The sequence below is a fragment of the Diadema antillarum genome, unplaced genomic scaffold (genome assembly GCF_040938485.1).
Source record: "Diadema antillarum isolate AM-2024a unplaced genomic scaffold, OU_Dant_1.0 seq00000503_RagTag, whole genome shotgun sequence".
Taxonomy (NCBI): Eukaryota; Metazoa; Echinodermata; class Echinoidea; order Diadematoida; family Diadematidae; genus Diadema; species Diadema antillarum.
The window spans coordinates 473,485-617,663 of NW_027271460.1; the positions used below are offsets into that span (position 1 = coordinate 473,485).

The following is a 144,179-nucleotide window of genomic DNA, read 5'->3' on the forward strand; positions in this document are numbered from 1 at the left end:
CTTTAACTACCACTTGACTACCTTTACATTACGTTACTCTCCATGTACCTGTATTTCTATGGAAATAACAGTGTCTTTGCCCCAAGCGGTAATTGTATAATACTCCTTGATTTCTCCGCATAGGACTCTACCCATATAATATATGCGTTGAATTCGATAGCCTGCTTTGAAAACTTGTTGAATACTTTGACTGCACACACAGAAAGGTCAGTAACAATGGATGTCGCGGGGTTTTCCCGAACAGCAATCTGAAAAGGAGAAGGAGAAGAAGAAGAAGAAAAAAAATCTTCAGACCGACATAACATCTGCCACAGTACAGGGCCTATTATTTGTTATTTTACTTTGTTTATAAGAGTCCGTATTATTATATGGCTCAAAGTAGGCTTCCTAAGTACGCTTACTGTAGGAAGAAGTGCAATGCACTGCATGAAGGGCAAGGCAGGAGACAGCTTGTTGTACCATGGTAATAAAGATACAAATCGCGCATACTCATGCATGATGACTTACTAATAATGTAAAATGACTCATTTTGATATACAGTCCATAAGAAGTGTTTCTTACCAAACCAGGCGTGTCTTGCATTTTTCAGTATTATAAGGGTGACAAACGACACGCTCTATAGATATCGTGTACATTGTGTCTTACAAAGATGATCTGCCGTAGTTTTGATACGCTTGATGTGTGATGCGTTCAAGTCGCAAGGCATCATTATGCAGATGCATTGACTTCCGCTCCACAATGTTCACTGAGTGTTTATGTTTTGATGGCGGATTCCCGAATCCAACGAAACATGTCTATGTCTAATTACAGTGAGTCAGAAACGACACTCAGGTCATCAGAAACATGTGGTTGCTACTCAAAAGTACGTACTGGTCAAGCATCGATTGGCTAGGAATGCGTCATCATGACTTGTAAGACAGCCATAAAGAAGCATTTGTGGTTGTGTTTGTCTCACTGTAGGGTGATGGAATACTTTGTCAGAAATGTCTTAATGAGAGAATGCTCCGTTTGGTCGACCGGCAGTCAAGCCATGACAACACACAGCAAGATATCAATTGGTGAGCATTATAGATCACGTAATGATTCACATGGTAACGTCGTCTGCTAAGTGCAGGTGGATGGCGTGTCCAGGTACTTTAAACAAACCAAACCGCGCGCAAACCAAATCAATTAAAACAAACAGGCAAACCTAGGTACAATGTGGATGGCCCACTTCGCACTTTCAAACCCAGAGAAATGTAAGACAAGAAACATTTTGATATATATATTTTTAGTAGGCCCTACTTACACTTAATTGTTCCTATGAGTGACAGTATTTGAATTAAATGGAAAAATTCCCACGAACGAGGTATAGGAGATACAATATCTTAAAAAGGCGATTCTCAGTTAACGCTTTATAATTTTCTTCCTATTATCAGCTGCATAAATTCCGAGTGAAACTGTGAAGAAAGGTGCAAAGTGCTAATGAAGGCACCAGGGTGTCCGAAATAATCATGTGCAATCTCACAAAACGTTCTCAGGAAAACAAACTTTCTGTCACCGTTACACAAGCGCGATTAGAGGGATAAGATTTGACTCAGTTACGTTCCATATAATTATACCAAATGCAAAATTGAAGGGAAATTGTGGCTGAGTTCAACAAAGAGGATTTTGGTCCCATTCAAGTCGAAACAATCTCACATGTTCCAACGACATAGCGTTCCAAGGTTATTAACTCGTTATTTAAAAAAAAAATAACAGGAAGTTTTTGATCAAACACAGATCATATCTTAAAACTGTCAGCGGGAACAGGAGCCGCGAAACATTTTTCAGGTGGGGGGGGGGGGGGGGGGGGAGGTGGGTTGCAGGCCTCCAGCCCACCGGTTCCGCGGCCCCTACTTAATGCCTGTCTAACTTAATTCAGGAAGATTACAGAAAGTTAAACTTTTACTCACTTGTTTTGAATGATGAACATCAAAGTCATCTTAAGTAAAGTAGTGTCACATGATTGATATCGGAGTACTTTGCATTATGTCTCGATGAATTACTAAAACCCAGTCATAGAATATCTAGTTTTATGTACATGCAATCTATACACTCCCAGTTCTGTCCTTATGGCCCCTAGCCTATGATTGGTTAGTTTTGTTAATTGTAATTGGACAAAGCAGGGCGTAGCAATCTCAATTGCTTCAATTGCTTCACTATTTTTTTTATTTTATTTTTTTAATTACATTGAAGAGATTTCAGGGTTGAAAACGCACAATGCCAGATCGAACGTACTGTTTATGTGGCAGTTTACTGACGTAGGCCCATTATGCAAAAGCACGTGTGCTATAATAATATTACTTTTTTTTCGCATGCGCATGTACGGCGTGAAGAGCCACCCTGTAACATGTGTTGTTGATAATACAAATACCGTAACATTCGTTTCATTAATGTATGTTAACATCGAGGGGGCGTGTGCCCCTCAAAAAACATACATCGTGTATTCACATGTGCGCGTGAATAATGCCTGCAACACCGGTTTTGGTTCTCGTAATACATGTCCTACTGCACTTTATGGAAACGGATGGTAAAAAGAAGGGGAAATCCCTCGTAAGCATTCAGCGATGACGTAATAGAATCGTGCTCTAGTAATGCAGCGTGCGCACGGAGCCTGTCTGCAATGCATACGTTGTGGTGCGGTGTTGATGGGTACGGTCAGTACGCCCCACCGGCATGAAGCTAGTTACGGTGCAAAATGCTACAGCGGCTCTTTCGTTACGAACACAGCAGTGGGTATCGGCCTGCCTTACCTGATCGCGAGCATACGGAGAGTGCCTTGTGATTCTGCCCGAACCAAGCCGATTACAGGTTGCTCTGCACCCGCTGAAAGCCTCACAGAAAAAAAAAGTCGATGTTTCTATGCTAATACGGTGCTGGTATTAATGGCTCTCTTCATTTTGTCTGTTCTTATAATCACGTTCAGTGACTGCCGGCTGAAGGTATGCGACCAATGTGACAAAATTGAAAGTTTTCCTTCTAATTTCGGTCGCGGTCGCAATCTACCACAGCCAAAATCAAATGCTGAAGTAGCCTAAATCATATCAATGAGGACTCCGAGCCAAGCAGAAGGAAAGTCAGCGATTCTTTTCATATCACTTCATATTTGACTCTACATCTCACCATTTTACCGGACTGATCATCTACTGGTGGGTTTGTGGGTAAGTTAATCTATGTCCTCTTTGTTCTAGTTTTGTGCCCCAATTGTCTTTGTTAAAGGTACTGTGTCTGTAGGTCTATTCATCCTCAGTGTTTTACTCACCCGAGACTCTTCTATAGCTCGATCCACATAAATTTTACACAATATTGAAGCAAGAGGTTTTTGTCATCCCATCCACCATTCACTGCTTCCGTACCCTTGAGAAGCAGTAGTGCCCGTGTTGAGATGGACAGTTTTGTAGATCTTACATGTGTCTTTGCGGATCCCCTTATTTGTAGATTCCACCGTGTCCATTTGGATACGTGGGCTTGCTTTCCCCTCTATTTTTTTTTTTTGAGCTATTAATCAATCTGTCAGTCAGATGTCACAATAGGTCTAGACCTGCCATGTGGATTTCCCTCTTTCGATTTTGTATCAAATCTCTTTTCTTTAAGGCATGAAGTTAAAAAGGAAACTAGTCTCAATTTATTCATCCCTTCCCCTTTCTCTGTGGTGTTTGCCTATTTTTTTTCTCTCTCTCTTAGGGATACAATTTAATCACAATGTGTTTGGACATGGCAGTGGAAAGCTTTTTCAGTTATAAAGGTTTCAAGCCTCACTGCAGCATAAGAATAAAGGAAGTACTGGCCTGCTCTGAAATAGCCTTCATTGTGCTTGAAAATTTGATAGGTACAAGTGATATCGACTTAATAAGCAACTAAAAGAGGACCGGCAATGGAAATTCCTCTTGTTGTCTTTTAATGCTTTGTCAGAGACGGGATCTCATGAATATCTTTGGTTTAGATCCTTAAAAAAAAAAGCTTTAAAAAAAGCTAAAAATCAGTAAGACTTTAACAGTAACTCGTAGTGGTGAACATAAAAAAACAAATTGTCTTATTTTGGTTTTCTTTTGTTGATTAATTGCTGGAAATGCTTAGCCAAAATTAAGAGCAAAGCCAATTTAAGCAAGTTATGAGAAATTTTGATGAATTGCAGTTGTGTACCTTGAAAGAGTGACATCTGACATGTAGTACACTGAAGGACAGATGATTTGTGACTTTATCGACTAATAAAAATTTGATGGTTTGCAAACAAAAAGGACTAGTAAGTTGTGTTTGCAAAGACATATTTTTTATCAGTATAAATGCAAATATTGAATACTGCTCAGAGAAAGCTACCCCACTTCAGGACTAGTACATATTTTTAGTTATCAGTGACATGTTAGGCATTATGCGAGTGAGAATGAGGTGCTCGTAACCAAAAGTTTAATGGAAGGAAGCTATTCCCAACACCACATTCAAACACAGAAGTTAATATTTTTACAGCATTAAGCAAAATGTGATTTTATTTGCTACTGTTCACACATGCCCAACCCATATCATTAGATTAGAAGAGAAGCATGTCAAAAAACAAAAACAAAAACAAAAACAAAAACTGCACATGCTTGAATTAAACTGTAAAAGTGGATATTTTTGCATGAGTGATTTTTCCTGTTTGACTAGGTGAGATTAATTTTGCATGTTTTCAATTCAGTGGAATCAAGACATTAATTACTGAAAGATACAGCATGCAAAAAAAATTCATGTTTTCTTTTTTTTTTTTTTTTCCACTAGCTTCTGGTTGCACGAAATGCAGTGCAATAATTTCCACACTGCGAAAATGTCCACTTTTACAGTACCAGGGAGGTGACCCTGCCTGGGCACCCTATAATGTGTGGACCTAGGGTGCGTTCGAGCGCTCTAAAGCGAACCAAAGCGAACTGAACTAAAGCGTACCGTACCGTACTGTGTCAGTTTGGGAGCGTTCGAATGCTCTGTTGAGAAAGCGTACCTCTCGAGTTATTTTTAGAAAAGTTCACGCTTGTTTGTAGCAAGAAGGTCATTCACCTTGCTCTTGACCTACTTACAGCTGTCCCGAACAAAGAGAATGATGTTTTTGCATTGTGACGTATGCGCTTGATACGCGCATGCTTTACAACGAACTTTTGGTACGCTTTGGTACGCTTTCGGAGCACATCGGGAAGTGGTCCACTTTTGGCTCGGTACTGTACGGTACGGTACACTTTAGGAGCGTTCGAACGCTCCTCTGGCGCGGGTACGGTACGGTACAGTTCGCTTTAGGAGAGCGCTCGAACGCACCCCTAGTGTGTCCAGTTGAAGTATGAAACTTGAAACTTGAGTTTTGTTTGCATGTCTTCACACACACTGAGTGCAGCAAATTATTGTAAACTTGTGTCCCCCCCCAAAAAAAAAAAAAAAATCAAGATGAGCAAATTCATGCATAGTCAGGTTTTTTTTTTTTTTTGGTGTGTGTTAGTGTGTGTGTGTGTGTGTGTGTGTGTTTGTATATCCACACACTAGAATTAATGTTTTTCCCATTGGGCTGCAAAAATAGATTTCCAAAAAACTATTCAGGTATGTAACTAGGACTAATTAGTGCTTTCATTATGCATGCTAGTCTATCTGTCGTTTACTGGCAAGCCCCTGCTTCCTTATCCGTAAGAAACATACCCGGTGGGATATCCTGATATTTGATTGAGGATATAATGAGGGTTTGAAAATAGATCAAGGTTGTCTTTTTATCAGTGTTAGCTACCCCTGAAGGCAAGGATGTTGCTGCATGGTTTGTGCTGCTGGGACAGATTTTATTCAATGATTGGAGGAAAAGAGGCGGAGAGATGTGTGGATCTGCAGACCCATTCACATATTATTATCAGTTTGAGGATCATGCACCCTCATGGCAGGCTTCATACAGCAATGTTAAATCACTGGAATAATAAAAAAAAAGATCTACAATAGTTCACACTTATGCCCCATCTTCAAAGCAGACTTTACTCAGATGTTTTCCAGGTGTTCTCTGGAGATGAAACAGGGTATCTTTCTACTATCAAAGCATGCGGTGAACAACAATTGCATCGTCTTTTTAACCTGTTGAGGACAAGTCCCGAGTATACTCGGGCAGGCATCTATGGGAGATATGTGTTGTAGCAAAATCAGTCCGTCTTCAACAGGTTAAGAGGCATTGCTTGAAGACCTTCTCTTGGTATGTTATATAGATTTAGCCATCCTGATAGGGTTCCTGGCCAATTCAAAGTGTACATATGCAGGAAATGTGATTGGTGCATATCACATCATTGACATTGCCGATATGTTGCATACTGTGCACGTACATGTGTACTAATACACACATTTAGGCCTATTATCTACGAAGATGTTTGAATTACTGTTTTCTTTTTCAAAATATGTTTACCATGAATGCACGCCATGGTGGCAACAAGATTTCTGGGGTAAGATATTGTATCAACGTTCTCTAGGGGCTACGCGAAGACTGTCTATACTGCATTGTGTCTTGAACAGACACAAGGTAACAATGTTCTCTGGCTGTCCTCTGGAGGTTACCTGGAGTTGTGGGGTTGAGTTATTTGCATGCCATTGATGCACACTGCTCGAGGAAAATAATTTTTATCAATTGCCAGCATTTCCAACCAAATACATTGTATAGGAGAAAAAATCTTGATGCATCATGTTAGACATTTCAATTTGTAATAGACTGATATCCACACAAAAGAAATATCAATCATTGCATGGTGTTTCAAAAATTTTTGCATTTTGTTTTGTTATTTAAAGCTTTAAATGATCAAAGTAAAAACAATATAGGGCAATTTTGTAATTTTCTAAATATTCCCTTTCATGGGAATCAACCAAATGTCACTGCCAGCAACGTGATGCGAGATGAGCGGTGTTAACAATGCGGGAGGACGGTGTGGGGAAACCCCCAGACCACAATCAAAATGCAAACATCTGTTAGCAGAATTTACAGAGCAAGCCAAGTCATGATGATAGGGGCTCATGTGATACTTTGAGCAGTGTGTGATAGTTCATGTTTGGTCTATGTTTGATGTTGTTGATCTTGCAGTTTTCAGTATCCCCCGTACTCGGAATGTCCAAACATTACATTTTGTACGGTACGTCTAGTACTAGTAGTCAGACAGAGATACCAGTATACTTTAAAGCCTGTAAAGAGGGCTATGGGTCTGCAATCCAGTGTAGTTAAATAGGAATTTAAACTGAAGGCGTTTCATTGAAAATTTATTTTATCAATATTTCACTGCAACTTAAGCAATCAACATTAATATTCAAGAGACAATATCTGTGCGTACACAGTGTTCTTATAATTGTGATTGCTACCGTCCTAGGGGAAGTGGCGCCCTTGAATACAAGTTCATTCTCGTAGTGCTGGTCAAGTCATACATGATGAGATTAGTAGTTTTCATGGACTGGAATCGCTTAAAAACGCAATCTGGAAGTATCATGTACAGTGCCACCAATATTTTGTAGGTCCCCACACTGGATGCTCATTAGGTTATGTTCCCACCACTGTTGTTAATACTTTTTCAAACTCTCCTGATTAATTGTCATGTGCAGTGTGTGTGAATAGGAGCAAATAAAATCAGTTATTGTAATAATTGCGATACAAAATAACGATAACTCCTGTGTGGGAATGCAGCTTTAGAGGCAAATGGTATGCGCTGTACATTGAGTGATTACATAATAGCACAACCAACCTGTGTGAGTGGGTGGAGGTGATGGCATTGAGGGAGTGACCACATATGATGGTTGTCCAGGAAAAGCTGATAGGTGAGTAACTGAGGTCGAGAACATGACTTGACCATATGAAAGCGAAAGATGATGACCACACGTCACAGATGTTGCGGAATTGTTAGGCAGTATGTTTTTTCCATTCCTGAAATAGGTAGTAACTTTGAAAAGCAGACTGCTGAATGTCAAGTGCCTGGTGAATTTACAGGTAACGTGTTTCTAGTACAGGTGAATTTTATACAGGTAGTGTGTTTCTAGTACAGGTGAATTACTCAAATGCAGTATCCTCCAAAGTAACATGAATGTACGAGATGTTCTTCACAAATGTTATGCAAAACAAACTTTGCGTGTAGGTGAGCCTGAAGGATTGATGTTGTTGTAAGAGTTTGGAAAATGAGCATGGTACACCATAACTGCATTAACACTGTTATATGTTCAAAGTTATAATTAAAAAAGATCCCTTCTCAGATAACTTAGATATCAAATGTCCTTTTCTTTGCCTAAAGTTGAGTTTCAGAACAGTGGAATACGAGGAATAGATGCAGGAATGTCACTTGATGGTATTTTTCATTCATTTCATAAAAATGTTGCACGTTTCAACAAAGTCTACAAAGATGTAACCTCCTTTTAGATTGCAGACCTGGTGCAACAAATGAAGAGTGTGTTTGCAAAAACCAATAAGTCCATTTTTGAAGATTTTGAATTACAGTCTCTGCAATAAAGTACAAAATTATACCTTTTAAATGATATATTGGTCATTATACATATAAAGGTACATTTTTGAAGTTATGGTCAAAAGAAGCAAAAATTTTCTTATTATTCTCTTTATTTTTCTTGACCTTTAATCGCAAATATCTCCATTTGGCAAATATGGACTTATCGGTTTTTGCGAACAAACTCTTCAAATCTTATCTTAACTTTCCACAGTAATTGAATTTATAAATGTGTTCTTCTGTAGTAGCATACTACGCTGGGAATGGCAAAGAATTGCCCAAAGGGTATTAGGAAAACCTTGTATACATACATCCATATTAGAATTACAATGATTTAAATACCATGGTGATTCGTTGTCACCGTTCTCATTGACAAGATACTATGGTAATAGATACCATGGTATTTCAGCTGGTACCCTTTTTATTCATGAAATACCGTGATATTTCTGGCCTGAAAGTACACCTCTTCGAGTTACTATAAAAGTGGAACGATATTTTCGTGCGACTAATTTTTCGCGCTCGGCTGGGTACGAAGAGTGTCGCGTGTTTTTAATTCCATGGAATCAAGACATCAACTGCTGGAACATATGGCAAGTAAAAATATTCACATGCTTTTATTTTCGCGCTAGTTTCTGGTTGTGCGAAATGCGCGAAAATTTCCACACTGCGAAAATTTCCACTTTTACAGTACAGTATGTAAGTGCTGCGCATCATGCGTATCTCCTACAGGGGCAAGACAGGAAGTGTGACAGGTCAGATGAGAGAGAGAGTACAGAGTATTGCGTGATATTTTGTGACAGGATTTACACTCAAATGTCGCATGTGTAATTCGCAGGAAGTTGGAGTTCCCACCCTAAATACCACACTGTTTCGCTGTAAGTAGAGTGTAAATGGTCCTTATGTTGAAATCCTGCCGGTGGACAGGTTCGTGAAGTCTCCCGACTTGATCACTGATCTCAACATTTTGTGTCATCTGTCACCATTTTGCCCGAATGATGTTGCAGACAATGAAAAAGAAAAAAACTGCAAAATAAGTGATTTGTCTCAATAAACAACGATATTATAAGAAAGTTTTGTGTTTGACATGTAAACAAGCTCCTGTGAGAACTCTAGTGTCTTGAAATGAAACTTTGTGGTTTTGATTCAAGGCATCAATTTGGTGTTATGAATGGACCCATTGTGCCTGTGTGCCTGACGAAAACTAGACTTTAAACCCAATTTTCCCCCCCCCAAATTGTGGTTGGGCTACTCACATTGCCTGTGACAAAAAAAAAAAAGAAGGAAAAAAAAATTACCAAAGTTTGTGGCATAAGAGTGAAAGTTGCTCGACAATTGTTGTAAATGCCCTCTAAACATCACCAGGAAATTGCGTACCAGAGTGCAATAGACAATATTTGCTGTGACAGTTTGTCATGAGAATGCTAACTGCAGAAAAATTTTAATGTTGTTGGTCATGTGATCACCTGACATTTTCTTGAAGACCATTCTGATGGGCTCAGTGATATTTAGACACACATATTTTTTCTATTTAGTTCAAATTTTCATTGAATTTCTATCCTTTTTCATTGCAAAAGCGCATTGTTCCATAAAATGGTTTCACTTTACATTTCAGTTACTGTAAATTTTTACAAATTGCCAATAGCATTCAATGCATATAAAGTGTAGACAAGAACTTTTGCGTGCATTTTAATTTTGTGAATCATATTTCCCCACAAAAATCAGGAAAATGTCTGGTTTTAGGGTATCTTTCTCTCATTGTCTTGGTCCCTCTGCATATCTCTTCCTCTCCCTCTCTCTCTCTCTTTCTCTCTCTCTGTAATCTCTCAATAAGTTGTTCTACATTGGCTGCTTTCAAATGTGCAGGGAAACATAATTGTATTAATTGCTGAATTACAGTTAGGATTTAAATACAATTGTACTCCGTACACATGGCTGAGGAAGGCTGTACAAATTCTGTGGTTTTGTGTATCAGAGCAAGGAGAGAAGGTTTGACACCTTTGGACCATCATCTGAATTACCCTCCATGATTCTAGTTTGCATTCACACGGCCAAAATGAGTCACTTGAATGATGATTCTAGTGATGAATCACTAGAATGTGTGCCGTGTGAAAACAAGCTCAGATTAAAGTCCCATTACCCTGGATGGAATAGAGATGTCATGGTAGTGACAGCTTAGTGCTGTCATTCTATTATCTCTTCCTTCCCCTGCCTGCAACAGGAATGACACATGATCAAAGCTGCTTTTTCTAGATTAGGCTGAAGCCAGAATTCTCATTCACACTCTCAGCGAACTCATGAATAAGCCTCTAAAAACAACCTGTTTTGTCAGAGCCAATATCAAATTGTCCTTGTTTTTAGCTGTGGAAAAATGACTCTGTTTTTAGATTCTTTGTGTGTAACGTTCACACCTGACTCAATCAAAGGCTCGCCAACTTCACATAGTGTATAAGCTGTTATTTCCTTGTACAGATATTTTCACGAATGAGGAGATCATTTAGACATTTTTGCGAGATGTTGTTCTCGCGAATTGACACAAAGCTGTCGTAAAGGCACTATTACACCAGCGCGTGGGCGACATTTTCACGTGTTGTTCAATTTGCGGTCCAACAGTGATTTGTGAAATTCGCAAAATAACAGCTTATACAGTATTTTGCATACAAATCACAATATATCATAATATTATTACAATAAGCTTATAAATGAATCACAGTGTACAACAGTACATTGAAAGTGTTATAGCAAATTGGCATCTCCGCAAAACTTGCAATTATCTCCTCAACTTTGCTGTTCTGCATTTATAGAATATATGTTTCAGTAAAAAGTGAAATGGCTTTGAAAAATAGAATGTTTTCCAAAAGCACTCATGAGCTGTGCTCTAAGAGTAGTGTGGCACACAGGGGCTTGAATAGACGAACAAAGAGTCAAGTATCATTTTTTTTTTTGAGGCGGAGTGGGTGGGGTGCTTTGCATTCTCTGTTGGGACAAATTAGGTTTTTTATTAGGGTCTGATTTCTTTCTTCTTCTTTTTTTTTTAACACAACACTATCTGTTTAAAGGAAACCAAAACCCAAAGAACAATGTGGATTGAGTGAAAGCAGTAATATTAGTACATGTAGAATTTGAGGATAATCAGACAATCGATGCAAAAGTTATGAATTTTTAAACTTTTGGTGTTGGAACCACTGGATCAGGAGACTACTAGAGTTCATGATGTCATGTGTGGTCAACAATATAAAGAAAATATAAAGAAAATTCAGCATGCTTTCACTTTTCTAGCTTAAAGGGTGTGTACAGTTCTGGTCGAGGTGAGGATTCATCTTTCAACGTTTTGCGAGATATTCAGAAACCACTCTATGACATGTCAAAGAACATGCAGTTCTAAGGGGTATCAAAAGTTTATTCGATGAAAATCGGTTTTGAAATGGCTGAGATATCCTAAAACAAGGTGAAACAAAGAGATCCTAATAAAGTTGTGGCATGTCGCCTTTTATTATTAGCACTTTTTTGGATATCTCAGCCATTTGAAAACCAATTTTCATCAAATAAATGTTGTATCCTTCTTGAAATTACGTGCTCTTTCATATTTCATAAGAGGCTTTTCATTATCTCACTTAGGAATGTTCAAAACATGAATCCCCACCTCAACCAGTACTGTACAGTCCCTTTAATGAAAGAGCACTTGACTAACCGCACTCAGAAAGCATGGGGAATTATTACTACCCTTAACCCTTACCCTTAATTTGCATGAGAAATGGATTTTTGCGGAATTCCCTTTATGTTTTCTTTTATTGTTTTCCACACATGATGTCATAAACTCTAGTAGTCTCCTGATCCAGCAGTTCCAACACCAAAACTTTAAAAATTCATAACTTTTGCGATTTTCCTCAAACTTTCACTGATGTGTTCTACTAATGTTGCTGCTTTCACTCAATCCACATTGTTCTTTGGGCTTTGGTTTCATTTAATGCTAATGGACAGTTTTGCCTTATAGGCGTCCCTTAGCAGCCAAAGGTAATTTGTTGCATTGTGGTAAGTGAAGGAAGTTTTGCTTATTTATTTTGGTAGTCATGATAGACTGAGAGGTTTCGTCATCTAACAGTTATGAACCATCTCCCCATGCTCAATCATTCCTACTTTCGAGATCAGGAAGCTGCATGGCAGACATTTTCAGCATCATAGAAACTGAAGTGTGGTTTAGGAAAAATCCCCCAAGACGTCCATTGCTCAAATAGCAGATGTGGCCTTGCTGTGATGACCCATTTGCACAACCCTTTGCAGAGTTTTCACACCTTTGAAAGAGCTTGTTTGTAATTCCACTTCAGTTGCTACAATGTAAGTGTTGGGTCACTGAAGTGAGTTTCCTCACTGATCTGACTCTGAGGTCTGGCTTTGAGGTAAAGCTAGGTTCTACCACCTCATTGTGTTTGAGAGGTCAAATTATGTATAGATTAGAAATATTCCGGCAGATTCAGTCAAATCAGGATTAGAACCCCTTTTCCATTATGATTTGAGAAACATGTTTGGTAGAAATGTTATTCAAGATTGTATGTAGACATACCGGAAATTACAGTATAGTCCATTGGGATGCATTTCTGTTTTTTGTTTTGTTTTGTTTTGTTTTTTGAAGGAAGGGGGGCATGATCAGGCTTTTGAAACATGTTTAGTTCAAAACATGGTTGTGATCCAACTCCCAACTCATTTTTATAAAATTACCAGTTTAAAATGCTGATTTTAACCACACAAGAAGGTGCATTTACAATCATATTGTGATTCTCCCAAAACATTTGCGAGGAAAGCATAAAGGCAAAATCATGTATAAAGAAGGTTATACTGATATCGTCTAAATATCTTTCTGGTTCACCTGACAATTCACGCCTGGCCAATGCACAATGTTCAATTCATACATCTTCTGGATTCTATAGCTATAGGCAGCTGAGCCAGAAGTTACATGTATATGAAGAGCTAAAAAATATGGCAAGAAATAAACTCATATTCAAATGGTTCACAGAGCAGCATGTAATTTGCTGGTTACTCGAGGAGTGGGCAAGGGTGTAGGGACAAAATTAAATGAAAAAAAAAGGAGGATAAACATTACCCTTGAATGCCGTTTAAGGTGAGCAATTAGGATGAACATTTTGGATGAAGGTTTCAAAACAGTGATTCTACCTAACATTGTGAATTAGGCATAGATGCACCCGTTATATAGTATGAAATGTAATTGAGGACACGTTCACATCTTAGTTCTGGGTGTATGTAAAAGCTTTGATAAAGAGTGTGGAAACCTAGAAAGATCCTCATTTACTGGTTCCTCATGGTTCCACCTGCCAAGAATTTATCCTTCATGTGGGCTTGAGATCCAAAGTTCAGATGCAAATACACAATGTGGACCGAGGTCAAGATGCCGATATCTTGCCAATACAAATATTGCAAACAATATGAATTTCCTGTGGTGTCGTGTCTATTTTCTTAATACGATCAAAGTTTTTTAGGTTTTACAAATAGTTGTTCAAACTTTTCCTACTGTGTGTAAACATTTACACATACCAAAATGCTCAAATTTATCAACAGACCTGTTTTCTGATCTTTCTTTTTTTACAGAGTTTTTTCAGATATCCTTTTATGTCTCTCTGTCATGCAACTTTAATAAATAGGACAAAGCTATCTGTATATTTCCCTGAGCTTTCTTGACTTATCAATAACTCATAGAGTTTAAAAATAATTGAAGAGTTTGTTCGCAAAAACCGATAAGTCCATATTTGCCAAATAGAGATATTTGCAATTAAAGGTTAAGAAAAATAAAGAGAATAATAAGAAAATTTTTGCTTCTTTTGACCATAACTTCAAAAATGTACCTTTATATGTAGTGACCAATATATCATTTAAAAGTTATTATTTTGTACTTTATGACAGAGACCATACTTCAAAATCTTCAAAAATGGACTTATCGGTTTTTGCGAACAAACTCTTCAATTGTAACACACCAATACTAAATCTGCCAATGAGATGGGGGAAAGAAGATGAGCACTTCAAACTAAAATCTGGTTTCCAGTAGGAGTGTATTTACCACATAAAGTGAAATTTAAGCTACGCCAGGGAGAGGTCTCCAAGTCATGAAAAGAAAAAACAAAACAAAAACAAGCAGTTAACATGTTCCCTCCTGAAGTCTTAAATCCCTATAGACATAATACACAGGTCACCAGGTTCCCATAAGGAATGGGTTAATAATCTCATCTCATTCTCAAATCCCACTGTAAAACCACAAACATTGGTGGTACGAAAATTTCACAAACTGGAGCCGACGATCTTTTTCACGGCATGAAACTTTCGCAAATTGAAAATGGCATTCAATGCATGTGTAGACAAACACTTTTGCTTGACTCTTGGCTCTTTGTGAAATTTGTGAAAAATTTCATATGCAGGTAAAAGGTTGGAGATATGAAGGATGTATATTTGCCATTTCTTTGACATTTATGGAAACATGAAGTCATTTTTATGTCCTTATGTCACAAAAGTGCTTTTCTGAAAAGGTGCATTTATGCACATTTTTGTGCACTTTGTAGATGAAAGAAGGGGAGCCAGAAATAACTGTCAACAATTATTCAATGATTGCTTGGCGACAAACAGAGAGAAAACAAATGAAGAGTTTCATTGCAAAACAAGCAAACTCCATTCTTGTCAATTTGAGATATTTATGATTAAACCTGCTAAAAAAAGATAGAAAATAATAAGAAAATATGGGATACTTTTAAGCATGACTTCCAGAATGTTCCATGAATATAAAATGAGGTGTCATTGGGAAGGTTCTGTTTTGCTATGTCTGATGGTGGACTTATTTTAAAATGTTTAAAATGGCGCTTAATTTTGACAGATTTTGACAATGACTGTAAATATGTGTGCAGGTATTCAACAATTTAATGCTGTAGTCATACTACCACATGTTTAATTATTGGCAAACCCAGAGAAGCTCATGAGGAAAATAGGACCGTTGGTTTGAAAGTTGTGAATTTGTAAAGTTTTGATGCAGCCACCACTGGATGAAAAGATTGTAACAGTCTGCGATGCCATGTTGGGAAAACAATATCATGAAAATATAAAAGAATTCCTCAAAAGGTTTATTTTCAATGAAAAATGCACATTCCCTCAAGGTGTTACTAACACAAAGGTAGTAATTTTCCCCTACTTTCTGAAAGTGGTACAAGTCAAGTGCTCTTTCATTATGCAGTAGGAAAGTAAAATATGTTGAATTTTCATTGTATTTTCTTCATATTGTTTTAAACTGATATTGCTGCATTCCCTCAATTAACATATTTTTGGGTTTCATTCTTCTTTCAGTAGCAGGTACATGGCATATGAATCAGTTACATGTAGTTACATAGACTTTGAGCTTTGATATGATATCATGTGTGTTTTAAAGCTTCAGATACTGAATAAGGTATGAGATATGACACCCAGTCAATGAACATACATTGTATTTTGTCATAAACATGGATACATGTAAAAGAGTGCAATGATTACACACTATTTTTAACCTCTGTATCATATCACTGTGAGAAATGAGCTCTTGAATTCTGTAAGGAGATTTCCTCTCCAGGGACACAGAATAAAAAAAAAATAGCATGTTCCAGTTCAAGTGCAAATTAGCAGTGGAGACACACTGAGCGTAACAATGCTCAAATCTGTCTATGCCACAGGCACTTAGAGGCCTCAAAGGTGGTGGGGTTTATTTGTTGTGGCAACATGTTCTATCAACCAATGACAGGTGCTATGTCAACCTACAGGTAATGCAACCATTCAAAGCTTTTCATTTGAAAGATATCAAATAATGTAATGAGTGATCACTCAAATAGACTGAAAAACCTCCATTTATCCCACCTCCCTTCTGGTAAACAAATACAAGATGTCACTGCAGGAACCTGTCACCAAGATATGATAATATTTAGGTCATGAGGTATGACACTGGTTTATGTCTGAAATGAAACAAGCAGTCACTCTTCATACATGTCATAATGTGCTTGCAGGGAGATAGACCCCCTGGTGTAGGCCCCCATTATGCAACCCCCTCCACTCCCCCCCCCCCCCCCAAAAAAAAAGTACAAGTAATAATAGAATCAGAATTAGTAGATGGAAAGTCACTTTCTTTCACTTTAAAGTGTAATCCTATTCCTCATTTTAATTGACTTGTAGACTAAAATTAAACAAAAGGATGAGTACAGATTTCTTTAGTTATGAAATAAGAAAATGACATGATTTTAAAATCTTGTTTGTTTTGATGGAAGATTGATATTGATCATGAGTATACCACATACTAGAAAAGACGATGATGTCTTATAGGGTTCTTGGTCCAGTGATAAGAGTTTAATAATAAGAGTTAAATGATAAGAGCAGGCGCATCTTACTGTGGTAAGAACATTTTGTGTTATAAATATCCACTGTTATTTACTTTAATAAAGATTATTGAAGTGGGGTGTGAATGAACCTATTGTGTGCAGTGGGTACACAGTATCAATCTCAAAGAATTGGTTGATGGCCTGCTGAGGGGGATATCCCCTATCTACAACCATCTTCATTTTCCATTCAAAGTCCTTCTCTTCACATCTGGGCACAGTATATGTGCCACAAAGCATGGTAAGTTTTGGAGTGGAAAAGTAAAAATACCAGCACATAGACAAGAAACAAGATGTGTAAGCACACTCGTTGTGAAGAAACAAGTAATGTGGGGAGTCTATAGTATTCAAGTATTCAGATAGACTTCAAGTATGTGATAATCATATTAAAAAAAACAAGCAAACAAACAAACAAACAAACAAACTTTCCGGGGTGTGTATTGTTGGTAGAGAGTTTTATGGTTCGAATGAGTGTTGGTATTTTATGTTGAAAGTACTGTTTCGTGGAAATTTAAAGGAAAGAAGTTTTCTTTTGCTAGAAATTTAAAATACAAGCGGAACTAACATGATGGTCATGGCTTAATTGGGCCCCTGAAGGGGAGTCAGCTTGGTTTGAAAAGGGCTTTTTTTTTTTAAGGACAAGTTCACCTTCATTAACATAAGGATTGAGAGAATGTAGCAATATTAGTAGAACACATCATTGAAAGTTTGAGGAAAATCTGCTCAAAAGTTATGAATTTTTGAAGTTTTTGTGCAGTCACTGCTGGATGAGAAGACTACTGCAGTGTGTGATGTCACATGCGTACAACAATATAAGGAAAATATAAAGAATAATTTCACAAAATTTCATCTTTTGAAAAAAGTGCACATTCCCTTGACTCGTTACTGACATATATTATTCCCATTGCCTTTAGAAAGAGACAAGTCGAGTGCTCTTTTATTATGTGAAAAAATGAAAATATGTTGAATTTTCTTTACATTTTCTTTATACTGTTGTACTCATATGACATCACGAGCCTTAGTAGTCTCCTCATCCAGCAGTTCCAACTAAAAAATTTAAAAAATTCATAACTTTTGCATCGATTGTCCAATTTTCCTCAAACTTTCACTGATGTGTTCTACTAATATTGCTGCATTCTCTCGATCCTCATGTTAATGAAGGTGAACTTGTCCTTTAAGTGACAATTTCATCTTCAGGAGAGAAACTTGCATGCAAGTAATCACCTTTGCTTATCAGGATATACAAACTTATTTAAATGTATCTCATATCTTGGCCTACAGACAGAGTCCCAAAGCAATGCCCCAAACAGATTCAAATTACTGATGGCACTGATGCTACTGATGGTAAAACATGTTATCTAAATCAAGTATGTTGGGACAATGGAGTAAAGTGTGTAGATACTTAAAAGAGAAAGACTGGATTTCAGTGCAGCTGCAGGATAGGTCAGGGCCCTGTTTTATCAAGATAAAGTTAGCGTTGATTGTGAAATCAACGCTAACTTTATCCAACTTGAAGTCTGCTATAACTTTAAATCAACTGCAAGTTTCCGTTTTACGAAGAGACTTAATAATCGATTATAGTTATAGCTCATCACCATGACTTAATTATTGATTTAGTCAAAACTAAAAACATGGGACGAGGCTGGTTTCCGGTACTGTCTGCTTAAAAACAAAACAATACATTAAGCAAAACAAACAACAAAAACATGATTGTTTGCCATGGCCACGGATTCGTAGTCTGCTAGTGCGACGCAGTATTATTAGCGCTATACAGCCGCTGAATTAAAAGTATTAAGTTTGCAACAAAATCGCAAAATACGCCGTTTTGCGTTGTATTGAAAAAAGTAGGTCAATAGATCTAGCACATCCCGAGCTCAACGAAAATCTGCGTACGCATGTACCGTAAAGATTCCGCACATACGTAGGATTACTTCAAGTCTTAATTCAATAGGCTGAAGTCCTGTGTGTTTACGTGTAGGATTATGGAAACTTGTGAGAGTGTGGTGATTACAGTAGCTTGTTTTTACCTCTACGGCGCAGATCGGCTTTGTAAAGAATAGATCGCAAGTCTACATCATCAACATGTCGAAATTCTAGAATGACTTAGACGCTCTAATCAGCAGTATGCAACTACGTGTTACGGTAAGTAACTCGCTGAACTCGCTGAACGTTATCTATAACCAGTTGGGCCTAACGTTAAGCTGGATCTCAAGTTACTGTCGTACTCGGTGCTATATAGAATTAAACTCTTTATTTTCTGTATATGCCTACTAAACTCTTAATTAGTATCTATTGCTGAACTAGCTCTACATAGGCTTACGCACGTCAGAAATCACTGGTTTCCTCGCATATGGGTTCTTTACTTTGGCAAGATATGCATTACACACAGACGCGGTTCCAGTTCCAGTACTGTACTCGGTTACTTGCTTGCTGGCGATAGCTTGATTGGCGGGCGGACGGCGTGCCGAGGCGCCGGGCGTGCAGGCTGGGATTGCGACTGCTTTTGAGGGTGTTTGCGTGCAGCAGTCGCGTAAGCAATGCGTGCCGATCGTGAATTTCATGCAAGAAAAAGACCATAATTACATGAAAGAAACGCAACAAAATGTTAGAGAAAGGTTAGCATTTAACAGACAAACATTTGTGACAAGACCCCAGCTAGACTAGGAAAGTGTGACAGTCATCTTTCTTCTGTAAATTGCCTTACAATTGAGTCTACCTAGACTGTTTCTACTTAAAGTTGATATTTATCACCTGTTAAGTTAATCATAGATTTGGAGCGGTTGAGAAAACTTATGTGTTGATTTTTTAGGAAGTTGGAGTTGATGTCAACTCTGGGTGTCTTGATAAGACGGACTTCAAGTGGACTTGGAAGTTAATCATAGATTAAGTGGACTTAGAGTTGATTTGAGAGGTTAATCATAGATTATTTTGACTTAACGTTAAAATTTATCTTTTGATAAAACAGGGCCCTGGTGTAGAAAAAAAAAATGTTTATTACTTTCACCAAAATGCATTCCTAACAAGTTTGGCAGAAATCGTCCTTAGGTATAGGGCATGCAAAGCTATTGTAAATGATACATGTGGCTCCCATATGGGCCCTAGAGTCAGGCTTCTGTGGGTAAGGGCAGTGTAACATATTAATAATAAGCCACATTCACTCACACACGTCCAAAATTAACAGTTACTGAGAAGTAATTTCACTTTGGCGATATGCATGTCGATGCAAAATTCAGTGCAGCTTGATTTTTTTTTTCTTTGAACTTGTGCAATGGAGGAAATGAAGAGATTTTTTCCAATCCAATAATGCAGCAATGCAATAGTCTGGAGATTTTAGTTTTGCTGTGAGTGAACCATAGCAAATAAATTTGCTTCTAAATTCATAGCGCACCTTGCATTATGGGATGTAAAAAAAATGCAATTTTGCACAGTGCTTGTACATGCTTCACACCGCAAATAATTGTGACTATTTTAGTTGAAAGCATGACTATTTCAGAAACATAGGAATTTGTTGGTGTATATATCACAATTTGAATCTTGCCGATAGTTGCAATTATCAAATCCATAGACATAAAAAAAGGTTTTTTGCATCACTATTCAAATCGTGACCCCAGTAATCGTGACTACTGGTGACTGTTTGAATGGGTGTAATGTACATCAGTCCGGCAAGAAGGGCATAATAGCATAATATTGATTAGGGGATTAGGTAATCTCTATTTAGTGACAATTACTTTCCAATCAAATCAATTAATCAATTAGCAAACCAAGATCACTGAGCATGACACATCCAATTCATCACCATTCCTAATGCTTTTCATGGACAAACAGCCACAAAGCAGTTTAACCTGGCTGAAAGGCTATAGCAAACATCCATCTTCCATTGGTCAGCGTTCATACACGGCTGATTCACATGCAATTACCAGAACTGACAGTGAATGGATTCTGCTCCGAACACTGTTAGGGTTGTGGTAGGGAAAATCCCTCCATTGTTTGTTCTGGCTCTATGAAGGATCCCTGGGTAACCAGTAGGCAAGGTAACTACATCTGAAGAGAATGTATTAAAGGGGGAAGTGGGGGGGGGGGGGGGGGGGAGGGGGATAATGTCAAGGAGGAACCTCTTTTTTTTTTGCAGGATGATGATATAGACATCATTTGGTGCAGTACATCATCCAAGTGCATATATACATCAGCTGTGCAGTGCTTTCAAACTAAGAGCCCTATAGCTAGCAAAATTATTTGTAAGAGCACTAGCACAGATATCACATCCATTTGGTTTGGAAGAACAGTTGAACATGCTTTATAAAGCTAATATTTCATATTTCACATATATATGATTATGTCAACATTAGAAATTATGGTCACATGTCAAAAATCATTATTTTTGTTTAAATCAGTCAGCATTGTCATGGCAAATCATCACTGCAAACTTCACTGACTGTCTTTCATTTTTATGGTTATGTTGCAACAATGATTTTTGTAATGTTTGCAATTATATCCTTTGACTGAGATAATGGTATCTTGGCTTACTTATTGTTTTTTTTTACAGCATGTGTAAAATATCTGATGGAACTTACCATGTGTTGTAGACTTTCAGATCCATGTTCTACCTATGAGTTCTGCTGCTTCTTTTCTAATGCTAAACTAATTGACATTTGACCAAATGTAGATCTTTGTTTTGATTTAAGTGAAATACAAAAATTCATTAGTCTTCATTATTGTTTGCTGAATTAGTAAAAATCCTTCTTAAGTAAAGTGGGCATCTTGTAAAGTCCATATGACATGAATGTAAACTGTTTAATTCATTGCCAACTAAGAAAAAATATGTAAAGTTGATATGGTGATAATTATATGCTTAGATAGGCATACAATGTGCACATGGATATAAAGTTCAAAGTATGGAAAGGTCAACAAGGTTTGAAATAGGTGTGTTGATTTATGAGGACAAGTTGTGTCAATGGTTGAAACCAAATCTGTCACTGTTATTATTTTTCTGTCACTTCTGCATTGCTGTTAGAAAGTAAAACCAAAAAAGCATTCATACATTCTTAAGACAGCTATTAAAAGTAAACACAAGTGAGAGCTGAATTCCATCCAGTTCTGAGAGGTTTCGATTACAGAGCCTTGGTTCTAATTCTCCCATATGAGAGAGTACAATTCTAGGTCATATCCCCCCCAGAAAACAAACAAACAAACAAACAAACAAACAAACAAACAAACAAACAAACAAACAAGCAAGCCAACACACAAACAAAAACAAAAATAAAATAAAATGAAACAGCAGAAGAGCCACCAGGCAGTGGAACTGTGGCCTTGATGTAAAGTTATATTAAACTTTCAAGTAACACTTAAAGCTATATTAAACCTTCAAGTAACACATAAAGTTATCTTCTTTATTACAAAATCAACAACAACCATTTAGATAAACCAATTAATTTAAATAACCATTAAAATAAATTTGCCTTCTACCCAGAGAGGAGAAATGTAAGTTGTCATGGTAAAAAGTGATGCTCTTCATCACCTGGTATATAATGGCGAAGGGAGAGGTGTAAAGAATAGAGATAAAAATATAAATTAAAATGGCTACCAGAATTTTGGGAAGCAAAAAGAATACAGGAAAGGGGAAGCAACGGAAGTAAATGGTAAAAGGGTAGAAAATTGGGTTTAATGTGTTGAATGACGAAAACCAGATATATTTGTGGCATTAAATTTTTGTTGAATTTGAGCCAATGGCCTCTTTCGCGGCAGGAAATTTCACAAATTGTCACTGGCATTCAATACATGTAGTGTAGACATGAACTTCCACATGCATTATGATTTTGTGAATCTCAGCTCTTGCAAAATTAAAATGCACGCAAAAAATGTTGGTTTTACAGTACTTCAGGTATTGTTGATAGGTGGTGGGTATTTAAATGGGAAGAGCATTTATTGATTGAGGAATTTGGAATATTTGTTATGAAATTGAATTTGTAATACTGTTTATATTACATGTGCATGTGTATATACTGTATATATAGTGTTATCATATTATGGATAACTTCTCTTTAAACTAGGGTCATTAATTATCTCTTTAAACTAGGGTCATTAATTATCCTACAATTTTACTTCCTACTCCTTCTTTTTTTTTTAGCCATTCTTATCAGCCACCTTATCCATACAACTCAGTCTCTGTAATCTATGCCTTTTTAAACCACTTCTTTCTTATTTTTCCTTCTTCTTCTTCTTCTTCTTCATCTTCTTCTTCTTCTTTTCTGTTTTTTTTTCTTGCTTTTATCATTCTGTAAAAATAATTTCTCCAAGGTTTTACAAACACCCTCTAATACTTTTCTTTCACATCTATGGGATCTACAATTTGTAAGAAGCAGCTTCACTCATTTGTGTCTGAGATGTGGGAAGTGCCATTGATTTATTCAGGGCTTAATCTCACCCCCATGGGCACTGGGTCAGTGTGTTTAAAAGAATACACCACTTCTATACAACTACAAGTCTTCTGTTTGCTGTCTCCACCCAAACACTGTAAACAGAGTCAGTTTACTTCTCCCTCATTGGCCATTACTACTTCAGTCTCCATGGAAACCATTCTGCCTTGTCCCCTGTGTCTCTTTTCTCCCTTTCTTTCCTCTTCACTTTGCCTGCCCTATGGGATTGACTTCCCTCCCCCCAGCCCACTCTTTTATGTGAGATCCCATTACCCAGGCAGTCAGTGTATTCTTGGGTGTTTCCTCTTTGAAAACAGACAGGAAATACCAGGCCTATATCAGGTCCTAGCCTACAATATGCCAGGTCTACATCAGGTCCTAGCCTACAATATTTCCCACCTCCAGTGGCATCCAATCATCAAAGCCTGTATTCCATCTTGACATAGATCTTGGCAGACGTTTAGAGGCGAGCGTCCAGACCAGCCCCGAGCATGCAATGTAATATCTACTGCAGATTAATAATCACCTCACCGTATGTCTGCACGCAGACATGCGCACACTGTGTATGCAGGATGCATCAGTTCCCCCCCCCCCCCCTCCCACATTATTAAGATAGCTGTTTGGGCTTGTGTATCTTTGCATGGAGATCAATGAAAGCATGTTGTTACAAGTGTGTGTATGTGTGCGTCTGTGTCTGTGTGTATCTGTGTGTATCTGTCTATCTGTCTAGAATACAATGTATGAGTGTGACTGTTACTTAGTCCATAAAATACACACACTTTTCTCCTAGGGGCCTGTTTGCCTGATACTTTGTCTATTAAAGTTGACCAAGCTTTATTATTCTTTTGACTGACCCTATTCAGTCGTCCAGGTCCACCTATTGTGTGTGTGTGTGTGTGTGTGTGTGTGTGAGTGTGTGTGTGTGTTGGGGGGGGGGGATATGGTGAGGAAGGTTGGTTGCCTAGCTATGGTGCTGCTATTTGAGCTGCTTGTTATTCACCAGCTTTGGCCAGGAGTGCCAGCTGCTAGTTTGGTAGGGAATTCCCCCATCGTCTACCCTGTCTGTCCCCAGGATCCTTACTGAAATGAGACCCTGGCAACAAGCTACCCTGGGACCACTCTTCTCTCTTCATCTCTCTTTCTCTCTCTTTCTTTTTCTCTCCCTCTCTTTCCCTTTATTTTTCTTTTTCTTGCTGAGTATATAAATATATATTTCTTTCTCTTTATTGCTGTAGCAGATTCTAATAAGATATTCACAAAGGACACATGAATATTTTGAATGAGTGCCCACTAAACGTTTTTTTTTGCCAGCACGTACCACTAAGTTGATATAGTATTATTTATGTATAACCTTGTGTGTTTTGTCATTTGTTTGCCAGAATTGAAATAAGATACCTATTTCATCTCTATGGTGATAACAGTCGTCACAAACGTCATGAAATGTATACTATTTTTCTTGCCATGAAAGCATATTAATGTGTGTGTATTGTATATTTACACACTCACATGCTTATACTGTTAAATTTCTTTACAAAGAAGGCTTAAGGAAAACATCAAATGTGTTTATAGACAGGTGGCCTTATCAGGTAGGTTCACTGCTGCAGTAATTTGACATATTTTCAAGAGTGCAAGTAGATAGTATATATACGTACATGAATATACTGTGCATAATTGTGCATGAACTTGCGCAAAATATTCATCCATTTCATCTTCATATCTATCTTCATGTACATAAATTATGATAATATACATTTACACTGAAAATATTTTCTAACCATGTAACTTTCATATAATAAAAAATTATTATTTCTATCATTCACAGACCTAGTTTGTGCTTGTGAGTATAGATATCTTTGTGTATATATATATATATATATATATATATATATATATAGGCCTATACAGTTCTGCCATTTGTTAGAAGTATATCAATTGTTGCTGGTCATGTTAGGCATGCATTACAATGGAAAGCAAACCATTAAAAAAAAATCAATGAGTGATGGTAATAAGGTTTATAAAATAGACAATAGTTTGTATATGTATTTGTATTGCATTTCAAAGTAAAATTGTATGTGGGAGCAAGAAGCAACGCGCATGCTCACAATATAAGGTTTGTTTTTACCCCCCATACAGCTAATATGGACCTTCTCTGACCAATGACGGAGGGAGCCAGTCCAGATGGTTACCATGGCAACCCTGATAGAGGCAGCCAAGAATGGGCACTACGATACAGTGGAGCAGGTGCTGCGTACGGGTCGTACCGACATCAACTGTCGAGAGAGGGAGTCTGGGGGTACGGCCCTCTTTTGGGCTGCTAACTGGTGAGCTGGTAGTCCCTTTCACTATTCCTTGATATTTCAAGCATCAACAGATGTTGCATTTAGAGTTACCTTGGGACAATAGACAGTAGCAGACATGGGAGGGAAGATACAGAATGTCCAGCAGAAGGGGTTTGAATGCTTTTAATGACTTTTTGAAGAGAGAACAGTTTAGCAGTGTGGACATTTTTGTGCAACATGAACTATATTGAAAATGAAGACACACATTTATTTTTTTTGGCTAATTCTACGTCATAATGTTTGTTTTTATTTCAAGGAATTAAAAACAAGCCAAATTCATCTATACCTGCCCGAGTGCAAAAGATAACTGATTTAACAATTTCTTAATTTATTGTAAGTTTAGATATAAAGATGAGAGACTCAAACTTCCCTGAAATAGCATCCTAAATTCTGAGCAAAGAATAGTCTATTATGTTTCAAACATCAAGACTCATCATTTGTTATATCATATTAAAGGGGTTAGTCAATGTACTTTGGGAACCTTACAAATACCTCCACTTTCAGTTTTAATATAACTATTTCACAGCATCACAAGCAGTAAAATGCTGCTTTTCATTGCCTCATGAATATAGTACCCAATTCTTTTGTGGTGCTTTTGTGAGTCATATTTCTCTGTGTGTGTCAAACTGTTGGTTGCTCAGTGTTTAGCATTGTTTGTAATACAAAAATCTATTCTATCACTTGTACAGATGATATTATTCCATTATTTTGTATCAGTGGCCAGTTGTTTGCTCGGTAATGTTCTCCTGTGGGAAACATTACAAAAATACCTGTCCATGGGAAATATGACAGAATATTCTGCCCGTGGGAGGACAAGAAATATGGTATGATGTCATGTGGTCAATATTAATCAGATTGCTGTTTGTTGAAAATCTCCATTTTCGTCATGCTCATCTTACAAATCATTCTTAACATCTGGACCTTTTCAGGATGTGGGAAATGTTGGGTAGGTGTCAAGGATATTGTATTCGAACATTTAGTTTGATACCCAAATATTGCTTGGATGACTTGAGAATGTCAGTAAAACCTGGTTTATTGGTTTATTGTCACCTCGTCTACAGCCACTTTGTCTATTTTCCAATTGGTCTACTGGCATATCGTCTATTACCGATTAGTCTAATACCCATTTGGTCTACATCTCGTTTTGTCCAGTACCCATATTGTCTAATAGCCACTTTGCCCACTACCCGTATTGTCTAATACCCAACTCGTCTAAGGAGCATTTCGTCTACAAATCAATTGATCTAATAGCCAAATCGTCTACACTCACAATGTCTATTTGCCATGTCGTCTAATATTTATTTTGTCTACTACTAGTTAGTCTACTCCCACCTCGTCTACAAGTCATTCAGTCTACATTCACTTTGTCTAGTTATCATATCGTCCAACCCTAGTTTGTCCATACCCAATATGGTCTATACCCATCTGGTCTACTCCTAACTCGTCTACTCCCAATTGGTCTACTCCCAACTGGTCTACTCCCAACTGGTCTACTTCCAACTGGTCTACTCCCAATTGGTCTACTCCCAACTCGTCTTCTCCCAATTGGTCTACTCCCAATTGGTCTACTCCCAATTGGTCTACTCCCAATTGGTCTACTCCCAATTGGTCTACTCTCTACTTGTCTACTCCCAACTGGTCTACTCCCAATTGATCTACTCCCAACTCGTCTCCTCCCAATTGGTCTACTCCCAGCAACTCGTCTACTCCCAATTGGTGTACTCCCAACTGATATAGTTTTACTCTCAACAATTTACCCAAACTGATCATTTCCATCTGGTCATGCTTATAATGAATATACCACTTTGTCTAGTGTCCAGTCCTTCTCACTGTCATGAACTATTCATATTAAACCTGCCCTTGATTAGCACAAAAATCAATATTACTATTAGACTATTCTAGTTGTTAATTATTCCGCACATGCTGAATATAAAGACATACTAATCAATGGTGAGACATGACTATCCAGTCTACATTCTGGCCGTAAAATAACTAAATAACGATAAACTAGCTCAGTTACAATCCTCCATCACAAACGAATTGTCAGTCATACGTAACAGAATTACATTTCGACCGACCACCCCAGTCCACCCGTACCTCCATGTAGTTTGCAGGCACAAACCCTTGTTGGTCGTAGAGGAGTCTGCGCCAAGACTACTATATGCACCACTTCGGCACTGTCCCATAGGCCCTGTGTTGTAGCTTCTCCCAACAGCCTTTGAGTCCAGAAACACCTTTTCATGTTTATTAGGCAGAGCTTCATTCTGAGAGGATTGTCATGGTAACTGTGATTGACATGTCCTATGGGGGCCTGTCTGGCTAACCCCCACTGAGATAAAGGTCAACCTGAGTAGAAAGCCAGATGGTGGTTTGAACTGTTATGTAACACCTCGGAATGTACTTTCTAGAGCAAGAAATGCTCCATTCTGTCTGCAATGAGAGACCTCCTTGCATGAGGAACCAAGGAACTATCCCAGCCATTCCCTTTCTGTTTATTCGTTTTCTTCTTTTCTCTCTTTTCAAGCTCTCACTAGATCTTTTTTCTTTCTGTCCGTCTGTCTACTCTTCATAATTACTGAATCATGTCAAGACCAACATGATTTTTCCCTCTATTTTCACCTTTCTCTCAATAAATCTCTTTATGAAAGAAATACTACAAAAGGCCTAAATCATTCTCTGTTTTTGTACATTGAAAATTCACTCCCCATTTGCATTAATAGCTGAACAAGTTTGTAGGTTTTTGTTGTGTTTTTTTTTATATCAGTCTACCTTACATGTATACTTTTCTTGGCCTCTGGCCGACATACTTATCCAATGTGTCATATAACTCCTTCTTTCATATTTCTATAATATTTCATGAAGGGCTATACAAGATTGTACAAAACTACTGATATGTCTATAGGAGCCTAACCTTTATCTGTTTAAGAAAAAAAAGATAATAGCTATAATAAGCTTTTACATTGTATGTGACATTCTGATTTAATTGTGAATGCGAGTTTACATATATATAAAAACCCAAGTTAATTCACCTATTTATGCATGGTGCCTGCTTATCATGCATTTTATCAAATTCGCCTTCTTGGAAGTTTGAGATAAATCTACTAAGGCTTATTCATCTACAGTAATAGATTACTATACTTAATGATTTGGTGACTTTTCCCTTCAGGCCTACGTAATGTCTTGTCGTGCTATTGCTAATGCGTTGTACATGTACCAAAGCAAAATCTCAACGAAATAGTTTGCCAATAGGCCCATAGGAGCTGAGATATAAGATTAGCTATAACCTGGATCAATCCATTCAAGTAAAAATCTGACACCAATGTCAAATTTATAATTGTCATGCATTCAAACTGTTTTAGCTGAATTAGTCAATAAATATAGGCGTTCATGTATCTTACGAATAATGTGGATAATATTATAGAGCCTAATAACAAAGTTATGAATTTTTGAAGTTATAACTTGCTCTTTATCTAACTTTCCTCAAACGGTCACTGATGTGTTTATTGTTCTAATAATGTTGCTGAATTCTCTCAATCCACATGTATTTCAATGTGAACTTGACTTTTACGATATCATCAAAATATTTTTTGCGATTGTTTGATATTTCAATTAAACAGTTTTATGTTGTCATATGACCATGACCCTGATAACTGTAGTATTATATATGTTGTAATGCTTTTGGCTAATTTGGGGAGTAACAGAAAAGAGATTAGATATGTTTTGATGATATCGTAAAAGTAAGTACTGCGCAAGTTCACGTTGAAATCATGTGGATTGAGAGAATTCAGCAACATTATTAGAACATATCAGTGACAGTTTGAGCAAAATTAGAAAAAGAAAAAGTTATGAATTTTTGAAGTTTCTATAGCCAGGTCAAAATATCAAGGTCCCACACATAATGTGGGCTACATTGCCAAGGAATATACGCCCATTTTTTTTTTTTTTTTTAACAGAGAATATTACAGTTTAAAGAACAATAGCCTACCTACATTTCTTTCAAAAACAACAACAGAAGTTCATTGAAATGTAAACAAACAAGCAAAAATGTGTTGCTCAGAAAATAATAAGAATGTACCACAGAGGACTGGCAGCAACAATACATGCAATACAGACTAGAACTATCACTAAATGTGATTAATACCCCATGGACCTCAAACTGAGGGAGTTAGGTCAATACACAATGCTTCTGTATGCTTTTTATCAGAAATAAAAAATTTGCTACCATGGCAATGCGTTATTTAACATTGACAAAGATGTGTTTTTCAATATGCATATCTAAAATCTATAATGGTTTACAAAAATGTGCTAAATCTAAAGCTATAACAACATTCTCAAAACTGAGGAAAATAGCGTAAGCAATGTTTTTGTTTGATTGATTTTTATTCAAAAAGTTAATTATTTCTGTGGCAAATACTGTCTGTCCCTGACGAAAGAAGTGAATAATTTTTAATGAAAAATGCCGTTACAATGGCAACACGGATTTTCCATACTCATAGTGGTCACATGTACCGAATATCAAATCAAATGTTCAAAGACTGAGGGAGTAAGCTCTATATATATATATATATATATATATATATATATATATATATATATATATATATATGTGTGTGTGTGTGTGTGTGTGTGTGTGTGTTGATAAGGTAGTCCACGTGTTGGCAAGATAAAAAGAAAAGTAACAAAGCTGCAACAAAGTTCATGCTGTATTCACCAACGGTTTATTTCTTCAACAGTATCAACACTTGAGAAAGGGCGGCGAGACGCTCGAAAATTTGTGTGAAGAAATAAACCGTTGGTGAATACAGCATGAACTTTGTTGCAGCTTTGTTACTTTTCTTTATATATATATATAATTATATATAATTTTAATATAGAAAAAGGATGTTGCCATGGGATCCCATTGTTTGATATTGACGAAAGAAATACTTTGAGCAATTGAATTTGTATTGGTATTATGTGTCAAATCTCAAGTCAAATCCTACAAACTGCTGGGTTTAGCTATTAAAAATCAACTAACAATTTGTATGATGTTTAATTTTGAAAAAATGCCGTTATCACGTCAATACATTGACCAGCAATGACAAGAGATGAAGTTTGCATGTCTTCACTTTACAGTAGCGGCCACATATATGCGACATTTCAATTCTAATGCTCAATAAATGAGGGAGTTAGATCAATCCACATAATTCTGTAATTGTAAGATGATACTCATGTCATGGCAACAGACAGACTGAAAACCACACACACACACACGCACACACACACACACACACACACACAACTGTCTTGCTAAAATGAAATAGTAGGCCCTATTAAAGGACAAGTTCACCTTCATAAACATAAGGATTGAGAGAATGTAGCAACATTAGTAGAACACATCATTGAAAGTTTGAGGAAAATCAGACAATCCGTTCAAAAGTTATGAATTGTTGAAGTTTTTTTTGCAGTACCCGCTGGATGAGAAGACTACTGCAGTGTATGAATAACTTAGATGTCACATGCGTACAACAATATAAGGAAAATATAAAGAGAATTTCACAAAATTCCATCTTTTGAAAAAAGTACACATTCCCCTACCTCGTTACCGATAAATGTTATGGGTAATATTATTCCCCCTGCCTTTAGAAAGAGGCAAGTCAATTGCTCTTTTATTATGCGAAAAAAGTGAAAATATGTTGAATTTTCTTTTATATTTTCTTTATACTGTTGTACGCATATGACTCACAAGCTGTAGTAGTCTCCTCATCCAGCGGTTCCAACACAAAAATTTAAAAAATTCATAACTTTTGCATCGATTGTCCAATTTTCCTCAAACTTTCACTGATGTGTTCTACTAATATTGTTGCATTTTCTCAATCCTTATGTTTATGAAGGTGAACTTGTCCTTTAACATGCAAGAGTGATCATTATAGTCTCTCAACTTGCAAATCAATTTTTCAAAAAGTGAGCAGTTTGTTCCACAAAATTTTGTATGTTTTTTTTAATGAAAATGCTGCTACCATGGCAAACACTGTTGACAATGACAAAAGCTAAAATTCTACAATGGCGGCCTCAATGTCATGTGCCAAATTTCAAGTCTAATGCTCAAAAATCGAGGGAGATACAAAGTGTAGGTCAGTTCATGTGATTTTGTATTTATCCATAAAAATATTGTTTAATGGAAAGAGGCATATTGAAAATTCTATATGTATCATATCTAAGTGTTGTCAAAAGTCGATTAGACATCACGGTCCGGATACATGGAACACTCTTCCTGAAGAGTTGAAACAGTGTGCCTCCTTGTTTTCATTCAAAGCAAACTTAAAGAAGCATATTTTATCACAGTATACTTCAAATACGAATTAAGCCTGAATAATTTATATGACTTATGTTGGTCTCCCGATAGTAGCAACATCGTAAGTCATTCCCTCTTCCAGCAAACCAATTTTATCATTCCAAATCCCAGCCTATCTGCCCCTGTGCACTCTCAAGCACTCGCACGCACATTCACCACCTTCACACATCAGAGTTTATTTTCCCCTGCTATCCTCGCAGCAGAATTTGTATTGTTTACCAATTTACCTACCTACCTTTTCCTCGGGCCGGCCATCTTTTCAAGCAATGCTTACAATGGCGGCCCTCTCCATTATCATTTCCTAAATATAATATTGTTATTGTAATCCCAGCTGCATAGACATGCATACTGTAATATCATTAATTTCCTTTTATATCATTGTTTATGCAAGTCAAACGACTCTGTTTCAAATATACTTTGTATATTTCCCATGTTCACGATTATTCAGTTTATGTATATTGATTTGCAGAAAATAAAGTATCTATCAAACAAACAAAACAAATAACATTAGGCCAACTATAGAGTGGTCATAATTCCCAAATTGCAACTCAAATCCAAAAATACAACTGAGCAAAAAGTTTGATCCACAAAATTGTAAATGATTCAAAAAAATATGAATGATGTTGTAAATCATGGCAAAACATTGGACGACAGTGACAAATATTACGTTGTTGCCAACATACTGCAGGTTCATTTCCAAAAAGCACTTAATTAGATTATTACAGCTATGACACAGTAGATTCAACTCATTTTGAGTGAACACATAACAACTAAGTATTAGCTCTTTCAGTGTTTTGCAATTAATAAAGATGGAAAAAAATTGATGGCAACCAGCAAATGATTTTAACTAGTATAGAATAGAGAATTGCAATCAATTGCAAGTTATGATCAACTGCATGCAGCATCCAGGAGATTTTACATTGATATCTATCAGTATCACAAGTTTTAAAAGATGTATGGATACATACTGTACATTCACTCTGGAAATGTATTGTTTTATCAGACCAATGAATAGGGAGGAATTTACAGTGAATTTGAAACACTGTCGGAACTTACGAGGAGAGAGATCAAACTAGGGAGAGAAGTTATACAGAAGACCATCTCTGACTCCACTTATTAAAAATTCCTCCTGGAAGTAGAAAACCTCTTAGAAGTAAAATGTTTTTCTGGGTCTGGTTCCTGCATAGGCACAAGAACTGTTCTTTGCTTTTCAGCATTGATTTTCTCAAAATTAAGGTTTCATTCAGAACCTACACATAATGAAATTCAAGGGTATCAATTTTAGATTGTCATATACACTAGGTTGGTATACACTTACAATGAACCTAGGTTTGTGTTAGGGCCCATGAGTACACAGTATACCAGCGAGAAAAAGAAAACAAGTAGGTTTTAAAGGATGGTAATTTTGGTTGAGATGATGATTCAACTTTTGACATTTTGCAAGATAGAAACTACTCGAGATATTATTATCAAACAGAAGTTAAAATTCTATTTGATGAAAGTCGGATTTGGAAATATCCAAAAACAAAGTAAAGCAAGGTGGTCCATATAAAAGAAATTTCCAACATTTCATTAGGACCACTCTGTTTTGGGATATCTCGACCATCTCAAATTTGATTTTCGTCTCTTAGATTAATATGTATGCTCTTTTGATAAGGGGAATCTCATGAATTGTTGCAAAAAGTTATAACATGCCTTGAAATCTTGTTCAGAATAGTAAATAATGCCCCCAAAATATCTCATTACATTTTAGTCATTTCATGGTTTACACGTGAATGAATCCACATATATCTGCATAATATGTTACTCCATGGTTTACAGAAGAAGAAAGATGACAATACGGACTACTGTGCAGAGTAGGAAGAAAAGGTCACCTGATACACCCCTTGGAATTTGGTGCACTGGTATAAGGGTTGTCTGACCAGGGAGGTCACCTCCCTGGTCTGACCAGTGTTGTTTTTATTTCACCCATGGACTGGTGATATCTGCCTAATCTGCCTTTCTAATTATCCAGTTACTGGGTGCTACCAGACAAGTCCCAAGAGATGGTGATGGACATTGGAAAGCAACCAATCACATGGGTGGAGTTTGATTTTCACTGTGAGAAACTGATTTTAGAAGTCTGTACAAACCCTTGTTGGGAGAGGCTGCAGTGCAGTGGTACGTGTATAATTAGTCTTGGCACATGCAGACTCCTATTACGACCAACAAGGGTTTGTGCCTGCAAACTAACCTCCATGCGCGTGCATGCATGCATGCAGCGATCTTGGCGGGATGCGAGATTTTTTTTTTTTGAAATTGCCAATTTTGTCACTTGAGCAAAGACTATCAGTGTGCTGGCTGGTTTTTGTACGCATGCGCGTGGACTTCGTTAGGTTCCTCGCGAAACGTGTATTGAGTACATTGCAGGCTAGTAAATTATTCATCTCAGTAGTAGCTATATATTGTACATGAATCATATTTTTGTGCATATGTTTCAACCTTTTTTGTGCATTTAACCGTTTACATACATCAGTACGTGGCAGACAGAATAAAGAATACTGATAATGTACTTCTAAAGTGTTCATTTTCATTTTTACCATACTTATGATTGTGTATCAAAGTTGAATGGATGGAGTGTTGGAGTTTGGACATATAAATGCTGCATGATTGCTTCTGATATAAATTACACATCCACCACAAAAATAACACAGCAAGTTTTTCACACTGTGACATTATCTTTTTTTCCTAAAAAAGTGTCATAATTAGAACATAAAAATTTAAAATTCAAATGGGGCACCAAGAGTGTTCAACCTATTTCTCTGGGAAAAAAGAAACTGGATGAAGTAGACTTAAATAACAAAAAAAAACTATAACTAGTAGTAGACCAGTTGGGAGTAGACTAGTTGGTAGTAGACGAGTTGGCAGTAGACGAGTTGGGTGTAGACGAGTTGGGTGTAGACTAGTTGGGAGTAGACGAGTTGGGAGTAGACCAATTGGGAGTAGACGAGTTGGGAGTAGACCAATTGGGAGTAGACGAGTTGGGAGTAGACCAATTGGGAGTAGACGAGTTGGGTGTAGACGAGTTGGGAGTAGACCAATTGGGAGTAGACGAGTTGGGAGTAGACTGACTGGTTATTAGACTAATTGACTATTAGACAAGGTGGTTGTAGACTAATTGGCTATTAGACAAAATGAACTGTAGACTATTTTATTCATAGACCTAATGATTAATAGACGAAATGGTCAATAGACATAATGGGTGTTAGACGAAATGTGACTTAGACAAATTGGACTATAGATAAAATGGCTAGTAGACGAAATGACAATTAGACTAATTGGCATATAGACAAAATGGTTGGTAGACGAGTTGGTAGTAGACGAAGTGGGTTTAGACGAGATGGCATTAGACTAGGTGGACAGTGGACAGGGTGGGTGTAGACGAGGTGCCAATTTACCGGTTTATTTATGAGCGCATGAAAATTACTAATGACAAAGAAAAGTTAACCTAGATCTAACACTGGGAGGGATTGAGCAAGCTCGTTAATTTTTCAACGTATCATAAATCACTTACATTATTTACCCCCCCCCCCCTCCTCTTTGATGGGGGGGGGGGGGGGGGGGAGGGAGGGAGGAGGAAGGAATGGCATAAGTTGACTTGAAACTTTGCAACTCCATAAAGGCGGACATTTTGAAAGCACCACTTATGGAGCTTCCATTTTCTGAGAAATGTTTTGAATGAAATGCATGTTTGTATATATATTCTAAATAATGATTTAGAGAATATCACAAATGGAAGTGTGAGGGTATTAGAAGGTTAGTTTACAGGACCATAAGTGTAAGCATCAACATCCTTAAGGAGTATTGTTTTCTTGATATTGTTCTACTGCAAGTATGGGAACTCTGACCCATCATGCTTTCCAATTTTATTCATTAATTTCAAACAAGGCAGATTTTCAGATGGCTATTTGCAGTAGCCAGAGATGTCCAATTTGAGGATACACTGTATTTTACAATTGAGTTTCATATTTCCTGTTCAGTCCTGTAAAGGACTATTATTAATTAAACTAATTCCTTCATATCAAGTAGTCATATGTGAGAGGGTGTATTCCTGTTTGCAGTAACCACAATGATGTATAAATAAATTTGTGCTTATAATAAGGTATTGATTTCTGCTTTAGAGTTAAAAGGGGCAAAAAGGGAAATTCCCTAATTTCTGTTAACTTGTGTGTGCTCTGTATATGAGTCATCAAGGTAATCTGTCTTGATAGCCATCACAATCAAGGAAGCATTTCCCAATGAACTATTACTTACCTGCATGTATTGTAGAGCTCTAAAATTGCTGTTATGAAAGAAGGCTGGGTGGTATATCACCAGTGATACTGTGAATAAATTCTTTGGTTTTTCCAGCTTCTAGCAGAGTGCCATTGATGTACAACTCTTTGTGCACATGCACGGTTTCATTCAAAAGAGAGGTTAACTTTTTGCCATTTTTGGACTGGGCTGCTTTATGTCTGTGCACTTGTATTCATCTTATAGAGCTGAGAGCCAGTGTAAAGATGCCATTATGATGAACTATAAATGCTACCACATGTAGAAAAAAAAAAATTTATATATAATCATGGACTTCCGGAAAGGCCTCTGTGTAGATAGCCTTATAAAGTCTTTCTGTCCCATCACCAGGTGTGATACTTCCAGATTAACATACATGCCTTCATCAAACAATGCACAGGAAAAAAAAAAATGATAAAGTGGGAATCTTGATGAGCCGATGCATCGGGTCTGCTGCTGTTGACATACTGAGCTCAATATAACTCACTGAATGACAGAGATCTTTAAAAGACTGCTACTCAACAATTATGACCATGTGACACATGCTTCTGAATGACCAGGAATATTATTGACTTGAAGATGACTAAATTTCAGAGATGCATAGTATGGCTCACCTCAAGACATTTCAAAGAGTTTAACTACAGGATAATGAGCTAATCCAGGTAACCAGAAATGCTGCACAGTTCCTGTTCAGTGGCATTCATCATTATGCTTACAGATTTTGACAGCAAATCATATTAGCTAATTTAAGAGAAAGAAAAAATCCTAGATTTTGGTCGATGATTGTTCTCCCTGTAATGAACTCGTGGTTAATGATCTGCCATAGGAGTCAATCTCACATTCATCTCAGAGAGTGATAATAATAATAATAATAATAATAGTAATAGTAATAATAATAATAATGATAATAATAATAATGATAATAATAATAATAATAATAATAATAATAATAATAATAATAATAATAATGATAATAATAATAATAATAATAATAATAATAATAATGATAATAATAATAATAATAATAATAATAATAATAATAATAATAAGGTCTTATTTACCCAGGGTAGCCTCTTCAGTGTTACCACTGCTCTACCAGAGGGCCCTGCTATTATTATTACCCTAACGTTGCCAGGTTGCCTGATTGCCTCAGATATGGCAGTATTCTGGTTCATTATTATTATTGTTTCTGGCTGTCTGTTAATGCTAATGTCAGTACCATGTGTACTGTTGAAAATTTGAACATGGTATGCGAAAGCCAATATTGATGAGTTTCGATTTAAAGAATGTAGTCAAAATTGGCATAATTCATTGCATTAAAATTATAGATGGAATACTGCATGAAACATCTTTTTTTTTGTCATATAGATAGTGACTCAAATGTAAGAAGTCTTGTATGACATTGGCCTCTACTGCACTGTAATTATTGGAAACTTGTCATTTTTAGCATACAAATGAGTGCTGAAAAAGTCATGACTGGATACAGTATCCACACATAAATACATTTGTTTTTTCTTTATTTTTAAACATTTAGTAACAAGATGTCAATGTTCAACTTTATACCTCTGGATACTTTGAGAAATTTATCATGTTTAGACATTATCAAAACATGATAATTTATCATTGATATGTATTTATGCCAAGTGTGATGAAATAATAGCTTACAGATTTTGTTTTTGATAGTCTCCATTAAAGGACAAGTTCACCTTCATAGACATGTGGGTTGAGTGAATGCAGCAATATTAGTAGAACACATCAGTGAGAGTTTGAGCAAAATCGGACAATCCGTTAAAAAGTTATGAATTTTTGAAGTTTCTGCTCAGTCACGGCTGGATGAAAAGACTACTATAGCTTGTGATGTCACATGAGTACAACGATATAAAGAAAGAATAAAGAAAATTCAACATATTTCCATTTTTCTCGCATAACAAAAGAACACTCGACTTCTCTCTTTCAGAAGGCAGGGGGAATAATATTACCCTTAACATACGTCAGTAGCAAGTCGAAGAAATATGCACTTTATTCAAAAAGTAAAGTTTTGTGAAATTCTCTTTTTATTTTCCTTATATAGTTGTACGCATGTGACATCATACACTGTAGTAGTCTTCTCTTCCAGCAGTGACTGCGCAGATACTTAGAATATTCGTAACTTTTGAATGGATTGTCCAATTATCCTCAAACTTTCACTGATGTGTTCTACTAATATTGCTGCATTCTCTCAATCCTTATGTATATGAAGGTGGACTTGTCCTTTAAAGACTAAAAGTAAAATGAATATATCATTATGAGGTTAGCAGATGATGTTTAAGATTGCAATATTATGTTTTTGATGGATATATATATATATATATATATATATATAAAGCATATGTTTATATTGCTTTAAATAAAAAAATGAAATGTTCTTGGAGATTTCAGAACATGAAAGCTGTGATTATAATTTCAGAATGTAAATTATATTATTGGAACTGTTAAAAATCAAGTCTAATATCTCTTCTTATCTTAACAAACAATACTTCTATTGAATAAATTTGAAATTTATCTGGTTTGCATGGATCCACATTCATTCATGCAGGAAGTACTCCAATGTAGACCTATTTGTTTTTGAAACACTGTACTAATGTTGGCCATAACTATGGGGGTTCCTAAATAAGGACAAAAAGATGATTCAGTAGGTTATGCAATGAGTTGGGTGCATTGCTATTATGTTGATGCATATAAAATAAACTATTGTTTGGGCATATTGAAGCCCTCAACTTCTGGCAGAAAAAAAAGCAGCACCCTAACCCAACAGGTCCATTTAATACAACCACCAAAAGATTATGACAGCATATTAACAATGTAACCCTCTTCTATAATTTCTCATTGATAAATTCCCAGGGCATATGACAGCTCTGAAGTCAGTAATTGGCTCAAGCTCTTCGTATCAGGAAGTTACAGGGAAAAAAAGAAGTGCATTATCCCTGCAGTTATTTGCTCTACTGCAGAGAGAGAGAAAAAAAAATCTGTATAATTTTGTAACTACCTTTCCTTATTTGGTAACCCAGAAAAGCTCTTATCCTCCTTGATTTTATGAACCCCGTACATACCCTGGATGAGTTCTTAATAATCATTGTCAAAGCTAACAGTATGTGACTTCAGGCATGTATATGTGTTGTCAGCCATGAAAGCGCCTCAAATAAGGAAGTAAATGTCCGTGAATTATGCAGAAAGCTACTTTTTGCCCATTTATAGTCACTGTTTGAGACTTAACCACCCTTTTGCTGCTGAATTAACTGTCTGCCATTGGCGTTTCTCCCATTTCTACCCCTCCCACTACAGATTTGTTTTGATTGTATCCTAGGCTTCAAGATGCTTATCAAATCTCTGTGAAAAAAAAAAACTACTTAAAGAAGGCCAAAAAGAAGAGAAAAAACAGCAACACACATACAATGTCCTCCTTTCCCAATGGGGACACTTTATTTGCATGACAATAATCATATTTATGCTCAGAAGCTCACACAGCAATCTGCATATAGCGGTTATCAACATGCCACCTTTTTTATGGCTGACATTTACAATTACAATAACAACAACAAAGCCCAGAAGGGGCCTGCCATCTATTGAAGTGAGTTAATCTAATATGATGCTAAAGTTGCAGAAACCACCTACACCATTCATCCTCAGTGGAATCACTTAAAACATCTTTAAAAACGTGTCTGTTTGATATGTTGTTACAGGAAAAAAAAAGTGAAGATGCCATACATTTCCTTTTCTTCTTCTTCTTCTTCTTCTTTCTTTCTTTTCCTAACCTTAAAGACTAAAAGTGTCATGAGCATCTTTTTGATGGATTGTTGGGCTATAGAAGTACCGATACACTATTATCATTATTATTTGTATTACTATTATCATTATCATTATCATCTCTATCTTCACAAGATATCTCTTGGAGATCAATATCACGTCAAGTTCCATCCTGGAACCTTAGACTTCTGGTACTTTTCTCAGGATTCGCGCCGTCCCCAGCAATGCTGCTTTTTGGAGCATTTGCACTCGATCGGGCACACCCACATCGTCCAAGTGCCATCGCAGCTGCTGTGGCGTTGTTCCGAGTGCTCCGACGACAATAGGGATCACCTTCATATTGTTATTATTATTATTATTATCATTATTATTATTATTATTATTATTATTATTATTATTATTATTATTATCATCATTATTATTGTTATTATTATGCCTCCGCCACGAAGTGGTGCCGGAGGCATTATGTTTTCGGGTTGTCCGTCCGTCCGTCCTTCCGTCCGTCCGTCCGTCCGTCCGTCCGTCCGTCCGTCCGTCCGTCTTTCCGTCCGTCCGTAATGAATTTTGTGGACAAGGTAACTATCAAAAGCTGTTGAGGTATCCTAATGAAACTTGGCATGTATGTGTATTAGGTGGTGAAGTTGTGCCTATCAACTTTTGGGTGCACATGCTCAAGGTCAAAGGTCAAAAGGTCAAGGTCAAATACATAAAATTTCACTATTTCCACCATATCTATGCAATGCCTGAAGATATTTTCTTGAAACTTAGTGCATACATGTATTACCCAATTTAGATTCTCTGGTGAAAGTTTGGGTCATGAGGTCAAAGGTCAAAGGTCAAAAGGTCGAGTAAAAGTATTAAAACTTTTTTTTTTCTCTGTAAATTGGAAAATTGTTCAAGGTATCTTCATGGAACATAGTATATACATGTACTGACTGGCAGTGATTATCTAGAGAATGTAGTTTGCATGGGGTCAAAGGTCAGGGGTCAAAGGTCAAGTGCAACACTTCAAAATTTTACTATTTCCCTCATGTTCATGCAATGCCAGCAGGATTATTATTTTTTTTTACACTTGGTGTATGCATGTGTAACCTAATAGAAATTCTCTGGAGAGTTTTTTTTTTCTTTTTTTTTGCCTCAAAGGTCAAAAGGTCAAAGATCAAGTGAAAGTGCTGAACTAACTTTTTCCTCCATATCTCGGAAGTGGCTCAATTTATCGTGAAACTTACTGCATATTTATGCATGTTCTACCTGAAAGTGATTATCTTATGAATTTTAGGGTCAAAGGCAAGATGAACATGGTAACAATTTACTATTCAGTACAGAAATTGCACTTTTTCTCCATACCGGTACCATGAAAATTACTCAATGCATAAATGTATGAATGGATCAAAGTCAAGTTAAAGTCCTTAAATCCCCAAATACATGCTCTCCTATTCATCCAATTAAACCAAGGTCAAGGAAGGTGAACATTCAACACATTTATGACAAACTTGTAATTTTAATATTTTGCCAATTTTATGAAAATGTAATCACACATTGTCCACATGTACTACAGACCTATTAGGAGAATCATGCATTATGGCGGAGGCATACCAGTCGCCATAGCGACATTTCTAGTTTGTATTATTATTGTTATTATTTGTCTTATTATCTGTATTATGCAAACACTTACAATCACACACACATTTATATCATATTTCATATTGTTTTTAACTTAAATTCAATTCAATTCAATTCATTTTATTTTCATACTTCTCATTTATGAACATTACAACAGAAACCAGACAAGTTCTTTTACCTTGTGAACAATGTGCAGAAAACAAACAATATACATGGTGATAACACAGTAATTACATGTAATGATAACTGGTCAAAATCGAAATCGAAATGGGGTTGATCAAAGAGAAGTATGACGGGACCTACATGAAAGCTAGCTTGTTTGGCTGTAAGCCCCGAGTAATCAGTGTTTGTGAAATGTTTGCCAGGATTAAAGTACATTGGGTGGAAAAAAAAGAAAGGAATGAAAAAGGTTGTACTGTATATGAATCATGTTGTCATGACATTTTACATGGAACTTTGATGTCTCAATGTCTTATCCCCTCCATACCTGATTGCATCTAAACATCAAGGTAAATTTTCTTCTAACTGTGTTTTTGATGTTGGTAGTCTTTCTTTCCCCTTCTGTGACAGGATTTTTTTTTAATGAAGTTGGACAGGCTGCATATCATTTGAAAGCTGAGTCTGAAGGATCTAGTAAAGCCCAACTCAGAAAAATGATGCACTGCAACTTTATGAGGTGGCCTGGCACATAATACAGCTACAATGTTCATTAACTGCCATTTACATACTTTTTGAAATGTATGTAATGTTTCATTTTGAGTTTTCATTGTTTTTTCTAGTTTCCTAAATGTCTTAATGTTTCCCCTGTCCTTGATGTACATACACTTTTTAAGTATATTTCTTTCCTATGTGAAAACCATCTTAACCACTTCACTCCTCCCTGAAAAGCTTCGATATTTGACCATTCATCACAAAGCTACCAAAAAGTTGCCAGATTGATTTGTAGTTATCAGTAGATTATGAAAAAGCACACTCTAAGTTTTAATATGTTGTATAATTCTTTATAAATGGATTTTTTTAAACTCATCTAAATAATGCAAAGAGAGTACGCACTTCAGAAAAGTGTTCACTGAGAAAAGATGCTGTGGAGTCTATTCAAGGGCTTAATCTCACCAGGCTGTGCTCTGTGCAATGAATGGAACAGAAAACAGGATGTAAAATTCCAGGGCAACGGCAATGAAGGGATAATCAGATTTAAGCTGAAATTTTTGCTCACCTTATTGAGATATATTCTGCTCATGACCAATAGTAACTTTCAAAGCAGTAGCATTATCTTTTCAAAAGTCATTTGAGTTGAAAGTGAAGAGAGTGTAAAGGGCTTCTAAGAACTGATATGGAGTCTCAAGACATACCTATTACACTTCTAAAGAAAAAGTTGTACCAGAAAAACTGAAAAAAAAAAACAGTTTCTGATTTGTTTTATGATTTCAAACGTAAAATTTCTATCAGACAAGGATTGCTCTTTCAGAAAATACCCAAAACTTAAAATTGAGTAGGTTCACCCATTTCACCCATTTTGAGTCCTCGTGTAAAATCTAGGCATTCGACTTGTTTTTGGTTTTGTGTGCACAGTCACATATGTACACACAAACACACACACACACAAGGGCACACACACACACACACACACACACACACACACATACACATATATATAGATGTATATATACTCACACAGGTACATAAGCCTATACATACGTAAACATATACATGTACACATGCATGCGTAAATTATATTAGAATCAAGGAGGACTTTCCATTTCTCCCGTCTGACTATAGACCCTGAGTTTACTTTCTCTTCATAGTTGTCATTAATTTTCTTTCTTTGTTTGTTTCCCTTTTTCCTTCTGATTCCTCCAGTGGTCATAAAGAAATAGTTGAGCTCCTGCTACATTATGGTGCTGATGTGGAGATACCTGTCAAGTGGCAGTTCACCCCACTCCTGGCCGCTGTTGACCGCAAGCACTATCACACCGCTAACACACTGCTCACTGGGTATGGATATTTCTAATTATTTCTGTGTATTTAACTTTCTCTATCCTTCACCTTATTAGAGCATAGATGATGAAGAGGAGCTATGTCAGTAGAAAATTCATCCAATCAAAAGAATATTTGTCTCTGGGATAAAGAATTCATGCACAAAGTAGATTTAAGGTTTTAAAACCAGTTTTATTTTCAGATATTTTCAAATAAGAAGCAGTTCAATTTTGATATTCATTGTTGTTGTTGTTGTAGTTGTTGTTGGAAAAGTAGATTTTAAGGCTTTGAAAACCAGTTTTATTTTCAGATATTTTCAAATAATATGCAATTCTACTTTGACATTCATTTTTTTTTTTTGGGGGGGGGAGTAGATGTTGAGGCTTTGAAAACCTGTTTTATTTTCAGATATTTTAAAAAAAGAAGCAATTCTGTTTTGTCATACAATTTTTTGTTGTTGTTGGAAAAGTAGATTTTTATTTAGAGCAAGGTCATTTGAAATATTGGAATTTTCCATGTGTGATATATACCCTGGATAGAAATAGAGTATGGTCCTCACATCTCTATAATGTGAATGTTTTCTAGAATATGAAACCAAAGTGGGATCTTTCTAATTGCTGGTGAAATCATGAGGCTAATATATTTAGACTTCGTTACCTCCAGGGCATGTTATTTCAAAACTGTGTGATGTGGATTTTGCTTACCCATGGACATCTCAGCTGTAGTGTTTGGCCAAATTTGTAGCTTCCCAGTAGACTGATAGTTAAACTGTAATTGCGGGACCTCGCACGCTCCTAATAAATAAATAAACGTGGGATTTTCCCTAACTCATGAAGCTTCTCCCACAACAGGGATATGTTTTCTCTACTGTGAGAATTTCCTGTATATTTACTGATTATGCAGCAAAGTGACATTTAAAGGTTAACTGTCTGTATGTTTGATGCTATATGTAATTCCTTTTCATAGAAATGTCTTTTCTGATATGTTTATCTCATATACAACAGGTAGGGTCCATGTCATTAGATACACGTCCATCTCTGTATGCTATTCATTACTTGTATAGATGTCATTTACATGGGTATCTAGCAAACAAATGCATTTAAATTTGATAAGCGCATTGATACCTGTAACAAATGATGTACAGTTTTTTACTTTGCTCATGAAAGATTTGCATTTTTGGATGACATTTATGAACATCATGTCCTTAGCAGTTACAGTCTTGATATGTAGTACTTAGTTTTTTTTTAATGACTTTTATGTTTATATGGACCCTACATTTATAGAACGTTCATATGATTCAACAAGACTTATGTTATTGCAAAGAAAATAAATTCAACCAATCATAATTTTAAGATGATTTAAGATTTATCACCAGTGGAAAAAAAAAATGTGTTGATGGCATGTCGAAGCAGATGGAAGGTATTTACATTGCAGTGTAGATGAAGATTTACTTGCCTTTATGAGAATGAGTGTGATTTAAACATTTTGTTCTTTTATTTGACAACAATAATCAAACTTGTATAATGTTGATTTTCAAATAACAGGAATGCATTTGCTAAAAGCTCATATATAGATTGAATTAGATTTGCTTTTGAAAATTGCATTTTGGTGCAGTCACAAGTATATACTTTTATGAATTAAAACAGGAAAATACTGTTGTGAATTTAAATTGCAAAATTTATTTGAAAGAGAAATCTATATCAGAATTGAAGAAGATTATAATGGTAAGGAACAATATCATGATCTACCAAAACAAATGATGCATATTTTGTATTAAAATTATTTGTATCTTTTTTTTTTCCGGGGGGGGGGGGGGGGGGGGGGGGGGGGGTCAGAAAATGTCAGAAAAATATTTTCTTTTATGTGATTGAGAATGCTGAAAACTGGTATTAAAATGATATATATGAATGTCCTTGATATACCTCGTACAGATCTAGTAAGATAATATCAGGAGTATTGTCATTTTGTAACAACTAAGGAGGATGTTGTTTATGACATGACTGTCATGTGGTCATGAGTTTTTTATTGTGGTATTCCAATGAATGTCATTTTAGTTGACTTACTGGCAGTTAAATTGCTTCTTTCTTCATGTTAGGGCTCATTGTTTAGGCACAGGGGCTGATATTCCATCATGCCTAAGCATGCAGTATTGTAAAAGATGTTATTTGCGCATTCAGATTTTTTCTTGATATAGGAGGTCACAGATGTTTTTGTGAGATGTTGTTTTTCACAATTTGACACCAAGGCTATTGTAAGTGCCTGTCCATTTGTGATGTTTTGCGTATTGTTAAATCTGCAGCCCAACAGTGATTCATGAAATTAGTAAAAAATTAAACCATTGCAAAAATGACAACTTCTACAGTATATGTCAACCTTGCTGATTTAAAAAAAAAAAGTCAACATGTTTTCACTTCTCTAGCACAATGAAAGAGCACTTGACTTACCTCTTTCAAAAAACAGGGAAAATAATATTACCCTACTATATGTCAATAACGAGTCAATAGAATGTATATTTTTCATGAAAAATGAAATTTTATGGAATTCTCCTTGTATTTACTTCATATTGTTGTTTATCTTGATAAGTACGATGAAGTGAAGTAGTCTCCTGATCCAACGATAATGGCACCAAAACTTATAACTTTTGAATTGTCTGTCTGATTTTCCTCAAACTTTCACTGACTTGTTTTACTAATATTGCTGCTTTCAGTCAATCCACATTTGTATTTGGGCTTTGGTTTCCTTGTAATCTTGCTACTGATAGACAATAGTAGAGATACATGAAGAAGCATTAACTTGCATTCAATTTTCGTACTTTTCAACATGTTGAAAGAGTCACTCATGATATCAACATGTTGAAAGAGTCACTCAATATATCTGGAAAATGTTCTGAACAAAGCATGTGATACCAGATGGTGCCACAGGAATAAAATGATGTATTTATAATTTTCTCCACCTTCAGGGGGGCCAATGTTAATGTTCAGAGTGAGAAGGGGGACACACCCCTCCATCTGGCAGCCTTCCGGGGTTCCATCCACCTGTGCCAGCTTCTCCTCTCCTACCACGCCCAGACAGGCATCCTCAACAACAATGGCAAGACACCCCAGCAGGAGGCTGAGGGAGAGGGACACACCGCCATCACCAAGCTTCTGGCTCCAGAGACCAATCAGAGAGGTGTTTGTCCTCATCTTGTTACCATAGCAACCCCTCCACTGTGCAAATACCCACATGGCCTTTAGTCTATGTATAGCATCTGACATTTGTGGTTGTGGTTGGATTTGTAGATTCTGCTTTTCTCACAGATGTTAGAAATAAAATTAAGAAATAATCATTAAAAATCAAGAATGTACAGCTCTTACTTGTCATACCTACATGGCCGATGTCAATACTTTCATTAAATCTTTAGTCTCCAGAATTTCTCATCTTTGTGAGTGATGACACAAAATTTGAAATTGTAAGCATACATATTCATTTTGATAGTCCACAGGAAACTATATTTAATGATTTTTTTAGACGTCAGAGTAGTGAAATCCTGTAGAAATGATATTATCTGTAATTCTACTCATTCTCATCAGTAACACTTGTCCCACTAGTTCTATTTCAATAAGCTGTCTTTATGATTTCTGTTTTACTTTCAGCTTGAAAAAAAGAGGTGATTCTCATCCATGTTTCTCTTGGATTTAAATGTAAAGTGAGGTTGGAGAGTGGCATTAATAAAAGTACAAAAAATAAAATGATAATAACAATATCATAACTCTATTTTTTGTCTAACATTGCAACTTAAGAAGTACTGAACAGTTTACTTGCATACTGTAAAACCGGAAATTTTAGGATGCACTTGCAAATTTGCTTGGACCCAAGATTCAGAAAAAGTAAAATGCATGCAGAAGTTTGTGTTAGATATTAATATAAGCTCAGGAGGAATGAACACTTTACCCCTCCCAAGTAATTGATCAAATTAATCTAGTATGCATGCACATGGGCACATTACAGTTCAGGTCATGCTGAGTGCTTCCAAAGTCAACTACTTGTACACATCCTGGTTGTACACATTTGTTGTTGTTTTTGTTTTTTTAAACCATGTATGTTTAAGTAGTGTGCATTTAGATTTTTTGTGTTTTATATCAACCAGCAAGCAGTGTGTGTTCAACACGTCCCTGTATTACGAGTACATGTGCATGTCGTATACAGTGTAGTTGTAAATTTTTCATTTTTCATTTTCATTTTATTTTATTTATTAAGTTTCCACACAAATCATACAGTGTTGTGTTTACAACATCCATCCATGACAATGTAAAGTAACACATTCGTGGTCGGCAATGTGCAAAATTTTCATGTGAGATAAAGGCCATCAGCTTCGATTCGTGAAAATTTTGAATGTGTCTGGTTTTTCAGTTTGTTATTTTGAAGTGCAGCATCCAAATTTGTATTCTTGACCTCATCCTGGGTGTTTCTCTTCTCAGCAGTATACCGAAGCTCCTCCCTGCCCTTGTCCTACCAGAACGTTGCTAGGATACCAAGTGAGAGTGATGAGTCACTGTTATCAGGCAACCGCCCGCGAGGCAGTCTACGACGACAACTCCTGCGCCAGAGCCAGATCATGAACAATGACTGCTCCTCTCCCGTCCACAGGTTAGGTTCGTTCCTCTGAGAGTAGGTGACGAGATAGATGACTGGATATAATTATACCTGGTACTAGTAGATCATGACTGGCATAGGAGTCAATGATACAAAATGAGTCATGCGAAGGGCTTGATTTGGTAATGAAGAAGGATGTTAAGTCCCTGATTTTGCATTTCAAACATTTTTGAAATGTTTTTTTTGAAAAGGTTTGACCAAAGAGCTTATAACGAGTAGGTACTAGAGTGCAAAGTATGCATACACCCTGTACAATTGCTTTGTGAGCACACGGGGAGCACAGGGAGACGTGCGGCTGTAGGCTCACCCCTCATGCTAACGGGCTGGCATGTGAGCAACTGAAGATCGGCCAAATCAAGAAGTGCGTACTCGCATAAAAGTTCAAATATGCACTGTAAAAATGTTGCTTTAGCACGCAAAGTCTGCCGTTTCTAATTCAGTAATGGCAGCCTCCGTGAAATCTCAGACACAATTGTATAGTTCGCCCTCTAGTGGTGATGAGGAGAAAAATCTCTTTGGGTTTGACTTAAGTCCTCATCTGTCACTCAATGTAGAACTTTAGAACAGTTGAAGCACTTTGAAAGGAGTAACTCATACCATTAACTTAAATTTTCTGTAGGAGCCACTCATATAATGCAATATCGCCAACAATCCTTTAACTATCCCCCCCCCCCCACCTTTTTAATCATCTTGTTAAGACAACTTACTATTACGTGACCATGCATTTTCAGTTTTAGAGTATGTAGTGCGCAAATTATCATAAGATTAAAACTTTTGTAAAAATTAGTGTGTTCTTCTACATTCATTTTGATTTTTCAAAGTGAATTAGTAATTCTGTATAGCTATTCTCATTTTTCTGTTACATTGAGTCCACTCTCAAATGCCATTATTATTGTATTGCTGATCAGGGCTTCATCTTTAATACATTCACAGTCAGCCAAAAGAAGTCAGTCCAGGACTACTGACTTTACATATGGAGGGCCCAGTACGACAATTTGTTCACATTCTTTAGTGTAAAATGGGAAATTTTTGCGTGCATGAAACATTTGCAAAAGTAGCATGCACACAAAAGATTTTGTCTACGTGAGGTATTGAATGCCAGTGACTAATCTTTTCATGTTTCATGAAAGTTTCAAAAAGATCATCGGCTGCCATTTGTGAAAGTTTCATGCCACGCATGTTGCTGGTTTTACGGTAGTTCTACAGTTTCAGACATTGCTGTGAGCATAAAATTATGTCTCTTGTTTTACTGAGGGGTTATTGCAAGCCGACACCATAAAAGTAGGACCCATCCCCTTACACACACACATGCACCCAGACACAAGCATTATTTTTATTATCACTATCATTATTATTATTATTATTATTATTATTATTATTATTATTATTATTATTATTATTATTATTATTATTATTATCATTATTATTATTATTATCATTATTATTATCATTGTTATTATTATTATTATTATTATTATTATTATTATTATTATTATTATTATTATTGTTATTATTATTATTATTATTATTATTGTTATTATGCATACATGCATACTCATAATTTACAGGTGCTGGTGAAATGTAAGCTTAGGAAGAGCCTAAAACATTTTATGGTAAAATGATTGTTTTCCATATTAAGAGATTCATTTTCACCACTTATTTCATGATCTTACAGGCATGATAGTGAGCTGGTGAAAAGTCACTCAACGAATCTACTCCAGACTGTTGGGAGATTATCACCCCCCAACCAGGCTGGGGATGCTAACTTCAAGGGCAGGAGGTCCCCAAGCAGCCCACTCGTTCAATACCCCACCCTTGGTAGGGTATCACCACCAATCTTGCAGGGGATCTCCCAGAATTTTAATTATCATTATCCAGGCAGTTTGACCAAGAGGCGGAACAGTCCTCCAGCTATTTCTAGAAATTTGGTTGCTCAGACGGCACCAATAGCTCCTGCACACGTCATCCTACGGCAGCCGGTCAACAGGGAGGGAGAGACTCAAAACAGACCAAAGGAGACCTCTGGTAGGGCTGATGGACACAGTGGTCATCATCAGTGTAAAAGACTTGACCGAGAAACAAAGCCTCAGTCATTCAGCTCTTTCCAGTCACCGAAAGACGGACGGCAGACCTGTGCATCAAGTTCGACGATCTCTAATACCAATGGTGATGTGTGTTTGAAACTATGCGATGGACCCGCTGTCAAATCAGACTCCTTTCCAGAAATCGACAGGTTGCTGAATATCATCGAAGACCTTGAAAAGGACAAGATTTCCCTCCTGAATGAAAACCAAAATCTACGGGAAACAATTCAGTCACTCGAGTCTCTCGTGGATTTGTCCATGACCACCGAGGGGAGTAGCAGCAGCAACAGCTCGTGTCAAGAACAAAGCTGTACGTCATGTGGAGATAGAACGATGCGAGGCTCGACTGTGCTGGACGTAAAAACCAACCAGAGAATTCTACTCCTGGAAGCAACCTGCCGAGACCTTGCGGCTGACAACCACAAACTACAGTCCCAGGTCATTGTTCTCTCTCAAGGTCAAACCATTGTGGAAGAGGACGAGACAGCTGTGGTTCAAAAGGTGAACGGCGACATTCAAGGGTTGGAGACAACCACTTCAGAAGTTTCAGACCCCCGCCAAGTGAGAGCTCCCTCTACTGGCAGTATGCACGAGTCAAAATCATCACCTCCCGGTCACGTATCGGCTAATGACAAACATTCCCCATTACAATCATCCCTGGGAAGAGACAGTCACTTCCTTACCAATTCTTCTTCTAATATCAAACTTTCTCCAAGTTCCGAAGTATCAAGCTTCGCTTCGGAGTGCTGGCACTCCTTGAGTAGATGCAATACAAGTAGGACGCCCTCACAAGTCTTACAATTTATGCAGGCCACTGTGGGCAATGTATCCTCTCCCGGATCAAAGGATTCAGTGATGAACATGCATAGTGTTGCCATGGAGTCTTTGCGTGATATGGACACAAGCGAGTGGTACCCGTTGGATGTTAGCATCTCTGATGCAAAGGACAACATTTGTCTAAAGGAGAGGATCCATCGGTGTGAGGGAAGAGATGATGAGCTGTTTGCTACATTTAGATGTACGCTGTCTGGCAGACCACGCATCCTGGAGGTAAGAAATCCATGCTATGCACAATTCCCTTTGCCTTGAATATTGTGCTGGTACATATTGATCAGACAAGGACGGAATGATTTGGCAAAGGTTACTGTAAAACATGATATTTTCGTGGCATGAAATTTTCGCGAATTGGAACCGACGGCCTCTTTCGTAGCAGGAAATTTTTGCAAGTTGCCTCTAACATTCAATGCATATAGTGTAGATAAAAACTTTTGTGTGCATTTTAATTTTGCGAATCTTGGCTCTCACGAAATTTGCAAAATTAAAATTCACATGAACATTCTTCGTTTTGCAGTAGCTGAAACTAATTAATCAATAACTGTGGGTTCCAAGTTGGGGGGGGGGGGGCGTGTGGAGAGTGATGTTGCTCAGGTGACAAAAAATTAGGTAATATTAGCAAAAGGAAAGAGTGGTAGTGGGGTTTAACACCACTTACAAAATTTGCTTTGAATGTCCGAAAATGTGAATTTTCCCATTCTATTTTATTGCAACTGATAGACAAATTGCCTGATGTCGAGGTAAGCATGCAGTACCCACTGCATGAACCTGCACAGGCTGTCGGGTGGAAGCTCGGTGGTCTAGTGGAAAAGACGCCTGTTCGGCAATCAGGAGGTTGTAGCTTTGAATCCTGCTGGAGTACATATGGCCACAACTTCTTTTGTCATGGCTACTACTAAAACACTGATCAATTCAGTGTCTATTTAAGTCGATGTAGGGCAATTCATCAATTAGTTGGAATGAGTAAAAGATTCAAAGTATAAATGAATCATGTCATTGTCTTCATCATTGCTCCAAAGTGAAATTCTCAAGCCTCTGTGAGTGTTGATCTCTTCATTCCACACAATCAAGAACATTTTGAAAATGGCATATTCAGCCAGTCATAAAAAAAAAATAATAAATCTGTTTCTTTGCTAAACTATTAAAGAACTTTTTAATGGAATGGAGTTAGTTCATTTTGCTTCTGGTACACCAGAACAGAAGATGAACAAGCCAAAGTTTTTTTTTGTTTTTTTCAGCCTGGTTTTGTGACACCCATACATTCATGCACACATGAGTGTGACTGTAACATGGCATTTACATTGTGAAACAGGGAATATTAGTCAGTCAGAATATATAGAAAAATGTTTTGACTTATTTCATATGTTCCTAGGTATCCCAAGTGAGTGCTTGTCAAGGTGAAGGAGATACATCAGTCTGGAGTGATGAGAGATGTCTTCATGTACTCCGCTCTCTACCACCCCACCGCAATGTGACTCCGCCCCTTGCCAGATGGAAAACATGTGCAATGTCAGATGATCACCTCACGAGGGCCACACTGGCCCGCATCAACATAGAGCAGAACAGTGACTGCAGACTAGTGTTCAGTGTGTACCCAGATTTTCAAATTAGTATAAGGAAACTGTTTGATTCGGTCGTGGGGGAGGGTGGACAGGATTTGTTGAGGGAACCTTGCCTCCTGCGCATTCTCCTTCAGTTGCTCCTAGGGGTGCAGCACCTGCAAGCCCAGGGCGTGGCGCATCGTGACATCCAACCCCGACATGTCCACGTAGGAGCAGACATGCGTGTCACCCTCGGTGGATTTGAACATGCAGCTCTGATGTTGGACCAGGGTGGGACTCCTCGCCCATTTGATGATGTCACCCAAATTGGAGCAGGGAACCCTTTAGCAAGGGCCCCTGAGCTAATCAAGCACACCATACATGGACCACCCCAGATATGGGAACATAGGGTGAGTCTGATACTCATTAACACACGTCATTCAAATGTTGCCAGTATGACAACTCAATATCCATTAGAATCTTTTAAGTGCTATCAGTTTTCAATTCAGCTGCCATAATGAATGACATGCAGTAATATTGGCCATCCTTTATTTATTATATTTTTTTTGACATGATGCCTGTATGAAACCATTTTCCTGAGTCACATTGGCACATATTTACTATTTGTTCTTTTGTTGAAGTCCGCTCTATATGATATTTACAGCAAAAGACAAGCCTATACAGACACCAAGTTAAATGTAGCTTTAGAGACAATTAATGTAACCATGGGAAAAGAGTGGTGGGATGAAATTCTTTCATGATGTATTAAACTTGATGCAATCCCAGTGAGTTAGAACCTAATGTATGAGATGGAAAAATCAATCAGTACTGCACCTCTAACATTCAATCCTCATCAATCAACTCTAAGTTTGTGCACCTTGTGAATAATATATGTACATACATGTATGAATGCAATAAAAATGGAAACTGACAGAATGGACAGAAAAGATAGGTCCTTCCACCAGAAGGGAAAAACCCGGCGTGAAATGTTAGACAAATATTTCCTTATATTACATCTAATGAAACTTGAGACAGACCGCATGGTTGTGGGGAATACAGGGAAAACTATGTATAGGGAAAAGGAAAGAGAATTAAAGGTTAATGAAACCCAAATATGTATTTGAATTGAATAACTGTAGCTATATTAGTAGAACACATCAGTGAAGTTCAAGTAAGATTGAACAATCAATTGGAAAATTATGAATTTTTTAAAGTTCAGCCCCACCAACGCCAGTTGAGAAAACTAAAACTGTTGTGACATTACTGCAGGCCAATGTTTTGAAAGAAAATACAAGTGTATTAAAGAGCATTCAACAAGATTTAATGTTTTAAATGAAAAGGACACATTTTGTTACTGTTACTGATATACCCATGTACAATATATGTCAAGGATAACATTTTTTTTCTTTATTTGCTGAAAGGGTAAGTCAAATGCTCTTTCAACACACTAGAAATATAGAAATATGTTAAATTTTCTTTAAATTTTGTGTATGTTGTCCTGCAGTGGTGTCACCAACTGTTGAGGTCTTTAAAAATTCATAACTTTTGAACAGATTGTCAATTTTCCTCAAATTCACTGATCTGTTCCACTATTACCATGTACATAAATACATATATTTATAAATTATATATTTGGGTATCACTCTCTCTTAATCAGTTGCCTCCAAGATACTCTAATTTCCCACAAGGTTTAAAAAAGCAACAGGGTTAGTTGATATGGAGGGCCCAGCGCAGTTTAGAAAGTCTAAATTGTTAACTGCATTGTCACCTACTGTCACAGTACATTCTTAGCTTGGTGAGAGCTGCTTTGGTAATTATTTGTCAGGGTTCGAGGATTACTTTTTATTGAGGAGCACTGTCTTTGAGAGAAAGTAAGGATGAGAGAAAGCTTGAGAAAAAGAGAGAATGGAAAATAGAAATTTGATAGTGTACATTGAGCTGAGAAACATTGAGACAAGCAGTTTTGAGATGTGGGCATGCAATATTGGCATCTAGGCAATATTGAGATCTGGGCAATATTGAGATTTAGGCAATATCTAGATGTGGGCAAACTTAGTCTGATGTGTGGTCAATAACTAGGTGTAAGTCCAGCTGCAGGATGAACAAGGTCATCATCAATAAATAATGACTGGTAATATGATTTGGTGCCTATACTTCCTTATCCATGCATCAACTCAAATCAAAAGTGCAATCATACCAGTGATATCTACTCCCAAATTGCATTCTGCAGTAGTCAGCCAGAGATACAGCTACGTAGTATTTCATGTGTGCAAAGAATTCTGATTGGCCTTTCTGTTTTGTCAAAACACCTCATTAAAGGATGCCAGTCCTCTTGTGGTTTCCCCCTGTTGATGTGAGCTAGCACCCAGGACAGGTGCATGTAGCTCTTACATGCAATGATCACTTCCTTTAAAAAATCTCCCCATTTATAGATTCCTTTGTCAGCTGTTTATGCCAGCTCTGATCTGTACGCTGTGGCAGCAACGATCTGCAGCCTCCTTGTCACACCCAGCGACCAATCAGAGCAGGCCATTGGTGATGACCTGAGTGAGCTCCTGTCCCGCCTACCAGACTGGTTATCTCCTGCTCTCTCTGCCCTCCTACAAGAGATGCTGAATCCTAGCCCGGAGAAAAGACCACCAATCCGTGCTGCCTTGCTCAGGTAGGCACTGATTAATAATCTCAGCACACAAGATGACAAATGCTCTTCTTTCTGGCTATCACTTCTTCTTCACCCAAACAAGAAATTTGATCACAGAAAAACCTTATAATGCACACTACTTTCTACAGCCGTTGGCTGAATCTTGTTACCGGTGGCCGGTGGCCTGTTACCGGTGGCCTGCATGAGGTTGCCCCGAATGCAGAATTCTGTTTATTGTTATAATGTGTTGTTGTACGTCGGGTTGACTGGGTGACTTGTTGCGGAGGGTGGAGGGGGGGGGGGGGTGATCCATGGGTTCATTGACTTGACGTCGATGCTAGACCATAGTGTACTTACATTGATTTCTCATTGCAATTTTGATTTAAGTTTCAAACTTTATTCCTAAAATCTCTAAAGATTCTCTCTCTTCCTCTCTCTCTCTCTCTCTCTCTCTCTCTCCCTCTCTCTTTACCAACCGCGGGTTTTGCCGGTATTCAGTGGTAAAATTTACGAGAAACTTTGCTGTTCATGTCACTCTCATTACCGAAATCGTGATATTGTTCTCAGTTCAGTTATAAAGTTTACGTTTATTTTCTAAAGTTAATGTTAGAACCGATAAATTCAGAGCTGGTTTATTGCCGTTTTGATTCTATGTTGCTTTGCGTAAGGCAGATAGTTACGGTCGATTATTACTCTTCAATACTTTTTTTTTCTTTCTTGTGTTTTTGTGTGTCTATGCTCTGCAGTCCTGCAGATCATGTCAGTAATTTTGTTTCAGTCACTCCTCCTAATGGTCAGTTACAGCACGTCACGCACCGATGCACCTCATCGTATACATCCCGTGTATACGGTGTGCACTGCACTTCCCGTTGCACCATACTTCATGATAGGCCATTACTGCGTAATGTCACTCATTGTAAATGGATTTTGATTTTGGAATAGATGACCAACAGCTAGTCAACCACACAAGCCAGTATTTCACTATCAATGAATTCAACAGTCAGTTTTTTTTCAATAAGGCAAATCAGATTTGTGCTAATTTCAGTTTAATTCACCTTAATTCAAGAAGCTTAACTAAAAATTTCGATACGTTTGAATTATTTTTAAGTTCCCTCAATGATTTTCCATTCTCCGTTATAGGAGTCACCGAAACATGGTTGCACACCAATTCCCCGGACCTATTTGGCATTGAAAATTATAATTTTATTCGTAATGACAGAAAACATGGCATAGGAGGTGGGGTTGCCATGTACGTTAATAATCATATTAGATTTAAAATTCGAACTGATTTGGGTATTCAGGGAGCAGAAAGTTTATTTATTGAAATCTTAAATGATAATGAGAAAAATATTATAGTTGGTACTATTTACCGTCCTCCACAAAATGACGTTCAATCTTTTATTGACAACTTCGACCAATGTGCTAACGAAATTTTTGGAGAAAGAAAATCCATTTTTTTGATGGGAGATTACAATATAGATTTATTACAACCTACCCATTTCCATGACATATTACTTTCCAACTCACTGCATCCCCACATCAATAAACCTACCAGAATAAATAACACCACCAACAGTAAAACATTAATAGATAATATACTGTCTAATGTTATAACTGAAACCTGTATGAACGGTATCCTTTATTCAGATATATCTGATCATTTACCGATTTTTATGATTAATGATAAATCTGTAATAACTCCAATACGTCGCCAACCCAAACAATATTTGAAAATGTATCGAAATGAAACGCCACAAAATATTGAGTCATTGAATCAAGATTTATTCGAAGAACAATGGAATGACGTCTTTGAACTCCAAGATGTTAATTCTTCCTACGAAATTTTTTTACAAAAACTATTAGATTATTATGATAAACATATTCCTTTAACTCCCAAAGTAAATGGAAGGAAAAGAGCCCGGCAACCGTGGATTACTCAAGGTCTTATACATTCCATTCTTACTCGAAACCGTCTTTATAAAATATCTCTGAGGAAGCCTACTCCTGAAAACGTGAAAAGGTATAAAACATATAGAAATAGATTAACTTCTTTGATTCGAGTTTCACGTAAATCATATATTTCAAATAAACTCGAATCTAATAAGGATGATAAAAATGCTCTTTGGCGGATTGTTAATGAAATACTCAAAAAGAAACCTACGGAATGTCCTGATAGCATTACCCATAATGATAAAGTTATTATTAATTCTGATCAAATTGCAAATATTTTTAACAATTTTTTTGTTAATGTTGGTCCTTCTTTAGCTGCATCTATTCCCATAAATGATATCAAAAATTATAAAGATTACTTACCTGAAAGTAATCAAAACTCATTGTTTTTTACTCCAATAAATGAATCAGAAATTATTGATATTGTTCGATCTCTGAAATGTAGTAATTCCTGTGGGCCTGACAAATTAAGGGTGAATTTTTTGAAAAAAATAATCTACCCCTTAGCAGCCCCTCTCACCCATATATTTAATTTATCCTTACTTAACGGTGAGTTTCCAGACTCTTTTAAAATCGCCAAAGTTATCCCCATTTATAAAAGAGAAGATCCATCATTGGTGAAAAATTATAGACCCATCTCATTGTTACCTGCAATATCGAAAATTTTAGAAAAATTAGTTTATAAGCGTCTCTCCTCGTTTATGATTGAAAATGAAATATTAAATGTGAATCAGTTTGGTTTTAGGAAAGGATTTTCTACCGATTATGCTATAATTAAATCTGTTGATAATATTATTGATGCGCTTATTAAAAAGGAGCACATAATTGGAGTTTTTATGGATCTTAGTAAAGCATTCGACACTATTGATCATGACATTTTATTTGAAAAATTACATAATTATGGCGTGAGAGGGATTACTTTGTCATGGTTTAGAAGTTATCTAAGTCATCGAAAACAATATGTTGCATTTAAATCCAGTCATTCGTTCCATTTGAACGTGTCATGTGGTGTCCCTCAGGGATCTATCCTCGGGCCCCTACTTTTTTTGATTTATATTAATGATATCATTAATTCCTCTCCTCGTTTAAACTTCATTTTATTTGCAGACGACACCAATGTTTTTTATTCCCACAAGGATATTGTAACATTGGTGGATACATTTAACATGGAATTAAGTAATATTTCGAAATGGTTTAGAAGTAATAAGCTTTCATTGAATATTGATAAAACATGTTTTATACATTTTCATACGCTTCAATCTCAACCCACCCTTCCTCAAAGTATTTCTATTGATGATATAAACATTGCTGAGAAACATTCAACCAAGTTCCTAGGAGTGACCCTAGATAACAATCTAACTTGGAATACTCATGTCCAGAATATTATAACAGCAATATCTAAGGCAACTGGTGTGTTAAGGAGAATAAAATACTTAATTAATGATCAAACTTTAATGATGTTATACAACACCTTATTTCTACCATATGTAATGTACTGTAATATTGTATGGGGCAACTGTAGCAAAACCAAATTGAACACAATTTTTCTTCTTCAGAAAAAGGCTCTTCGTATATGCACACATTCAAATTTTTTGGCTCACACTGATCCCATATTTTATCGCCTAAAAACCCTAAAGGCCCATGATATACATTCATATTTAACTGCTATATTTATGTACAAACACATTCGAAATTTATTACCATTTTTCCATAATGCCCTAGTTACTAATGATTATATTCACTCATACCCTACCCGTCGTTCCCATGATTTTCATTTAAGTAATCCAAAGCTTTTACTTGCTCAAAAGTCGATTAGACATCACGGTCCGGATACATGGAACACTCTTCCTGAAGAGTTGAAACAGTGTGCCTCCTTGTTTTCATTCAAAGCAAACTTAAAGAAGCATATTTTATCACAGTATACTTCAAATACGAATTAAGCCCGAATAATTTATATGACTTATGTTGGTCTCCCGATAGTAGCAACATCGTAAGTCATTCCCTCTTCCAGCAAACCAATTTTATCATTCCAAATCCCAGCCTATCTGCCCCTGTGCACTCTCAAGCACTTGCACGCACATTCACCACCTTCACACATCAGAGTTTATTTTCCCCTGCTATCCTCGCAGCAGAATTTGTATTGTTTACCAATTTACCTACCTACCTTTTCCTCGGGCCGGCCATCTTTTCAAGCAATGCTTACAATGGCGGCCCTCTGCATTATCATTTCCTAAATATAATATTGTTATTGTAATCCCAGCTGCATAGACATGCATACTGTAATATCATTAAATTCCTTTTATATCATTGTTTATGCAAGTCAAACGACTCTGTTTCAAATATACTTTGTATATTTCCCATGTTCACGATTATTCAGTTTATGTACAATGTATATTGATTTGCAGAAAATAAAGTATCTATCAAACAAAAAACCATGCTTAAATAAATGAACGAAATGAAACTGCAATTAACTGGGTCACAGCAAGTCCCTTCACAATAACTACAAACAAAAATAATTAGTACTGCATCTGATGATGTATGCAATACAGATGACATCATAACGTCTTTTGGGATTGGGAGGAAAAAGGGGAAATTTAGTGGCCAAATGACAAGAAAAACACAGCCACTGAAGTTCACTTTACCACTTCATTGTGTCAGTGTTTCTCTGATTTTATTGAAATCTTGTGTCACACAAAGACACTGTATATTTTGGTGTGGTGGGAGGCAGGTGGAAGAAACTGTGGAGTTTGTAAAAGAAACAAAGAGAAAAAAACAAGAAGAAGTGTGAGAATATAAAACAGGAAAGAGAAGATTTAAGAGAAGGAAGCTGAATATTTCAGTGTTGCATGAAAATGAAAGCAAGTGACAGAATATGAAGTAAACAAGAGACAGAGGAAATAGGGATGAAGGAGACATGATAATACATTCATGTCTACTAATGTGTCATGCTGACATTCAATACTATCAGCAGTATTGTAGGTGGAAGACATAAAAGATACTTGTAGTCATGGGAACGGAAACGAAGGAGAGATGTGGAGTGAAGACCCTTTATCATCAACTTCACACAGACTACCAATTATTAAACACCACATCCATCCAAAAAATCTGACGTGATATGCTTTACTTACATCTTCCCCTTTGAGATGATATGTACCTGGTGGTTCTGACAAATTTATTTGCTAAAGGATATAACTGATAATAAACAATATCGATTCATTTATTAGAATGTTGACATTTTGAATTCTGTTCATACTGTGAAGTTTCACTTACATGTACATGCTACTGCTTTATCATCTGTGACTTTCACTGTTACCAAGTCAATGTAATTTCTTTTTATAAGATAATTGTATTGCTGCAAAAATATGTTTTTAGATAAGAACTAGTGTAAGAGTAATCATCAGAATCCTTAAAGTCCAGAGAAAAAGCATTTCTGTATTTGAGCTTTGTTTTCTGGGCTCATTATCACATTTAATCTCTCACTTGCATCCTGCCTCCAGGGTTGCTATGTTACTCTTTGGCCCGCATCCGGATGAGATGAAAAGCCAGCTGGACTGTGAGATGTGGCTAACTTCACAGGCAATGAAACTCTTGCTATCTACTCCAACATACCAGCATGAGTAAGTTTTGTCATCCTGTTGCCTTGGTTACCAGAGGGAGGAAGAGAGAGTGTAGGTGTTAGGATTTATGAAAGAGAGAAATGGGTTGCCTCATAGGAGAAATGGAAGGATCATCTCATTTTACAGAAATCAATAATGATGGAGTGTTTGTATTTATGTTGTCTTGAACAATTTGCATAATACACTAATAGAATGTTTTTTATGTTGCTTTTTCCCAGCTTGTTGTTTAAGGCTAAGGTTTACCTTTGTAGAGATGAAATTGTCAAACCATGTGAGGATTTGAATGAGATTCCAAAGAAAGCATGTGAATAACTATACCACTAGCTATCCCACCAGGTGACCCTTGTCATGGTAGAGGTCAAATGTGTGTGCTCCATGTAAACACACATAACAAGAAGACTATTGAGCTTATCCATTAAGTATGAAGATATACCATCAAAGACATAAAGTTTGATTTTGTGGTTCCCATCTTTTTCAATCTTCAGAAAGCCGATGCCTGGAATGCATGGATGCCGTGAAGCACAGGACAGACTGGACTGGGTTCAATGCAGAGATTACATTCTGAATATTACTCCCCTTCAGTTATGGCAGCTCTACCAGAAGTATCAGATGACTTAGGGAAGACCAGAGGGTGTGGTCCAGGGAGGACCAGAGGGTGTGGTCAAGAGAAGACCAGAGGGCGTGGTCCAGGGAGGACCAGAGGGTGTAGTCCAGGGAAGGCCAGAGGGTGTGGTCCAGGGAGGACCAGAGGGTGTGGTCAAGAGAAGACCAGAGGGCGTGGTCTAGGGAGGGCTAGAGGGCATGGTCATTTGTTTATTGGATTAAGCCAGGACAATGCTCTGAACTTTAAGTGTCCCTAAATATTGCAAATGTAACAGAGGACATGTTTTCAGAAACGTTCCTTGCAACTAATATGTTAATTTAGTCATTGTGGCAACAACTTGGCAATGACCATTTAGATGTGAGCTTTTTGTTAGTTGCTTGGTGTGTAGCATTAGATGTTACCATGATATGTGAGCCAATAAAGCAGAGGTTTGTAGATTAAGGAAGGCTCAGAGTTTTTCACACCCAAGTTTCTCTCTCTGTTCCTCTCCTTCTCTGCCTAGTATACCTCTTAGAAGTGTATTAAAGTGAAACACTCTTCATGAGTTGTTTCATGAGTCATCTTCCATTAGATTCCCAAAATCCTCAATGATTTCACACAAGTTTAGTAGTATTCCTTTTTTCTTTCTTGTCTTTATTTGATCATTATGCTGTTTGATATTTGGATAGTGCAATTATAAACGTTGCTGAAGTTGATAGCACACAATTTTTCTATCCTCCTCCTGGACGTCTGTGTTCAGTATAGACAAGTATTTCTTCTGGGCCAATTTGTATTTTGTGTCAACATTTTTTATTTCCACTTTATTGATATTTCCTGAAAGAGTACTCCTACATGTGCAGTTTTAAGGCATGAAATTAAGTGAAAAACTTTGATGAGTCATATGGACCTATGATTCTTCCATTTGCCGTTTTCCCTATTTTCCACTCACGAGACACATGGACAATGTAAGTGTACATGAAATCTGTTCAAGGCTTTATCAAAACTGCAAGGGATGCCATTAATACTTCAATATGATAATGAATAGAATGTACTTGATGTGTATGCTAAATTCCAGGATAATTGGATGTCCCGTCATATTGGTTTGGAATCATTGTATCATGTGAACAGCGCTCATCAAAAAGTCAGTTGGTACATATGTAACCCTTTTCTGAAATTCAATATCCAATGTTTTGGATATGCTATCATTTGTGACAGTTGGCATGTAATACATATAATTATGTTGAGTACAAGTTGTTCATAATTTCAATGTTTTGAATCCCTTCTTTCCAAACATAACCCAAACACACACACACGCACACACACACACACACACACACACACACACACACACACATATGGAAATCTTTTCTGTCAACTTTTTGTTGTTTTTTATGCAAGTCAGACATTATGTTGTTAGCAGTGTATGCTCTTTGAAATGCTTGTCGAATAAAAACATAAAACTGTTAGAATTTAAAGGGCAACACTCCATCTAGCAAGAATTCAGGAAGCAGATGCTGATTAGCGGTTTGAAAAAAAAGTTTGAACTTTTTGTTAGGAGTTAAGAAGATGGTCATGTATGCATGCATTCTGTGATGAAAGGCTAAATCTGTGATTGCCTCCAGAGTGTTTAGTTTGTGTGTATGTACATTTAGATGTCTAATATCTTGTCTTTTAATCACTAACTCCTTCTTACACACATCCACAAAGAGATTTGCACCTGTAGTTTAGACAAAGTATACCTCAAATGATATTTTTGAAGAGCTTTTTGTTTCATGCATTTATTGTGTGCACCTTGAAGTTTGTATTCTTTCAACCATTTGTGGCAGCAGTTAAATAGACATGCAGAATTGGATATTATGCTATTTGATTCTGCTAGGTAGTGAGTTATAAACGTCACATACGCCAACACAGGGTCAGTAAATACACACTTTCGTCACACTCCACTTTTGAGTGTTTTTCGTCCATCCATACTGTACATCATAGCCATAATTTTTACTAGACAGTGGAACTTTGATAGATAACACATGAGAGAGCCACACGGCTGTCTGATTTAATTTTGTAGTTTTATTGAGTCCTTGTCTTTGCTGAGTAAAACTCTACTGCTTCAATTAAGTTGGCCATACCTCACACACCCACCATCCTTAAAATTTATGTCTTGATGCAATGAATCAAACTATTGAACTGATCAGTGATGAATGCTGGTCTCATTTTGGAGATACTCTGGAACAACAGAAGCTTTCTTTTCCAAAATTGAAAGAGATACAGTGGTGTAAATGCATATTCAAATAAATGTATCATGAAAATGATCAGATAGTTTGATGATCACACCCACAATCCTTCAAACTATGACTTGATGTGGTGAATCAAAGTACAGACCATTTTTACCAATCATAATCATTCGATTGATACTGTGCAACAAATATTCTAATTGCATTCAATTAATAAATGTTTGAATTACTCTGATCATTGCATTGTACCTGATGCTCTTCCCTTAATCTTGATATCAATGTATAGTTAATTCATGTGGATATGTCTATAAATTGTTGTTATCATTATTATTTATATAGTTATTGGTATCATAGTTTTGCCTTGATATTACTCAGATCTGTACCTCAAACTCATCAACTTGTCCAATGCATAGCAGGACAAGGTTTGATAACACCTGCTAAAAACTTAACACAAGATGAATGCTAATCTCGTTTTAGAGATGCTGTGGAACAACAGAAGCTTTCTTTTCAAGAGGTGACAAACGCATATTCAAAAAGATGTTTCACAAAAGTGATCAGTATTTCTTTACTATGTCCAGTGCAGTTAAAAAGAATGACCAATGGGCAGTGCATGTTGGTGACTCTTGAATGTAAGAAGCTGTATGCTGTACCATAGTGTCCTATCTTAATGTATGTGAACTCTTGTAAATAGAGGAAAATCTATCAAGTATTCTCTTTGGCAAACAAAGAAGTTAACTCGTTGAGGGTGAGCTGATTTCACTATGAAACATGTTTCCCATAGGCATCTGCCCAAGTGTAATTGGGACTAGTCTTCAATGGATTAAAGGCAAGATACGTGAGGCATCATGGGTATCTTCAACCATTATGCATCATGGAATTGAAATTATGTATATTTGTTTGTAAAGGACAACATTATGATTTAGAAGATTGTATGTGGAAACTATTCATGTACTCAGACATTAACATTTGCACAGGAATAATGTCATTTCAGACCTGATAGTATGAGAAAAGCATGTAATTATTAAGCAAAAAAATGATAGTACATGTGATATCCAGATCTATTGTTTCAAATTGGCTACAACTTTATTGTCTGTATTGCATGAATGGAAAGTGCAGTGGGGAAGCATACTTCCAACATATGTCCATTATTTCAGATATAAATACATTGAATTTTGCTTCTATATATGAAGAGTTTGTTTGCAAAAACCGATAAGTCCATTTTTGAAGATTTTGAAGTACGGTCTCTGTCATAAAGTACAAAATAATACCTTTTAAATGATATATTGGTCACTACATATAAAGGTACATTTTTGAAGTTATGGTCAAAAGAAGCACAAATTTTCTTATTATTCTCTTTATTTTTCTTGACCTTTAATCGCAAATATCTCCATTTGGCAAATATGGACTTATCGGTTTTTGCAAACAAACTCTTCATATGTACAAGTAGGTCCTAATCATGCATGGCAGAAGTCATTTCTTTGAAATCCAGAGACTATTACTTGCTGCCATATCTTATTATTGATTCTAATGTCATATCAGTATGATTTGCACATGGCATACCCACATGCCAGCATATTGTGTAATAATGTATTCAAATTCTAGAATATGTTACCCATGATAACTATAGAGTTTGCCTAACAATCAATGAAAAAACTAATGGATCTGAAACAAATTTTATTCTATTTTTTTTGTGTGTTTGTGTCATAATTTGTCAAATGTATCATCATATTCATTGTTTAGAGGAATAAAAAAAATTACAGCAAAATGATAAAACTTTCTCAAACCATCCTTTTCATTTAGAAAGTTGTGAATAATATTGGAAAATACAATTAAAATAATTAACATTTATTTTCTAAACATAGTGTGTCAGCAATCTGGTTGCTTGAATTCTCACTGAAGTATTCCCTGTATATACCTTTAATGCGTTTATTTTTATGTAATGTCCTCTTTCCAATGATAGTTAAGAAGACACTAGTTTGGTAAGTTCTGTGGTCGTTTCCCCAGGTATGCAGCAAGGTTTAAAGCAGGCAACTTTTAGTGATAACTGTATAGTCACACTAATATGTAATACTGCTACAATGATTTATCAAATATTATCAATATTTTATCAATATTTCAAAACCCTGTTGGAAAATCCAATTGCGATCAAGGAAGTGGAAGAGAATTCACAGATATGTTTTGATTAGTTACTGTTGTAGGCAATAATTGATCTCAATTAAACTTTGACAAACGCTTCTTATTTAAGTGCCAGATAATTCATTAAGAGGTCTGCTGCTTCAGTTCCTTTCAACTGTTATTCGTTTCAGACTCCATTTTATTGGAAAGCCGATTAGTTCTCCCGTAGCATCGTATATCCGTACATACATGTACTTCCCTGATTTTTAAGATGCATTTTGTTACTATGCATGGAATGGAGATTATTAATTGTAACCTCATAAGTCATATATAATGTGTTGTTGTTGTTTTTTTTTCATTATTTGTCAGGAATAAAATCTGAAAGATATGATCTACAATGTGTCATTTTTTTTCCAACATTCCAATTAATATTTACAGTCATAAGGTTGAAGGGCTGCATTCTAAGCGATGTGGAAGTTGAAGAATTGGAAATGCAAAGATTTTCTGTGGACATTATCTAGCGTAGTAGATGTCCATCCCAATAGTCAAATGAATTGACACGTATATCTTATCATCAGCTGGTTAGCGAATTGTTTGATTTTGTTCACTGAAGATAAAAAAGAAACTGAAGAATAACTTTGATTTGGTGCGCTTTAGCGTAAGGTTCAGATGCAGCTATAGGTAAAAAGTTAATTCATGAGACGTTCAGTTGCTGTATTTAATTGAATGTTAGCATGAAAAGGAATTCCATATAAATAACCTACTTTGAATAATAGATTGCTATTCTGTGGAGATTTATCTATGCATAATAATGATGAACGCATTTGCTCATAAATACGGTTATTGATGAATAAAGACCAACTTTTCTTGTTGTCTACCTTTTTGGACAAAAAGATAAGGAAAACAGATGAATGGTAATCAGTAAGAAACATTTTACACAGAAGCTCTTTGGCAGCAGGATATTGTCGTCTTTTCTTGCGACTAGAACGTACGTTACGCTGGTATTTTGTTTGTTTGTATGTTTTTTCTGTTTTCCTCTTACATTTATGTACAAGTGTCTTGGTTTAAGTGTAACTTTCGAACAGTCTAAAACACAGTTGGCTTAATTATAGCTTTGTGTGTTTCCGACTGTTCCAACGCTTCTATCGGGATGGACAATTCTAACTAACGCCCTCTGTAGCGTAATGTGCATTATTTGTATACTAGAGATCTTTTGAAAACATCGTATGATATTCACTATTATACTTCTGAGGTTGTCAGTATGAATGGTGTAAACAAGTGTAGTGGCGGCCCAGTGGAGATAAAAAGCGTTGTTTTGCGTGTACACGTATCGAGGAAATGATATTAGATTCACCACTTTTACCGTAAGATTTTATGTTTTAAATGTACTTTGTTCACATTTCATATCTTAATATCTGACGTATATAATTATGTTTATGTTCAACATTCTTTAATATGTCAGTAGCAATGTAGCACATGACGGCTGTCACCTGGAGTAAGCAGGAGACACATGACATAGACAAAATGTATGACAGAATCGTGCCACAGTACCGTTAAAAGATATTACAAGATTGTCATGTTGATGTACATTAACATGATAAAACATTTGCATGTACAATTGTATGTAATAATTACAGATACATCACCACCAAACGGTCAAACTGTCTGCGAAAATGAGCAAAGTAATATATGAATAAATAAAGGAGACAAAATAAAATTGAAGAGATAACGCTTGAGGGTCTTGTTTGTCAGAGTGACTTAAGTTCGGACAGTATTCCTTGGTTAAGGGCAAAATTTGTCCTGATATGGTAACAGTAGAATAATGGTTTGAGAAAATATTTTCGGATGTCAAGAAACAGACTCCGTCTTAGCGCAATTGAAACAAACGAGATGAAACAAACAAGCGAAAAAAGATAGCAAAGAGAAAACAAAACAAACAAACCCAGTCTACTGATCGCTTCAAACCACTAATTTCACGTCAAGCCCATCTCATGTCACCTACAAACGAAGTTACATGACTTAAAAGGGGGTCTTCTAAACGCCAAGATATTCTAAACGGAAACTGTACCTTGACATTTGTAAGAAACAAATGTCAGGGAGTTGTATCAAATCATTTTCTCAACTTTGACATGTCTGAAAAGACTAGACTTTAATATTGGGGGTAAACTATATGCAAGGTTAACGTTAAGCATGGTTAGCTTGGCAAGGTGATAAGCCACCACCTTCTCTGTACTTTCTTCAGATTTTCTTCCATAGCCTTGTCACGCGGTAAAACCAGTCGGAACGTGGTAATTGTAGCTTTCTTTCTTTGGCCATTACGGCTGTGATTTGTTCAAGAGAAGCCTCGTTTTCAATAAACCCATGACAAAAAATAACTTTTATTCTCGTAGGTTTGTGAAGTTTATTGGAGGTATGACAAAGATATAGCATGCTGAAAACGCGTATAAAAACTACACTTCTTAGACTATTTGATATCTTCGCTACGAGTTTAACGAACTCTATTATGGTCCTGTAGTGATTCTGTTGAAATTCATTTCTGAATCATCATTGTCAAGTCGGTCGTAAGTTTTAATGAACGGATTTTACAGGTATCATTCTGACATCAGGAGACTAATATATTGGTTGCAGTTCGTCATTCGAATGTTCGTAAGTCCGAAATGAAGAAAAGGTTCGTTAATCGAAAACGAAAGAAAGGTTCGTTATTCCACTGGTTCGTTTGTACGCACCGTTTTGTTTTTGTTTTGTTTTTCACTTTCGGAATAACGAACCATGGGAATAACGAACGTTCGGAATAACTAACCTTGTTTCTTATTGGGATTAACGAATCTTTGGAATGACGAAACTCCTTTCATTTCGGACTGACAAACTATAAGAATGACGCCACAAATGTTCGGATGTGAATAAACCCCTTTTCACTTTGGCAATGTTTGGGATTAACGATCGTCTGTACGGAATTTGTGTGTTTCGGAATAACGAACCTTCGGAATAACGAGCATCACCCGGTTGATAGCAATGAATGCAAGTTTGATGTATTTTTCCGTCGCGTGGGTAATCAACGGTCACCCCAAATGCACACTTTGTTCTTTCCTGAATTAGCAGGAATAGTTTTCCCAGAGGAGAAAACAGATATTGATGAATTCACAAATTAGTTCCTAAAAGTCTATCATTCAAACTATACGTGATTAAAGTTCTCTTTTAAAATTTGCATAGCACTGAATTGAAGACAATACTCAACTGAGATACTGAACAATGTGTTAATCGATCTCTGCTTGCATAGAAGCGAACATTCATCAAACGTGATTTTATAAACAATATAAACAGCCTCTATTCATTAATACCTAATACAGCAACCTTGAGAGCCCAGCATGACTCAACACAGCTGTATACCATATTATATGTAGCCTCTATGTGTCTCTTTTTTTTTTTGGGGGGGGGGGGTACCATTTCCTCCTCTGAAATACACAAAATATGAAGTAAACATAGGCCCTACATAATTACTATACACACCCCTACATCCTACATTTCAGTCCGGCGAGCACCTAGCCACGACACCCCACAAATCTTTACGTCATGGCAGGACCGCTGGTGCAGGTTACAATAAGGGCCTACCGCAGTAGGACGTGAACACACGCACATTCGCAGATTACAGTGCTGTGGACGTCACGACGCGACGCGTCCAAGTTGGCAGCGGTCTTACGACGCGGTAGATCGATGGAATGTGAGCGCAATGTGACGCGAGCCGAACGAACAAAACGACTTTGGATGACATGCCCGTGAGAGGGCGGTCATTATCAAGTTTTGCACGTTGAGCTCGTGCCACACGGCGCCACGTGACTGGCTGACCAAGCGACTTGAAGGCGGTCGTTGAACGGAAACCTGGAGGTCAGTAAACTATGTCTAGACACTGGTACTCTTCCTGGTATATGAAATGCCATCACTTCCTGTCAATATGACTAAAGTCAAAGTTTGAAGAGTATTGGGACCTAGAATTTAGTCGATGCCTCTCGAGTGTAGCCAGTTTATCTATAATTTTATCAATCCACCTTCGTGCCTTCGCTCCATGTATCGTCGACTACATCGTCAGAGGTTCGACGTACGTAGAGCCATAGAGAGATATCCCCGCCTTACCCCGTAGACTGGGAATCCGAGGTTAGTGTCTTCTTCAGCTAATTCGATGGCGATGTAGAGAGAATGCTGGCGCTCGATTCATTGGCACCATTTATCGTCTGGTCTCTGCGTCTTTTCAGCGGTAATAAAGGATCCGTCAGCCAATCCACCTGCCGAGGGAAAGAGTTTGACAGCTTTTTATTAAGGATGCACATCAAAGATTTAAAAGATGCACTTTCACAATGGTGATGCACTTTTATATATTCTCCAAAGCTCATGGTCTTTCTTAGGCTAAATTTCTTTCGAATCAAATGCCCAAACAACAGCTTTTGGGTAAAACAAAAATACATGTACATGTACGTATCGATAATTTTCAGTGTACAAGTCGAGATCTACTGCATTTAGCTGACGATGATGATGAAATTGACGGTGGAAAATAATGTCAATGACATATGGACAACACCAATGACAGAAACAATTTTAGTTGCAAATAACACTGCCACTGTTATATCTAATTGGGAATGGTATGATTCATGTTATTTTGATAGAACTAGGAAAAGTTAGATTATTTTTAATATCAATATGTCTCATATTGTTTTATTTTAAAGGAAACCTTTCTATCTTCTTGAACTTCGCGGTTCTTTGACGTACATTCTAAATCCCGTCACTGCAACGCCTTTCGCATGAACTCTTAGTTGGAAGTCCCTTCACTTTGCTGGATGCTTAGTCCTATACATTCATTCAACCATAACGAAGACTGTTTCTGTGATGAACGCTTGTCAAATGAGCATTGATAATAATGACTATTTTTGTCTTTGCATGTACGCTACGACACCCTAAGGTTCAGCCCGAGGCATGCTTGAAGGAAGAAAGATCGCGCACCGGGTTCTCAGAGAGATTTGCCGGGGGCCTTCACCGGCGCGAGACATCGGACGTGGACAGTGAAATGAAGCACGCCCTGTTAGTTTGTGGTCATGGCAATACGTTGTCTGAATGCACGCACCTGCCGAATCATGAACGTGAATGGGCGCTTTGAAATATGGCTGTATCTGAATATGATGTCTATGTATTTCTTACACCGTTCTTTTCCATGCGAGGTTACATCAAATTATTGGTAATAACTGTTGTGTAATCATCTATTATCTTCAGTAAACAGCAAGAATTCCCACGTGAAAATATATCAACAAAATACAGACGTTTCAGAAAGCAATAGCAATTTAAAGTGTAAAGCAACTGAAGATAAAGATGAAAGAGAAACGAATAAAACAAAAGAGAACAAAGAGTAAATGATACACAGAAGAAAATGCAACAAACAAACAAACTAACTAACAAACAAACAAACAAACAAACATACTCCTTCGTAACCAAAATGAAAAGCAGGGCAGCTCTCCCCATTGTAAAAGCCTTAGAAACCTTAGATATCCTATCAATTTTTTTCTTTTCTTTTTGCAAAAAAGTGAAGCCAATCAAATTTTTCGTCATGAATCAAAATAAACAGATGAATCAAACATAATAAACTATTATTCCATTTCGCAATATACATGATATGAAGTCTATCTTTTTGTGATTTGATTAACCTGCTTAAAGGGACGAGCACGATTTTTCTCTTCAAGTCTATATTAATGTGAATTCGGCAATAAATATATTGGAGGCGGTAGCTAATCATCTTCAGTTTGATTCGTATAACCAACCAGGAGATTTCATTTATAAAATTCTGAGTTTTGCGACCGTCAAGTTCATCTTTTTTTTTTTTGGCGGGGGAGGGAGTGTGAGATGTGATTTCTAGGATTTTAGCCACGGTATCCTGAGGTACAGAACATGACACCGGAACTTATATATATATATATATATATATATATATATATATATATATAAAACTATTCGTCAAGTAACAATAACGCCTAAATCGAGTCAGTACTGAGCCAAATATTCTTTTTAAGATTACTTTGCTGCATTTACGTGAATTTACGAAAAGTAAATAAATCGGAACCCCTAACAAACAATTAGACTCGACCTATCTCCAGGCTGATATACCTATATACATTTAAAGAAACATGGTTATGTATGATGCCTAGAGGAATTATGAAACAACTTTAATATTTTATATGAAAACAAAGTAGTACACACACAAAGGAAGACACACTCATATATATATATATATATATATATATATATGTATATACATTTTTTTTTACACACACAAACACAAGATTCACAGCCACAATTTCACAAGAGAGCAAGACAAATAAAAAATGTCGACATGAGAGGTCGATACTTTATTTCTAGCATAAATGATCTAAAATCACCAGGAAATTGAATATGCCATAATTATGTTTCCTTAAACATTTGATATTGTGCAATGAACTTCTATAACTCTTGCGCCATTTTTGTCTGCTCTGTAAAAGGATTTAGCTCACTATGTCTTCATAGCTTCTCCTTTTGGAAAATGACGCGATTAGGGAAATTTTATGTTGTGCTTGTCATTTAAGTCAGTTGCCATCTGTCTTCATTTCCCGCAATGATGACATCACAAGGCTAAAAATGACGGTCTTCAATTGCTTGCTATATTCTCTACATAGATGGTGTCTTAGCTTTGTCTTATTTCTAGTTGCATTGCTTTGAGACACACCTCTATTTTTTAAATGAATGCAAGACTATCACAAGTATTTATGGTACGGTATGGTATTTATTTCCGTATAAAAATAATAAAAAAAAAACCCGGGTGGATTGCCCATATTCAAAAAAAAAAAAATATAAACAATTATTGTGTACACATAAAACAATCGTGATAATACCAAAAAAAAAGAAGAAGATATATCATCGAAACCGTATTTCATCATAATATACACTGAATGATATCAACATTATAAGCAGTGAATGCAATATCTGAAATGTGTTTTTTTCTAGTCCTATTTCATAGTCATATTCAAACATAATATTTAGATAACACAAACCATAGTACAGAAAAAAAAAGGATTCAAACCGTTGTTTAGTTCTAAAAGTTTTTCGGCATGTAAGCCTACTTACTCTCATTTGAACTCACATGATTCGGTGACCTCTCCGATGCTAAACGTCTTCACTCTATGTCGCCCGGGTCTTATTCTCTGTCCGATGTGTTTAATGCCCGCGGTAGTCCATTTCGAACTTGAAAATGACGTCAGATTTGTCAGAAAGAAACTTAGACGACTTTCTTTCGATGCAAGACGATACTGCCATGGGCTCAGTCGGCCCCGAGGCAACTAATACTAAGCGGACTTGAATAGTCTTCTCATTATATAACCTCCGTTCCTTCACGATGATGTGCGTTAATTCCTGTGATTACCCCAGCTTTTTTAATGTCACACCCTTTTGTCAATCTCATTTTCATACAACCGGTTGCTCGGAGACAAGTTTCCCCCTTTCATTCTCATTGGCGGAATGAATGCGTTTGGTAGCGATACTATTGTTCAGAGCTAAATCTGATTGGTCACCCGACATATGAATAATTCATGAAACGAAGTTCACACTCTGCATGTCCAGTGTAAATGGAATACAGACGTTAAATCTATTGGACCTCCATAATATCTTCAGCTGTTTGGTGAAGGTTTGCCGTGTTTCAAGGTCGGGTTCGAACCTGGTAATCAAATTCTTCCCGTACATTAAGATTGTAAATTAGAATATGACATTTAATGTGCATTGAAAGAGCAGAGAAATCTCACGTAATTGCACAGATAAACGTGCGCGCGCACACACAAACGAGCACACACACACACACACACACACACACATACATATAAATATATACTCATGCTCATTTAAAATTGAAGATCAAACCTATAATGAGCACAGATAAATATATTTACACACGCGATTCAAACAGGTCTTTCTGATTAATCATGGGCCGAGTCATCAAACAGCTTTATACCACCACAAAGGGAAGGACGGAGCAATAAGCGAGGCTGCATTCCTCGGCGCACAATGCCGTACGTGTACGAGAGCTCGAGCGCGAGTTTCCGGATCACCTGCCTAGCGCGCCAATTAACAGGCGAGCAGGAAAAAGATGGCAGCCAAGGGACCTTTCTCTGACAGGAAATGCTTTCTCCTCCATACGGCTTCCCTTCTCTCTCTCCATCTCTCTCTCTCACTCTATCTTTTTCCTGCATCACATTATTATTACCTTCACTTCACGTCGTAAGAGCTGACAAAGAAACAAACTGTGATATCTAGTGCTTGGAGTGGGGAACACCATTGCACCTGTTACAGCCACTGACAGCAGTGGAAAATTCGACGAACTCAGTGTATTCACAAAATAGCTCTAAATTTTGGTTTCTTAATTCTGCTTGAATTAAAACGGCACAATATGCATTCCGATTTCAGTTTTACCTAGCAATTAAGAAAATGTCCTTCGTGCCGCCTTTAGTTCCAAACATTTTCTATTATCAAATTTCGAGTCACCTTGGTTATCATCGAATAGACACGGACGTCTACAAGACAATGTGGTATATATTGTAAATCAAATGTTTATTTTGAAATACATGTACTAAGTTGCGCACAAAACGCCAATCATGTCTGAGAAAACGAAATTCTATAATAACTCGATATTTCTGACATCTCAAAGTGGCCCGTAGCGTCAAATTTATACAAGCACACGAAATATCAAATACTCAATATTTCGTTTGACTCTTTACCGGTTACCAATATGCTTGTACGTTACTTTTTTTTTCTGATGCTTGCTGCTTGTTGGTGTTTGTTTTTGCTTTAAAAAGGAAACTTTTATTTTGCTCAAAAGATATAAGCCAGTTTCCAGTTTATCTATTTTGCATACAATTGGTGTATACCTAAAAAGGTCAACGATGAAAATTAATGCATCATCAAGGACAAAACTTCAGAATATACATAAGGACCCTGTCTTCGATCTAGGTTTTCAACGTTTGTATGTTTTCAATAAACGTTCACCTTGACCTATAACGATGAAAGTCCATAACGATTAAAGTTAAAAAAAAAGTTTTGTTTTGATGTTAGCAAAGACACTAAAAATCCCCCGACAAAATGATAGGAAGTTACCTTTCCAAGGTTTAAAGTCATTAACATCGTTAAAGTTTTTATGGTATTTCAGCTGAAATTAAAGGTCGTGTGTACTTTGTGTTGGTAGGTTATTAGACACGTTAAATTGATGATTGTTGGCAAATGACGCTATACTTCAATCATACTAACTAATCACCCGAGGGCTTGTGATTATAGCCTCTCATATACAAGATACTTATCAATCAAACCTTACGAGTTGCGCGCTTCCTTTCTAACTGCTCTCTTTTCTTCCATCATGAACATATGACACAGACAAATTGGAATATGTCAGGAAACGATCAACAATCAGTGGTCATTTTTATAACTGCGGAAGCAAACTCTCATTATCTGTCACTGTAAGCGTGAAAACAAAAACAACAAAACAATCCTTGCACCTGAAATTGACATAAAAATGTAAAGCACGCCACAATTAAAGATTTATCATAATCAGCCAGTGCTTGAAGAGACAATTTTGAGGAGTAGCTGTGTAACATGCAAAGTAAGGTTTACAATTCCTAGAGTTCAATAGTTAAACACTTTTTTTTCATCTACATATTAACGAACCTTCGGAATAAGGAACCTTGATTACATTTTCGGATTGACGAACTTTGAAAATAACAAACATCACCTCTGGTTTCAGGTATTAACAATAAGAATCCAGCTAGCCTTGTGTGCCGTCAGTACGTCACGCAATATATATCGATCACATTTCCATATGGTTTGAAGGAAAAGGTTAAACACACACACACACACACACACACACTTACACACACACTTTTTTTTTTTGTTTTCAGTGATCTTTTTATTAATTCCATTTCCTTTGAGAATATAACAATTCAAAAAAAATTACACACATTCTACATAACATCTGTCATAAATCATGTAGATATTCCTACAGTTATGAGACATAATCCATAATCCATAAAACAAGAATAATCATTCAATTCCTTTTAAGGCAGATATCAAACAGAAGAGAGGAAATAGAATGAATTATCCGATCATTCCTTTTTAACTACAAAACAAACAAGCAGAATTCATATATGCATTTGTGAGCAATTTAGCCAAACACTAAAAAAACAGGAAATGAAATTTCTATTATATCAAAAGAACGATGACAACAACAACAACACAAACCACCCTCATTCCCACCTTTCCACCTTACCCAACCCTCAACTACTCATAACTTTAAACTTTAAACCCCCCCCCCAAAAAAAAAAACGTCCTTCTCATCTCTAAACCACCTCCCCACCCTCTACACTACATCCACCTCCTTACCCGAGACAGACACACTCCCTCTCATCCACCTCTCATCTCATCCACCTTTCATCCACCCACCCATTTACACACCCACCCTGCACACACATCCGCTTAAACACACACACACACACACACACACACACACACACACATCCACTTAAACACACTTCCACACCCCCTGCACACACATTCACTCACCACAACACACAGTTATTTCTGCTCGCATTCAGAACATAATAATTATGCTAATTATGCTTAGGATATATCCTGCATACACACAATACATGCATGCACATACACATATCATACACACAATATACATATCCACATACCTGCATATATATTTTATATACACAATACTTATCTCTGAACTCAAAAATATCTAAAGAAAAGAAGTCAGTAATCAAACACACACAAAAGGGGAGAAGTACGGGTGCATAAATAAACTAATCCTTTACAAATTTTTTAAACATTCCCATTTCAGCAAATGCAAACCCGGTTTATTTCTTCTTATGGCAATATCATTCTCTTCCTTTCGACATTGCATTAATGCCTTTTTTAATTCTACCAATGTCGGTGTTATTAACTGTGACCTCGCTTTATATAACATATGTTTAACTATAAGAATAAGAGTGTTGTACAGTTTGATTCTGTGAGAAGTTCCTTCTAAACCAATATGTATATCCCGCCAAGCTAAATTACGTAACTCTTCTAACTGAAAGTACTCAATGAAATCATGCCATAAAGATTTAACTTTTTCACAGTTCCAAAATAAATGCGAGTAAGTTTCAGAGCTTTTTCCACAAAAGGAACATAAATTATCAGCCACAAAACCAAATTTTAGGAGCTGTTCCTTAGTATAAATCGCCCCGTGTAATAACTTATATTGAAATTCTCTTAAGTCTCCAATTAGAGTTGAACTTCTGGGCCTTATAAAAATATCTCTCATACTTTTATCAGCGAAAACAAATTTTTGGTGTCCATCTCTAATTTCTAAACAGTAAGACTGCTTTAAAAGAGACACGAAATGTGAATAAATTTTCCTGGATTGTATCTTTTTTAAATCTGTAATTTGGCCAAAAAACTTTAAAGGTATATTAAAATCACTGACATCTACTTCATACCAATTGCATAAAATTCCATCATATTTCCCACTTTTCAAAATGGACTCACAAAAACTCCATACATAAGCAATATTTTCACTTTGTAAACCCAAACTTTGAAAATAACTAATTGGTCTTATGGATTGTTTATCAAATAATTGTTCTAAGTGATAAACCTTCCGCTCATATAAATCTGCATTAAATATCATTTTCCCTCTCAATAAAAAATCTTTATTATTAAATATAATTGGATTAATTTTCCCTTCTTCAAAACTTCTGCAGTTATATAAATCTTCCCAGGCAGCTAACATTTCTAAATAAAACGATGGTGCCTTAAGTGAAAGTTTTTTAGTCTCATAATTGCAAAGAAATAAAATTCTACCTCCTACAGCTTTAAAACTGTGATCAAAGTATACTTTCCAACTCATATTTCGTTCTCCATACAAAAGTCTTTTTACCCACATCACTCTCTGAGTTTTCACAAACAATTCAAAATTCATCATTCTCAATCCACCATCCTTGTAATCCTGATACATAATGGCTCGTTTGACGCGGTCCTTGCCCTTCCACACAAAATCAAAGCAACTTTTTTGAATTTCATCAAATAACCATTTTGGAACAACAGAGGATGACGCCACATAAATCAATTTAGATAAAGCATAAGTTTTAAGTAAGTGAATTTTCCCCATGATGGTGAGATCTCTTTGCTTCCACCAACCTAAAAGCCTTTTAATTTTACTTAATATTTCTTTATAATTAACTTCCTCCATTCTCTTCCTTTCTAAAGCAAATGTAATCCCTAAAATCTTAATTTCTGTAACTATACTTCCAAACTGAAATTGTGCTACATTCTCTTCATCCTTACCAATAATCAAAACCTTCGTTTTATCCATATTAACCCTTAAACCACTGACTTCCGAAAAAATCTGAAATAAGTTTTGTAGTAACCTAACTGACTCTTTATCTCTTATAAAAATTGTCATATCATCGGCATACAGTATCTGCTTTACTTCAAAATCACCAAGATCAATCCCTCTCAAAGTAGTCTCATTTCTCAAAGCATGTGCCAAAATTTCAATAACTACTAAAAATAAATAAGGTGATAATGGGTCACCCTGACGCACACCCCGTTCTATTCTAAAATAACCGGTTGAAAACCCCTCATTCATTACACAGCTGCTAATATCAGTATAACATGTCTTTATCCAAGAACAAAAAGAAGGGCCAAATCCAAAATTTTTCAAAACGGTTAATAAAAACGAATGAGATACCGAGTCAAAGGCCTTCTCAAAATCAACAGCTATCAAATAACAACCTATATTATATGACAGACAGTGAAAAATCATATCATCTATTAATCGAATTGCTTCCCCAATATTTCTGTTTTCCATGTATCCCACTTGATCCATGTGTATTATCTCACTCAAAACTTGTTTCATTCTCTTCGCCAAAACCTTTGAAAGAATTTTATAATCCACATTCAAAAGTGTAATCGGTCTATAATTCTTAATATAAAGAGGATCTTTACCATCTTTTTCTATTAATGTAATGGTCCCTTGCTTCTGTGATACTGATAAATTACCCCTATCATACGCTTCATTCAATACTTCAACTAAATGCCTGCCTAAATATGGCCAAAAAATGATATAAAATTCCACCGAAAGCCCATCATTACCTGGAGCTTTATTATTTTTCATTTCTTTTAAAACTTCATAACATTCATCTATAGTAATCTTTCCTTCACAAAATTGTTGACTTTCCTCACTTAACTTTGGAATACTTAAAAAAAAAAAAAACTTTCATTTAAAACCTCTTTTACTGCACCCCTCTTCTTTGAATATAATGTTTCATAAAAATTTCGAATTAACTTCAAAATTTCATTTCTATCTTTTATAACAGAATTATCTTCACTATATAATTCATATATTATAGTTTTCTTTTTATTTGATTTTAATAATTGTTCAAAATATTCTTTATTTCTTTCCCCGTTCTCATACCAGGCTGCTCGTGATCTAACTTTAAGTCCTTCCAATGATCTATCATATAATTCACTCAACATTTTTTTCTTTTCAACATATTGTGTATTTATTTTTAAAGAAGCAGCAGCAGTTAATAAATCTTGCTCTAAAATTTTTAATTCCTTTTCTAACTTTTCAATATTCATACGCCTTTCCTTTGCTTTTTCTTTCGAATATTTTCTTGCATATTCACTCACACACATACATATACATATACACACATACACACACACACACACACACACACACATATGCACACACGCATACATTGTTGTGTATTGCCAAATTACATGGACTGACGATGTATGCGGGGGGGGGGGGGGGCGGGGAGTTTGCCATAATGAAGTGATTACAGTTGGTTATTCCAAGGTTCTTTAATCCGAAAATGTAAAAAGGGGGTTCGTAATTCCGAAGGTTCGAAGTTCAAAGTTTAGATTTATTTTCATTTCCATCAAATAAATAGAGAAAATTATATACAATGTGTAAGCAAAACATATTTGTAATAATTGCAAAAAACGTAAATTAACAAAATACACGTGACAATGAGTAACAAAATGAAGAAAACGCAATTGCATTTTTTCATGTATTCATATATGCATGATGAATGAAATAAGGATGGGAATGGAATGGGATCCTCAGAAAATACACAAGAGAACGAATAATGAATTAATGGAACAACAAGCAGACACACAGATATAAAAACAAATTAAGGAACCAGTGTCAACTGACACGGGATAAAATCAGGAAGGAAAAAAGGAGGAAAAACAAGAAAAAAGCGAGAAAATAATGAAGCGACAACACGTGCCATCACGAACACAAGCAAATCGGATTCCAGGATATAAGAGTAAAAATTAAATGATAAGATGCAACCTGGATTGAATATATACTGCAAAGAATTGTGTACATATTGTGTACACATAAGAATGCAGAAGAGCGGACATAAAAGAAGGAGAGAATAGACACAATGGTATATACGGTACAATAACAGGAACATCTGAGGAGAACTTGTGTTTGGCAGATTATAAGGTTCTTAGTACGCAGCTTCTGTTCATTTTCGGATTAACGAACCTTCGGAATAATGAACATCTCCCGGAGAACCTATAACATGTGTCACATATCCAGCAGTCAGAATGTCAAACAATCAAAAACGTCTCACTTATGCTACTTGTATGTCTGTGTACAGGTTTCTTTTATTTACTTGATACTGCGTCATCTCTTCAATTATCATAGAATAGGGGACAATTAATACCAAGTAAAGGGTGGTTAGAGGAAGTTATGCCATTACCTATATAAGTTGTGTTGTTTGCATAATTTGGATTTAGAACTGATCTAGATTTGATGATACTTAGGCCCTAAAAATTCCTTAGAATTCAATTCGTCCACTGATATACGGTGACCAGTCAATAATCACACACTTTGCGTCAGCTGTGAACTTGTGTATTATTTTGTTAAGAAATGTGTTTCTAACTTTATCTATCTTTAGCCGAGCTGATATTGAACCACGAAGAACAACGTCACACGATTATATTCTAATGTCCAAAGAAAATGGAAGGATAGCTTCTAGCTTTTGATTATAAAGGCGAGAAAACTCAGAAAATGCACCTTTTTGTGGTATTGTCTAAACTATGCGTGGGAATGGTCTGAACTGTAGAATGGTGTCGATTTGGAGATCGAGATCATTCTCCACCTATGTATATCCATAAATAAAATCTGTCATGATTCTTTCATTAGAATCTCCTGACAGCAAGGACGTGATATTTGGTGTCGTCTTCGCCAATTACAGCATATCGATGAAGAGGAGAAGCTACTATCAGTGACGTTGTCGTATTCTACACCTCCAAAAAGGCCTCTCGCCGCGTGTGCACCTGCCTAGCGTTCAACAAAGGCAGTCCCGCTTATTGAAAAAGATGTCGGTTCAACACCCATCGAAAAGGGTTGCGCAGCTCCGCGGGAGGTTATAACGTAAAGGTAAAAAAGCTTGCAGCGCAATAAATGTCGATCTGATTCGCCAGGTTTATTTCATGTATGGCATTTCTGGACTTGTTGTCAGCATAGCATTTAAAACGGCACTTTCTGATTTGATTTCGCAAATCTATAAACTAAAGTCATTGTCAATAAGAAATGAATGATAATAAAGAGGAAAATATTGTGTAATCCATTAGGATATTCGATTAAGCTGTCCTTGACCTTAGAAACTGATTTATAAATTGAATTCCCCAAAATCGTAGATGTGATCGGAAGCTCTTCTTAGACAAAATGATATGACCCTTTAAAAAAATACGAAACGTTGTATGAAGTACTCATTTTGAAAATCTTTGAAACTTCCGCAATATGAAGTTTGGAAAAGCAGTAGTTATCGTTTCACGTCTTGATGGCCAAATCTAATGTCTAAATTCTGATATGGTTCGCACACACATTTCCTGCGAATCATTTACACACACACAGACACAGACACACACACTGATACTTATACAACAAAACTTACAGAAATATGGAAAATAAACAATTTTATTTCCACGTCTTTTAGAACTGTGTATGATGTTAGCATACCAACCCATACATATTTATCGTTCTTTCTTATCCATATACAGTATGCTGAGGTGCCTTATTACCGAAGCTCAGACATTCACATCAATCCAAGGTAATTTGGAAGATTATGAATACAGATTTATGAGACTGACTTTTCAAACCGTAGGTCTCTATTTGTATTGCATGAAATCTTAATCTTAATCTTTTCTGGGAGAAAGTGACTGGCAATTAGAAATTACACTTGAATGTAGTAAGCAGCCTATTAGGTATGTACAAAAACATGTCACAGTATCAGTTTTAACAGAATTAAAAAATCATTTCACCGTGAACAATGGTGAAAAACCGCTACAGACCACTATAACTGCATTTCAGAAACACTAATAGTAGGCCTACCATTGAAATGTTTTTGCTACAAAGCTTCAACCCGGTACAACTTACAAACTCCTGATGGCTAGACTATTTGGGTTAAGTTGTAAAACGGCGTCTTGTTAAGCCATGGAACGTCTAGGGCATGAAATATAAACGCACACAACAGGCATAAAATAATCCTTGCTTAATCAACGAAATAATATCATTCACATTGAACACTTATCAGCATCGCTAACACTGTCAACATGGCAATTCAGTCGCCATAATACAGTACAAAGGTACCAGCTGTTAAATAAAAAAAAAGACAAAAAAATATGGGGCTTCTGCATGACATGCTCGCAGCAAAATAGAATCATGAACTCACGAGTGAGCATGGTGGGCTTACGATATCCACGTATGTTACTAGTTGTTGGTGTTTTTTTTTCAGAGTTTCGAGTACGTCTTTTGTGTTCTCATTGGAAAAGGGAAGTTTCCAGCTGCATTTAACGGTATTTGCCAAGGTTCCATGCATTAATGATAATCACAGAGATTCCATAGGCGCAGCTCATTTTGAATTCAGTGGATTTCTGCAATGACATCGCGGTGTTTAGTGTAAATGACCTTTATTTGCTCATGCGCCCGTGCTTACAACATCTAGCCTATTTTAAGCCACTACAAAGACTATTTTTAAGACAAACCCTCATTGGCTTAATGGTCCGAAAATGCTTGTGAAGATGTAATACGAAAGTGACATTGGTAGAACAAGATTTCAAAGAAAAGCAAAATCCACATGGAACAAACACATCAAATTGGAAATGGCAATTGGTATTCTGCATATTATAGAAATGAAAACATCCATGTAGACTTCAAAATAAAACAATAAGAGAACAGGACCTGACACATAAGCATCAACAAACTCTAACTATAAATATGAACAAGAATGACATGTTTTCATGGAAAAGCGATGTGATCGCTGTTTCCTGAGTACGTTTATTAACTCCATACACATGTTTTCATGACAAATTGGAAATTTAGTGAAGAAATTTTTAGTACTGAACAAAGTTATTGAGTAATATATTAAGCTAACAGTGGCAATACTTGGAAGCAGGTTGACTTACTATACAGCATTGCTTTTCTCGATAATACAAAATGAATACGAGCAGGTGTTATTTTATGCATATCAAAACTTTGATTCGCGTAAATGCGGTCAACAGAGAAATCAAGCAAATGTAAGCGTAATAGAAATACAAGAGACCATTGTCATAAGCAGATGCTTGACGAGGATAATAGCCTCAGAAATACACATGATGATACCACAAAATAAATTGTCAGCAAGTGTTGTTGTTTATTTCTTTCCCTTTTTATATCCGATAGCAAATGGACACTCACTGTTCTCTTTGTTTGATCTATAACTCGATTCATACTCTGGTTAAAGAGGCAGGAACAAAGCTGTTTAACACTGCATATCGCATATTAAAAAGCCAAGCCAACGGAGTGAAATGAATGCCAAGCCTGTCCCTTTTTGTTCTCACTGTTCATAGTACATCCTTGGCCCCTCCTCGTTGGTGCATGTTGTCTTGTTGTGTGTCTGTGGTCAATATATATGTATGTTTGCTTTAGGTACCTGTCATTTTACCTCTGACGAGTAGGATTCAATTCAATTCAATTCAATGATTTTATTTCCATATAAAGTAATACAAAGTAACATACATGACGCTTACATGAGTACATAATAATAAGATTTAAAGGAACTTTGAATCACGTACGTTTCAACAAAACATGAATACAATTTTTATAATGATATCAACTCTGGTTTGGATAAATAAACAAGTAAGCAATACAATCTTAATTTATAACTCTACACGGAAAAGAGGAATTCACAAGAAAAGCACAGCTTGTAAAATTTGTGAATTACTCTAGAAGGTGAGGGCATCTCAAGATCCATCAAGGACTCCATGTATAAAGGATTCTGCCAGGATGGAGAGCTCAGGACTTATTTTACCATATTTAGAAATATCAAATTGAGAATATTGTTCCCTTCTCCGCAATTTTCATGCTATGATGTTTATTGTGGGTAACATCAGAAACCGTTAAGGTAAACAAAACGAAGCCAACAGCTTTCACTCACACTAAGTAATGGCTTGCAAATATTACACAATAGGATGGTCTATAAGTTGGTTTATATTTGTACAAAAATAGTTCTTATGAATATTTGTACGAATCGAATTTTGCTTTATTACAATTTGATATTACTGTATCACTGCACAATACAAAATATCATCACAGTCAATATTCACTGTGTTTTCCTTGACTTCAACTTTAGGCCTACTGTTAATGGTCATAAGCTTTACTGGAATTTTCAAATGGCATATTTCGATGTAAACTATATATGGTCAGATCAGCAACTCTTTGTATGAAATAGTGCTTTGATACTTAAAGTCTATACATTTTGAGCCATGGATCTTCTTAAGCACGTTGAGAGAATGTAGGGTCAAGCACCAAAATGGTGTTGATCACAATAACCATGCATAAAAGTCTCTTGATGTTCACCCACTAAACTGATGAATGTCAGGTCATAATAAACATACAAACAATTCAGCAATCACCTTGAAACTAACACCAGTCTTCGAGCTGGCATACCGCTCAGATATGAACTTTGAAATCCAACTTAAGTCGTGGAAAGGCACATGGTCAACGGTGCATTTCACGCACATTACAAGTTGCTGGGAGATGACGGGCTGTGCAAAGAGTCCTATACGTCCGTTCCTCTATAGATCCACACATCCGGTTCTTTCTTTGGAAGCATTCTCTCGTGGCTCGCCGTATCACCGTTTGCAAAGCCTTTCTCCGACATCTTGATGTACTTCATGTCGGTCACGATCTCTTCCTCGTCATCGGTGTCGCCGGCAACATCGATTTCGTCCTCCTGTTGTTGAAAAATTGAGATGTACAAGTCAAAGTATAACTGCAGAAACGGTGGCAGGCCTTTTAAAGATATTAGAAGATTGCTAAATAGTGTTGCAACAAAAAAAGAAATATGTTGCCAGTCAGATATCCTGTTAAAGATAATAATTATAAACAAATTTCCATATCTCGACTCGTTGCTTGTAAACTAACGATTAATCGCAATCGCTATAATCAAACACTATGGCCCGAATTCACGAAGGTGGTACAAATGAAACCATGGTTTCGAACCATGGACAAAAACCATGGAGCGCCAAGTGTCATTATGGAATATTTCCTTACGAAATCAGTCATTTCGTCGATGAAATGATTATTTTGTAACGAAAGGACAACATTTTGTAACTAAATGAACATTTCGTCCACGAAATGATAATTTTATTAACGAAACGGTCATTTTTTCGACGAAATGACCAATTTCGTAACGAAAGATTCCGTGCGACACTTGGCGCTCCATGGTTTTTGTCCATGGTTTAAACCATGGTTTCATTTGTACCACCTTCGTGAATTCGGGCCAATATGTCAATTCAATTTGAATTCATATTTTTCAATAATGCAATTTATCTACAAACGAAAATAACACGACTTGACACAAATACTTTGGTAAAATCATAGATTTTCTACAAAAAATCACGTTTCAGAAAGAAATTCAATAAATCATTAAGATACAAAATACAGTACATTACTGAATTTTCTCTTCCATGAAATGTTGCATGTGGCAAGGGCCGTCACAATGAACATACAAAGTGATGCTTGATAATATGACAGCACTATCCTCATCATAGAAAATCTTGGCTGATAACGAAATTTGAGTCTATTTAAATCATGCAGCTTATATGTGCATTCGCATTGAGGTAAAACAAAACGCAGATAATATTTTGCCTCTTGTGATTATATGGTTATGGCATTAATAAGGAAGACTTTTTTTATGTTTTAAAAACTTCATCCTGAAGATGATAATTTGTGATGATGCACTTGATTTGATTTGATTTGATCTGATTTGATTTGATTTGATTTTAAGAAACACAGAAGACGAGAGAGGGCAATCTTATGATTCTCACCCCGACATCCACTATCCTCTCATTTCCACATCTCAGTGTTTGTTTGATCGGCTCCGAGAAACAACAGCAGACAGCATCAGGAAAGTCCGACATTAACTTCATATCTCTCTTGTCTGTCTCGACGGAACCTGAATGGGATATCATGATGTATAACATACAATGCTTAGTTAGACTCATCGATGGGTTACAATGGCAAAAAATAATGTTCAAAAACTTCTGTCACTAATCTTATGTATTTAATGTCATTAATGCAATATAATAACGACGGCAACAGCGGATCAGTCTAGATCGCAAATATTCCAATGCGCGTAATTGTATTTGAATCTTACCGAACATTTTTGAGCATAATTCTATACCAGAATTTATTTTGAAAGCGAAACCACATTGCGCCTTTGACTATAGAACATTAGTAACACTGGCTTACACTCTTTTATATTTTTATTCATGTTGATGTGTGACTTCAATATAATGAGGACTTGCATTCACGTGATATTATTATAAGCATCTGTAATTGGCTGACAGGTGTAAGTGTGTTTGCTTCGATCCTTTATTTCATTGACTGCACGATCCTTTATTTCATTGACTGCATTGTGCAGCTCGTACGCACGACCAGTCTTTCAAAAAAACGTTAGAAAACTCAGCGAAGACGTGATTTCATTGCTCTAAAAGGGCAAGCATAATCCTTGGCGCTTTTTAGAGAACGAGTTGTATACAGGTGTTGGTTTATGAACTGTACTTCTTGACATTAGTCAGTTACATTCAAGTGCAGATATCTACGCCTGATGTTTTTTTTAATGGTTTTACAAATGCAATTCGTTGCGCTTAAAACAAACAAACGAAAAGAAATATCGGGGTACGGGATGTTGATCACCCAAGTGTAGGCATAATCACCTTACCCAACATTATCATGCATTCTTTTAAAGAATAATTTATATTTTCTTATCAAAAGTGATAATCATCGGAGATATCTCACTTGATACATAATCTACATAACTATATCTCTTCAAATAGTATACGGCTGTCAAGAACGTGCGAATCCTTAAACGTGATTTTGTATGACTGCTGCTTGGTTTAATTAGCGGCCAATAATAATGCTTGTTTCATAAATGATGGCGTTGATTATAATGGAATGTGAACTATACCAGTGATGGTGCTGACTATCGTTCCAACGAGGACACTTATGATGGCCCCGATTGGTGCATAGTAGAGAAATGATATGTGGTAAAGCTCAGCCACCGGTGGACTTTCGAGAAGATAAAACAAAAGTAAACAGAAGCTATGATGTGAATATTGCTTCATATACCAGTGAAAGTGACTGAAAACTTAAAAGTCAAATTTTCAAATGATAATTCTAATTTTCAATATTTTTTTCTCATTAATAATCACAGATGATATTCTTCTTTTTTTTTGCAGACATTTTAATCTCCTTTCTTCTTTTACCTGCATTATCTCCCCATTCTGCATATTTCTTTTGCCTGCATTTTCTCCTTGTGGTTATCTCTGCTAAGGTCTTATAGTTGTCCACTAGGTACTTTGAGGGCCGCAGGCCGTATTATAGGCCCATTGAGAAAGGGCTGATTTGCTATACAACACACATTTATCATAGAAAAACCTGCCCGAGTATACTCGGGACTCGTCTTCAACGCGTTATGTGGCCATGCGGAAGACCATAAGCAGTGAAAGATAGCTAAAGATTTTACCCCCCCCCCCAAAAAAAAAGTCCTCACATTACATTTACAAAATCATCAGCCTTAGAATGAGGTGATGCACATTGCGTTCTAAAAGTAGGGACCAGTTTCCCTCACAAGATATATTACATCATCTATAGACTTAACAAAATGATATCTCCCCATTTGCTGCAAAAAGGCACAAGTACGTGCTCTCTATGCCCATTTACACCAAACATTCTTACCAATATGATGTTCACGATTCTTATAATAATGGAGCTTTGCTGCTACATTAGAAATATCACCAAAACTAACCACCTCCCCCCCAAAAAAAAAAAGAAAAGAAAAAGAAAAAAGGATTAAAATGCTTGGTTCTTTGAACGTTTTCGTAGAACATTCGTTACACGATCTCACGCTATACCACAAGTGCATTTTGCAACTATAGAGTATATTCAAGCATGTTTCATCAAAACTTCACCTGATATAACACACACACACACACACACGCACACACACACACACACACACGCATTCATGTGAATTTGTTTTCGGTTAGTTTTCTTTTTGTACGTGTATATTCTATGTAAAGTACCACTTAAGTAATTGCTCTTAATGTTATAGCATTAAAAAATTGAACTACTCTCTCATCTATTTCATTTTGCTTAACTACGACCTACTCCTCGCTGTGTTCCATCGGCACTGATTGTGTAGTCGTGTAAAGGGGTGAAGTGTCCAAGGCATAGAATATAGTTGTGCTGTTGATCATTGCAGTCTCAGATGTATTGTAGACCGGACAGCCATCTACGGAGAGGACGTTTTTTCCTGTGACAGACGGGTATACCATGGCCCCAATCCTGATCCATCCAACAAACAGGACACTCGATACCAGACCGGACAGAGCTCCCTGCATAGCGAACATTGAGATATTGATATAAAGCTGCTCCTTATTACAATCTTGTTTTTATTAACATTTTCTTGTAATTTCATGTGAATGGCAGTTTAATGATTTCCTTTATGATTGCATACCTCCCACCCCCCACACACGTTTAGATCTTTGAGCACCCCCCCCCACAAACATACATTAAAGAAAAAAAAAAAACCTACATTTTTCGTAGGTTCCCGTACACATAAAATTCGTCGGAATGAAAGATTCAGGATGTGTGTGTGTGTGTGTGTGTGTGTGTGTGTGTGTGTGTAGCGGGGGGGGGGGGGTGGATATTACCCCCTTGTCGCCACAACAAGCTCTACCCATAACCCCTCCCCTTACTTTTGTAATAACATTTTGAGCCTGGGGTGCGTTCATTTGAATATCTATTACAATCATGATTTGTCCATAGGTCAGGGACAATAAGACTACAGCTGGGTTCCAAGTAGGACCATTGTGGCTTCCCAGCTGCTCCTGAGTAAGTTAGCGCATACACACACACACACAAACACACACACACACACACATACACATTTTTTTTCGGCATTGACCAATGTATAGTTTTTATTTTTTCGATACTGGATCTTAGCATCCGATATAACGGAGCGTGTCTAATCATCTCGCCCACTGACTTTTTAAACTCTTTATTCGAATTTCGTTCGGTTTCATATTACAAAATTCACGTGCACAGAAAAAAAAAATTTAGAAAGACAAACTGCATTATACACATACATTGTACGCACACCGACACCCACACACAAACACACACACATACAAACACATACACGAACAGACATACCTGCTGGTCATACACAATCACATACATAATTGTATACTTTTCTTACCCACATTATCCTTGGCAATTACTTCATTTAAAACGAATCTCCTAAGTTCATTTCAATTTAGTATAAACTTAGAAAAATATTGTTTTATCCATAAAACATTAGATATTTGAATTGCCTATGCAATAACTTTCGTACTTTCAGCTGTCCTGACGACGGGGGCGTCTTCACTTACAATGACTTACCTCTCTTCTTTTTCTGCTCCCCCTCATTTTCTCATTGTTCTTCATGTTGCATAAGTTAATATCGCTGCGTTATTTGTTTTTGCTACAATATCGCGTCATTTGTATGATCATATATCTATCACATATTTATTTATTTATTTTTTTTTTTTTTGGGGGGGGGGGGGGCGAGCAACTGTGTGCGTGTGTGTGTATTATATTGTTGTCTTCGTCACCTCATTTTCCTCCTATCCTGCCTATACACACGGCCCATGAATAGCGCCTGCAGTGCTGTAACAGTGATGTCACATCTTATATATTCCTCTGTACACTGTACTTTAAATAAGTGTTAATTTCAAGATGTTTTTGTATAGTCTCACTTTTCATACTGTTACATTATCTATCAAATATATCTCGCTGTAGACAGATAAATTTGGGATAAATACGATATTTGTATATTGCTTGTCGGGTGATTCACGTCAAACAAGTTTCCTTTACAGTAGATCACTTTTTTTTTCCATCGCGATTTCTTATTTTTTATGTTTTTATTTTCATTTTTATTTTATTTTGTTTTATTTTTTCCTTTTTTTTTTGGGGGGGGGGGTACCAAAATTCCAAAGTATGCATTGTTTTTCTCTCTACAAATTCATTCGTACAAAAAAGTGTATATTTTCATGACTTGTGTTTCGTACAAACAATATCATTTGTCAAACGTTTTAATGGAAAGTGAATCGAATTGAACTGAATTAATTTTTTTTTATAAACTTGTCCGACCTTTGTCCGGCAACAACTCATGAATTGATTGATTAATTGATCTTAATTTATTTCTACTTTGTGTTCACAAACACAAAGAAACAAACATAACTGATTTACAACGATTGTTACTATACAATAGCATTTTGTCTTTTTTACGTACAAATGTAGAGCAACTGAGTTCTATCAATAAAGTCCGAATTTAAAGAATCACTCGCGATTAAAGAACATTTTCCTCAGCATTAGGGCTTGAAATGACAATGGCTTTGGGCTCATAAGAAAGGAAGCTGCTCAGCGTCGAATGTAAAGTAGTTTCCCCAATCGTCCGGCTGATGGCGCTATTTAACCAACGAATCAACTGTTCTGACGATGGAATCAGAACAGTTGAATGCGATGATATCGAAAAACGCTGTAAAACGTACTAGCATTAAAGGTACTAAGCAATGTAAGTGCATGTTGACGCGTATTAATTCATAAAACCCTGATCATGTTTTTGGGCATTGAAATTATTTACCCACTTCTACATTTTTACTTCCTTGCCCTTCTCTTCTCAATCTTGCCATATTTGTTATTCTCTGTACACGTACATATCTTCCTAAAAACCTGTTGTGCAATATTCTCACCTATCCCATTTTTTTGATGCTCAGGTCTGATGTGTGTAATATCTTCTTCTTCTTTTTCTAATTTTCATGTATGCTTATACTATCAGTGTCATTTTAATTTCATTTTTATGAGTCTGATGTAAAACAACCGTATCAGCCTTCGAGCTGCTGGATTGGACCATAGGCGTACCCAGGATTTTTTAGAGGGGGGTGTTCAGTGGCGTACCGTGGGTCAAGACATTGGGGGGGGGGGGGGGCGCACCTCATGGAAGCAACATCAGAATTGCATAACTGTACAATTAAATGCGAGCGAGCGGAGCAAGCGAGCTTGAAAATTTTGACAATTTACAGTCCCCAAACTGCCGTTTGTAGCTATATAATATGATATATATATATATACATATATATATATATATATATATATATATATTTGCTTTGGAAATTAAGGGGGTTGCACCGTGTGCAACTGCTGGCAGTTGCTGGCAGTAACATCAGGAGAATGGCATAAATGCGAGCGAGCGAAGCGAGCGAGCTTGAAAATTTTGACATTTTAAGTCCCCAAACTGCCGTTATGGCAGCTATATTTTTTCGCTTTAGAAATTAAGGGGAGGGGGCGCACCGGGCGCAACTGGTGGTAATTACTGAAAGCAACATCAGGAGAATTGCATAACGATTAAATGCGAGCGAGCGAAGCGAGCGAGCTTGAAAATTTTGACATTTTACAGTCCCCAAACTGCCATTTGTAGCTATATTTTTTCGCCTTAGAAATTAAGGGGAGGGGGCGCACCGGGCGCAACTGCTGACAATTACTGACAGCAACATCAGGAGAATTGCATAACGATAAAATGCGAGCGAGCGAAGCGAGCGAGCTTGAAAATTTTTACATTTTACTGTCCCCAAACTGCCGTTTGTAGCTATATTTTTTCGCTTTAGAAATTAAGGGGAGGGGGCGCACCGGGCGCAGCTGCTGGCAATTACTGACAGCAACATCAGGAGAATTGCATAACGATAAAAATGCGAGCGAGCGAAGCGAGCGAGCTTGAAAATTTTGACATTTTACAGTCCTCAAACTGCCGTTTGTAGCTATATTTTTTCGCTTTAGAAATTAAAGGGAGGGGCGCACCGGGCGCAACTGCTGGCAATTACTGACAGCAACATCAGGAGAATTGCATAATGATTAAATGCGAGCGAGCGAAGCAAGCGAGCTTGAAAATTTTGACATTTTACAGTCCCAAAACTGTCGTTTGTAGCTATATTTTTTCGCTTTGGAAATTAAGGGGAGGGGCGCACCGGGCGCAACTGCTGGCAATTACTGACAGCAACATCAGGAGAATTGCATAATGATTAAATGCGAGCGAGCGAAGCAAGCGAGCTTGAAAATTTTGACGTTTTACAGTCCCCAAACTGCCGTTTGTAGCTATATTTTTTCGCTTCGGAAATTAAGGGGAGGGGGCGCACCGGGCGCAACTGCTGGCAATTACTGACAGCAACATCAGGAGAATTGCATAACGATTAAATGCGAGCGAGCGAAGCGAGCGAGCTTGAAAATTTTGACATTTTACAGTCCCCAAACTGCCGTTTGTAGCTATATTTTTTCGCTTTGGAAATTCGGGGGGGGGGGGGGGCGCACCGGGCGCAACTGCTGGCAATTACTGGTAGTAACATCAGGAGAATGGCATATGACGGTTAAATGCGAGCGAGCGAAGCGAGCGAGCTTGAAAATTTTGACATTTTTACCGTCCAAAAACTGTCGTTCGTACATGTATATTTTTTTCGCATTGGAGGGAGGGGGCGCCTGGTGCGCCCCCTGGATCCGCCACTGGTAGTCAAGGGTGTCGGTTTATGTTCATGATTGGGGGAGGTATGACCAGCGAGGGGGCGTCGAAGTGACCAAGCGGGAGAAGGATGTCCAAAATCTGCACTTTATATAGAGCATCCCCTAATTTGTTTGTGTTTGTGTGTGTGTTTCATATAGGTGGAAAAGTTAGGAAATAGCCAAGGTCAAGTCTTATTATTGGCAATGCAAGGCATTTTAATATAGACTAGTATGTAAAGCAACACTGCAAAATCAATGATCAAGCTTTGATAGCAAATGTGTACAACCTATCAAACATTGCGCAACATTGCAGCGACTCTTTTTGCCATTCCGATATTCTGAGTACACTGCGCACATCCTGCTTGTATTCAAAATGCCAATCAGGAATCACGCTGAATCACAATCTTTTGTCGTCTCGGGGCTTTTTGAACAATGTTATACCTCTTTAATTATATGGTTAAAAGAAATCTTAGAAAAATATCTTTTTTTCTTGATCATCCTTTCATGTCGATTTCAAAAGCAGTTTACTACCCTTGAATTACTATTTTCGTAGGTTTTTTCTTTCTTTTTTCTTTTTTTTTCTTTTTTTTAATCAGCGGATGAGGGGGGGGGGGGCACGTGCCCCCCCTCCCCATGCCCCCGTAGTTACGCCACTGTTCCTAGACCTAGATATCTAATGAATTTTAGGCGCAATAAAGTCATCCAACCACAATTTGTAGACTCACACTCAGTTATCTTTCAGTTTTAACTTTCAGTCATTGAAAAAATTCATATCTACTATTACTAAAGATTACCAAGTCCATGTGCTATTACTAATTACATTGAGTAGCAAGTAACTTGCTACTCCCAGAGCTTCCAGAGCTTGCTGCTTCCAGTAGGCTACTATACTGACTGTACTTGGTACTAGTAGTCAGTGGCGTATCTAGGGAAAACGGCGCCCGTGGCAAGCGCGAAAATTGCGCCCCTAATTTCTGAAAAAGTGTTCAACCCCAACCCCATCCCGGTAGGGACTTAAAAAAAGTCCTCATGATATGCTTTTTGAAGCACTTAAGAGGGGTCTTTTGAGGGTGATCTATATGTATAAATAGGCAACCCTAAATTTTGATATATTTTGGCGAGCGAGCGCAGCAAGCGAGCCGAAAATTTTTATATTCAGCTTTATACATAACATGGAATTCTTGTAATTTTTGGTTATTAAATCTTCGAATTACAATTCTAATCATAGTGGCGGCCTTATAGATAACGATTTGTACCAACAGTGTCCAACCCCATCCCGGTAGGGACTTAAAAAAAGTCCACATGGTGTGCTTTTTCAAGCACTTATAGAAGGGGTCTTTTGAGGGTGTTTTAAATGTAATAGATATTGAAAAATTTTGGCGACGAGTGCAGCGAGCGAGCCGAAATTTTTTGTATTTCAGCTTACAAAACATGGAATTCTTGTCATTTTTGGTTATTAAATCTTCGAATGACAATTCTAATCAAGATATAGTGACGGTCTTATAGATAACGATTTATACCAACAGTGTTCAACCCCAATCCCATCCCGGTAGGGACTTAAAAAAAGTCCATTTGATATGCTTTTTCGAGCACTTAAAGGTTTTTTTTTTGAGGGTGATATAAAATCTGATAAATTTTGATAAATTTTGGCGAGCGAGCGCAGCGAGCGAGCCGACAATTTTTGTATTTCACCTTACAAAACATGGAATTCTTGTCATTTTTTGGTTATTAAATCTTACAATTCTAATCAAGATATAGTGACTTCTTCATAGATAACGATTTATGCCAACAAACTAAGGACTTGGAAAAATACTCTGAATTACTATCCGAGTGAGTGAGCCGAAATTTTTATATTTCCACGTCATCATTACGTTTTGTTCTTCTTATTTTTTTTTTTTTTTGATAAATTTTGGCGAGCGGGCGCAGCGAGCGAGCCGAAAATTTTTATATTTCAGCGTTACAAAACATGGAATTCATGGAATTCATGTTTTGTTTTTATCTTGTTTGATTTGGTTTTCTGTTTGCGCGTCAGCTTCGCGCGCGGTGCAGTAACGTAGTATTAACACGTACTGTACACGAGTTCTTTAGTGCGTATGATATTATGTAACTCCATAATGTATCATCATCCACACAAACATTAAAACAAGGAAGAGAGAGAGACAGAAAATGAACGCAAAAGAAAGGAAAGGCGGAATTCAAAACGGAAATAAAAGCGGTAAAGACAGCTTTTGTTTCATTTGTCAACATCTAAGCATTGCTGAAGAGGGGTGTTGAATAGCTCAAACACCTCCCTTTTGCCCAAGGGGGGTGTTTGAACACCTTAAACACCCCCCTTTTGGCAAAGGGGGGTGTTTGAACACCCAAAACACCCCCCCTCGGTACGCCCTTGCCAAAGACGTTACTGTTGGAGTACATCTTCTCATAGATATAACTTGCATGTTTCTCTGCACTATATTTTGTAAATAGTTTTAGTAGCATAGAATCATGCAAGTTATTATTATGCTCAATCAAGGGAAAGGTTCATTCCAATGTCTTTTGTAAGTCATATTAGTATTTTCGAAGTGATTTACGGATGTCACTGGCAGAATCTTGCTATTGTTTGTTTTGTTTTGTTTTTATTGTTCCATATTCCACATTTCAACAAATGCATAAAACATAAACATCACAATACAAAAGCCTGGATGAATTGTCAAGTACAGCTTATAAGACAATAAAACATGTGAAATATGAGGAATCTACATAAAAGCATTGCTTGTAGGGTGTAGATTCCCAGATGCGGGTGTGAGATTATTTCTTACTTGGTTATGTAATTAAAGGAATGACAATTTGTGAATTGGAGAAATATAAACGCCAAAAAGTAAAACGAAAAAGAAAAAAAAAACCAAAGAAAACAATGTCCGCGGCACAGACTTCTTGAGAGTTGCGTGATCACCCGAGCGAGGTACAAGTCAGATGCAGTGTACAATAGCAGAGATACCAAATGTGTACAAAGGAAGTTCAGGAGATAATATAGAAATCACGAGCGAGGCACATGTTACATAATCGATAATGTCAGTAATGTGAAGTATGAACAGAGAATATCGAGGAGGATTGAAGAATAGCTATAGATATGAATTCAGAAAAACTAGTTTAAGTTTATGTTTAAATGAATAAAGAGACTGAGATTGGATTATGGGAGTTTTTTGTGGGTGTATCCAAGTAACTTGAAGAAAAATAGTTGAAAAAGTATCATAGAATATACAACAATATAAAGATACTTAACTTGCTACCTCAGTAATGCTGAACGTATAATGAATACACGCAGGTCAATGCATTTACATTGTGGAGTTTCTTTTAAAGGGACATTCTAGACGATTTTCATAATTTCACATCATGTAGTCCACATAAATCGACAAGTCCATGTATAGATTTATGGAATTTATTGTGGTTCGTGAGCAGAGAAACAATACTTTGAAAAACCTTAAACAAATTACACTGAACAAGGATGATGACATAGGAGGTTCACATATTTCAGAATTGTAGCGGTGTAATTTCATTACAATACCGCTTGCTTTCGGGTTCACCTGTGTATAATCTATGCATGCCTTCTTCTTTTGTTCTGCTTCCTTGAGCCCCAACTCATGCATTGTTATGGTGACTCTGCCATGTCATCATCCTTGCTCATTGCAATTTGTTCTAAATTTTGAAAATATTCTTATTCTTCATCCCAATCATCACAAATTCTGAAACTCTGTCCTCAGTAGAACTAATTTATAGTTGTAAATCTGAAAATCATCCGGAGGTCTCCTTTAAGGATCTGTGCGGCAGTGAGAGAGAACAACGGATACTGCCTCAGCGAACATACCTTTGAGTTTGCACGGCGCGAACATACCTTTGAGTTTGCACGGCGCGAACATACCTTTGAGTTTGCACGGCGCGAACATACCTTTGAGTTTGCACGGCGCGAATATATTCCCTGCAGAAAGACGCCAAGCAGTCCGCCATAGGATATGCCGGCCAGTGAGAGTGCGAGCTATAATGAAGAAGTGAAATGAAAAGACAGGGTACAACAATTATGATACAGATTGTGACTATGGGGGAAAACACAAAAACATCGTAACCAGGAGCTCACAATCGGAATGTCAGTATCTTACTGAATGGAAAATTGGAAAAAGGGATAATTCTATTGAATTAAAGCTATCTCGATCGGGAATTAAAACTTGATTTATCATTATGCTTGAGCTGCTCTTGTTATCATTCAACGTTTCGGTCACGAACTATCTTGATACAATTTCCGTGCAACTTCAGCACTTAACCGAAATGGATAAACCAAGAAACGTGAACCTCTTCTGTTGAGGACAATACACACTCATCATTTGTTAACATCCATAACTCTACACTCACACACACACACAGACACACACAAAACATACACAATAACAAGTGTGAAAGAGTCGTTGCTTTTATGCATGCCTGTACAGATCGTCATTGTTCCTTTGTATTAATTTTGTATTATTCGGATATGGAAAATTAACGAAATGATATGAAAATGGAATGAAAATATGCCACGCTATGGCAACGAAGCGGTATCAAAATTTATTTCCCTTTAGAGAAGTGTCGTCACAGATTCAGTATTTTCCATTTGTTAAGTCTATACTGAATTGTCATGAAATACATATGAAATGCAGTCAAACCTGCCTTAACGGCCACCTGTCTATATCAGCCACCTGTCGTATAAAGCCACTATAAACACCCGCCCGAAAAGCCATGTCAAACAGCAGCCACCTGTCAATAACGGACACCTTTTCATCTCCCCCGGGTGGCCGCTGTAGACAGATTTGACTGTCTGGTAAGAAAGTGATATAATTTGATCTTAAAGATATGATTGAATGACTGAGTGAATGGTCAGTCTTATGTATAAAAAAAATTAAACCAAATACTGCACCTTGAACAGTTAAAAAACATACACATACACCAGATAATGAAACAACTTGCTATATCATAACTCCGAAATTATGAGCCAACGTTGGGCAAAGGCTTTGTGGCCAAATCACGCCTTTTATTAATAAGGATTCATAACAGAAGCTTGCAGGTTGGCAAAATACCAACGGGTTTTCGATTCGTGGGTTTGTATAACTTACCGATAAGACTCCTTCTCCAAGAATGCTTGCCACGAAAGCCGAGCCAATAGAAAGCAGACCAAAAAGCACCGCTTGAAATGTGAACAAAAAATAAAATGAAATTAGCAAGAAGACAATATAATCTCTTTTCATCAAATAACAGAGGAAACTCAGCTTCGCTAGGTTTATATTTTTTGCGGAATAATTTGAGTGAAAAAACGGTGGATCTACGCTTTTCTGGATCATTATCGCCAGATTATTGTACGATATTTCCTCTGTACAGACTGTACTTGGCAAAATAAACTGTCCATAATATGCTTTCAGTTTTTCTGTATCATATATATCATATAATCATTGTACTTATATATCATATATATCATGTATCACACGCTCTATCTGTACATAAATATATTTTGGTAAATATGTTATTGTTTGGTAAATTTGTTTCCTAGTGATCCAATTTTTACAAACTCCGCGTTTTAGTTAATTTTGGCACCATTGCAAAGTATGCAGTGTTTCCCTCATTATTCTTCATAAAACTCATACACATATTTTGGATTATACGTTATGATTTATGCTTCTTACAAATTGTCAAATGTCATATAGGTGTTATGTAGTACCGTTTGCTAGATTGAAATTAAGGATAATAGAATTGAAATTGAAATTAAGGTATGTCCAAAAATCATCATGAAGGTTTTTTTCTTTAAAGATAAACATTAACTCTCTGCATTTCACACTAATCTATTTTCCTATAAGTATTTGTGTGAAATTTGTGCACATTCTACACATTGTCTCAGTGACACAGACAGAGTTATCTACCAAAGTCGTAATAAGAAGGTGTTGGCAAATGAGTCGTACCTAACAACTTGGTAACCATTGCGTATCTGGAGGGCGCCATGTTTGGCCAGAGAACTTTTACCACGTCCTCACCGGTCACTGCTGCTAGTGAATTCACACCCGATGACAGTGTGCTGGAAAGACAAAATTGAAATTGAAAAACAAACTTGGTGACGGCCTTTAGAAGGCGCAGAAAATGCTAAGATTCATATCGTTATTAAACACAACCCAGCACCCTTGGTCAAAGAGCTGGTACTTTTGAATTAATTAAAAAAATGCTTATACATTTTCTCCTGTACATGACTCACTAAAAGTTAGGGAGTATAAAGAGAGACTCCGGAGGAAAAGAAAATCATGCACAATGCATGTTATCAGAGATGCATTTCATCTGGGTAATTGATATAAGATATCGTGCGTGAAAGTTGATGCCGTCACAACTGAGTATACACCGAGTTCATTCAACAATATCAAAAAATATCGGGATCCTCTGGAAAGTAAGAGAATATCTTGCTAAACATACCCTGCAAATTCTTTATAATGCACTCATATTATGCACTCATATTATCGTGCTCCCCATCTTAATCTTTAACTCGATTTTAACTGGGACCTACGCTCAACAAGCTCGCTTTTAAGTAGGTTCCTTCATATTTCTTTAGCATCCATTCACAGATTCAAAACGTCATAGATCGACCACTATATGTTTTATATATTTGCAATATTTTATGTATGTCTCCAGCTTGATATCATGTACTTCATTCGATTTTGTTATATTTGATGTATTTTTTCATCGAGAAATATGAAAATAAATCGAAATCGAAAGATATTATACCCCATATCACCTACTATAACGTTGTGTGGGGAAATTGCGGTGTTAACAAAATAAAGTCGATATTGTTATTACAAAAACGTGCTGTAAGACTTATTACCGGTTCACACTACTTAGCACACACTGAAACTTTGCTTTATGATTTAAAGACTTTTAGAATTTCTGATACACATACATGGCAAGGAGCACTATTTATGTAATTTTACTAAATTTTACATTTATTTACTAACAATCAGCTCCATGTGTGTTTAAAAATATGTATATTTCAAATTATAGTATTTATTCATATCCTACCCGTCATGCAACAGATTATCATTTGGGAAATCCTGAACTCATTATAACTCAAAATTCCATAAGACATCATGATTCAGATGTATGGAACTCATTGAATGATGACCTCAAACGCAGTTCTTCTTTACAACGTTTTAAATCATCCTATAAAAATGTTCTTCTCGCAATGTTCCACTCGAATAAGATATTACGCATTTGTTAGCTCCCAACTCCTGAACACTGTATCTCATTGCTTTTTCTCTTTTCTCCTCTCTTCTCTTTACTCTTCCCATTCGGCACTTGTTCAGGTCCCTTATTCTCGGGGGGGGGGGGGGGGGGGGGGGGGGTTCGTCTTTACACATTCCACCTTATGTTGTCCTTTTTGGTCAAATGACATTTAAAATACTTTAAAGATTTACGTTATTTGTTCTACGTGTGTGTGTTCCGTTCCTTGAGTTAAAAAAAAATTGTTACAAGGCATATATGTCTGTATGTTCAGAGGCCGTTGTCCAAGTCAAGCGATTGCTTAATGATAACGGTATCCCCCACCTGTACACTTAGAGATCTGTAATGCAATTCATGTATTATTTCACACGATAATATACTTGTAATGTTAAATCTTGTTTATATTTTCATGACTTGTGAAAAATATGTTTGATATTGTTATACTTATTTTCTGTTATGTACAAGTGGAGAAATAAAACTTACTGAAACTGAAACTGAAACTGTAACTGAAACTCCGAAATGTTAAAGCATGTTGCCTATTAGCGTCTAATCGTGAGCCGTGAAGGACTCGTGGGCGTCGAGATCGTGGAATTACCCCGATTACTTGGCCCCTCGTGAAATTTTGCCCGAGGTAAATATGGACACAAACTGTAACGATGCAAAGGTCAGTTGTAAGGCATTGTTCTTACCTGATGGAAGCACTGACCACTGCTGAAAGAAAGATCCCAGGAAGTCCAGGCATGTCTTCAAACATCTCCATCACAAAGAATGGCATGAGCTGACCAATGAGCAGATATCGACAAATAGATAGGTATTTCAATTTCAATAATACCTTCACTTTTTCAACGATGAATAATACAGTAAATGCCCAACTTTTGTACATGTATTATGGATTATTGTATCCTTAGCATTTTGCTCAGTTTAATCATTTATAGAGAATAGGTTTCCAAAAAATTTACACTGAAGCCTTTTTGATCTCCTGCCATCGTCGAAAAAATTCCCTTAAAGTCATTCAAAATTGTAAAAAGTATAGTATAGTATATGCAAGAGAACAACTAGTAGAGGGGTGAAGGTTGAGGTTTGAATTTCTTTAGTTTGTCTCCCTCTATTGAATGGAATTTGTAACATCGCAAATGTTGATCTGTAATTCAGTTTGAATTTATTTCAAATTCTATTTGTTAGAGCATGGGCGTCACGGGGGGGGGGGGGGGTGCGTTGGGTGCGAACGCACCCCCCCCCCCTTCAGACCCTTAAAAAAAAAAAAAAAAAAAAAAAAAAAACCTTCAGTCTGCGAGCAACCTCAACGCCGGACCCTGAATAATTATTATCTTTTATCTATTTTTTTGTTGTTGAAATTTTGCATCGAGGACAAAAACAAAAACAAAAAATCGTGGGCAAAAACAATTCGCACCCCTGGTTCTGGCAGCACTGATTTTATACATATCTACTCTGGTACAAGTGTATTCTATACAGTGTTTACTATTTAGATAGATTTTGGACATCCTTCCCATGCTTGGTCACTTCGACGCCACCTCGCTGGTCATACCTCCCCCAGTCATGAACATAAACCGACACCCTTGACTACCAGTGACGGATCCAGAGGGAGGGGCGCACCGGGCGTCCCCGACCCTCTTAATTTCCAAAGCGAAAAAGTGTAGCTACAAACGGCAGTTTTTGGACTGTAAAATGTCAAAATTTTCAAGCTCGCTCTCTCCGCTCGCTGGCATTTAGTCGTAATGCCATTCTCCTGAAGTTGCTACCAGTAATTGCCGGCAGTTCCACCCGGTGCGCCCCCCCCCCCCCTTACTGCAAAAAAAAAAAAATATATATAGCTACAAACGGCAGTTTTGGGACTGTAAAATGTCACAATTTTCAAGCTCTCTCGCTCCGCTCGCTCGCATTTAAATTCTCCTGATATTGATGCCAGTAATTGCCAGCAGTTGCGCCCGGTGCGCCCCCTTAATTTCGAAAGCAAAAAAGATATAGCTTCAAACGGCAGTTTTTCACTGTTAGAAAAAAATCAACAAGGTTGTTTAAAATTTTAAACAACCACAAGTTAACCGGTGAATCGCTCAACTGTTGTTTAAAAATTAAACAACACGTAGTTGTTTAAACTTTTAACCCTTTGTTGTTTAAAAATTCTAAACAACTGTTGTTTAAAAGAAATTTAAACAACTGGGTTGTTTAAAAAAGTTGTTTAAAAATTTAAACAACTGTTGTTTAAAAGTCATTTTAAACAACTGGGTTGTTTAAAAAAAGTTGTTTAAAAGTCTAAACAACTGTTGTTTAAATGTAATTTTATACAACTGAGTTGTTTAAAAAAAGTTGTTTAAAACTCTAAACAACTGCTGTTTAAAAGTCATTTTATACAACCGGGTTGTTTAAAAGTAATTTTATACAACTGGGTTGTTTAAAGCAAATATTACATATTCATTTTAGAATTTAAACAGTTCTTAATCCCATATTACTGTACAACTCACTTGTATATAAGCACAATAACACAAATGTTTATTTTTTTGGCCAATTATATATTTCTGCACATTTTCACTGTCTATATCACTGACAGCGTATTAGAAACCTTCAATCAGTCAATCTGTCCGTCGATGTGCAAACTTATTACAAATAACAAATTGAGCCAATCAAGAATTGTCTCATCCATTTTCAGAATATATACAGAGTAACAATTCTTCTTATACAGTTAACCTTTGATAAGTCGAAGTTCTCGAGAACCGAGAAAAATGTGTCGACTTGCGCGGATTTAGTAAAAATATGCAGTTTGACTGCAGAGGAAAAATCACGAGCTTTTGCTATGCTTCAGTTAAGTGATTTCCCAGCTGAATTGACCTCGACTCATCTAAAGCTTAGTGTATTGTCAAATGTACATTTTGATTCCACTTACATACAAATGGGGCGCTTAACGCCGTAAAAATCACATTTCCCAATATTTCAACTAAACTGCAATGGCAAATTGAATTGGAAATATGCAATAATTAAAGAATTAATTATTATGCATAACATGGATGTGTTCAGCTTGAGATTATCTATACCTGTGCCACATTGAATATTTTGTTGCTTCATTTCTCATATTGTGTGGGTGCATGGGGACCATCAGTTGCCCTCAGATGGGTCCAAAAGGGCTAACTGAATGAACAGTAAACAGAGAATGTAATTTTTCAAAATGCTTTTACAGTCCAATGCACACCTTACAGACACATTATCCAGTTTTATAGTGATCATACCCTGACAAGACAAGATAAATCTTGAATAAGTCTTATTTCCTGTAATAATTACATGTATCTGATTTTCTTAGAACCACTTACTTTGTTCTTGAAGTGTTTGTCACTATTACATGCGCTTGGAAATCTCATAAGCGAAGCTTAAGGGAATGGCCCTCTAAGGATTTGCTTTTCTGTCCCAATACTGTACTTTGTTGCCCCACTAAGAAAATATTACTGAAGGTATTGCACTACACAGCTTCTCTATTAACTAGATCATTTTTAACAATGTTCAATTTGATGTAACAACATTTTGAATCATTTCAGTTGCAATGCTTTTGGGGAACATCTGCAATAGTAAGTCAGGGGTTATTAGATTATATTTCCTTGACAGTACAATGATGACTGTAAATATACTGCAGATGGAGAAACCATTCACATTAAGAAATAAGTTTTATCTCTTGTGAAAATTCTACTCCATACCTATATTCAGCATATCTGAACAGACCAAATAACATATACAGTACATTGTAATTATAATGAAACTTACTCCTGTTTACTGGTGTAATTTGAGAAGTCATACCTGCTACCAACACATAGTTTTTTTTTCTTCATAACTGGGATGTGCCAAGTACAGCACATCTGTCCAGCAAAGATCATCTCTGTCACTCCTGTGATAGAGATGGCAGTAATGAAGATTACTCTATATACAATGAAATAAATTCATAATGGAAATATACATTCTACAAAACAGTTCATCTTGAATTTTATGAAGGTCACATTCAGTACAGAGTGTCACCTCCATTATGCTCAACAGATATGAGGTTTTAATTTCACAATTGCTATATTTCTGAAAATTGACTGTCATGCTTCAGTATAAACCTGTGAAGATCTTGCCCAATATTTCATTAAGTCATTACTATGCAAAATACCCTTTTTAATTCATTTCTAGCCCATCTTTATCGCAAGTTTTCAAGGGCCAACATTACCCACTAATAGAACAATCTTCTCATGACCTTTGATCTTTCCATGTGACATGTATCCATTACTTATTGAGTTATAAACAAATAAAACATAGATACCAAACCTTTGCTTTGACGAATGACCTAAAAGTCAACTTTGTCAATTAAACTTCTGATGACCATGAAAATCTCATTCTACGCATCTAATCTTCCTGATTTGAAGAGTTCAGGTATGTCCTGATCTCTCTCACAGAACTGGACGTCACTTTACCAGGCATTTTGTACACAACTGTCTCCAAGAACTGCAAGGCAGCAAAACATTGAGCCTGGTAATCTACATCTAGGACATAATGCACTTTGAATGCACAGTCCACAGCCTTTGTCAAAGTTGGAAACAAGAATCCCTGTCTCTCTACAATAGGGAGTTTTCGCAAGCACAACGCGGCCGGGAGTTAAGCGTGTCGTGTGCGAAATTTGCTTCTGCACATGATCAAATGTGAGGAACGTCCCGTCCGGGGGAAAACGAGTACGGTACTTGGCCAAAATAGCGTTCGGTCCCAATGCTGGGCAGGAGTGAGCCAGCCAGTCAGCCATCCAATCAGCGATCTTGTCCCCACGCCTCCGTCTTGTACAGGAAAGCGAAACTGCATAGATATGGGGACGGGAGTCAGAGTACGGGGACTGTCACAAGTGATCGCTTCCTCGTATTCTCGGTCTTCGCGTCGTGTAGCGAAAACTTCCTAATCACAAAGGTTTGCAGTGGCTTCTTCCAGGATCCTCCCATCAGCAAGATGAAGGGCTGTGGTCTCTGCTTCCTGTCAATTTGTCCAATGTAGAAAGCCAGGTCTGTGCCCTCCTGTAAAATGAAATGGAAGTGGAAAAGAAACATGCATATACATCTCAATAAAATCTTGAAATAATCTACGCAGAAGTGTTGGGTTGAGGCATTGGTATAATGAAGTCCATCAGAATAGATATATTTCCCACACTTTTCCAATGTTCAATGTTGAGTTCATAATAAAGTGCCTGGCCAAATTCTGTAACATTTCATTTGCAAACATATACCCTAAATTGGGTATTTTATGTAGTATATAAGATCCATGTATTACATTTTCTAGTCTTGCAAGGGCTAACCATGACCTGGCTGAATGAATTTTCAACTGTGTGGCCTATGGGAACTTCTGAAAGGTAATTGATTTTATTGCTGGGAAGCCCAGGCAAAAAGTATTATCAAGCAAAAACTACTTCTGAATTGCATTTCATTATTTTGGGTAAGTTACTCTTTCCAATACTAGTAGTATAACAATTGTGTCCACTTACATTGTAGGAACATTAAGGAGTATGCGAGGTCTTTTTTCTTTTTGGTATGGGGGGGGGGGGGGGGAGACACCCTGTATCACATTGGATGTATATGAGTGGTAGGTGATATATTTCCAGCATCTTCCTGAATATAATGATACCATAGGTCAAGTGCAATATTTATTAATGAATGGAATATTCCTTATTGGTGACATTTGTGACCAATTTTGCATTTCATGCGAATTTTTTCCCCTTTCTATCAAAATGAAAAGGACATATTGATATTGGACAAGTGTGTGATTGAGCAGTCAGGCACAAAATAACGTAAATGTGTATGTTGACTATGTAATATAAGATTTTTTTTTCATAAAAAAAATTGTGATTCACAGCATACATTAGCAAAATAGTAAATTTGCATAAATATGTAGAATCCATGGACTAAACTAACAAATGAAACAGCATAAACTGGGAATTTCTGTAACTATGGACCACAGCTTGATGATTTCTATATTTTGTATTGCAATGTCAAAGTCCATCTCATCATTTTAGTAAGAGGGCAACACATCACTTGTTTTAGAAGATTAGCCTCCGAACAGTTAGGTACTTACAGGTTGAAAGTCGCAGAATAACTCCAACGACTCCTGAAAGGAGCACTTGCCCCACACCCTCGCAGTCCAGCCTCGGCAAACTAGCGGCCCAGCATGCTGAATGCAAGCGTCTCTTTTTCCTCTGTGGAGCAAAATGTATGACACAGGGGGAGTATTTTGAATGATAAGTACAAATATACCCTTTAAAAATATTAACACAATCAAGGCTGATAAAGAGAAATGCTGACAAGTATCAGCTCATATTCAGATGCTAGCTTATGTACTTATATTGTACTTGATTGCAACCAGGATTACTAACTGTGTGTATGTGTGTGTGTGTGGGGGGGGGGGGGGAGGGGCAGTTTTAAAGTTGTTTGGAGGGTATTGTAGAAAATACTACACATTTTGAATGAGGGACTGATTCTGGCAACGGCATTTACTACCAAGACGGGCAAGTAATTGTGGATTAGTAGAGCCAAACTTGTAAGGCCAAGCATTAGAATTATAATGCTGTAATAATCATCGTGCTATTCTACAAAGCAGCAATCAGAGTTACCATGAACTTGGATGAAAGAATGTTGAATGGTGTTGACAGCCAGTGCCTTAATAAGAATAATCTTGCACTACTGTTAAGTGCTTAACAAAGACTATTGCAATATGAATGACATTTGGGCTTTTGCAGGAGGTTCATGTCATATTCTGGCATTGCATAAAGCAAGATCAGTTAATATGCATAATCTTAATTAGATTAGCAAGAGCAAGGGATGTTCAAGGTCCAGTGATTTTTATTCCAAGTAGTAGGAGAAAGAATGCAAAAATTTTAATAGTTCATAAAAGACTTCTCTGTTAATGTTATCCTATAATGACAAAAGCTTGATTATCATGTGAGTTGATCAGGCAGTGGAGAAGAAAAGGGGAATGGTAGATGAAGGAGGCAAGGACAAACCGTCCAGAAGTTTCAGGGTACATGAACTGTGTGGCCGTGGGGTGCTATAATGTGAGAGAGGGGCAGGAGACAGCCTCTCCCAAATAATTGTCCAAGCTGTATTTACAGTCATTAAAGCTGCACTACCGCATGTAATACAAGGAGCGAAAGAAGCTTGTATGAGCACAATTAAAGATGTTCTGAATCCACATGTCATCTCTTGAGGATTCAGTTCCAGCAGGACGAGGTCCAACATGAGCTAAGGAGGGACAATCTCTGCCTGACTGGCCTGCCAGAGGGGGCTGAGGAGACAGAGGAAGAGCTTACTGAGGGCGAGTCAAATGTTGCCAAGGAAGTTGGCTTAGACATTTGGAAAGAGGACATCTCATCTTCATGATCTTGTCATCATCTTGGGGAAAAGGCAAGAAGGAAAGAGCAGGCAGATCAAAGTCCACTTTATTGCAAACAAAAGGAACAAACTGTATTCTGGGCATTCTAGTCTGAAAGGAAAAGAGAACATGAAAAGTGTGTACATCAATGAAGATCTAAAGGCATGCAATGTGTCACTCGATCAGTGCATGATAAATGCCAAGGAAGCTCATGATGTCGAATCGGCAACAAAACCAAATACGGGAACATGACATGCAAGTTGAATGATGGACAAAGAAGAGTCATCAAGAGCCCGGGTGATCTCTTTGATATTGGCTTTGAAATTACAGATCCACTTCAGTTTTTGCAGGTTTTTGCAAAAGTCTTAGAAATTAATTAACAAGCATTGAATGAATTTCTCGGTCTAACAATTTTTGTTTTTATAGTCATGTACATACTGTAAGTATTTTGTTAATGTTGTTAATAAATTCACCTCAACTCAAATGCAAAAAAGGAAAGGGTAGTACTGGGGCTGTAGATTAGAATCTCTACACAGAGCAATACTATTTAAAATGTACCTTGGGAAAGGCCAGCGGTGTCACCCGTGTGACGAAGAAGCAGCGTTTGCTACGATGGACATCTTGATTCCCCATACTAGAGTATTTTGTCAGCATACATGGCCATGCTGCAAACATCCTGTCTTCAGCCATGATCTCCTGGCTGAAGTCTTGCTTGATCTGTACAAATTAGGGAACAAGATTGCATTTGTAATCATATTAAGGGTGGCCCAGAAAGAATGCTATAAACCAAATGGGGAAAAAAATTATAATACTCAAGTTAATAACAAAAACATAAATGATGGAGTGAATTATGCATGATCATTAGCTTCTGCAAAACCCTTACGAAAAAGTCCTGTGGTACTCCTGTGGTAATTACCACAGGACGGTACCACAGGACAGTACCACAGGAAAGTACCACAGGACAGTACCACAGGACAGTACCACAGGAATTGTCCTGTGGTATTTTGGGACATACCACAGGACAGTACCACAGGAATTCCTGTGGTATTTTGGGACGTACCACAGGGCAGTACCACAGGAAAGTACCACAGGACCGGTACCACAGAACAGTACCACAGGACAGTACCACAGGAATTCCTGTGGTATTTTGGGACGTACCACAGGGCAGTACCACAGGACTAGTACCACAGAACAGTACCACAGGAACTGTCCTGTGGTATTTTGGGACAGTACCACAGGACAGTACCACAGGTCGATCATTACCACACAGCATTACCACAGGGCAGTACCACACAGCATTTCCATGGTACCACAAGAGAGTACCACACAGGATAGATCGAAAAAAAAAATCTGGGAGACTTTTAGCCACATTTCAAGGAATATTTCTGATAGGTGAGTGATGGATTTTAGGATAAACATGGCCCTACTTAATAACCTGTCCTACTCCTAACATATAACCTCAAACGAGAGTCTAATGGCCAAGTGCCAATCTAGTCCTATAATAGATCTATATAGTCATATTCTATTCCTAGGTAGCCATCGACCCTCTCAGTACATATATATATGGCCGTCTATCCGTAAAGCATTAAGGCATGGTTACTAACTCGATTATACTTTATTATCAAGATATGAAATTACACTTTCATAACAATATCTATGATATTGGGAATAACATAACATAATTAGACAATCTTTCATAAAGTTCAAAGTAAGTTCCATCATTAATACTTTGACTTTTTAAGTCATATATGTATTTTCTAAAATCTAGAGTGCTTTTTATGAATATTCATGAGCTATGTAAAAATTTGTACCACAGGAGTACCACAGGAGTACCACAGGAGTACCACAGAAGTCCTTATGAAATTTCTCATGCTTTACATCAGCACTTTCACTAAATAGGTAATACTGTAGGAGTATAGGACAGGATAAGTAATGGCAAATCAATTGTTATGATTCACAGCATAACTCATCTATCAATTAATTGAGGAATATTAATATGTGCTTTTTTGTTTGTATTTTTGTTATAAATTTCAGTTGATTCTGCCTTACAATTATCCTGTGTGGTACTCCTGTGTGGTACTGCTGTTTGATATTCTCCTGATGTGATAGTCCTCTGGTATAAAATGTTAAGAAAAAAAAAAGAATACCCTTTAGCATTTTTCTGTGGTACTTACGAATTTAATTTGCTGTGTGGTATTTCTGTGTGGAATAGCACCATATTATGATTTTCCTGTGGGATTTTGGACAGTTCCTGTGGTACTCTCCTGTGGTATACATCGAAAATTACCACAGGAACTCCTGTCGTACTGTCCTGTGGTACGTCCCAAAATTCCACAGGACAATTCGTGTGGTACTGTCCTGTGGTACGTCCCAAAATACCACAGGACAAGTCATGTGGTACTGTCCTGTGGTACTATCCTGTGGTACTTTCCTGTGGTATTGTCCTGCGGTACTGCCCTGTGGCACTGCCCTGTGGTACTGTCATGTGGTACGTCCCAAAATACCACAGGACAAGTCGTGTGGTACATGTCCTGTGGTACTATCCTGTGGTACTGTTCTGTGGTATGTCCCAAAATACCACAGGACAAGTCGTGTGGTACTGTACTGTGGTACTATCCTGTGGTACTGTCCTGTGGTACTGCCCTGTGGTACATCCCAAAATACCACAGGACAAGTCGTGTGGTACTGTCCTGTGGTACTATCCTGTGGTACTTTCCTGTGGTACTGTCCTGTGGTACTGCCCTGTGGTATTGTCCTGTGGTACTGTCCTGTGGTACTGTCCTGTGGTACGTCCCAAAATACCACAGGACAAGTCGTGAGGTACTGTCCTGTGGTAATATCCTGTGGTACTGTCCTGTGGTACTGTCCTGTGGTATGTCTCAAAATACCACAGGACAATTCCTGTGGTACTGTCCTGTGGTATGTCCGAAAATACCACAGGACAAGTCGTGTGGTACTGCCCTGTGGTACGTCCCAAAATACCACAGGACGAGTCGTGTGGTACTGTCCTGTGGTACTATCCTGTGGTACTGTCCTGTGGTACTGCCCTGTGGTACGTCCCAAAATACCACAGGACAAGTCGTGTGGTACTGTCCTGTGGTACTATCCTGTGGTACTTTCCTGTGGTACTGTCCTGTGGTACTGCCCTGTGGTACTGCCCTGTGGTACTGTCCTGTGGTACGTCCCAAAATACCACAGGACAAGTCGTGAGGTACTGTCCTGTGGTACTATCCTGTGGTACTGTCCTGTGGTACGTCCCAAAATACCACAGGACAATTCCTGTGGTACTGTCCTGTGGTACTATCCTGTGGTAATTTCCTGTGGTACTGTCCTGTGGAACTGCCCTGTGGTACTGTCCTGTGGTACGTCCTAAAATACCACAGAACAAGTCGTGTGGTACTGTCCTGTGGTAATATCCTGTGGTACTTTCCTGTTGTACTCTCCTGTGGTACGTCCCAAAATACCACAGGACAATTCATGTGGTACTGTCCTGTGGTACTGTTGTGTGGTATACATCCCAAAATACCACAGGACAATGTGTGTGTATACTGTCTTGTGGTCCTGTGGAACTTTCCTGTGGTAATGTTCTGTGGTACTGCCCGTGTGGTACATCCCAGAGTACCACACGATCCTGTGACACAGTACCACACAGTTCCTGTGTTAACATATATTTGTGTGGTACATTGTGTGGTACCAACCAGTACCACAGGGAGTACCACATGAGCTTGTAAAACAGTACCACACAGTTCCTGTGGTAACATTTATTTATGGGGTACATTGTGTGGTACTGACAAGTACTACAGGGAGTACCCTACAAGCCTGTGGTACAGTACCACACAGTTCCTGTGGTAACATTACAAGTGTGTGGTACATTGTGTGGTACCGACAAGTACCACAGGGAGTACCACAGGACTTTTTTGTTAGGGAAATGTTCATTATAAACATTTTTCTCACAAGTTTGAGTGAATTTGCACAATGTGCTTCGTTTGGCATGGAAATCTTGACAGACTGAGAAGAAAGCTCCTAATCTTTGCATAGAAACTTATTCGAAAGTGACAAAAGTGCCAAAACTTGGTTCCAAACCACCTACCTACACGAAACAAATAGAACTCTACTAAGGTGGTATATTATTACTACAGGCATTAAGTTTACGTGTGGTGCATAGACTATATTGTGCGTTAAAAACACCACAATCTGTTTTCTGTCTTTATCTTCATTTTCTATAGGGGTTCTAGGCCTTTCTTTTTTCTACTGGAAGCTTACGTAGACCTTAATTCATCGAGCATCATTGATGGCAATGATGCTCAGTAAAGAATGAATTGCTCCAGCAAAAGTAGCAGAACTTAACTTGCATTTTAGTATTGGATTTTAGGGGGTTCGTTATGTTTACAGTAATTGTACGGTTGGACCTACTACTCATCGACCGCCTAATGTTTATTTGCTTGATAAGAATATTTAACACTGAAATTCATGCAAAAAACTTGACCTACGTGATTGAGAAAATCCAGAGCTATATAGGCTATCAAATGCCTTTGTTCCCTTTTCAATTCGAAGTTTCAGTGCAAAAATATCGCCGTCGAACTTGCGAGGCTCCCCGCGGTAACGCTCCTTATTGAGATCGACCGCTGTTTTTGCATTGACAATGCACGCAAACCGAGTTGTATTGAACACCGTGTTGTACGAAGCTTTTTAGAAACTTCCATAGACATTACATTATGATTCAGTGAAAATATTCATTCAAAATTTTGCCCTTGATTAAAACCATTAACTTTGTTAATGAACGGTGAATTTTCGCGTTTTCCCACACCATCCTCATCAACAGTCAAAGCCAATCCATTTTTATGTGCTTTGCGTGCAGTGAAGTGCGTACTATGCGTTCAGTGCGCCAATTAATACACGGTCGGTTTATTACAAGAGGGTGGTCGTAGGGCTATCATACAGCCGACCATGGCATAAGTTCTAAATTATGAGGTAGGAAATGATCGAGACAGGTCATTGTGTAATTGAACTTAGTTAGCACGGTATTAGCAGTCTAAAATATAGGCCCTAGCCCTTGACTAGGCCCTAGCATTACCTAGCTAGGCCCTAACCGTCACGTTAGACCCTATGCCTATTAAACTAACTTGAATGTTAGATTTCTACATCATCGAACTCGGACACTGCGCCTATAATTGTGCATGATGAGATACGGTGCCTGTTACAACTTAGAATACTGTACAACGAATAGGCTACTGTACTGTGTCAACAATGGGAATATTCCGTACGCTGATTTAGATGATTAGTTTCTGTAAAAGAAATTCGTATTTTATCTGAAGTTTTGAAAATGTATGTAAGGATTGAATTATGCAAGTGTTTATACAAGCACGAGTTGGTTGAAAAACATAATGTACGTACCGGTACAGACGACCTAACTTAAACAACCCACAGTTTGTTAGATCTACATTACATGCATGAAGGCGAGGCGTAGCGCAGCCCGGCCAAGAACCCAAAGCGTGAGCCGTGACTAGCTTCATACATCATGCAAATTACAGATGGGCATGAAGCGATATATAACTATCAGTTAAATAAATAAATACCTTGGAATGACTGGCAAAGTTCTTCTATAGCTAGACCCCATTTGCTGAGAATGTTCGTGACTCCATGATATAGCTGCATTGCAGTCATCGTCACCGCCGTCCATCATGAGGAATAGCCGCGCTATGCGCTACTGTATACTGTAGCTATACGTACATAAACGTGTGATGTATGTGTGTGTGTGAGGAGCGGTGGCCGCCGCGCCCGGCGGCGATCGATTGCGACGAAAAGGATACATGCAGGCCCGCTGATTGGTTCATGACTATCACATGACTTTTGCCCATCAATTTCTAAACAACGTTGTTTAATTGTTTGGACAATCATTCCGAATTGTTTTTAAACAACCGCTGTTTAAGGCAATCAAGCTCCAATTTTCTATATTTAAACAACATTGTTTAGAATTTTAAACAACAATATTTTAAACAACGAAATTTTACACAGCGTTCTAACAGTGTTTGGACTGTAAAATGTCAAAATTTTCAAGCTCGCTCGCATTTAATCTTTATGCAGTTCCCCTGATGTTACTGCCAGTATAATCTGTCTGCAGTTGCGCCCGGTGCGCCCCCCTCCTCCTTAATTTCCAAAGCGAAAAAATATAGCTACAAACATAGCTACGTATAGCTATAGCTACAGTTTTTCTACTGTAAAATGTCAAAATTTTCAAGCTCGCTCTCTTCGCTCGCTCGTATTGAATCGTTATGCAATTCACCTGATGTTGCTGCCAGTAATTGCCAGCAGTTGCGCCCGGTGGCATGCGCTCCACCCCCCCCCCCCTTTATTTTCCAAAGCGAAAAAATATGGCTAAGAACGGCAGTTTTTGGACTGTAAAATGTACAATTTTCAAGCTCGCTCGCATTTAATCGTTATGCAATTCAACTGATGTTGCTGCCAGTAATTGCCAGCAGTTCCGCCCGGTGCGCCCCCTCCCTTAATTTCCAAAGCGAAAAAATATGGCTAAGAACGGCAGTTTTTGGACTGTAAAATGCAAAATTTTTAAGCTCGCTCTCTTCCCTCGCTCGCATTTAATCGTTATGCAATTCACCTGATGTTGCTGCCAGTAATTGCCAGTAGTTCCGCCCGGTGCGCCCCCCTCCCTTGATTTCCAAAGCGAAAAAATATGGCTAAGAACGGCAGCTTTTGGATTGTAAAATGTAAAATTTTCAAGCTCCCTCGCTCCGCTCGCTCGCATGTAATTGTTATGCTCTCCTGATATTGCTGCAAGTAATTGCTAGGAGTTGCGCCCGATGCGCCCCCTGTTGCAACACGGATTGTCGCCCCTACACGGATTGTCGCCCCCTACACGGATTGTCGCCTGGCGACAATCCGTGTAGGGGGCTGGCGGCACGGATTGTCGCCCGCCCTCGAAGCACATTTTCCTGGGTAATATCGTTCTGGACATAATCATTGAAATACTAACACAAAACTTACATGGCTACATCCACGCAAACATGCCATGTAAAAAGTCATGGTGAGGTTTCAAGGAAGTGTGTATGTGCGCGTGCACATGATAATTTAGTGTCCGTTTGTGCGTGTGCGTGTGTGTGTGTGTGTGTGTGTGTGTGATGGAAGAATGTGTTTATTATGTCAGTTTTTTGCGTATGTGTTTTTTAGCTGCGCGTGGGGAGGGTACCTAGTAAGCTGTTGCTGGCATAAACATTGATATTGATTTTATCAGCAGCTTTGAATTTGATGAGTTTGTTTGGCAGATTTGTATATGAATTCGGAGTGGAGCTTGCGTGCGGGCGGATGCTGCTTCTCTGCATACGGTCCATTATGTCTTATTTATCAACATTGGGAAATCGTTTCATTAGGAAGGATGTGGTATCGGTTCGGGCGTGCGTCGGTATGTGGGAAGGGGGTTACATTTCGTTATTGCAAAAGTTTGTTATTCTGAAGGCTCATTCGTCCGAAGGGTCATTATTCCGAAGGTTCGTTATTCCGAATTTCATTTTTGGATCAACGAACCACTAGGTATAGGGAATTGTGTGTTTCGGATAAATGAAGCCTCGGAAAAAACGAAACTTCGGAATAACGAACCTTCGTGTGTGTGTGTGTGTATGTGTGTGTGTGTACGTGTGTGTGTGTGTATGTATGTATTTGGGTCGGTGAATGTGGGTGTGGGATGATTTAGGTTTTGTTTAATCAGGGGTTGGTGGGTTGGGGATTGGATTTGAAGAAGGATAGTTATAAATGGTATGACGGATGTTGGTAGGATTTAATATTTAGGATAGATGTAGGCACTAGATTTGTTTCGGTTTGGGAGGGGAGGGGGTGGTGGGTTTTTTTATGACTGATTTCATTCTAGATTTGTGTAATGTATTTGTGTGTTTTTTTAATGTACATATGCCCTTTTAAGTAAGAAGGTGTTACATGATCCAAACCAATATATTCAAGGAATATAGGTTTGGTAGGGCCCTATACATGTCAACACTTTCTCGTGAAGAAATTATTAGTAGGGTTGGTCTATAATCGAGTTATCTATGTTGAAGTGAGATTATTTGTGGTATAAATTGACAAATGGATTTGTTTGTGTTTCGAATTGCCATTTGTAACTTTTTTTTTGTTCATGTTGCACCCAGAATGGGTCGATTTATGAATGATTTGAATGAAGTCAATAAATATCAAGGAAAAAAGTGTTGAGTTGGTTTGTTTGCATTATGAGGTTTGTTTGAGTGTTTGTTGGTGTTTGTTTGTATTACGTATGTATTAGCGGTGTGCAATGGCAGTTCGTTTGTGCTAAAATCAAGTAACGATTGACAAATTTTTTACGGCGTGTGGAAATTATTCGCTCATGCATAAAGCATGCCAAACCTATTCTGGGACAAAGAATAGTGGTATGGACGTTCTAGTTTATAAGACTGATGGAAGAAAATGACTGCAGGGAAAAATGAACAAAGACAAATAACATTTGGGGAGGGTACCTCCCTCGTATGTATTTTCTCTCGGTCTCTCTCTCGCCTAGCCCATGTAGCCCGCCTCACCGCTGATATTTGGTTGACACACCCATACTATTTTTAGATCAACGCTGGTGTGAATTCTTTAAACACGTGCTAATACAATCTGAAGGCGTTTGTATTGCCACAGTAGCGCCACTATATTCCACATACACACGTAAACATACAGGCACACGTATACACACAGACAAACAAACCACTACCACCATAGGCGTACCCAGGATTTTTTAGAGGGGGGTGTTCAGTGGCGTACCGTGGGTCAAGACATTGGGGGGGGGGGGGGCGCACCTCATGGCCGGAAGCAACATCAGAATTGCATAATTGTACAATTAAATGCGAGCGAGCGGAGCGAGCGAGCTTGAAAACTTTGATATTTTACAGTCCCCAAACTGCCGTTTGTAGCTATGTATAATAATATATGTATATATATATATATATATATATATATATTTGCTTTGGAAATTAAGGGGGTTGCACCGGGTGCAACTGCTGGCAGTTGCTGGCAGTAACATCAGGAGAATGGCATAACGATTAAATGCGAGCGAGCGAAGCGAGCGAGCTTGAAAATTTTGACATTTTAAGTCCCCAAACTGCCGTTGGCAGCTATATTTTTTTGCTTTAGAAATTAAGGGGAGGGGGCGCACTGGGCGCAACTGCTGGTAATTACTGACAGTAACATCAGGAGAATTGCATATGCGAGCGAGCGAAGCGAGCGAGCTTGAAAATTTTGACATTTTACAGTCCCAAAACTGCCGTTTGTAGCTATATTTTTTCGCCTTAGAAATTAAGGGGAGGGGGCGCACCGGGCGCAACTGCTGGCAATTACTGACAGCAACATCAGGAGAATTGCATAACGATAAAATGCGAGCGAGCGAAGCGAGCGAGCTTAAAAATTTTGACATTTTACAGTCCCAAAACTGCCCTTTGTAGCTATATTTTTTCGCTTTGGAAATTAAGGGGAGGGGGCGCACCGGGCGCAACTGCTGGCAATTGCTGACAGCAACATCAGGAGAATTGCATAACGATTAAATGCGAGCGAACGAAGCGAGCGAGCTTGAAAATTTTGACATTTTACAGTCCTCAAACTGCCGTTTGTAGCTATATTTTTTCGCTTTAGAAATTAATGGGAGGGGCGCACCGGGCGCAACTGCTGGCAATTACTGACAGCAACATCAGGAGAATTGCATAACGATTAAATGCGACCGAGCGAAGCAAGCGAGCTTGAAAATTTTAATATTTTACAGTCCCAAAACTGCCGTTTGTAGCTATGTATAATAATATATGTATATATATTTGCTTTGGACATTAAGGGGGTTGCACCGGGTTCAACTGCTGGCAGTTGCTGGCAGTAACATCAGGAGAATGGCATAACGATTAAATGCGAGCGAGCGAAGCGAGCGAGCTTGAAAATTTTGACATTTTAAGTCCCCAAACTGCCGTTGGCAGCTATATTTTTTCGCTTTAGAAATTAAGGGGAGGGGGCGCACCGTGCGCAACTGCTGGTAATTACTGACAGCAACATCACGAGAATTGCATAACGATTAAATGCGAGCGAGCGAAGCGAGCGAGCTTAAAAATTTTGACATTTTACAGTCCCAAAACTGCCCTTTGTAGCTATATTTTTTCGCCTTAGAAATTAAGGGGAGGGGGCGCACCGGGCGCAATTGCTGGCAATTTGACAGCAACATCAGGAGAATTGCATAACGATAAAATGCGAGCGAGCAAAGCGAGCGAGCTTGAAAATTTTGACATTTTACATTCCCAAAACTGCCGTTTGTAGCTATATTTTTTCGCTTTGGAAATTAAGGGGAGGGGGCGCACCGGGCGCAACTGCTGGCAATTACTGACAGCAACATCATGAGAATTGCATAACGATTAAATGCGAGCGAGCGAAGCGAGCGAGCTTGAAAATTTTGACATTTTTACAGTCCCCAAACTGCCGTTTGTAGCTATATTTTTTCGCTTTGGAAATTCGGGGGGGGGGGGGGGGGGGCGGGGGCGCACCGGGCGCAACTGCTGGCAATTACTGGCAGTAACATCAGGAGAATGGAATATAACGGTTAAATGCGAGCGAGGGAAGCGAGCGAGCTTTAAAATTTTGACATTTTACCGTCCAAAAACTGTCGTTTGTGGCTACATGTATATATATATTTTTTCGCATTGGAGGGAGGGGGCGCCCGGTGCGCCCCCTGGATCCGCCACTGGTCGTCAAGGGTGTCGGTTTATGTTCATGATTGGGGGAGGTATGACCAGCGAGCTTGAAAATTTTGACATTTTACAGTCCCCAAACTGCCGTTTGTAGCTATGTATAATATATATATATATATATATATATATATATATATATATTTGCTTTGGAAATTAAGGGGGTTGCACCGGGTGCAACTGCTGGCAGTTGCTGGCAGTAACATCAGGAGAATGGCATAACGATTAAATGCGAGCGAGCGAAGCGAGCGAGCTTGAAAATTTTGACATTTTAAGTCCCCAAACTGCCGTTGGCAGCTATATTTTTTCGCTTTAGAAATTAAGGGGAGGGGGCGCACCGGGTGCAACTGCTGGCAGTTGCTGGCAGTAACATCAGGAGAATGGCATAACGATTAAATGCGAGCGAAAGTCCACTTGATATGATTTTTCGAGCACTTAAAAGGTTTTTTTTTTTTTTTGAGGGTGATATAAAATCTGATAAATTTAAGAGGGGTCTTTTGAGGGTGATTTAAATGTATAAATAGGCAACCCTAAATTTTGATATATTTTGGCGAGCGAGCGCAGCAAGCGAGCCGAAAATTTTTATATTTCAGCTTTATACATAACATGGAATTCTTGTCATTTTCGGTTATTAAATCTTCAAATTACAATTCTAATCATAGTGACGGCCTTATAGATAACGATTTGTTCCAACAGTGTCCAACCCCACCCCGGTAGGGACTTAAAAAAAGTCCACATGATGTGCTTTTTCAAGTACTTATAGAAGGGGTCTTTTTGAGGGTGTTTTAAATGTAATAGATATTGAAGAATTTTGGCGAGCGAGTGCAGCGAGCGAGCCGAAAATTTTTGTATTTCAGCTTACAAAACATGGAATTCTTGTCATTTTTGGTTATTAAATCTTCGAATGACAATTCTAATCAAGATATAGTGACGGTCTTATAGATAACGATTTATACCAACAGTGTTCAACCCCAATCCCATCCCGGTAGGGACTTTAAAAAAGTCCACTTGATGTGCTTTTTCGAGCACTTAAAAGGTTTTTTTTTTTAGGGTGATATAAAATCTGATAAATTTTGATAAATTTTGGCGAGCGAGCGCAGCGAGCGAGCCGACAATTTTTGTATTTCACCTTACAAAACATGGAATTCTTGTCATTTTTTTGGTTATTAAATCTTACAATTCTAATCAAGATGGGATAGTGACGGCTTCATAGATAACGATTTATGCCAACAAACTAAGGACTTGGAAAAATACTCTAAATTACTACGAGTGAGTGACCCGAAATTTTTATATTTCCACGTCATCATTACGTTTTGTTCTTCTTCTTTTTTTTGGATAAATTTTGGCGAGCGGGCGCAGCGAGCGAGCCGAAAATTTGTATATTTCAGCGTTACAAAACATGGAATTCATGTTTTGTTTTTATCTTGTTTGATTTGGTTTTCTGTTTGCGCGTCAGCTTCGCGCGCGGTGCAGTAACGTAGTATTAACACGTACTGTACACGAGTTCTTTAGTGCGTATGATATTATGTAACTCCATAATGTATCATCATCCACACAAACATTAAAACAAGGAAGAGAGAGAGAAAAAAATGGACGCAAAAGAAAGGAAATGCGGAATTCAAAACGGAAATAAAAGCGGTAAAGACAGCTTTTGTTTCATTTGTCAACATCTAAGCATTGCTGAAGAGGGGTGTTGAATAGCTCAAACACCTCCCTCTTGCCCAAGGGGGGTGTTTGAACACCTTAAACACCCCCCTTTTGGCAAAGGGGGGTGTTTGAACACCCAAAACACCCCCCCTCGGTACGCCCTTGACTACCACTATGTAACCACCACACATGCACAGTTTCTACATATTGTATTATTATACTCCAAACACACACACATACACACACACACACACACACACACACACAACAAATCATACACATCACATATCATGCAGCTCACAATACACACACACACACACACACACACGCATAACTTACCAGTCATACCCATCCCACCAAAGCTTAACACCGGAGGAACCACCCCGAGCCCGGGGCGACAATCCGTGACGGGGCGACGATCCGTGTCGCAACAAATTTTTTGCCAACACGGATTGTCGCCTTCGAGGTCAAAAACTGGGAACTGCACAAGCGTCACGGATTGTCGCCAGGCGACAATCCGTGTAGGGGGCGACAATCCGTGCCGCCAGCGCCCGTCACGGATTGTCGCCCCGAGCAGGAGGCGACAATCCGTGTAGGGGCGACAATCCGTGTCGCAACACCCCCCTTAAATTCCAAAGCGAAAAAAAAATATAGCATATAGCTCGCTCGCAATTAATTGTTATGCATTTCTCCTGGTGTTGCTGCCAGTAATTGCCGGCAGTTGCGCCCGGTCCGCCCTCCCCCTTTATTTCCAAAGCGAAAAAATATAGCTCCAAATGGTAGTTTTTTTACTGTAAAATGTCAAAATTTTCAAGCTCGCTCTCTTCGCTTACTCGCATTTAATCGTTATGCCATTCACCTGATGTTGCTGCCAGTAATTGCCAGCAGTTGCGCCCGGTGCGCCCCCCTCCCTTGATTTCCAAAGCGAAAAAATATGGCTAAGAACGGCAGCTTTTGGACTGTAAAATGTAAAATTTTCAAGCTCCCTCGCTCCGCTCGCTCGCATGTAATTGTTATGCTCTCCTGATATTGCTGCAAGTAATTGCTAGGAGTTGCGCCCGATGCGCAACCCTTAAATTCCAAATCGAAAAAAAAAAATATAGCATATAGCTCGCTCGCAATTAATTGTTATGCATTTCTCCTGGTGTTGCTGCCAGTAATTGCCGGCAGTTGCGCCCGGTGCGCCCTCCCCCTTTATTTCCAAAGCGAAGAAATATGGCTAAGAACGGCAGTTTTTGGACTGTAAAATGCAAAATTTTTAAGCTCGCTCTCTTCGCTCGCTCGCATTTAATCGTTATGCAATTCACCTGATGTTGCTGCCAGTAATTGCCAGTAGTTCCGCCCGGTGCGCCCCCCTCCCTTGATTTCCAAAGCGAAAAAATATGGCTAAGAACGGCAGCTTTTGGACTGTAAAATGTAAAATTTTCAAGCTCCCTCGCTCCGCTCGCTCGCATGTAATTGTTATGTTCTCCTGATATTGCTGCAAGTAATTGCTAGGAGTTGCGCCCGATGCGCCCCCCTTAAATTCCAAAGCGAAAACAAAATATAGCATATAGCTCGCTCGCAATTAATTGTTATGCATTTCTCCTGGTGTTGCTGCCAGTAATTGCCGGCAGTTGCGCCCGGTGCGCCCTCCCCCTTTATTTCCAAAGCGAAAAAATATAGCTCCAAATGGTAGTTTTTTTACTGTAAAATGTCAAAATTTTCAAGCTCGCTCTCTTCGCTTACTCGCATTTAATCGTTATGCCATTCACCTGATGTTGCTGCCAGTAATTGCCAGCAGTTGCGCCCGGTGCGCCCCCCCCCCCCCCCTTAATTTCCAAAGCAAAAAAATATGGCTACAAACGACAGTTTTTGGACTGTAAAATGTCAAAATTTTAAAGCTCGCTCGCATGTAATCGTTAAGCCATTCTCCCGATATTGCTGCGAGTAATTTGTCGTTTCACACCGTCATTCCATAATCCATTTATAGGGGGACAACCCCCTCCCACAACTTCCCCCCTTGCTCGTTCCGCTTGTTCGGGCTCGGTCGCGTTCATGACATCAGTGTAAGAATTATTACTAGAAGTTTATTTGAATTATACCATTTATAGGCAAATTGTTCAATAACAATTTACTTCAAAATGTACTGCTACCTTAAACAAGTGGGACCGTTTCAAGTCGATAAAAACACGCAAAAAGCCTGCATCAAATTGCACCGTTTACAACATCAAAATGCAAAAAGTTCTCACCGTGGGAGGGGGGGGGGGGACAACGGCCACCTCCACACCCTCCCCCCCCCCCTGCTCGCTCCCTCGCATACTAACACCCCCCCCCCCCCCCCAGATGAAGCTACGCCGGTGCCCTTTCCCCGCTTGGTTTCCCTCAACAACAGTAAAAGTCTAGGGATTGAGAGCTTCCTATATTCCAAATGTCTGTCAAAAAAAAAATCTCGTTACATTGGGGTCAAAACGCACCCCCCCTTGAAAAAAAGCTGGTGACGCCCCTGTAGAGGGAGACAAACTGAAGAAAATTCACCCCCTATAGTATAGCATAGCGTAGTATAGTATAGTATAGTATAGTATAATATAGTATAGCATAGTATAGTATAGTATAGTATAGTATAGCATAGTACAGTATAGTAAAGTATTTATTTTCAGTAAAACAATAGCAAAGGAAAAAATGGATTGCTGACATTTTCCTTTTTCAGCACGATTAATACTAAGTGGAGGTAGGGGCACCGAATTGACTCAACTTACCTGGTCCTTGCTTTTGACGTAACCCATGGTGAACGGATCGCAGTCCACATAGTAAGTGTACATGACCACCCCAGAAAAGACACACAGTGATACTATGATCATCTTACCCACTGTTGCCAGGACGATCGCCCTAGTCAGAGAAACATTCACAGAGAAACACGCAATGCTTGGAGTTGAATATCTAACGAAATTAGACTCCATTGAGGCAATTTTTACATCATTAATGTTGATAAGACATTTGCATAATGGTACTGAGAAGGTAAGCTCATAATTGTATCAATTGAAAATACCAAATTAGTTTTTGGAGAAAAAAAAAATGTTAGTGACTGACCACGACGATACTACCTTAGTGGGGAAAGGGATAGAAAGCAAAGAAGAAATCAATCAAATTTCTTGGTCGTCTGAATATAATTGCATATTAGGGCATATATCATAAGAAAAGTTATGTTTATGAAAGCCTAGTAAGACTTTACCAAGAGAATGGTGTGTCACAGAAATAATTCTGACATACTTACAATTACATAATTCTATGTAAAACAAAAACAAAATGATAAAGCATAAAACTATTTAAGAACGAACGGGCGGTTTCGGGCGTTTCAGTTACACATGGGATAACTACCGTTTTTTTTCGCCTCCCATGGATGACCGCTGTAGACAGGTGATTAGTTTGAATCTATATACTCACATGACGGCTCTACGTTGCGACCCAGTGGATAGGATGCGTTGTACAATGGTTTGGTTGATGCCAAGCGTCAGATTTAGTGTTCCCATGCCAAATATCATTCCCCACGCCGTGTACCGCACTCGTGGGTCGAAGCTAAAACTTTGAGCATAAAACAACAAAAGTAACTTTGATGGTATGTCCGCATTCTGTTCACATTAGTGAACAAATGGCTATTAAAAGTTACGGAAATTTCACACTTCCCATCGAACTTTGCCAGTTTTGAATATCAGGTGTTTATGTTATCAGCTCATTAACTGGAAAAAGCGTAGTGTTGAACCTTTATGGTTTTCAAGAATGTTAAAAAAACCCACCAATTCCGCTCAATTTCAGTTATCTGCAACAGATAAAGTAAAATATGGTCAAACAGAATGGTACAAATCTCGTCTAAAAATAGGGTTCAGAATGTTAAGGTTGTACATTTGTTAATTAGATAGTGCATTAGTATTGTACCAGCTTATACAAATCAACTTTAAAAAAGTGATTGTGTCGTCATCAGCTAACATATCACCCGCTTGTTCATAAAAAAATAAAAATATGCCAATCTTGTCTTTGGTAGCGTTAGCAGTTAGATTCCTTACTCTTAAAGTTATTAACACTAGCTGACGAAATTTATAGGAAGAAGATAAATGCAGTTTCAAAGTTTCATAAAATATACAGTAGAAATTTGTGTATTTGGTCAAAGGAAGACTTTTTAAAACTATGATGTCATCATCTCATTTAGATATAACTGCTTCATGAAAATATGTGAAACCTAAGTAATTTTCAGAAACAAACTCTTTCTCCAGGTACAATGTTCTCTCTTTTCTCGACTCTAGTAACGATCTTTCAAACATTTCCGTATACTGTTAATATTTTGCAAAATTCTACATTTCCTTTGTTATAGATTGTGATGTAATTCATGCATTCAGTTTCTATTGAAAAAAAAAATGAATAGAATGAATGAATCTTCATCCCATTGTTGAGTTTTTCAATAAGTGGTCTTGTTCATACCTTGGTATAGGCTCGTTTCTTCTGGATTTATGATCTAGTTTTGATCAGCCCTAGTTTCATCAGCCCACATGATGATGTATTTGAAATATGTTTATTGCAACTTGGTCAAATGATTAAGTTATGAGTACTGCATTTGTTGACCACATATTCCATATTTTCCCTTTAAAAAAATATACTGTAAATGATGGCACACACAATCTACAAACCTTGCTTTAGGTTCTATTAGTCCTCCATCTCCCCCCCCCCCCCCAAAAAAAGAAAAAAAGAGAACACCCTCAAATATTTCACTTCTTTGATTCTCGTTAAATGAGGTACAGTGTACCCTACATTTTGATATTATTTATGCTGGCATCTTTTCCCATTTACTCACATTGTAAGCATGGGATATTGGTTTATGTTAGAGATGGAGAAAAAAAATAAACCTGAACTTGAATGAAACATCTACTGGTCTGTTCTTACAGCCAACTCTACCGTGGTGCATAAAAGTGCAGCTGTAACTCTTTGACTGGACTGCCTACTTGTTGAAGACGAGTCGCCGACCCTCTAGGCCGATCCGCCACACCTCATCGGCACCACCGACCTCTATGGTTCCTTTAATGATGACGGCTACGACACCGATGACGATGATCAAAGCCTGAAGTGTGTCAGTCCACAAGACTGCCTTAATTCCACCCTATCGGCATGAAACAACCAATCCAGGCAGGGAAGAAAAATAATGATTTTGACTTTATAATAACAAAAAATGCAATGATATACTCCAACTCATGAATGAAGTAAATCTGCATCTCGAATTACATTTTAGCAAAGTGTTTGGTTTGTTGCTGCACTGAAAAAAAAAGGAGAGAGAAAAATCAAACAATGATTTTACATTTAAAAAAATGTAACACTCACTAATCTTCAGCCGGAAAATAAGGCCATTTCCACATGCTGATATTTCTAACAATCAGACTTATTCTGACCATGTTCATTCTTTCGGTTGTTGAGACGATGACAGAATTTGTTCTAAAAAAAGAAATTGCCAGTGATTCAGTAATAACAGCTAAACAATATAAATCAAGAAGGCAGGGTATTCAAATTAATAATGATATCAAATAATTACGTTGAAGTAATGAACTCTTATGGCAAGAAGCTTTTTTTAATGTCATTACAATCATAATCTTTTCAGAGCAGTCTAGCTAAAAGACAAGATCAGTGAAAATGCCATTGGCCAAAGGCCAGTGTTCGTCACCGAAAACTGAACAGGAGCTCATGAAGTAGCGTCTTTGGTAGCCTGATAACGTATAAAAACAGTGTAAACCATGTCACCGGGTTCATGAACACGTACAAGTGGGCGATGGGTAAATATTATTTTTGGCACAAATTTTACAAGTATAAGGATGTGTGTGTGTGTGTGTGTGTGTGTGTGTGTGTGTGTGTGTGTGTGTGTGTGTGTGTTAAGATTAATCTAATCTTGATGTGCATGATGAATGAAATAATTATCGGTTCAAGGTCCTTAAACCACGTTTCAATAAATGAACTGTGAGTAAACATAGATAGCACCACCGACTTTTGGATACGACATCAATCACAGGCTGAAATTTATACTGGCGTAATGAATAATGAGTCAATTTGTCTATTAATGCTGGTGTGTGTAATATTGGTTAAATATCACGTTATAATTTTGAACTATGAGTTTGAATACGATCAAAGATTTCAATGATTGAGGAGAAATCTTCTTTAAAAATTCGACTTCAACTGAAAATTCCAAAAGTGGTCTGCCTTCGTGTTAAGGTCACCTGCATATGTAGCTACTGTAATCTGAATTAATTTTACGATTTTATCATGATTGAATATAGCCATTTTTCCATTGTCATTGCTCACATCCAACCGTAAAAATTACGGATATTTTGTTGCTCACATCGTTCTATGTCTAACGGGAACCGTCGGAAAATGACACCATTGACAATGGTGGACCCTGGTTATTTGATCTTGACTGTCAGTAAAGTTTGAGTCAAGGGCCTCCATTAATAGATAAAATCACATCATATTATAAGACAATATTAATTTTAACTTACAGAGCTGTGAAACGTTATCTACGATGTCATCTCAACATGTAAATATCCAACAGAAAGGGGCTGTGATATACGATAGCACTCGAGGGGAATAAGATGCACTTGGGACACGTCAAGTTCATAAACTTCGTCTTCATGAACGTGCCCATGTCAATATTGGCTTTCCTGTTGGATCTACATGACACAGCATATCGTGACCTCTAAAATGATTTATATCTAATAATTTATGTCTTTAATCTGTACCTTTCTTGAAGGCACAAAGCTAATACCCAAGTCAATGCCTTAGGCGCTGCTGACGCGGCAATTACATGTACACACACAGACGCACACATTATACACAAATAGTTATTCCTACACAAACGCACACACGCACACATTTAATAGTAAACCGTGCATCTTATGAAGACGATGGACATGTGACACATGTGGATACATGATAGCAAAGTATACATTCCGTGCGTACCACCGCTGTGTAGAAGATGCACACCCCACCGGTAGAGATAACGCAGGCCCACAAATCCATTCCAGTCACTGCAGTAAACAAACCCATGTGAAATGTAATCACCGATATTACATATCTTTAACAGTAGCACGTAGGACCCGATCGATTGAGGTGACGTAACAATAACAACACATGATGGCTATTGTTCTAGTTGTAGTAATATAAAGTGTAGGGCCTACAACTTCGTAGCTAGCAGTGATTTCAGTTATTGTGACAGCGGTCTCCGGAAGAGCATCATTCTAGGAATTATAGTATAGGAAATAATAGCATTACGAGATGGAAAGGCACGTCTATCGTGATTGTGGTTTTAGGAGTATGGAATCTCTGAAGTGATTGGCAGAATGAAAGTATAGTTTGCAGTACTAGATCATACTATATATATATATATATATATATATATATATATATATATATATATATTGAAGAGTTTGTTTGCAAAAACCGATAAGTCCATTTTTAAAGATTTTGAAGTACCGTCTCTGTCATAAAGTACAAAATAATACCTTTAAAATGATATATTGGTCACTACATATAAAGGTATATTTTTGAAGTTATGGTCAAAAGAAGCACAAATTTTCTTATTATTCTCTTTATTTTTCCTGACCTTTAATGGCAAATATCTCCATTTGACAAATATGGACTTATCAGTTTTTGCAAACAAATATATGTATATATATATATATACATATATATATATATATATAATAATGATAATGATAATAAACATATTTCAAACATAGGACTATTCAACAACATCTGTGATTTCTGCTCTGGACTGAGTAAATACTGCCAGCGTCCAATTGGTAGACTAAACAGATTTTATTCCTACATGTTACAAGATATGATAGATTATACATAAGTATTAATCTTTATAAATGCTCATCTTATTTGGGAAAGCAATACGCCATAATATTATAATAGCTACACAGCAGAGCAACTCATACGATTTTCTTACCTGCATTTATGGCTAGGGCTGGTGTGTACATTGCTATACCCATGTAGATCAGCTAAGAATATAGAAAAATAACATATTATCGGGCGTCAATATGAATACTTCTTAAGACCTGTCTTCTGTTGGGAAGTTTTCATTGATCTTACGCCTATGAAAATGCTTCAAGTGAATATAACTTAAAATACATCTGTACAAGAAACATACGTGTATACCATACTTATAGGTTGCAATCTTAAACCACGCGTTTGGTGTATTACTGTATCACTTTACTGAGAAGTATACATATTATACTTTTGTTGAACATCACATAGAGCACGAGATCTTATAAAAGAGAAAGAACACGATTTCATTATCTTTGTGTCCCTCAATTGAAGAGTGACATCCAGTAACTTTTTACACGTATTTTCTTCGCTGTACGTCTTGATAATATCGTGGTAAGTTCATGAAAAAAAAAATAACTGGAAGTGAATGAAAAAAGAGCAAATTTGAGTTTCTGTCGATAAAATTGTGCTTACCGTTTGTATGGAGAAGATGGCTGTACCACATGATCGAACGGCTCGGTTGTATCGCAACTCGAGGTACTGTGATAAACAATGAAATACAAAGTAAACACAACAGACAAAAAAGACAACGCTTTATTACTAATTATCAACCAATCCGTAATTCTCCCTTAACACTCAAACACGCGCCTGTGGAAGGTAGACGTTACGCAAGTTATTTATATGCCTTTTGGTATCAGAAAAAGATTCAGCCTAAAAAGATTTCTATCACAACTATTTGGACATCAATTAACGAATTATGTTTGCATATTGGTCTTGTAGACTGCCTTTAAAAACTCACACCTGTCGACTCCCTGTGTAAAGATGATAGAATTCTATTTTTATTTTCCTCGTAATGCTTGATATATTAGTAAAGCATATAATATAAGACACGTTGACTAGAAAAAAAAAGTTTCGACCATTGATGATTTAGGGTTTCTGGGACGAACACTTTACTAGGGCTTTCTATAGCTCAGTTGATACAAATGTAGAGCACCGGATTAGCATCCGGAGGTCTCGGGTTCGAATCCCGATGGAATCCCATTTTCTTTGCTCATTCTTCCACTAATAGGAAAAAAAGTTGATACATTTCCCTCAATAAGTGAATGTAAAACATATGAACTGATATGTAGAATAAAAGATAGCCTGAAATTATTTCTGAATAACTTCTTTCTTTTCGTCTCTAAGTATGCACTGTTGTCAAATAAAGTGCAATACTTTCAAAGGCGACTGCGTCACAAAACTTGAGAAGAACTTGTCTTGTCTGATAAATAGAAAGAGAGGATGAAAGAAACAAAGTAACTTGCCTCATAAACACTCGTGATATTGAGCTTAAAGAAGAGTGGCATAAAAAGTCTAACGAGGAGCAGGTTAGGAAGGATGTAAGCTACCACACCCCAGAGAAACATCGTGTCGTACATGTAGATCTCTCCCGGTGTGCCGATCACAGAGATGGCTGAGATGAAGCTGACCATGATGGACATCGATACGGGAATGATGCCCATGTTTCGATTGCCCAGCAGAAATTCATTGGCCGTTTTCTGTCGGCCTCCGGACAGCGCCGAGTAGACGCCAATGGCTGCCGAAACCAAGAGCATCAGCGCGAAGACGACGTAGTCCCACGCGCCAAAATGGCGAACCACATTATGGTCCGTCATGGCAGTGCGATTTAAGTTCTGATCATATGCAGGAAACAGAGACAAGAGGCATTTTAAAGGGGAAGGCTAGTAACTGATCAGTGGGAATCAGTGGGAATGCTGGGGATGATTGTTCCAATCCTTATGGGATTCATTCAAGAGTTCATTGTATATCTATTGTTGTGTGAAAATGATTTGCTTCAGAACGGTCTCATATTCAAGTAATGTGCAGATTAATGCTCCGTCACTGACCAGGGACGCTAACCTGGAAGCATTAAACTGCACATTACTTGAATATGAGACCATTCTGAAGCAAATCATTTTAACACAACAATAGATATACAATGAACTCTTGAATAAATCCCATAAGGATTGGAACAATCATCTCCCAGCATTTCCACTGATTCCCACTGATCAGTTACTAGCCTTCCCCTTTAAGGCAAACAAACACAGACAGTAAGAACTAGAAGGCTTCAAAGTTTTCGACAGGTCATGTAACACTGCTATCTCAGAACGTCCTCGCTATATGCACCATGACTTCTACGACTGCCATTAGCTAATTTAGGTTAGATTGATAATGATAATAATAATAATAATAATAATAATAATACTAATACTAATACTAATACTAATACTAATAATAATGATGATGATGATAATAATAATAATAATAATAATAATAATGATAATAATAATAATAATAATAGTGGCTACTTGTGTAGCGCACAGGTCCACTTTTCAGTGCTCATGGCGCTTCAAAAATGAAAAGACATAATATATAATACATGCATATACATAATTGAGACAAAAGCTTTACCATTTTACTATACATGAAGTAATTCTGCTTATATGATATACTCAAACGACTAACGTCACCATCACTTAAACAATGCATCGCTACTGCTACTTCTACTACCACTACTACTACTACTACTCCTACTACTACTACTACTACTACAACTATTACTAATACTAATACTACTAATATTACTACTACTACTACTACTACTACTACTACAAGTACTACTACTAACACTCTACTACTACTACTACTACTACTACTACAAGTACTACTACTAACACTCTACTACTACTACTACTACTACTACAAGTACTACTACTAACACTCTACTACTACTACTACTACTACTACAAGTACTACTACTAACACTCTACTACTACTACTACTACTACAAGTACTACTACTAACACTCTACTACTACTACTACTACTACTACAAGTACTACTACTAACACTCTACTACTACTACTACTACTACTACTACTACTTCTACTACTACTACTACTACTACCACTACTGATACTACTACTATACAACTACTACTGATACTGCTATACTACTATAACTACTACTACTACTACTACAACTACTACTACTACAGGTACTACTACTAACACTCTACTACTACCACTACTACTACTACTACTACTACTACAAGTACTACTACTAACACTCTACTACTACTACCACTACTGATACTACTACTATACAACTACTACTGATACTGCTATACTACTATAACTACTACTACTACTACAACTACTACTGCTACTACTATATATCTCTCACTCCTGAATCTTTTACTCCTGTTGTACTTTCCAAACTTACTAACCTCAGTCTACTATTTTCCTCTGGCTTTTTATTCTATTTCAACTATTATCAAGATCTTGCTCTTAAAACACTATCATTGACCGATTGCTGCTGCCACTGCTGTTCATACCTACTAAAATAGAACACACTTCTTTCTCTATGCCTACATTGTGTCAAAAAAGAAGAAGAATATTTTGGTGCTTTGCTAGGTTGTGTTTTCTTTTATCCCTTTAGATTCATTTTAACGTGCTGATGAATACTAAGGTTCCTGTTTTCTTGCTGAAGAAATGATGTAAAATAGATAAACATATATAGCGTTTAAATTATGTCTCACAGACTACAAACTTTAGCATCGATGAAGGAGGTACTTACCAGAGACTGATAATAAGAACGATGCAAAATGTTCTTTCTGGCGTGGAGCGAGAAGTGCAGCTCACATGATAACGGAAAATAAAATGGAGTGGATGGTGTGTCTGTTCTTATTCGTTTTTCCGTTTTTGCTCGGAAATTTAATAGGGGACGGAGTTCGGATTTGCAATATCCAAACATCACTATCAGCATCTTCACGCGGTCGTTAAACATATAGCTTGTTGACACTAATGCTCTCATCGGAAGGGCGAGGAGGGGAGAAAGATCAGGTCAACATTTTCTTGGCCGTAAAGATTTTCAGATCACCACGCCATGGGTCTTCAACACAGAGTGTCAAGCCCCTCCCCCCCCCCCAAAAAAAAAATAAATAAATAAAGGTCATCATATTTGTGATGATTTGATTTCTTAGGTGTTGTGTTCTGCAGCGAATTTCTTATTAGTCATTTCTATATTCTCAGGTATTGCTGTTATTATGGTATTATCGTAAATATTGGCTGTTATCGTCATCATAATCATCATAATCATCAATGTCACATTGATGATGTCATAGTGATAATTGTCTTTGTAAATATTTCACTGATAATCTTTCAGTCTGAATCTCTCATTTACACACTTATAGGGTAAGCACCCAAACACTTGGATCTCAAGCATTTTAATAGGAGTAACGCTGCTTTCTGCGGGAATTCTGTATTCTGTGGACTTCTTCAGATGTTTAGCGAGATGGCATGCAGTCATATATGATGAATCAACCTACCAAAACATTTTTCTTGCCGTTATGAGTTAGTTGTGGCTGTTACGCAGACATTGACAAATCAAAGCTTCACTTGAATTCACACGTCATGTAATCAGGTTAATGCCGTCTCAACGCAAATTATCTTGAAGCAGACACAATTCCAATAGTTACGTAATGATCACAATGATAATGCTATTTTGTGTGTGTGTATGTGACGAATTTTTGCTTTTGTGTTCGTTGTATGATTTCCAGTCTTTCCAACCATTTCGTCTATTTTGTAGACTTGTATCCAATTGTAAAATATCGAATATGAAATCATAAATTTGAAAACATCTTTTTCAAATTTCTTTTCACTACTAATGATGTTGCTATGATCATTTTTCATTCGGTGAATGAAAGGTCTTTTGTAGCACTTTTAGAATAAGCAAGTTTGGAGATCCACTTTGCGCATGAGCAGTAGAACGTGATTTGTACCAGCAGGCATAATGGCTTTTAAATTTCAGTGATATAAGCATCTGTGATGCATTGATTATTCATGTTATCCCTATGGTGGTTGCCAACATATCCACCTGACCATAATATGCTGACAGCAGACCTGGTATTTTGACAAAATTAACTGAAAAATGTTAAAGTATAATGCAAAACGAAGAAATGGATGCTTCTCCAAGTTGACGGACCATTCTGGTTAAGTGGTTTACCCGAATTCATTGTTAGTTTGAACATGAATTCCATGAATAGTTACATCTGCCAAGCTCATGCATTATGTCATCACTTTTAAAACGAGTGAAGTGCCTAACCTACTGAGAAAAAGGAAAGGTCAGTTGCACCAATGTGCACGTGAGGTAATGCCGAATTGGCTTATACCAACAGACGGAAAAAAATGGAGGAGAAATGATTTTCTAATACAATCAGGCGTTATTCTGACATAAGACCTGCTGATAATTATTTTTTTAATTAAACCACAAACTAATATGGGCTTCATGATGTCATAACGAAAAAAAAAAACCAATCCCCTAAAAAATCTTTGAAAACAAGAAACAATCATTCACAAAACGACGAGTGATAAGTCTTCATAATTATCAAGGGGCATGGAGTTCAGAGCAAATAAACCTGGAGAGGGTACTAGTAAATGGATAAGTTTACTTTACTAGGCTAGTGAGATAAACGGTAAGTTTTCGTTTAGATCTTATCTGATGTGCTTCGTAGTAAGTTTTTTTTTTTATTCTGGGGAGGGAGAGGAATCTTGATGTCTGTGCAAGAACTGATTCTACTTAAGTGTGTTCAGACAGCACCCGTGTGGAAAGCACAATTAATGCTGCATATGTATTTATGTGGGTATATGTATGTTTGTATATATATATATATATATATATATATATATATATATATTTATATGAAGAGCTTCATTCCAAAGACGCTAAATCCATTGAAAAATGATGGATTTAGCGCCTTTTGGAAGCATATATTTTATGGATACACATCTGTGCGTGTGTGTGTGTGTTTGTGTGAGTGTGTGTGCGTGTATAAATCACTTTGAAAACTTCCAAGGGGTAAGCCCCTCCCCAACCTTGCCTCTAAAGATCTTGAATACTAGTGTCCTCCTTGTTGTTGCTTAGAAAGGGGACTGAGTGTTTTTGTATGAAGTGTTAAGACCTGTTTGAACACAACAATCAGAAGCAGACTTGGAACGTTATGTCGCGTGTCTCAGGATGGTGGCTACAAATAGGTCAGTTGGCAGTCCGTAATGACGCCTAATGGAGGTATAAAGTCCAACGAGATAACACTGAGCATTCTTTGAGCATAAAATCCCACACCAAACAGCATTCATGTTTAATGCAAAGTCATGACAAATTTTTCTGAAATCGACTGGTGTACTCAAAGGATTCACAGCTATAAGCTCTCATTTCTCTCTTCGAAATACAACATTTGTAGGTAAGATATGTCAAGATGTCTTTATCAATCCGTTCAAACTGCAGTGAAGTATTTTTTATTGAGTTTATTTCATTACATTCAACACTGGCTCATCAGTGAGCAGGTACTAAGTAGTGATCACGTGTCTACAGCACGTCTATACCACGTTTAAAGCGATGCATGGCTAATTACCTGACTCACTTCAGTGTCACTTCGGTGCCTTGTTGGGTTGGGGGGGGGGGGGGTGTCAAACTCGCTTTTTAGATTACTTTTCGCCAATTAAGTGAGAAATTGTGTACAATTTCAGCCTATTGAATACGTAACCAATTTACAGACAATTCAGTCATTTTGTGAACTTACTTGCATGTTCCAACCCGCGGAAATTACAAACATATTAAAAACCACATCATCTGAAGCCAGAGTTTGGTATTTGGCGTGTTGGACTATGCGTCGATTTTGAATGATGTTCGCATTTAAATGGCATTTTACCCTTGGGTTACAACAGGGTTGGTATTGAAGCTATTTTTGTCCAACCTTGAACTTTAAAAACTAATTCTATCATGCCTCCTCAATACCATCACTGAAATAAAACAAGATCATAATTATTGTTATTGTTATTGTTGTTGCTATTATTATTATTATTACTATTTTTGTTATCCTAATAATAATGATAATATTAATGATGATGATGATAATAATAATAATTATTATAATAATAATAATCATCATCATCATCATAATTACAATAATTGATTTATTATTATTATTATTATTATTATTATTATTATTATTATTATTATCATTATTATTACTATTGTTACTACTACTACTTCTACTAGGCCTATTTCATCATTCTTTATGTATTCTGGGTGTCTTGTTTGCACGTTTGCACGAGCTCGATTGCACATGTCTTGCATATATAGGCAAAGCATATTATCGCATCGATGCATTAGATTCTATTCGTTAATTTTTCTCACGTCTCATACCTAGCTTTAATATCAACACTTTGATGGTATACATTCAAATCACATGAATAATAAATATAGCGTTCAATATACTCGGTTAAATCTAGCTGTAGGCTGTCAGGGCTCTATTCTTAATAATAGGCCCATGCAAACGTTATTGGTTTACCGTTGGTATATGATTTCGTATACCACACACCCTTGAGAACGAGTCACAACTTTTGGAAGGGCCTCAAGTGACATTGAGCAATGTGTGATGAATTCAATGTGAATGAGTCGTGAAACCTGTTACTCTGAATTCGAACTCAGTTATAGTGTGCATGTTATGTGACTCTTCCTTATCCTGTGCCTGTTTCCCTGTTGCTGTGACGATTATAACAGACCAGAGGATGGTAACCGGTGTCATGGGTGAAGCAGAAGGCATGGTCACGCGCTTCGGCGTTTGGGATTACGTCATCTTCGGCCTGATGCTTCTGATTTCGATGGCCATCGGCGTCTACTCGGCGCTGTCCGGAGGCCGACAGCGAACGGCCGATGAGTTCCTCCTGGGCAATCGAAATATGGGCATCATTCCCGTATCGATGTCCATCACGGTCAGTTTCATCTCAGCCATTTCGGTGATCGGAACACCGGGAGAGATCTATATATATATGACACTATGTTCGCCTGGTCTTTGCTCTCATACTTCATGGCCAATGCTCTGGTCTCAAGACTATTTGTTCCTGTGTTCTTTCGACTTCACATCACCAGCGTGTACGAGGTAAGTCCTATGAGGAACAAGAATTCTCGACAGGGTGATGGTCGTTATTCCGAAAGGTTCGTTAATCCAAAAGTAAAATAAGATTCGTTATTTCGAAGCACACGATTTCCCTTTAACTTCATGTTCGCTAATCTGAAAATGAAATATAGTTGTTATTTAAAGGATTTATAAATCCGAAACGAGCCTTCGGAATTATGAACCTTATTTGATTTTCAGATTAACGATCCTTCGGAATAACGAACCCTATTTCATCTTCAGATTAACGGACAGTCAGAATAACGGACTGCAACCTCTTGACCTTGTAGTATGAACAAAATTCATATTACATTTGATAAAAGTATTTTCATAATTTGCGTCCTATACAAGATCAAAGTGTTTTCGGCAAATACCGACTCAATTCAGGTGACAGATGATAAGCTCAATACGACTTCTGTAATTTCTGGCAACACTAAATGTTTTATTCTCCAGGGGCGGATCCAGGAATTCCGTAAAGGGAAGGCACCTTTGCAAAAATCAAAGGGGAAGGGCGCACGCACCCCACATATTTCTTTTTATTTCTTTTGTTTTAACCAAAAATAAAAAGCGGGCATGCGCCCGGTGCGCCTTCTCTGGATCCGCCACTTTTTTTTTTCGCCCATCCCCTTTTTTTTAATGAATGATTAATCTGTCTTGAGAATTTTCATAATCATCATCTTCTCATCTTTTTTAAGTAGTGATAACGGGAATACTTGACACTATCTTCAGGCACTATATTGATTCATGTTTTATGCATTATATTATATTTCGTTATGATATGTTAAAAGATAAATACGTATATAGGCATATTTACATCATTTGTTTTCTGACCAAAATTCGATTACAGTTAAATGATTTGATATCTGCGAATTTGTGCTTTGTGAAGATAACATCGATGTATTTGGAATTGCTTAGTTTGTTTTAAACTCTTACATTTTTTTTTTTACCTATCCTATTTCAGTATCTTGAAATGCGCTTCAATCGTACTGTTCGTTCCTTTGGCACCGTCATCTTCTCCGTTCAAACGGTAATGTATTTTATACTCAATCATCTTTTTAGTTTGATCCGCCATGCATTTCCATGTACAAAATCTTTTCAGAGACCTAACTGGGATAACTTTAAAGACAGATTATCGCACAAGTAAGGAATGAGAAATTTCATAAAAGCCGGCGAATGCTTGTTTGCCTCAATGAATGGATTGCTTTTTCTTATAGATTCAAGCACAAATTTCAATACTCTGATATAATACTAACAATTTTTTCTTTAATCCTGGCAGGCAAACATCACAGACTTTTAAAGCGAATAAGTATAGTTCCAGCAGTAAGGACAGACACCCATGACTTTGCACCTATTATGATTGGATATACCGGTATTCTAGTGACACCGGCTGGCACAACGCACTCAAAGGGGACCTCCGGATGATTTTCAGACTTTTACATTTGAACAACTATACATTAGTTAAACAATGGACCTACTACACATATTATATGTGTATATTAATACACATATTATGGACTATGAACGGAGGTCTTTCTTTGATCCCATCATCACCACCGCAACCTGATTATCTTAATGAGTACATTCAGGTGCTTGGATAACGGCGATTGTGCAATTGTGCATCGTCACTAACAAAAGAACCATTTCCCTCATTGAGGTCTTGTTTCGCTGATGTGCCTTTTTCAGACGGAAATTGTCTTTAAATAAATACAGATGATGAGGAGCAGCAAAACCTGAGAACATGGCAAATTTTGTGTCAAAAGATGATTCGCACATTTTCGCACACGCATAAGACCTTGCCTAATGGCAAGATATACCTGTTCTCTACCATCACCGTCCCTTTTTGCTCTGGAATAAGCTGGAGAAAAGTGAAATATTGAGATCACAAATGACAATCATTCTGCCAAAATGTTATCTTTCTTTTAAAAACTGCCTGCTTCTCCCAAGCAAAATTGTGTGAGGCATGATTTCCTAACATACACCACAACTGCACATTCACTTTACTTGATTTTTGTGAGTTATTTTTTTCTGCGCATATAGTTTTAGATTTCTCGAATCTCCGTCTTGTTCTTCTTCCGGCTTGCTGGCGATGACGATCATAGGGATCAAAGCAGTGAAGCATGTTAAGAATGTCTTTGTGACGCTTTTGAGATGTATAGGTGCATGAATTAATCAACCATGAATTAACGATGAATGTCCATGTGTGTAGTAGGTCCATGGTTAGACTAAGTACAGAGTTTCAGAATTTATAGTGATTGGGAAGAGGAATGAGAATGTCAAATTGCAATGAACAAGGATGATGACATGGCAGCCTCACCATAAAAATGCATGAGTTGGGGCTCAAGGAAGCAGAACAAAAGAAAAAGGAATGCATATGGATTCTTCACAGGTGAACTTATTGAGCAAGCGGTATTGTAGTGGAATTACACTGCTACATTTCTGAAATATGTGAGGCTGTGAGGCTGTGAGGTCAGCAACACTGTTCAGTGCAATTTGTTTAAGATTTTCAGTTTATTGGTTTCTCGGCTCAAGGATCACAATAAATTCTACGAATCTATACATGGAGCTGTCGATTTATGTACAACACGATGTGAAATAAATAAAATCGTCTGGAATGCCCATTTAAGAATTTCTTTTGTGCCATGGCATATCGCCTGTCACCGTTACAAAGATATCCGCACCACTCATCAAAACAAGGTATTATGGGTATAACAAACACAGACTTTGCCATCGAAAATAGTCACTGTTACTGCGGAGATGACATTGATAAAAATGATGACATTGATAAAAATGCAGGTTTCCAACTTGATTGACAAAAATAACAACTCACAAATAGTACCAAGGGGAAGCAACTCGTGAAACTGAAAATGCATTGCAATAATATTAAACAATAATCCTTGCAGGAAATGGCGGGATCCACTAAAAAATGGTAGATCATAGTATGGACCCTTGCAAAACAAACTTGAAGTTACTTCTCGTAGACAAATACGGACTGGAAAAAAAATAGACAAAATATCTATTTGATCTTATTGCAATGTTCCTCTGTTTCACTGTTTCACAGATAATATACATGGGTGTGGTTATGTATACCCCAGCTCTTGCAATAAACGCAGGTGAGTTGTAGTGAAAAAAGGCATACACTAGATTATGAAGTACAGAACGAATATAGATAGTCTGAAAAACAGTATAACATAATATTTGGTTATGTTTCACGACAAACAATTGTTGTTATTTTGTAGACGTCATCTTCCTCTTGAAATAGTCTTCTTTGCAAATCATATGTTTCTATCGAACTCTTGAGTAACTTAATACTTGTGGTCTTACAATAGAATATATTAGAAATCGATATAAATCGATCTATAATATGCATTTTAATTTAAACTGATATCTAGTTACCGGTATGGACCTTTGGGCCTGTGTAATTTCTACCGGACTTGTTTGCATATTTTACACATCAGTGGTGAGTATACATTGCCAATGTCACACACAACGATTGACACTAAGTTATGAAATGGCCTGGGAATCCTGCGAAAACGGCTGGCTCGCAAAACTAAAACCATGCATGTCACCAATTTTTAAAACAAATAATGCCACTTGCTTGGGCGTGAGTAACATTTTCCGACCTCCATAACTTTTGAAAAGTCCAAAACGCACGAGGAGAAACCGATTGCTCCAAAGTCACAATCGGGTGAATAATTCTTATCATAAAATGGGCTTTAGAATCTCTGCAATCTGATTGGTCAATTGTCATGCATTGATTTTTACTGATCCATACTAAGCCATGCGTCCGGTAAAATCCGAACGCATGGCTCAAGTCTTGTACAGTGTTGTAGGTGTACCGGACGCATGATGGGGAAAATGGTTGTATTTCATGAATTTACGAGCCCATTTTATAACACAAATGATGCACAGGCCTATTTCGTGGATCAATGAGAATTGGATGCTCTCGTTTAACTTTGGAACAGTCTAAAACCCACTCGCTGCGCTCGTGCATCCAATTCTCACCGATTCACTCTGTCCTGTGCATCATTTGTATACTGACGCCCTATGAAATTCGCATTCTTTGTATACTGTTCGCTTATTTTACGTGAGTGCCTGCGGCCGATTGACAGTAGAATACAATAATTTAGAAACAATAAACATTGAACGCACATGCGTGTCACCTAAACGCAAAAATGAACAAAATGTATATACTCTACAAATTTCGTTAACGCCATTGATTGTTTCTCGGTCTTCATTCATAGAAATAATGGCCATGCCATAGATATTTCATGGTGATATAGACAAGATAAACAATATCCTCCTTATAAAGATATAGAAAATAAAGAAAACTTATAATCTTTTACAAACACGAATCTATGACAATGTTTCCTCGCGGATATCTACTGCATGTCAAAAGATATTTCAAACCACACACTTCCCATCCTGACATGCAGGGCGGTATGAAGGCCGTTTTGTGGACGGACACCCTACAGGCTGCCGTCATTCTCGTGGGCGTGATCTCTGTTATCGTCAAGGGAACCCTAGAAATGGGCGGAGTCAAAGAGGTCTGGAGAATTGCCCAAGAAGGAAATCGAATTAGCTTTTCTGAGTACGTGCATTTCGAGCTGTGTCATTCAATTTTGATTCAATTCAAATTTATTTTCATTATTTTTGGACGGAACATAATATACACTTCAATGTTTTTAATTGCGACAAAAGAACAATGTAAACAATAGGCCTACATTTTGAAAGAACGAAAGGTACGCTACAAAAGCGAAACATCATAATTCATAACCATTTTAACGAAACATTGTAAGAAATCATCAAGAGAATATTGAGTGTACTCATTCTCTCACTTTACTGTCATAGAACTACATAGGTCTTGTAGTATGCTAGTCAATCTTACATCGTCTTCTTGGCAATTTTATATGTGCAAAATGTGTATTGAAAGAAAAAACATTTTCAAAATGTTTTAATGTCTGCAACATGAAAGTTGCTTGTATATTACAAATCATACAACTGTACAGTCAATGGATGCTACAGAATGAATGTGATTAATGATAATCAATTATTTTTTGTTTGACAAACTTCGAAGGCAACTATTCTGTATGCGCTTTCTGCACTTAGGCCTGTTGAATTTTGATTTTTTTTTCTTGACTACTACACACATATTAACACTGTAAATTGATAGCTTAGGAATTTTCCTTGTAGCATTAAGGTTGTCAGTTGTAACATTTTGAAAACTTTTCACCTGTGTTGTCATGGGAATAGCTTCAGCGTGGACCCCCGCGTACGGTACACAGTGTGGTCGATTTTGATTGGATTCACCACGGTTGATATGACCTTTGGAACCAGCCAGACGATTGCACAGCGAATTCTGGCTACCGGATCTCAGAGAAAGGCGACGCTGTGAGTGGACTATCATTATGGAATACAATTGGATGAGCTCGCATCCAAAAGGCGCTAAATCCATTGATTAAAAGATGACAGATTCAGCGCCTTTTGGAAGCAAGCTCTTCATGTATTATATAAACTCTTCAAAATATGTTCAGCAATTTAAGTTTTATGGATCATATTTTTCTGTTATACGGGCGTTATCTTTATCAAATATAACATCGCAAGAAGGCCTGATCAATTATCTTGAAGCTGATATCTCACTTTTTATATGAGTGGGTGTTCCTGGAATGTGCAAAACAGCTGGGTATGGGGACAGATTAAGTTAAGTGCTAAGTCGCTATTGAGTATATACTGTTTTGATGATAAAGTTCACTGGAATAAGCAATGCTGAAATGTGAGCGCTTTAAAAAAAACACTCACATTTCCTACATACTAGGTAATTGTTTGGTTAATCTTACTGTTTAATCAAAATTAGCAGATACTACTGAAGTTTTCTAATGCATGGATGAAGCCTGGAATCTAATGACAATCTCACAATACATTCTTTTCAAGCACACGCCTCCTAAAAGACAAAAGAAATGGGAATTACACTGTTTCACATAACACGTCTGCTCCATTTTACATTTCTCATCTGACCTTTCCTCATACACAGTTGTACTGTGCATTCCAGGAATGCTAATGTAAACAAGTGAGTTATCATTGTAAAGATAATTAATTGGTATTTCATAATGATGTCACATTGAAATAAAATGATGCAGAGTTAAGGTAAATATGATGCGTTCAACTTGAACTGGAGGACTTTTTGAGGAGTTTATTCCTGTGAATACATTTATCTATTTTTTTTTTAATGCATTTATTCATTTATTTCTTCAGTCATCTCTGTCTAAGCAGGGTAGCCCTTCCAGTTTGCCCAATGTTCGTAAGGGGGCCCTGCGTACATAAAACAACTGCTGAGTATGTGACATCACTAAGATAATTACATATAAAAATGAAAAAAAAATACATGAAATGCAGAACAAAAGATAGTACTATGATATTGATATAAAAGAGTTTCATTGAGGAAAATTAGTAATCGGAAAATGAAAGAACCTGCGTACTAACAAACCTTTGGATTGAAGAACCTAATTTCCTTTTCGGATTAACCCTATAAAGCCCAAGGGGGGAGGGGCACATTGTGCCCCCTACCATATTTTCGTTTGCCGCTCCTTCACCCTTCACCCGATTTCAACCAAATTTGGTGACTTTTCCTAAAATCTTATTGCAAACATTTTGATACATAATTTAGGTATGTCCGATATTTCTGGTTGCCATGGCAACCGTAAACTGACAACCATGTTAGTTAGATTTTGTATGATTTTCTGTTTCAATTTCAGTTAACAATATAATTATGGATGAAATGGGAGTTTTCTTGGCTGTAATTTGCTAAAGGACCGAAATGTGAAGTAAACATGGTTGAGAATTACCCTGAAATGGTATTCTTATTATTTTCTTTATTTTTCATATGACATGGGCATCAAACAATAGATATAAAAGAAATAATTGAAAATGCAGCATTTTTCAAAGATTACCTTTTTATTTTGTGTTATCTTCACACAAGCTTTGCCTGTAATATAATTTGTTTGTCATAATATCAATCTGCAAACTCAAAATTTCAATATTTTGGAAATTTGAAATGTGATACCAATATATGTACCCATTCCAAGCAATACATTATAGGTTTCATATATTTCTTTATATTGTAATGAATTGCGCCCCCACATGATGACCTTGAGAAATTTTAACCATAACAAATAATGAAGGTTGACTTGCTCTTCCTTTGTAGTAAATATGAAAATGATTGATATAAAATAAAAACATATTTACTGGGGATAAAGAAATAGAAAGAAAAAACGTGATTTTAGCATATGTTCTATGTATTTCTTTATATTTTGGAAAATTGCGCCCTCAGTGGGTGACCTTGAGAAATTTCAAACATTGGGTCATGTAGAGCATGAGTTGCTCTACCCATGTGCCAAATATGACAATCATACATCAAATATTAAAGAAGTTATGTAGGGGGGGGGCACTACCAAGCTTTTAGCAACCTTTTTATGCTCCCAGTCTTTTGTCCTTGTCCGCTGCACCAAGTTATTCAAGTGATTTCATGGTACCGATACATCTTTTAATAATATAGCATTTTTGTTATTCAAACACTGCGAGATTTGTATGCAGTCTGGTTTGTGCGATATCTATGTGGTTCATTAGTTTATTACTCATCGATTTTTTGTACTGGTGTAATTTTAGTTGGTCAAGACAAACATATCCGTTCTCCGTGTAAAATTATATGCCTATGAACTCGGGAACCTACAGTTTTACAAGCTTTAAAGCTTTTATGTAGGCCCCATCATATTTCTTATACTTACTAGTGACATTTTCATACGATGTGACCATGTACATTTGTGTCAAGTATATTTTCTTTTTCTTTTTCTTCTACAATCAAAAGACATGATTGTATATATTTTGTACTCTTGTTTTGTTGTCAATAATTTTGTAATGTCATCATTGAGAAAATGGAAATATGAAATAAATTTGAACTGAAATTTGAACTGAAATGTGCCCCCCCCCCCCCTTGGGCCTGGAAGGGGTCAAAATAGCTTGGGCTTTATAGGGTTAAAGAACATTGGTGTAAGGAACTTTATTTCGTTTTCGGATTAACAAACTTTGAAACAATGAACCTTCATAATAACGCCACATAATGTTCAGA

General features: G+C 37.3%; 2 protein-coding genes and 1 pseudogene across 2 annotated transcripts; 2 read left to right on the forward strand and 1 right to left on the reverse strand.

Annotated features, from left to right (window-relative positions):
- The first annotated feature begins 2,686 nt into the window (after positions 1–2,686).
- Positions 2,687–62,295, forward strand: LOC139733903 (uncharacterized). Its single transcript, XM_071644713.1, has 10 exons — positions 2,687–3,182; positions 25,402–25,589; positions 43,519–43,653; positions 46,595–46,806; positions 48,099–48,264; positions 49,946–51,404; positions 52,561–53,244; positions 55,162–55,391; positions 60,818–60,937; positions 61,423–62,295. The coding sequence occupies exons 2-10, from the start codon at positions 25,447–25,449 to the stop codon at positions 61,553–61,555; spliced, it is 3,282 nt and encodes a 1,093-aa protein (XP_071500814.1). The 5' UTR covers positions 2,687–3,182; positions 25,402–25,446; the 3' UTR covers positions 61,556–62,295.
- A 22,725-nt stretch (positions 62,296–85,020) lies between these two features.
- Positions 85,021–129,720, reverse strand: LOC139733904 (sodium-coupled monocarboxylate transporter 1-like). Its single transcript, XM_071644714.1, has 15 exons — positions 129,370–129,720; positions 128,540–128,605; positions 128,028–128,079; positions 127,034–127,101; positions 125,038–125,192; positions 123,491–123,628; positions 122,806–122,935; positions 101,000–101,088; positions 99,011–99,123; positions 98,174–98,244; positions 96,979–97,065; positions 88,635–88,861; positions 87,433–87,533; positions 86,291–86,418; positions 85,021–85,194 (listed from the first exon to the last, which is right to left on the reverse strand). Exons 1-15 carry the CDS (start codon positions 129,718–129,720, stop codon positions 85,021–85,023), a joined length of 1,950 nt encoding a protein of 649 aa, XP_071500815.1.
- A 6,005-nt stretch (positions 129,721–135,725) lies between these two features.
- LOC139733905 (sodium-coupled monocarboxylate transporter 1-like) overlaps positions 135,726–144,179 on the forward strand; it is a 20,642-nt pseudogene continuing 12,188 nt past the window's right edge.

Excerpts from the sequence above, each read along its gene's own strand:
- LOC139733904 (XM_071644714.1), bottom strand. The coding sequence starts at position 129,720 with ATGACGGACCATAATGTGGTTCGCCATTTTGGCGCGTGGGACTACGTC. Across the intron at positions 122,936-123,490 it reads TCGCAACGTAGAGCCGTCAT|GGCGATCGTCCTGGCAACAG; the intron begins GTGAGTATATAG and ends TTCTCTGACTAG. Across the intron at positions 88,862-96,978 it reads CGCGCCGTGCAAACTCAAAG|GGAGCTCTGTCCGGTCTGGT; the intron begins GTATGTTCGCGC and ends TTCGCTATGCAG.
- LOC139733903 (XM_071644713.1), top strand. The coding sequence starts at position 25,447 with ATGGTTACCATGGCAACCCTGATAGAGGCAGCCAAGAATGGGCACTAC. Across the intron at positions 25,590-43,518 it reads CTCTTTTGGGCTGCTAACTG|TGGTCATAAAGAAATAGTTG; the intron begins GTGAGCTGGTAG and ends TGATTCCTCCAG. Across the intron at positions 60,938-61,422 it reads ACTCCAACATACCAGCATGA|AAAGCCGATGCCTGGAATGC; the intron begins GTAAGTTTTGTC and ends TTCAATCTTCAG.